This window comes from Patagioenas fasciata, chromosome 4 (assembly GCF_037038585.1).
Source record: "Patagioenas fasciata isolate bPatFas1 chromosome 4, bPatFas1.hap1, whole genome shotgun sequence".
NCBI classification, from domain to species: domain Eukaryota; kingdom Metazoa; phylum Chordata; class Aves; order Columbiformes; family Columbidae; genus Patagioenas; species Patagioenas fasciata.
Genome location: NC_092523.1, coordinates 37,828,532 through 37,972,710, shown reverse-complemented (window position 1 = coordinate 37,972,710; position 144,179 = coordinate 37,828,532). Strand labels below are relative to the sequence as shown.

At 37.3% G+C, this 144,179-nt stretch overlaps 2 protein-coding genes across 7 annotated transcripts; one reads left to right on the top strand and one right to left on the bottom strand.

The window, feature by feature from the left end:
* Nucleotides 1–57,737: 57,737 nt before the first annotated feature.
* Nucleotides 57,738–82,436, top strand: NEIL3 (nei like DNA glycosylase 3). 5 transcript variants are annotated; one of them, XM_065837286.2, is made up of 10 exons: nt 57,743–57,938; nt 61,582–61,697; nt 66,849–66,983; nt 68,020–68,233; nt 69,454–69,528; nt 72,026–72,192; nt 75,166–75,335; nt 78,419–78,821; nt 80,705–80,879; nt 81,702–82,436. In XM_065837286.2, the coding sequence occupies exons 1-10, from the start codon at nt 57,822–57,824 to the stop codon at nt 81,876–81,878; spliced, it is 1,749 nt and encodes a 582-aa protein (XP_065693358.1). In that variant the 5' UTR covers nt 57,743–57,821; the 3' UTR covers nt 81,879–82,436. The 5 variants fall into 5 exon arrangements, with proteins under 5 accessions (XP_071663785.1, XP_071663784.1, XP_065693358.1 ...); XM_071807681.1 differs by lacking the exon at nt 57,743–57,938 and adding an exon at nt 58,030–58,323; XM_071807682.1 differs by lacking the exon at nt 57,743–57,938 and adding an exon at nt 58,362–59,337.
* Nucleotides 82,437–98,783: 16,347 nt separating this feature from the next.
* Nucleotides 98,784–116,859, bottom strand: AGA (aspartylglucosaminidase). 2 transcript variants are annotated; one of them, XM_071807685.1, is made up of 9 exons: nt 116,762–116,859; nt 115,116–115,269; nt 114,347–114,459; nt 109,448–109,560; nt 108,296–108,410; nt 106,227–106,302; nt 105,188–105,295; nt 102,926–103,059; nt 98,784–102,085 (listed from the first exon to the last, which is right to left on the bottom strand). In XM_071807685.1, exons 1-9 carry the CDS (start codon nt 116,811–116,813, stop codon nt 101,985–101,987), a joined length of 966 nt encoding a protein of 321 aa, XP_071663786.1. In that variant the 5' UTR covers nt 116,814–116,859; the 3' UTR covers nt 98,784–101,984. The 2 variants fall into 2 exon arrangements, with proteins under 2 accessions (XP_071663786.1, XP_065693526.2); XM_065837454.2 differs by lacking the exon at nt 116,762–116,859 and adding an exon at nt 116,580–116,754.
* Between the last annotated feature and the right edge of the window lie 27,320 nt (nt 116,860–144,179).

Sequence of the window (144,179 nt, the reverse complement as noted above, 5' to 3'; positions counted from 1 at the left end):
AAGTCTAATTGCCAATAATAGTAAACCTTGGTACCATTTTTGGGGGCAACAGGAAGACTAATTCAGTGTACCTCACTCCTCAGTCCTCTGCCTTTGCTCCATCATTTTTTATTCCTCACGAGACAAGTAGATGCCCCTCATTGACTGAGCCTGCTCACCGTCAGGAGACACTCCTGAGAAGCTACAAGTCACCTCTGCTAGAGACTACAACCAGTGCAAGCTTTGATTCTAGGCACTGTGAAAAGCACACACAAAAAGACAGGTTTGTTTCTAGAATTTACAATGCGACTAGACAAAAACAAAACACAAGATAAAAGATGCATGATCTGTGTCTTCCAAGGGAAGAACTGAAGTACACTGAGATTTAACCTCCTACAGGAGAAAACAAATAATCAGGGCCTAGATTTCCTGGATCACTTTTGCCACCAGACCATCCTCTCTGAATTCTGTTTACTGCCATATGTTAAAAAGACTTAGAGACTTAGAGATGGGATCCTGTAACTCAGTATCACTCTGATACTCTGATGCAGGATTTTTGGTGAGGGTGAACATTCCTTGGGTCTGTTCTACAGAGTAAGAACGAGACTTAAAGAAAGTGAGGGAAAATTAAGGTGAAGGAAGGAGAAGTGGTAGAGAGATCACATGCTTCTCTGAATTAGAGATGTTTTTGTAACAGGCACCAGACTAGGCTTCATGTTTTGAGAAGGTAAATAATATCAGGTTTTTGATTTCCACCTGAAAATCGTATAGTAATAGTAGAGTTTATCTGTACTCTTGTACCCATTTTGCTAGGGGATCTCTCTTTATTTTTGACCAGAAATCCTGTACTGAGTGCAGGTTGGCAGAAAATAGTCAGATAAATTTGGGGTTCTCATTGAAATCCGCATTTCCTAACCATTTATGCTTTGTGTAGCATTTTGCTCCATTTTCACTTTTTATTACTCCTTTCAGAACTGAAAAAGAACTCTATAATAGCCCACTTTCTGCCTTTTCCTGTACTGAAATGTATTTTCTGCTACAAGCTGTTTAATGCTGTTCAGCCTGCCTGGCTGAACAAAAAGCTTCGGTTTGAACTCAAGAGAAAAAAAACAAAGGAGATTTTATAACCTTTGGAAGAAGGACCAGGCAGCACAGGAGGACTACAAGGTTGTCATGAGGTTCTGTAGGGAGAAAATTAGAAGGGCCAAAGCCCAACTAGAACTTAATCTGGCTACTGCTATTAAAGACAACAAAAATGTTTCTATAAATAAATTAGCAACAAAAGGAAGGTTAAGGAAAATCTTCATCCTCTGGTGGATGGAGGGGGAAACATAGTGACAATGGATGAGGAAAAGGCTGAGGTACTTAATGCCTTCTTTGCCTCACTCTCTAACTGTAAGACCAGTTGTTCTTGGTGTACTCAGCCCCTTGAGCTGGAACACAGGCACAGAGAGCAGAATAAAGCCACCAAAATCCAAGGGGAAAAGGTTAGTGACCTGCTACACCACATAGACACATACAAGTCTACAGAGCTGGATGGAATCCACCCCAGGGTTATGAAGGAGCTGGCAGAGGTGCTCACCAAGCCACTTTCCATCATTTATCAGCAGTTCGGGCTAACCAGGGAGGTCTCAGTTGACTGAAGGTTAATGAATGTGATACCCATTGACAAGAAGGGCCAGAAGAAGGATTCAGGAAACAGGCCTGTCAGTTTGACCTCGGTTCTGGGGAAGTTTATGGAGCAGACCATCTTGAGTGTCATCACATGGCACATACAGGACAACTAGGATACCAGGCCAGTCAGCATAGGTTTATGAAAGGCAGGTCTGGCTTGATCAACCTGATTTCCTTCTGTGACAAGGTGACCCGCTTAGTGGATGAGGGAAGGGCTGTGGATGTTGTTTACCTGGACTTTAGTAAAGCTTTTGACACTATTTCCCACAGCATTCTCCTGGAAAAATGGGTTGGACCCTGTACCTTTGCTGGATGAAAAACAGTGTGGCCAGAAGGACTAGGGCAGTGATTGTCCCCTGGTACTCAGCACTGGTGAGGCCCAACCTCAAATCCTGTGTTAAGCTTTGGGGCCCTCACTACAGGAAAGACATGGAGGTGCTGAAGCATGTTCAAAGCAGGGCAACAAAGCTGGTGAAGGATCTGGGGAACAGATCTTTTGAGGAGCAGCTGAGGGAACTGAGGCTGTTTAACCTGGAGAAAAGGAGCCTGAGGGAAGACCTTATCACTCCCTACAACTATGTGAAAGAGGGCTGTAGCATGGAGGATGTTGGTCTCTTCTCCCAAGTAATGAGACAGGACAAGACCAAATGGCCTCAAGTTGCACCAAGCGAGGTTCAGATTTGGTATTAGGAGAAATTTCTTCACTGAACGCATGGTTAAGCACTGCAACAAACTGCCCAGGGAAGCAGTTGAGTCACCACCCCTGGAAGTATTTAAAATATGTTCTTAGGGACTTGGTTTAGAGGTGGACTTGGCAGTGTTTGGTTAAGGGGTGGACTTGATGATCTTTAAGGTCTTTTCCAACACAAACAATTATATGATTCTATGCTGATGCCTGTCAGGGCATGGCCACATCTGAAGATTTATGGTGAATGCTGGCATACAAATTGCTCTTCAGCTGTTACGAATTTCTCTTTCTCATAGTATTGATTTCCCAGGGAAAAAGAAAAGAAAACAAAACAAACAACTTTTAGACGTGCCGGGTATTATACAGCAGGGAGGTACCATATTCCCTTTACTTTTAATTTCACAAATTGCTCAAATAGATTAATTCATTTAAAATTTTGTATATGAGACTCAGATGTTTTCTATCCCCAAGAGCTGACTTTGGGGGCTATGATGTAATGACAACACTAGCTAACACCTTTTATCTTTATGAGGCTCATAATCATATCCTCTACTTGTTTTGGATAGTTTGCTTTCCACAAGAGAAAACTCTGGAACATAAAAGAACTTCTCAGCTTCCAGAAGAAGACCTTTGTGTGCTTTTTCCTCTGTGTTGCCCCAAGACACACATATTCTGGCTTCCCTCAAAAATTAGAGCATGTGGATTCTAAAGATGTAGAGTGATTCAGTCAGATACCTGATACAGCAACCTGTGGAAAAGGATTCCCACATGCAGTGCAAAGTGTTCCTGCCTGGGCCATGAGTTACAATCAGAGAGGTTCTCCCCAAGAACAATGTGGAATGCCTGCATGTATCTGTTCGGATTGTCAATGACCTGTCCCAAGTGTCCAAACTGATACATAATCTTTATAGATTTTCCAAGGCTGCAAATCTCCTCGGTCAGATTACTACTAACTTTCCATTTACTAACAAATATTCTTTCTTCATCTATTCAAATCAGAACACAAAAATGAAAATGTATCCATTACTAGTAGCTTTTTTGCTGAGGTCCATATGGTCTCTGAAAATAAACAGTAATTTCTTGTTAACTTCCATTATATAGCCATGTAAATCCACTGAAGGCAGCTGCAGAAGAGAAGGGAACACATATAGTCTTAGAGTCATTTGGATGATTATACAAATACTTCACGTTTTTAACACAAAGAAGAAAATAACACCTTGAAAATTTATTTTTGTTATCCATTCATTTTTTTCTATGAATAATATTCTACTTCAGCCACTTCTATCAGGCTCTACCTGGCTTTGAATATTCAGGCTTCTGACTTCTTTTGGTGACTATAAATCACTTTTTCTTCCTCTCAACAGACAGCTATTTTCTTAGAATTTTGAAAAGTCTGCTGGAACAACAGATTCCCAAACTTAGCACTTACTGAAAATGTTGAGACATTTGAGTACAAGAGAAACGTACACATTAACCTCCACCATCATTTCTAAGACACTGCATTAAACTCTTTTTTATTCAGTATTAATTTTGTCGCACAATGCCCTCTTTTGTTGCACAACACAGCTTCTAAAAACATGAAATAGCAAAAAGACATGATTAACTGTTGGAAACCATGAATAAATAACAAAGTACTTAATACTGTATAAACAATCTTCCACTAATATTTAGGCACTTTTGCATATCTCATATGTTTTTGTCATTCGGACTCATTATCCCAGTACAAAATACCAGCTGTGACATTGTAAATGGATTTTTAGCATGTTGGATTTTTTTAATCACATTCTGGAAATATTTGACTTGTCTGGTTTTGCCTGCTTACGCTTCCACTTTCGCAAATTTTGGACATACGAACACAGAATAGCTGTGCCAGGACTCATGGCAAAAAATAGCTCTGAGAGCTCCCTTCGGTGGAGATTTGTTAGAGTAAACCCTGAGCTGTTCTAAACTGGAACAAGAAATCAGAGCTCAAACTAGATCCTGGCTAACTTCTCACACTGCTTCAACCTGCCAAAAAGCCTGGTCTATTGACCCACACAGAGCACAACATTTTGTATTCTAAAGAGCAAATAGATATTGTTATGTCCGATGCATGATAAACTGTAAAAGAAAGAGACTGATGACTGTTATTGGAGTGCCTTTGCAAGGAATTAAATAATCACATGTTGCATTGCTAACACAGCCAAGAAACACAACTGACTAAAATGCAAGAAATAGACACACATAACAATAAACGTGAACAAAAACCACCAAACAAACAAAAAACCAAACCAAACCAACCAACCAACCAACCAGCCAAAACCCCCCCAACGTATCAAACAAACTAACTAAACTAAACAAAACCAAACCAAAACAAAAACAGTTTAGGGAGAGCTATTTCACAGGAATTTTCCTGACTGAATTAAGCTGCTTGAAACAAAATACCAGCAATCTTGCAGTGAACAGGATAAGTCCGTTTCTTTTTGCCATTTGGTTTTGATACATCAACCAGCCAACCCAACTTGTCATTTCAAAACAAATGAAAACGGGCAGCCAAATCTATCACCCACACTTGCTCTAGCTCTGAAAGAAATGACAGATTTATTTAGGTTATTTTTCTACAAAGAACATTGTAATCAAAACATTGGAATATTTTTACTGAATAAATACAAATAACTAGAGAGTGTTTACAAAAATTGAAACTTACAGCACATATCACAAAAAATTCAAAGTATTAAGGCAGAACGTTCATGTAACAGGAAGAGACTTTCTTGTCATTTCTGTACTGTGGAACACTTGCTATTCTGCAACACTCACTACTCCTTTCTGCCCACTGCCATATCCTGCAGTGATGACATTGCCAGTCATCATATCCCTATGTTAATTAAACTTTAATGGAAGTCAATATGTGTGAGGACTGTGTTCAATAAGCGATGCTCATATCATCATCATCGTGACTCAGAACAAAATAACTGACTATTAAAACTAAATAAAATCTTATAACACAAAGTTTTTTATTTCCATCTGCTTTGAAAATCTTTGTGGAGGTCCAGTATATCATGGTTTAGATTGGAATAACAAACATGCAAAGTTTGTTCAAGATTTGATAGAGGCAATTTTTTAACCTGTACCTCTGTCTGTATCTAAACAGATTAAAACATCAGTTCTAAAAGAGAACAAGCAGATTTTACAAAGCTACTTCAGATCATGGTTTGGTTTATGTACTGCCAAATGACTGCCATACACATGAAAGAATGAAAAAGTTTCCTTCTTCAGCAAGACTTCCCAATCCATTAAGCCATATATTTTAACATTAAGATGAGAAATACAGATTTCTGTTCAACAGCTGGCAAGCTGTGTACATTCAATAAGAACTGTCACAAAGAGGCTGTCAAAAATCAATAAGTTTCAAGAAATAAAAGTATGGTTGCAAATATTTTGTGTAGTTTGGAGATCAAGTAGCATGGCAGAGGGTGAAATATAGAATACACTGCAGTGGGAATTCAACTGATTACTAACCAGCACTTTTCACAGCAGTAATAGACTAATCAGAGTGACAAATTTGTTCTATAAAGAAAGTAACATGACTTAATAAAGGATGTAACATTCCTATGTAAATGTAAAAAGGCAGAGATACTAAAGCATAATACTGACATAGCAGCTTCATAAGAGGAGATGATGACAGTTCCTTTTCCTAATGAAGGAAGGAGAGTGGACAGTATCTCAAGAGAAAACTAAGTGGTTCACATTCTGTCATACTACATTGATGATGACACAGCATGCCTACAGAGCTGGACAAAACAGATGTATATAGATTCAAATCCAAAAAAGAGTAGCTTTTGCCCATATTCCAGAATTGGTGACACCAACTGCATTTGAAACAAAAACATAGAACAGATGTGTCATGTAAAGCTCAAGAATTAGCCAAGAAATACAGAAATTAATGATGCTACAACTGAACGTAATTCATATTAAAAACCAGATGCATGACTGCGCTTTATATTGCTCAAGTAAATATTCCTTGCTAGAAACACCTTACACACTTTTACAAGAGAATAAACACTGATGGGTGCATGACATTTGGAGCAGATTTAGTTTTATATACTGTCTGGTGCGTCTTTTGTACACTTGAACCTTAATATTCTTTTTTTCTTATATGCTATTATAATGAAAGTAAGATATGTACTTTGCTTAATGTAGGTACAAGCTTAACAGCATTTTTGAATGGCACCTTTAGCTGTGCCCCTCACATAAGTGATTAAATGCTAAGTTTACTTATACCATGAGTCTAAGTACATTCTTCTTATTGAATACTTCAAGACTTCATATTTATTAAGGAAAAATTGCTACACTACATTACTTCTATTACAAACTAATTCATAGGCAAGGCAAGTTTAAGAAAATGCCTTTGAACTACTGAAAATTTTAACAGAGAATGCACGTACCCAAAACTGTAGTTCCTGTTACAAGCTTCTGTTATACTGAGCTCAGCTCATGTTCTCCAGCTAGTATCTAGAGGAATCAATGCATCAAGAAACTCTGTTTCAAAATGCTAGTTTTGCTTTGATAGGTAGTTACAATTTCTATTAAGCGCAGACCTTTTTTTTTTTCCTTTCAAATTACCTGTTGGTTTATCAAGTTTGCAAAAGGGGCTTTATAAACCAACAAACAATAGATTATTTAGAACAAACAACAAATATATTTGGATTACTACTATCCAACAAGTTCTTAATTTGAAATGTTGCAAGTAGAGAAAGTATTAACATTAAGCAGATATTAAAAAGAAGCTGTATGTATTTAACCAAAAGCATTTATAAATATGTGGACACTTGGAAGTGCTTTTGAGGAAGAAAGAACAACTAACAGGAAACATCAATAAATATAATGCTATGATACTACAGAAATGCTGTATCTACAAACATGTAAGATTTAATTAACTTTTCCAGTAATTCTACTCCTTTTTCTTTCCTTGTTTTCTGTGGTACAGTTTCAAGAATTAATCTCCATCTTCTCTGTTGGCTTTCATTCTTTAAAAGTGTTTGTCACAAGCCTATTGTTCACCTTAAAGCAGTTCAAACACAGTTTGCTTTGATTAAACAAGATAAATTCTTAAAGACATTAACAGAATTTTATATCATGATTCACAGCTCAGGACAACAGGAAGAGTTTTTTCAAATACATGGCATATAAAACTAACACCAGAGGCAATGTAGGCCCACTGATGAATGAGGTGGGTGCCCTGGTGACAGAAGACACAGAGAAGGCAGAGTTACTGAATGCCTTCTTTGTCTCTGTCTACTCTGCTGGAGGCTGTCCTGAGGAGCCCCATACCGCTGAGGCCCCAGAGGAAGGCAGGACAATGGAGGAGTTTGCCTTGGTTGATGAGGACTGGGCTAGGGAGCAGTTAGGCAATCTGGACATCCATAAATCCATGAGTCCGGATGGGATACAGCTGCGGGTGCTGAGGGAGTTGGCTGAGGTCATTGCTGGACTGCTCTCCATCATCTTTGCCAAATCTTGGGAAATGGGAGAGGTGCCTGAGGACTGGAGGAAAGAAAATGTCCCTCCAGCCTTCAAAAAGGGCAAGAAGGAGGACCCAGGTAACTATAGACTGGTCAGCCTCACCTCCATCCCTGGGAAACCGATGGAACGACTTATCCTTGATGCCATCTCAAGGCATATCAGGGATAAGAGGGTCATTAGGGGCAGCCAACATGGCTTCATCAAAGGGAAGTCGTGCTTGACCAACCTCATTGACTTTTATGAGGACATAACAAGATGGATGGATGATGGCAGAGCAGTGGACGCGGTCTACCTTGATTTGAGTATGGCATTTGACATAGTCTCCCACAGCATCCTCACAGCTAAATTGAGGGAGTGTGGTCTGGATGAACGGGTAGTGAGGGGGACTGCAAACTGGCTGAAGGGAAGAAGCCAGAGAGTCGTGCTCAATGGGGCTGAGTCCCTCCAGTTGGAGGCCTGTATCCAGTGGAGTGCCTCAGGGGTCAGTACTGGGGCCTGTATTATTCAATATATTAATCAATTATTTGGATGAGGGAACAGAGTGTACTATCAGTAAGTTTGCTGATGACACAAAGCTGGGAGCAGTGGCTGACACGCCAGAAGGCTGTGCTGCCAGCCAGTGAAACCTGGACAGGTTGGAGAGCTGGGCAGGAAAAATTTAACGAAATATAACAAGGGCAAGTGTAGAGTATTGCATCTGGGTAGGAACAACCCCAGGTTCCAGTATAAGTTGGGGAATGACCTGTTAGAGAGCAGCGTAGGGGAAAGGGACCTGGGGGTGCTGGTGGACAGCAGGATGACCATGGGCCAGCACTGTGCCCTTGTGGTCAGGAAGGCCAATGGCATCCTGGGGTGTATTAGAAGGAGGGTGGTTAGTAGGTCCAGAGAGGTTCTCCTTCCCCTCTACTCTGCCCTGGTGAGACCACATCTGGAATATTGTGTCCAGTTCTGGGCCCCTCAGTTCAAGAAGGACAAGGAACTGCTGGAGAGAGCCCAGTGCAGGGGAACAAAGATGATTAAGGGAGTGGAGCATCTCCCTTATGAGGAAAGGCTGAGGGAGCTGGGTCTCTTTAGTTTGGAGAAGAGGAGACTGAGGGGTGACCTCATTAATGCTTACAGATATGTATAGGGTGAGCGTCACGAGGATGGAGCCAGGCTCTCTTCTCAGTGACAACCAACGATAGGACAAGTGGTAATGGGTTCAAACTGGAACACAGAGGTTCCACTTAAATTTGAGAAGAAACTTCTTCTCAGTGAGGGTGACAGAGCACTGGAACAGGCTGCCCAGGGAGGTTGTGGAGTGTCCTACTCTGGAGACATTCAAAACCCGCCTGGACACATTTCTGTGTAACCTCTTCTAGGTGTTCCTGCTCTGGCAGGGGGATTGGACTAGATGATCTTTCAAGGTCCCTTCCGATCCCTAACATTCTGTGACTCTGTGATTCTGTGACAGCTGAATCATATGTTAGAACAAAAAGGGAAAAAGAAAAAATAAAGAAGTGGAGAAGGATTCAAAGACAATTTACGACAATGTTTTTCTACCCCTTTTTCATTGAGTTTCTCTGCTCCTGTCATTTTACTCATCAAGTATTGGTAAATGCCATTATGTTCACTAAGGGCAGTAAACCTAATTTAACTCTTTATGCAGGAAAATATTTTCAAATTATTTTATATTGGTAAAGATAGGAATATTGAAGTTTATGTAAGTTCCTAAATTTCATATAATTGGTTTTATAAAGGCTTCTAAAAATAATAGATTATAGAACATGATGTTACGATCAAATTCCATTAATTCGGGTGTAGACAACTTTTTTTTTCCATTCCCGCAAATTCATCTCTTTTTTTTTTTAATCCAAGATACATTAACATTTTTTAGTCCAGATTCTCAGAAAAACCTACCTCATATTCAGTACTTCATTGCCAGATAATAATTAGGAAGACAAAATAATTTAGTTCATCTTACATGCCAAATTATTTTAAAAGCATGTCAAAATAACAGGAAACTTAAACACTCAGATGTTAGGAAATTTGAGTACTGAATTTTCCCCTTCATGTATTATTTATGTTCGTCCTTAATTTACCTGTTATTTTTTTTCTCAGTGATTAATTCTTAAAGAATGAGTTCTAATTATGCTCTTATTGCCATCAGTCAATGCATGTGCCCAAGGCTTGCTCATTGCATACTGTTCAAATCTGCAGCATTAAGCTATTTCTTGTTTATTTATTTATTTATTTATTATTTAGTTTTTATTCTTTCATTTTTTTCTTTTTTTCTTTTTTTTTTTTTTTTCTGGAATTCATCATTATATAATGTTCATTTCAAACATGTTATGGGCTGCAGGAAAATAAGGACACATACCACTCGTCACTTCCCCAGCAGTTTCCTCTCTTCCCTGTTTAGACTTTCATCCCTGCTTTAAACTGCCACAGTCTGAGGAACTTGGTTTATACCTTGTCCCAGGACAGTGTAGCATCCAAGAACTAGTATGCTGCATGTCCTCCAGGACCTTGCTCTGTATGTGTGTTCTGAATTACACAAAACACCAACATGACTGGATCTCTCAGAAAATGCAATTTCAGACACCTTTTTTAAAAACAGTGATACCCTTTCACTTCTATCATCAGTACACTGCACAGATTGTTCAGTACCATCATCACCAGCTTACAGAGATACATACGTATACTTGCATATCCAAACTCCCAGAAAAGAATGCTCTATTCATCATGCTAATGTTGCAGTATTCCCTTCTGCACAGTAGGATTAATGGTGCCAGAAATTGAATTTTGCAATGGAGAGCATGGCTTTCTCTGAAAAGTTAGCAAATTATCCTCTTCCTGTATGGAAAGAAGATGGCAACTGTCCCCTTTAATTACGAGGTTGGTTGAACCTTCCAGGTAAAGCCTGCTGAAAGGACCATGAGTCTACCTTGATGTTCACCAAGACTGGCATTATAATGGAACAATAAGCAATCCTTGTGGCTTAAGTAGTAATGGCTATGTTAGGTCAGGCACAGTTAAGGCATTTGAAACATCATCTGTGCCATTTGGGAATCCTTGGAAAGAAAAAGTCCATCTGATACTACCAGATCCACTCACTCAAATTATTTAAAGGAAAAGAATTTAGAAGGTTGGCTTGGGAAACCTGATAATCTCTTTTCCAGATAGTGCATTTGCCTATCTGACCTTGGTTAGTGACTGATCAGGAGGAGATATGGGTTGTAAAGCCCAGTAGGAAGATGTTACTCTCTTGGACATAGATTCTTGAATCAGGAACCACAATAGAAGTGATTTGAAACTAGACTACAGAATCCTAGTAATTTTCATTCTATTTTGGTTTGGTGAATTTTTTATTGTTTACAACAGCACAGCTTTCACAGAAGAGTTACACACACGTATATAGATCCATATAATAAGGGCACTCTTGAGAAAGGTGGAAATCTAAGGAATCTAAACTGTCCTCTATAGATTACAACACTCATGGAGGGGAAATAATTGAATCAAGGTCAATTAGATGAGATCTCTAATCACCAGGAAAAAAGGATAAAAAATCACCTATGCAAAAATGAGCTTGCTTGTACCACCACTGCCTGTTTATGACAAAATTACTTATTTCGGGAGAAAGGGAGGACATGAACACTTCTTAAGAGGAGAAAATTTCATCCTGTGCCATCATCTTAGTGCTTAACCCCTATCTTTCAGATGGGATATCTGTTCATATAGAGTAGTGTGGCCTGGGCATGTTGATGCTAAATGTTCAGTAACTTGGCTGTCTGAGATGGACTGATTCCCCTTTGAGACATCTTGTTTTGTCCATGCATCAAATAAGATGGCTGAGTGTCTAACTCATTTTGGACTGGGTTGCAGAACAGGTGCCTGGAACAGAAGTGGTACAACCCACAGCACTGCAGCACAGAAATCTGATTTTGGATATATTCCAGAGTCTAACTCTTATTTTGATGAGTCAAACGAAGTCACACATTACTCATATTGCTCATGTACAACAGTATTTGCTGGACAGAGCTCTGAAGAGATGTTTAATAATGACAGTAATAATAGTAATAGTAGTAGTAGTAGCAGCAATAGTAGTAGTAGTAATAATAATAATAATAATAATATTCTTCTCCGGTTTATTTTCAATTCACTTCCAATTATGTTTCATATTCTATGGAGTGGGGGAGTACTGGTCTTTAATCTGACTGCAGACCATTAAATTCTGGGATTATCTTTATACACCATTTACACAATAATAATGTATCTTTTTCACTTGCACTCATAATAAGCAGTACAGACTAAATTATCTATATTTGTTCTGAAAGATTTCAAGTTATAGTTTCAGTAAGACTGATCTCTATCAATGACTAATGTATCATAATCATTCAAAAATTGGAAGGTGAGAGTGAAGAGGTGAAGGTTATTTGACCTTACCTAATGAAAACAGAAACATAACCAGAATACCTCATTTGATCTTTTAAACAATACATAAGGAGAATACTGCTTTATCAGCAGAGACATCATGATTAGTAAATAATTTATGCTTGCTTTCCCTTGTCTTTTCACACCACAAAATTTTAATTACAAAACCTGATTATTTTGGGAATAGAAAACATAGTAATTTTTTTAAGTGGTATATAATCATAAACATCAGAGCAATAAAGTACTATGGTTGTTAACCTTTATGATTGTATATAAATAAAGTAAAATTGTTTGCAAATGTGTTTAAATTTTGGTGTTTATAGACTGGAAATAGCAATGTTTTCCTTCCATGTCTCTCAAATCTCAAATTATATGTCTGCATATGCAAAGAGAAGTGAGATGAATGAGAATTTCACCTGGGCAAAAAAAGAGTAAATGGTCAGTATCTGGTTCAAGATGTTTTAATGGTATCTGTCATATAAACTTAACCTTTTATCTATATGGGTTTATGACAAAATACAGATAAATATGCATTTTAAACTGTTTAGTTGCAGCATCTTAGACAATCCATGGGTTCCTGTGCTTCAGAAAGACAGAGAATTCCTAGAATCCCTTGATGTTCAAGAAGAATGTACTTTGAGAAAATTTAGTATGTTATTCACCCTTAAAAGCCAAACAGCAAATACAGGTAGGGCAGCAGTATGACTTTGCTTCCCTCTCACTGCTTTCACACCTTTAAAGATGGGTTAGCTATCTCCACAGCGGAGTTCACAAAATAGGGGCTCCAATTTTGATAAATTACAAATTTAGGGAAACCTGTCTGCAGATCCTATAATCTCCCACCTCTTACAAAATGCTTGACAGATTAATCCCACTAAAGATCTGCTCACACAGCAAACAGATTTCTAGTTCTCTCAGCAGTAAGTTAGTGTGTTTCTTGTTAGAATTTGCTTTACATCTGTATTATATCTAGCTCCTTCTAGAAAAAATTGAGAGTAGTTTGCATTGTTTATGATCATAAATTGCTACTGTCTCAGTCTGAGATGTCACAAGAACATGAGAGTGCCCTGGAGGTCCAATTAGCTCATTATCTTTTCACTGGTAGTAACAAAAACCAGATACCCAGAGGAGAATACAATAATAGAGCAAACTTTATTCTCTCAGTTGCACTTCTACCCTCCAACAACTTCTAACCTCTGTGATATCACCCTGCAGTTGTCTGCTTTCCAGGTGGAAAAACATTATTTTTCTCAATTTTTCCTCAACTTTGTGGATGTGTTCTATTCTTTCAATCATCCTTACCCCTTTTCATCTATCTTTTTTAAGACTACTACCTTCTTAGCGGGAAACATGGTGGGAGAACAAGGGGCTGGGGGAACCAGAACCGCTTACAAAACTCAGTAACACACTGAATGCTCAGTAGCATAATAGCATAGTCATAGGCTTGGGTTTGTCATCTCTAAGTAAAAATTTACCAAAATTACCAAAAATTTACCAAAATTTACTTGCCTTCTTCACCACATTTCTGCCTCTTTTGCAGGCATAACCATGCATTTTTCTGAAAGCATTTTCAAACTTTTCAAATCTGAAGCAAAACTCATCTAAAAATACATATGTAATATCTGAAGTTCAAAAGGGTACACGATGGCTCAAAAAAAATAAAAAAAGGTGTGCCTCTGCTCTTTAATAACCTCTGATTCAGATCTGGACTTACCGATGTCTTTTTTTAAGAGCCAGTACAAGAAGTCTGCTCTCTCTGCAATATGTATGTGGGATGTCTTCTTTCTGGGCTGGTCCTGACTTTTACACACGACATCAGTAGCAAAAAAGGATTAACACAGATGATAGCAGCTTGCTAAACCATTCAGTGATATATTTAAATGTATATTGCACTTTCACACAAGAAAAAAGGTCAGTCTTAACTGAAAATAATCGGCAAGGTTTGTAACTAATTGGAGTTGGTTGTGGTTTGCTAAAGAAAATCTGAAACAAAAGAGGCACTGAGATTCACAACACTCTCATACTTAAACTCAATCTCTTTACATTAAGGGATTGAATAAAAGCTTATGCCTATTTATGTGCACCACGCCTTTCCAATTGATAAATTAATTCCATATTTGTATATTTCAGTTGTGTTTCTTATACTACTCAGAGTTACTAACCAAGTCCTTGGCTATATTTAAAAGAAAAACCAAACTCCTATGCCAGTGTCTTTCAACATAGCAGTAGGAAAATATTTACATTCCTAAAATAGTAAAGCAAGGGAACATGGATAAAACATTTTATTTCTTTCAGATTCGATGTCTGCTTGGGTGTTACCAACACCAAAAGCAGTATCTAGAGCAGACATTTAATAATTTGTGACTTACAAATTATTATTACAAATTATCACAAATATGCTTAATAGTGGTTGAACCTGTCTGGATAACTTCCATAGAATTCCATGAGCTCTAAGCTAAGGGCTTTCACAGATTGCTTTAATTAGACACTTGAGGCCTGATTTTCTAAGGAATGCTCCACAGTTGACTGTACATTATGAATGTTTGCCTGGTTATTCACTTTCCTATGTCCTTAAAAGGGGATCTAGCTGTTCCCTTCAGAAATTTAGTTCTCAGCAGCAGAGGTCATAATTTCAAAAGAAAAATCTTCAATCAGAAGCTGTCAAGTGGACCATTTGTTCCTCATTTTAGACTTCTGTGGGAGTTTTGCCACCCAAATGTGCAATAGGTACTTACCCTCTGAGCAGAACACTGAAGATATTTTCTTCAACAAAGTTTCTTCAGCTAACAAACATTATATGTAAACTTGCATTTTGAAAATTATTTTCTTACAGACAGACAGGTTTCTAATTTTTTTAGGCACTTTTTAAAATAACTTTATCAGAAACCTGCTTTGTGAATGGTTTTATTCTCACTAGTTTATTTCCTGTGCCATAGATCTCACTAGTGTCATTTTGGACTGTACTATTCAGCCAACAGGTTAAAGGTCATGGTAGTTTAAATTGCATAACATAGTACTACAAGAATATCTGTAGATTTGGAAGAAAGGTGGAAACATCCAGGACAACAGAGCATACTGGATCAACTTTTTTCTGTCCCTGGTATTATGTTTGTTTCTAACAGTGGTGTACTTAGTAGGGCAAACAGTATGCTCCTACTTTGTTCTTAAGACAATTCTCCCTTAGAGATGGTAGGGTTTTGTAGTGTGACAATACTTCATTTGTGTTCAAGCTAGCAGAGTCTCTAGACACCTCTAGATTGCCCATGGCAGACATCTGCACTGATATACTTGACATTTGCCTAATCCTACTAGAAAATACCTGAAACGTGATTTACATTTTGCCACAGCTGTGCAGCACCAGAAAAATATTCTCTGTCTGCAGAAACAATTCGAAAACGATGAAAGTTGGAGTGTGGTCGTGAACAAGATTGATAGCATCTGTGTTGGGTCAGGTGATAAAAGCTCATCCACATACCCACAAAGGAGCCCAGGGACACAATAGCCAAGTGCCCATCTCCACAGGCCCAGGCAAGCACAGGGGCACAATGGCAGTTTGGAACCCAGATTAATGACTCCCAGGGAACAAACAACTTCTCTGGGCCCTTCCCACGGCTGTCTCAGCAGAGCCACAGCCCCATCATCCAGGCGTGAAACTCATAAAGACAAGTAATCGGGAGCAGCTGTCCAGATCACCTAAGGGTGGTCTAAGGGGTCTGCTACCTAAGGACGTGGGACACACTATGGGATGCAGGGGAAGAGCATTTTGGGATTGCACAGGCTTTTTGTAGGATGTTTAGGGAAGGAATACAAGATGGGGAAAAGAGAGGGGTTTAGCTGATTTAGGGAAGAACAAGTATGGGAAAAGAAAGGTAAGAGGATAAAAAGGGCTGGTTCTATGTGTGCAGTCTCTTGTCTTCTTATTAAACCCCTTTCTAGGTCTTTCCTGAGTGAGGAGGTCTCTCTTCTACCTGCATTGGAAACTGGAAAATCTTGGCCAGCTGTGTGTTGGTGCTGTCTGTGTTCATGTAAGTGCTCTGCCTGTCTCTGATGTGTCCAGCCAATCATGCATGTATGTGGTGTATATAGGTGCTCTTCATGCGTATGCCTGCTGGGAACACACCGTCACTGCTGGTTGGAGCTGCCGCAGTTTTTCCTCTCCAGGCTGATGGATCCGGCATGATACATTTTCCTCTAACAGAGTTAAAGGAATTTTAACATAATCTATATAACTGTATTGATTTGGGAAGTGACGTAATGCCAAAAAAAAATTAAAAAAAAATAATTTAGAAGTCATCAATGACTCCTGCATCAAGCCAGGAGAAAGAAAAAGGACGTTTTTTATGGGCATGTGGTCTTCCTTGTTATGTACTTAGTAGTAGAGAAATATAATTTTTTTTTTCCATTTCCAGATCAAGATAATCTTTACAGTGTTTTAGCCTTCACTCCATCCTTCTTTCATTTCTAGAAAGCCAGTTATCATACTAATAATCTCTTTTTCACAGAGGAAGAAAAATGAAGTAGCTAGAAAATAATACAGTACATTAAAGAAAGGAGAAATAAGATAAATGTTGACTGCCATTTCACATAAGAAAACAGAAAGGAGGTCACTAGCTTACTTAGGAAAACTTCTGTGTAGAAATAATCATACAACACTAGAGGAAGAGTAGAGGACAACCCTGGTATGATCTGTCACTCTCAGTGCTCTCTTGCACCTGGTACTTTGGAAGGGCAAAGTGGCTTCAGACAAAGTACCTTTGATTGAAAATAAGTTTAAGAATTGATTTAGGCTTATGGAAACAGAGACAAAACTATACTGCTAAATACACTGCTTATTCAGGTCTCTGATGCTTTTAATTTGGCAACAAAGGTTAGGGGGTATTTTCCATTTTGATTCTGTAACCTGATTCTGCAACTTGATTCCCACAAAATGAGAACAGTAATAACATCTCATGTCACATAGCCTACATTTCAAATAAATGCCTGAGTGCTTGTGAAACACTCAACTATTCCAAGGAAATAAGAAATATAATGTCCATAGAGAAATGGACATGATGCTTTCCTCAAATGGGGTTTGAACAAATTTAGCAAATAAAGTTCTGGACCACTTTTAACAATGGATCTTAAACAAATACTGAGTAGTTGTGTACTGAATGAGATTTGGATTTTTTTTAGGAAAACTAGCACGTCTCTGTAATTAAAATCTGTATTAAAATGTATGTGCGGCTCCAATGAAGTTGCACAAGAACCCTAGATGTTAATCTTCAAATTCTTGATTTTGCAACCTTAGTATTTCTACTGCAATGTTTTTAAAACTGGTAGATTAACTCTTGCCCTCCTCCCTCCCCAGCAATTGTCTCATGATACTGTCCCCTTTGTGGACTTCACATCAAGACTTTTTAGTCTACTATACATTGTTTTTTCTTCCTTCTAGGGAGCAGGTACATGAAGAATGTAATGATTTATACCAGCTGGAAAAGATGCCATAAAGCAGTTCATCTGTCATTTTACAAGTATGGTTCATGTACTCAAAGTAGGGTCTCAGAGCAGACCTTTTTCTTAAAAGAATATGTCAAAGCTGATCAAAGAGAAACATATATTAAGAATAAAATATTGTATCTGAGATTTCATCTAACCAATTCATGCTACTTGCACTCTTTCTTGTTCTAGAATTCAAGTTTTAACCTAGTAGCAGAGAGCAAATCCTTCCATGTCAACTAATTCTTATGTGCCTATGAGATACACTTCAATAGTGGGTATTTGTTTTTTGCAACCATAGTGATTAAATGTGTTTATTGGCTAAGGTCATTAGAATTTCAAGTAAGTATCTGACTTCATTTAATTTCAGAAAATTTGAACAGTCCTTTAACACCAAATAACAGGGATTTGGGGAACAGAATTACAAAACAAGTCCTGTAAGATTTTTCAGGTACCAGACTTTTTGATTAATTAAAAAAAAAAAAAAAAAAAAAAAAAAACACCATGAAATACAGAAAGACAGCAGATCATCTTTACAGATTATTATTTCTGCTAGCAGCTGAAGTTTCTACATCTATAATTTTTAGATCAGCCTTATCAAAAGTTAACAGAATTTGCCAGATAACGTTTTCTTGCTGTTAATGTTGTGATACAGCAAATTTTAAAATATAAATGCTTAAAGGAATGTTGCAAGTGGAGTGTTCATTCATATTTGAGGACCCAAAGCTCACGATCCATCAAAGTTAATAAGACTATCAGACAGCTGGTCAGGCTCATAATGAATGACAGATGCTGTCTGTAAGATCAACATTTAAAAGAGGATATCATTCAAGAAAGAGTGCCAAAGATTCTCATCATCTTTGTGTAGAATTATATAGAAGAAAATGTAAGTATTGTGAATTTCAAGGATGCTAAAAAATGTAACATGCAACAAATCCGTACTGAAAAATAATAAAAACAGAACAATCCATGCCTCGTGCCAAAGTTACTAAAGAGCAGACTTAATTAACTGACAAAAATCTTTTCACTTCAGTGCAAAAAAGGAAAAACAACCCACCTACAAAATCTTCCTATTCTAGTGTGATTTAAAAAATCTTCCTATTCTAGTGTCATTTAAAATGTGGGGGGCTACAGAACCTGCAGTCATGGTATCAACTAGAACCTTCCTTTAATTTCATAATTTACATTTTGGTGGCCTGTGTGATTTCCATTCCTCAAAAATATTAAGAGTTATCTCTTTTTGCAAAGTTATGGAAACATTTTCTACAGCATAATCAAGCTTTCAAGACAATATGCAACAAAGCAGAAGTCTAGAGGTATACATTTAGATTCTAGTTTATTCCTTCCATACTTGTTTTACAAAATGTCTGACAGACACAAAACCACACAAAATAACACTGGTTCAGAAGGAATTGAAAATACACTTAACGTTGTCTTCTCACTGGATTAAATCCAGTTGACTAAAACACTGGAGTATCTCGAGTCACAAAAATGTGACTGAAAACTGAACACACTTCTTGCATTATTAAAAGAATAATCCCCTCCAAAAAAGCAAACAAAAAATCACCCCCTCCATTTTTCCAACTGTTAGAGAAAATCCAGTAACATTCTTATGACAACACTTTTCAACTGAGCTGCTAGATTAAAATGCTTAAATGCGACAGTTATCCTTATTTTTACATGGTTTTAGTGGCTGAGTTAGAGGTAAAGATCCAGTAGAGGAGCTCCAGGTGACAGCAACTTTAGAGGTAGACTTGAAACATAAGGGACTACACTATTCTATGAATTCCAGAAATTGTAGTTACTGAGGGGTCAAAACCAAAACATGAATAATGGGAATTTTACTGTTCAGCTAATACTTCTTACATTTTGAAGCAACACAAAATCTTAAATGGCAGAAGAGCTGGCAGTATGATCAACTAATATTTCAATTTAATATATGACAGGTGATAAACTATGTAGCATACAAAGTATATGGCATACAAAACATTAATAGGACATCTACAGCCATAATATATTGAGGTGCAAAAGAAACACTAACTACTGTCACTGGAGAAAAATTACTTTTTATAGCCACTGGATCCTATTCCCAATTACTTTGAACGTTCTGCCTCACTTTCCAGTTCCACCTCTTTTGTGGCCAAGAGTCCTTTGTCTGTTGAGAACCAAAAGACGTAATGCCATGTGGCTGTGCAAATACTCTCCTCTTCCAGGCCTGCCTTCTGCTTCAACAAGAAAGCCAAGTATATTCATAGCTAGACTATTGCTAATGGCTTGTCCCTGTTACTATGAGCTCCCAGTAGAATTTCAAGAAATAATAATGCTCTCTTGTCTGTCTGTCTGAAATAATGACACTTTTATATGTTTTAAATAGATTAGTGTCTTCTGGCTAGATAAACTAAATGGCATTCCAGAAGGCAAATGACATCAGAAGATAGCAAATATTATTTTTGAATGTTACAAGAATTTACTTTTGTCTAACTTTTTTGAGTACAGAAACAGTGTCACAAATCACTCAACACCAAAATTAAAGAAAATGACACAACTGGCCTTGATAGCTAAGCGATAGCTTCAGATGAAATTGTCCTTATCAGTTACTCTTCTCAATAGTGTCCCTTTAGGACATCATCAAAAATATATATGTGATCTGACCTAATACTTCATCTTTCATGTTTCTAAATGCAGTTTTTGACTGCTGTGTAACTCTGGTACGGTCACAGAAGTGCACTGGGACTCAGCAACTGAATTTGGCTTGTTTACCATTTTTCTGTTCAACATTCAGTTTATCTTGTACTCTGAAACAAATGTGTGACCTGTTAGATTGGGCACTGGACTGCATGAGGTAAACACAAACTCCTTTTTTCATTATATTTAAAAAATTATGTTACAGAATTTCAAAAGGACTCTTAAAAAAAAAAAAAGGTAATATGGACAAAAGGTTTTATATATTTTGAAGCAATTTATTTCTTATTTTCCTGGGATAATTCAGTTTTCTATTATTGAAATGAAGCCTTAACAGAATTTTTTACTGTATCCCTGGTCCTTTTGGTTAAGAATAAAATGGGAAGCACTGAATTGTGTAACTTATTGATATGTTTAATGGATTCCCTGAAAACAACTTTCAGTCTTAAGTATTTTTCTACATGCTGATTTTCATTCAGTTTAATTTCAACTGTAAGTATTTTGAAACAGGACAGTTGTCTTTGTCACTACAGAGTTTTAAAGAATTTTGATTGTTTTGTTACAAATCTCTCTATAACCAGTAGTAAGCAAAATGAGAAAATCCCTCTTTTAAAAACTAAATTGTGTTTTTAACTCTCATAGTTATTAATATCTTGCTAAACCATTATTTTAAAAAGTTAAAAATCATCTTCAATATATATATATAGCATATCAAAAGCCATTTTTAAGATAAATTAATAATTTTAGAAGTCTCAGCTTTGTTTTAACATTCTCACAGATGGCAATTATGAGTCAAGAGGACTCACGTTAATTCACCAATTACAAATACAAAAGCTGAATGTTCAGGTTTTGACTGTTTAGAATTACAAAAACTCATTTCAATTTAAGGTAATTCTTAGCTAGAAAATATTTAAATGTTAGAGACCTGAAAAATTTGTTCATGGAAATTGTACTGCTATGAAGAAAAATCTCCCTTACTATAGTCTTAATTTATCTTCTCTTCTAAAAACTTACTCTGTATTTGTTACCTTGCCATATAATTATGAAAGCACTGTATAAAAAAGCATAAACTTTAGTGAAGGTTCCGATTAGAATAAGTTCACAACTACTATACTCCTTTTATGTGTTTGAAACACCTCTTTGTTATACCTTGATTAATGAATGTAATTCCATGCATGTGATAAAAAGCCTGATTTTTTTACCAGTTTTCAAAAAAAAAAAAAAACAAACAAGGGGCCCAAATAACAGCTTAGGGAACTCCAAGGTGATTAGTAGTCACATTTAAAATAGCTGTTCCAAAATAGCCCTATAAAACTATAAAGTGTTTTAGTAAGACTATTCTACCCAACATAACAGAGATATACAAGAGCCTGTATTTAGTTTACCTTCAGCTTTATGGATCTCAAACTTCAAAGTTATTTTCTTCTGGCTAATAAGTGTCCAGAATATGCATGTAATCTGTCCAAGAGTTTACTTAATTGAGTCTGTCCTGCTGACTTTGGTTGATGCTACAATGAGCTATACTGTGAAACAAGTTAAGCATCAAGTTTTCCTAGTGTTAGATGAGTTTATAAGGCAACCACGTTAACTAAGTAGGGCGAATTACATCAAAATCAAAAGTGTATCTTTGAATAAGGTTCCCAGCACCAGTTAAATTATATTTTAAATCATAAATATCTTATATTTCAGGACAAAAGCTTGTAATAGACAATCACTATGAATGATCTTTCTAGTCATTAAGTTATAATAATTCAATATATTAGGTTCACTTAGTTAATCACAGATTAAATTCAGTTCACCTGAACATCCAGTGAGTGCTCAGAGGCATCTGGGCAAAATATTTGCAATGCTATTAGAATTTCCCAGAGCTGATATGGCAGATTAGTGAGATGTACACTGTGACAGTGCATGCTGTAATCATAATTGCAAAAATCAACTACAGATATTTGTCATAGGCTCTTTATAACATATCTGTGGGAATGCACCTCCTAGTGAAATACTGGGATCCTAGTATTCTATACGTATCTTACTGCAAAATATGTCATTGGGAGAATTGTTAATGCTATAGAAGTTGCTTCTACTTCAGAGAGCACAGTTAAACAGTTTTCATATCTTTTTATCAGAAGTATAATGAATGTATTTGTCAAAGAAGCTTTCTACTTTTCATGTCTCTTCAGAAAAGAACAAATGAAAAACCCCCGTAATCCAACCCTGCTCTTGTGAAGCCTCCATCTGTACAGCATTAGATTAACAGAAAATACAAACTTTCTAAGATGGAGGATATTTTCTTTCAAAGATATGGAAGTTATTTCCACTGAGAACAGTACATTTTTACCATAATTATTATTATGTATCTGTTAAATGTGTTTCTATTATTACTGAGATGTATTCTAGTGTTACCTGAGATGCTTTCTGTGATAGTTGAACGATTTGAAAAAGAAAGCATAGGTAATTGAATTTATGGTATGGTAGACACAAGGTGAAAAGATGAATGGAAATTCATGAAGGCTAAATTCTGAACCCCAAACCAGACATTTGAGCTCCTCGTGTAATGCACAATATGAATTAAGAACATATGAAAAGATTATAAGAAGCTGATAAGTAGCTTGGAATGAAAGGTAGCAAAGAGTAAGGCTTAGTCACCTAGCCTGACTGGAAATAACTTCTTCCCTTCGGTTATGGTTTTCATCAAAAACATCCTGAATTTGGTTTCCTAATGGTGGTCATCTGTTTACGAAGGTTCTTTTTTACAAAGTAGGAAGTATGAAGGACTCCCCAAACCACACAACTAGAGAACCTGCCAGGATGGAGAACAACAGGTTCAGTCCTACATTCTATATAATGCCAACCAGTAACTTGAACTGCTACCCCAGGGGAGAAGCTGGGCTACACATTTACTGAAGGAAGAAGGTTCTTAGTGTGTCCTGCTGACAATGCCACAATTTATAAATAATTAAATGGTCATCAGGATACAGGAAGAATGTATGAATGATGATATACCCCAGCTCGCCTAGGATACTGGAAACCAAATGCATCATCTAGCTAATATTTCATACATCTTAATTTTTTTACGTGTATTTCTATTTCTTTTGACAAAACTACCTATATTCTGAGTGCAAAGAGTGGATCTTTTCAAAAAGCTCCTTTGTACTAAGAACATGAAGTAGATCTCACACCCTTTTAAGTTAGTGTTTTACAGGCAACATCAGGAAAAAACAGAATTGTACAAAAATCAAACTATTATTCATATGATATTCTTCATCAGGCATGTAGACTCTGACTCTAATAAAATACAACAGGCTTGTAGTCATTTATTCTGCTGGCCTTTTTAAATGCCTTTTGAATGGTTTTACCTCATTCTGAGCTCTCATGCATGGTTCTGCTTTCTAATTGAATAATTAGAAATACCTTTTGTAGGGAAATATAAATGAAACATATTACACTACTGAGAAAGTGACTGCAAAAAACGCCAACTTTACATTTTGATCTTGCCAGCAACTACTTTATATATTGATAAGAACATCAAAATATATATTTGTCTATATGTGAATTTTGAATACAAAAAGGTTACCTTACTAACATGAAAATTCAACGATCTAGAAAATACTTCTAGTATGTATCCTTATAGTCTATTTCTTAATTTGATTAAAACTTTTCTAATGGTCAGGGCTTTGACAATCACTAAATGCTGTGAAGAAATTTGTTGCTTACTTCTCATAGTTAAGAGATATACATATTATTAGGCCCACTTTGCCACTAGAGAACTAGAGACAAGACATACTATCAATAGTTTATTGAGAGTCTTGGACTATTTGTTTTCTGACCTACGGCAAGCACTGCATACCAAGGTGAGACAGAATAGGAGTGGGAATCTATTAATTCACTTCTGCGATTTATCAGAAAATACTTTCTTATTCTATAATGATAGACAAGTAAGAACACATCTTGGAAATCAAAATGGCACACACAAACAGGCAAAAGCACACATTAGAGATGTGAAAAGCACATTTTCCCTTTACGCCCCTTTAGCCTTCTTGTTTTGTTTGCTTTCTTTTTTTTTGTCTTTTTTTTCTGAGTGACAGCTGATATGTGGTATATGAACCTTTGAGTTTAAGGGATGCTATCTCAAGAGCTGGTAAACTAACATTATCCAGAGAGAACAAATACACTGATTTCTTGGCAATTAAGCCAGAAGTCTTATGACAATCTTCTCTGAGAGAACATGAAGAAATTATCCACAGCTGGACACACAGCTAGCAGTAGGAGTTAACTTTCTCTTTAAAGCACACAGTTCCCAAGGCACATTGTTTCATTAGACAATGCTGCCTACCAGCACTGTTTTATATAAAAATTTACCATGAGTAATACATCAGCAAAATTTATTTTTGTTACCCTGAAAAAGAAAAAATCAAATACTTACTGTAAAAAGTATTAAAGATGTCAAAAAAGCACACTATGTTTTTAAAAGGCTGTGTATGAATCATATTCTATATGCAGAAATCACTGTTGCCAAGGGAATTAGAAAATGCAAAGAAAGCAGTATAGTGCTGCCAAAGAGTTGAATATGTCTGAGAAGAATCATAGAATCATAGAACAGTTCGGATTGGAAGGGACCTTCAAAGGTCATCTAGTCCACCCCCTGCAATGAGCAGGGACATCTGCAACTAGATCAGGTTGCTCAGAGCCCCGTCCAGTCTGGCCTTGAATGTCTCCAGGGATGAGGCATGTACTACCTCTCTGGGCAACCAGTGTCGGTGTTTCACCACCTTCATTGTAAAAAATAATCTTCCTCATGTCTAGTCTGAATCCCCCCTCTTATAGTTTAAAACCATGACTTTTTGTCCTATCACAACAGGCTCTGCTAAAAAGTCTGTCCCCATCTTTCTTATAAGGCCCCTTTTAAGTACCGAAAGGCCACTCCCAGAGCTTCATCTTCTCCAGGCTGAATATCTGATTTGAGCATACCTTTGGGCAAACATTCCGATGACATACAGATGGCTTGCACAAATAAATTGCATGTATCTTTCAATATCCCATTTCATGTCACAAAAGGTCTTGATCTTAATTGATTGCTTTACCATATAAAGATTAGGTTCTTATAAACAGTGTTTGTTCCATGTGCCTAAAACATCAGCAGGTTAGATGGCTGGATGTAAAGTGATCTCTTAAATAACTAAAACTAGTTATGATTACAATAATAACACAATGCATTTTTTATACTTTACCAAATAAGCTTATAAAAATAAAAAGCAGATGGTGACATTTTATATTAAATCATAAACCTACATGAAAACCTGTATCTCTCACTTCTAGATATACTCTGCAAAGGAAAATAAAAAGTTTTCTTCCATGATAAAATCTCCAACTGCACATGACATATTTGTCTCGCATCGGTCTATATATCTTCCGAGATAGCACCCAGATCAGAAATAAGTTTCTATACAGAAATAGGTATACAGGTAGATTTAAACAGAAGAGCTTGTAAAGGACCTGGCAGTAATATGTTCTCTGCATCTTGCAGAGTTAAGTGTTAACTCTAAGTGTTAGAGTTTACAAATAGTGTATTGTAGTGTATTCGAAAGAATATTTCTAGCTGCTGGTATGTTCGTGAAAATATAACTTGCTAGTAAGCAACTTGATTTAAATTTGGAGGGGATCTTTAAATACCCCTTAAAGCTACCCAAATCATTACCAATCCTAGATTAAACCCTTGGAGTGTTTGTATCTAAAGGCTTCCTTCTGCACTAGTGTTTCATCTGGTCTATGTGAGTCTCACAAGACTTAAACATTATGATGTTAATACATTGGTTAAGTTCATGTCCTCATGTCTCCCTCTAGTGCCTGTAACTGTTCCGTGTATTTTTAACTGGATTTTAGAGGTTCTAGTCAGTGCAGAAACTGAAGTTCGGTAAGGAAGATCAAAGAATTCAAACAAGGAACACAGGTTTGAAGTGAGATATTTGCTATGTGCCTATAAATAGTTACTAGTTTTGGTTTGAGGTTTTAAGGGGAGAAGTTAAACTAAGAGACAAATCACACACAAACCTAACCCTCAAAACGAAAGTTCAGTCTTGATGATTCTTTTGATGTGATTATTTACACACAGCAGTGTGTAAATAATATTCAATATTTGTAGAGCTTCATTATTTTGAACTAAATGGAATAAATCAATAGGAAAGTACCACAAGTTACTTTTAAATGCAATATGATAAATAAGAGTTTATGTTTCCATACATTTCATTACAGTTAGATCTACATATGGTCACAATCTTGGTTTCAAAAGCCAGATTCCCTGTTTTTAAAAGAATTGTACATTTCAAATTGAAATACAGAGATATGTAAATACAATCACCAGAAGTAATCTTATTTGGGACATTACTCAAAGTCTCTGTTAGGAAATGGGCAAGAGAACCTGAAGATTCATTACTCTATTGTCTAAATGAAGGTGTCTGCGTATTGTTAACAATCTCTGTGCCATTCAGTCTTCAAACAGTTTGAGGACATATGTTTTCATGCCTAGAATGCCAGAAGTATGAGAACTTAGTACAAAATTTGATGTGTTAAATAAGGGAATGTACACAGCTATTTCTGGCTAAAAGTAGTCTATCATGATAAGATGTTTCAAAATAGCACACTTTATTGCTGAGAAAATGTATGCAATAGTAAAATATTTTTTTTATCATACTTTTTAATATGGAAATATAAATATTTTTATATTACTACCATCTCCTTCTCTCCAGTCATTCTTTACCCTTCTCTCACCTTCCAGTTTAATGCACATTTTTCTTTTTATTACTAATTTGAGGTATCCTCTGATTGAAAATTCTGCCTCAGACTACATATCCAGTTGGTATGTGTGTATACAAATGAGTCTCAGACATGAAAGCTAGGGAGAGGGCTGTTACATTATTCATTCAATTTCTCGACCACAAAGATGATGCTTTGAAGAATACTCTGTGGATGCTGAGAGTGTGCAAACTACTATGCACAATAACATGCCCTCATAAGTCAAATAAAACATTGTTAGGCAAGTTAAAGTGGACTGTTAGTTTAAGTGCTTTTTATATTGTAAAATCTATTTTTAACAATAAAAATGGTTCTCAGAAGACAGCTTCAAGGAGCAAGGGAGTTTTTATATCAAAATATTTCCATCAGGAGTATGCATACTGTCAAAGAGAAATAGTGAGTTGCAAGCCTCCATGCAGGGAGCCTTGTGTGCCTATGGGCTCTGTGAAGAGCTGGAACAGAATCTCTTGTCTCTTCTGAGAGTCCCTCCCACCCAGAAAATTGTGAAGAAAAATCAAACTACCATCCTCTCTGTGGGAGTAGCTGCTCAGATGTCCAGTTGTGCTCTCATCATCTACAACAATCAAGCTCACAGGAATACTGGCAATCACACACTTCTCTGCATTTAATATTGGCCTCCCTTTGTTCAGTTAATTCAGTACTCTTCTTCCATCTGAGCTTCAAACAAAGGTTTGGGAAACAAGAGCAAAAGCCAAAATGAAACTGAGTCCAAAGAGATAATAATCTTTCTTTCTTCATGTTAACTCTGATGGATGTGACAAAGCTCCTTGCAAAGCCCTTGCAAAGTCAATAAAAGCTTCCATTGACTAGAACTAATCAAGCTTTACTAAAAATTGGCAGCTAATTAGACTCCGAGTTTTTCTGCTAGTTCAGACTGGTTTGGGATTTTATTACAAAGAAGTCAGATGACTCAAGGCCAATTGTGCATAATCACTGAAAGAAGGAAGAGGCTGGTGTATCAGTTTGTGTCAATATGTTTCTTTGTCGATTATGGTATTATGACACTTGCTGCTCAGTTTATCAGCTCTTACACATGCAATGGATGATCAGCTCTGAATTAGCACTTCCTTGGCATTCTCCAACATTTATCTTAAAGTCTATCTTAGTTCTGGAATGTTTTTCCTTATACTATTGGAGAAACACATACATTGCTATGACATTTTATTAACTGTGCTTACAGAGATAACGATAATCTTAAGATAGGATATATTCTTATGCAGGTAAGGAGAATGCTTAAGGAGATGTATGAAAACCTTAGTTATATTTAATTTAATTAAAAAGACATCAATGTATTGTTCAGAACCAAAACTGACATGATATGTTAGATAGTAAGAGATCACATCTAATATATTTAGTTCCTAGGCATGAAGAAATAATTTCAAGATAAACGTTTTTCATGTTTGAGCTGCAGTCTTTGCAAAATAAAGAATATCTTGATTGGAATACTATATTGCTAGAATGACAGTATGGAATATCAGATCAAAGGCAGGTTCTGTTACTATTAGGAGGGAATCATACTTTACAGATAATCTTATTGCCTCCACAAGCAGACTATTACTTAGTATGAATAAGCTTATTAGCAATATGATCTTTCATCAAGTTGAATATTCACTATTCTTGTTCCTTTCTCTCCCCATATACATGCATGAAGGTGAGGTTTTGATACTTGCTAGCCAAAGCACTTGGCCAAGTAATCTGCTTCGTACGAACCGGTGGGGTAGTCTCACAGTCCACACAACAGAAAGGAAAAAGCACAAAAGAAATTGTGATTCTGAGTCATAATTCACTTCTTGGTGTGCTCACAGACTGCACAGCTTCTCATTACCCCTTTGCACAGGGTGGATCAGAGAAATACAATTTATACAACAAATATTAGATCTTAAAATATGCTCGAATGAGTACAGCAGGATTCAGCTCTGAAACAAATATAGCCTTCTGCATACAAGTTTAAAGTCCACTCTTTGAACTTGACAAAGAAAATCGTACAAATGTTTGCTCTGGATTTTTCTTAATCATCAAGTTAAAAAGGCCTGGTGGAAGCACTTAACAAACTCCTGACAGAACCGTGCTTCTAATCAAATTTATACAAATTGTTCTCCATTTGCCCTCAGTACAAAAATCCCTAGGTTTCCTAAATGCATGGATTCAGAGAAGCCCATTTGTAGATTACATGGGAGGCAAAAGCAAAGTCTTCCAGGGTTCTAAAGAATTCGCAGGTGCACAGAATTTAAAGGTGAGAGCATTTAGGCTTTTGGGTCCTATATTTCTTAAGTATGACTCCAGAAACTCTAAAATGACAGATTTTTTGTCTCAGAGGAGGGGTCTGAGGGTTTTACTAATAATTTAGATAGTTTCATTTAGTACTAGAAGGATATCAAATTTTGAAATATCAAGCAAACAAAATTACTTTTCTCCATACAAAACAAAATTCCGATTTTAGAAAGACTTTTTCTATCAGTTGGCAATGAGTAGTTATGAAATTGTACACCCTGCTGATATGTTTCTGATAACGGATTATGTCCTTCAGTTCAAAGTAGATAATTGCTAGACTGAAAGTGGTTTACATGGATGAGACATACTAGCTGGTATTAAAATTGATCTAAATTATTAATTAATTTTTTAAAAGGAAAAAGATTTATTAAGTAATCTTAAACGTTTCAACTCCATCATTTCCTAAGAAATAAAACAAGTTGAAAGCATTTTTTTTAGCTGGATCAGATTTGACTGGTAGAACAACCAAAGAATAAAGACAAAATTACGGCAAACTATCCACTTAGAATAAACCCAAATATTATAATAATAAATCATGCTATTAGATGTCTTCCATTTTACCTAGTATTCTGTCGCAGATGATTGTATCTGGAAGGTATTGTGATGTATTAAATTGAGAATGAGACTTTACAACAAAGTTTTGAGCAAGGAGGAAATACAGATATTAATTAAAGAGAAGCAGCATGTGGTATTTGCAATTAAGTTAAAGTCAAGTTAAAATCGTTTGGTTGGTAAAACAGCAGTACATAAGACAGCATAAAGCAGCATTCTATAAAAAATTCAGCATTATTAGGATATAATAAAAATTATCTGGGGTTTTTATGTCATCATAGAAAGGACCCCAGAATACAGTTGTACACTATCATAGTAAAATAGTACATATGAAGAGACCAGACCACACAAGAAAACTCATCAGGCAGGTAAAGGTATAAAGTTATTCTGTTATACCTTGCCAAATACTGTCATGTGCAACAGATGACAAACTAAACTTGGACTGAAAATTCTACTTATCATGCAAAGGTGACATACTTGCAATATTGTAACATTTTCCTATATTCAACTCATGTCTACAGATGCTTAGGTTTGAGGATGCTTTAAAAGCCAGGTTATTTTTTGACTAGTACCTTGACTTAACTGATGTTCTTGCTGACTAAAATCCAATTCTTTGTAAACTGCACTAGCAGCTCCATTTCAGTACCGGATATCTGTACAATACACATAGTATTTATACTCTAAAAAGAGAAGTCTCAAAACAAAGGAATGCTGACAGATAGAAGATTAATGAAATGTTTTTTCCTGGCAACAGAATTCTTTCTTTTGCTAAAAATATTTTAAATTATTAATGTATTTTTTGTCATATTCATATAACTTTCTATAGAGAAAAGAGAAATGTCAGTGAACATTAATTAGTCATGCATTATAAAAAAATAAGTCAGAAATCAAATTTACATATATATATATGTGTGTGTGAGATTAGTCCACAAAAAGTATTTTCAAAGATATTAGTCCCAAACCTCATGTAGTAAGTCCATTGAAATGTATTTTTGAAACAAGAATTTAATAAAAAAAACCAGTATTTTTAATTTTTAAAGAGATGTACAATTTTTTTAGGAAGTATTTGAAAGAGAAAAAAAAACCCCAAAAAACCCAAGTAAACATAATTTCAAACAAAACAGTTTAATTCTAAAGAAAAAAAAATCTGATATGACAAAATAATAGGTTCTGTTTTCAGTTAGTCACTAGAGCAATACTGAATTTGCTGAGCTATGAATGTTACAGCATTAAGGAACAAAGTTGTTATGCTCAGTAACGAGCCAGTTTTTGCCTTACAGATGTTTTTTGGAGAAAAGATTTACATGTTCTCATTATCTCTGAACACCCGTGAGAAAGCAGAGAGCAAGCAGACTGTCCCCACAGTTTACATGGGGAAAAGGTTTCTGTTTATCATAATGATCTCCTGAATCTTTTTAATCCTCCGTTAAAAAGAGCAAGACAGCTGCATTCGAAGCCTTTCTTCCAGCTGTGTATTGCTCAGTTGTTGCTTTTTCGTGGAATTGGGTGATTGGTGTAATTACACTGAAGGGAGTTGGGTCATGTTTAACAATTAACTCTGCTGGATACATCTGATGTGTCCAAATGTTCCTTTTGGGTATCTTTTAAACATTTTCTCTTGATAATTCTCCACTCTCCACTTCTTACAATAATGAATTGGCATCTCCTTCCACTATCTACCATCCACGCTTATCAACTCAAGTTAAATATGTGGGAATACAATTTATTAATAAACAGAGCAAATAATTATATTACAAGATATGGATAAGGTGACCTCAGAAAGCAGATTATGGGTTTACGTTAGTGCGGACTGGACATCAACATTTATCAGGAAGATTAGGAATTCTATACTGCTGAATACTTCTACAATTGCAACTTGTCAGTAAAATGTAATTAAACCATTGTATTACAGTCTTTAATTTAGATAATTTATGTTACAGTTAGATGAGGTTTGATTCTGGAAGGAGCTAGGACCTGAGTTAACGGAACTCAGTACTTTACAGAATCAGGCCAGGGACAGCAAACTTTGCAGTTGCATAAAAGTGAGCACAAGAAGGGTCAGAAGTTGTTAGAAAAAAGAAATATCTTTGAAAACAAGTAAGTTATTTTACAAAAAAAAAAAAGTAGCGAACAAAATACACAAAAGTTATAGAATTAAATTATGCATCACGATACCAGCACCATCACAGAGCAGCAGTGACAGGAATAGACATTTCTATTAGCAAGCACAGCAACATGGAACCAAGTGCCATTAGACTAATGAGACAAACGTTCTTTTGCTTGTTCCACTACTGAGGTATTTCACCCCTTCTCTTGTTCTTCTGCTTTTCCGATACTATATTTTTCAGAGCTCTCTCCCTCATATGGTATACAGCACTTATCAGGATGGTTCCTTAATCATTATTATGATCACCAGGACTGTTTCTAAGATAAAACCAAAAATATATGTGTTAGTTATGAATTCCCTTCTTCTGGAGAAAGAGATATAAGCACACAGAAATAACAAAAATATCTATATTAAAAATCACAATAAAATCTGTTTCTGCCAAACACCGAAGTGCCTGACTCGCTGAGTACTGCCCTGCTTGAGCTTGGCATACAGCACTTCTATGGCCAGCACTTGTTCAAACCCAGAACTGATTCGCAGAAATTAGCTCCTAATTTCCACGTAAGCCTGTTATTATTCAGAAAAAATAAATAATAAAAAAAAAGTGAGCAGCAGCACCATAGAAATCCAGAGTCCAGATCTAGCAGGTGTTTCCAGATCACACCTAACACACATTGACAGGAGTAACCTACTTCCAAGCTTCAGCTGTGACTGCTTTATGTCTGTGGAGTGAAACAAGCAATACAGCCCCAGCCCTTGTGTCAGGAGTGAAGAAATCAGAGCCTGCAACTTCGATTGTCCAGTTTGTGATTCTCTGAGATCTCTGCCTCCTCTCTGATCCCCACTTTAGACTTTAGCCTGTCTCTGTAACACCATTAAGCTATTCTTCATATGGCATATGTGCATTCAGGTTTTAGCTTAGACCTGTAGTGCATGGTTCATGTGAATCTCTCCATCAGCCGTGGATGAGATGACAGAATTTCAGAGGATGCCCAAGTGGAAGATTCAGTCAAAACACACAACTCTTTTTCTCCTGAATTAGCTTCCCCCATTAAAGGTGACACATGCTTCAGATACAGAACCCACCATGGAACCTTTGTGCCTGTCTCTGTACATCTGACAACATCCTCTTTGCAACAGTGTCCTCCTTTCCTGACAGCCCTACCTTTCACATTGCTTCCTGTTGCTCTCTTTCCACTGACTAAGTGCTCTGGTATTAACAAAACAAACCAAACACAAATTAACAAAATAACAACCAACAAACAACAAAAAAATGCCTCAGTGAAATCTTCCAGCTCTGTTAAAGCAAAATCTTACAATTCACCTCTATGAATTAATACAGTTGTACGTACTGATTAAGGACCAAAAATCCTGCTATAAACTCATAATGAAGGAGGCCTTGCCCATCCACAGTGTTCTCATAGTGCATGGGACTTTCTTCAACTCTTGAATCTTTCTAGACATGCTGTGAATAGCTCTTTGTCTTCAGGAACCAGAAGACAGAACTATGACATGGAAGAGGCAGATAAGGCTCCTCTGGAATAGCTGAGATTCTGCCTGTCTGGCCCATAATAGTCTAGGAACATTTGTACTTCCTTTCCCATGGTCATAAACTCTGGAGAGAATGTGGAACTTGTGTCAAAGGGGAAGACTACTTATTTAAAGAGTTATGTTGCTTATCCTTATCCTTATTTAAGAATTCGTCTGAATCAGACAATTGCTATCAGAAACATCCTCCTCTGCTAAGAACTGTGGGGGTATTTTTGTCTTGTAGGCCTTGTTTGAGATGGGGAAAATCCTAATTTAAGACTTCCTGGACTCCTTCTCTTCTTTGTCTCCCATATACAATCTTGGCTCTTGGACAGTTGTGGTAAGGGCTCATATTTTAGTGCTCAAAGAAACCAAATTCACCCTGAGCTCTGTAATGATATTCCAAATAAATTGATAAAGAGTTGTAAATTACTGTAAAATCAAATGAACAATGAGAAATGTACTACTGGACAAAAAGGACAATATAAAAGCAAAACAGAAAACAAGGCAGTGTATCGGATGAGCAGAGAGTTAGTACTTGCTCTGACTGATTCTTCTGCCTCTGCCTCTGAAATCTCAATTAGCAAGACAGTCCTCTCTCTGGGTCCATTGATTGCCACTAAACCACAATAAAATATGAAGAAAAAGCAATTCAACTTACCAAAGTTGGTTGTACAAACATTCTCTTCCCCTCTGCTCCTGGGAAAGCAGCTATTATGGATGGCAATGTACGGGTCACTACTCCCTTAGGGACACTGAACACTAGCAAGAGGGACTGGTTTTATACTGGCAGTATACTGGCAGTATTTAGCATTTGTCTGCATTTGGATAGATTCCAGTCATTGTTCAGTTTTGAATAAGTAAGTGTTAGGGCATTGGGTATGTAACAGATTATTTTTATGCTATCTTTTATGACTGTAAGCCTGGGTTTTTTTATTATTATTTATATATATATTTTAATTTTTTACTGACTGCAAAAGTTGCATCAATTTACAAAACGTACATCAATGAAAATTTAATTCAGCATGTGAAACAAAATTATACAAAGTATTACAATTAGGTTCACTAAATCCAAGCATAATGACAATATTTTCATGTGACTTTGTTAACTCAGTTACAGAAAAGTAGCTCAAATTATCACTCTTTTTCATCTGAAACAAGTTTGCATGATATAATTCATTTTCTATTCTGAACAAATGTCATAAGAAATGCCTGTTTTGTGCCAAGAATTCTCATGAAAGTGTGATTTGACATCAGATATTTCTGATGTTTTCAAGAACCAGATTTGCAGTGTAACTTGATCAACAGTGATTAAAAGTTATGCTTCAAAAGTGGTATTTCTCTAACATCACCCTTTCTATCTCTTTTCTAGATCCAGGAACATTCTTATTTCACTTACCACTCCCAGCATGAATTTCTGTCAGGAATAATGTTGTTGTTACTAGAACTATTCTTCACAAATTATTATTACTTTCTTACAGTAATACAAAAAGGCTGCACTCAGGGAAACTCAAGTTCCATTACACAGTAGCAAAAATTAAGGACCGACTATAAGCTTCCTAGATAATAAATATGATATAAACAAATCAAAAGACAATATTGTATTGTTTTCAGAAGAAAATTTTAGTACTGACACTTTAGAAATGTATCCATGTTAACAAGTATCTATGCATGTAAGTGTAGGGCTGTAAAATACACTGGCTACAGTTCTTCAGTTTTTGTTTTAGTCATACTTTGATAAAGGAGTTTCTCTTTGACAGATCACCCAGCTCACAAAAAATAAAAAAGCTTACTGCTAACTCACTGCAAAATGTAAAGACTGCTTGGAGAACAGCATGTTTGGACTCAGCAAAACCCAGAAATTTTGTAGCATTGGTCAAAATGTTGCTAAAATTTTTACCAACTGGAAATCTCATTGTGACAAAAAAGAAAAATTGCATTAAGTTTTTCATTTCTTATTATTCCTTTTGCCTTCTACTTCTGCAATTTACAAAAAAAAAGGAAATCCTGCATTTTCCAATACCATTTAACAAGTTATTTTTTGTACAATATTTTTCAGGGATAAAATTATATAGAAAAAGCACTATAATTTTATCCCTGATATTTTTCCTTTTAGTTGGTTACTGATTATGTCCACAACATTCCTGAGGGTCATTCTAGTACAGGCATCTATAAGCACCTCTCCATAAAGTTTCCTTCCTGCATTCATACAGCAGACCTTTCAGGATTTGTTCCAGCTCCAACCTTTTGATACCACAGCTATTCCACCTTATTATACAGTACTATATAAGGAGCTCTACATTAGCAAAAATAGTGGAAATCATGGCCCAGGGCAGTATCTCTGCATTAGCTACTGTCTATACTGTCCTCCCAGGGCCCTTCTACACCCTGGAAGCCAACAGCCTTCCTGAGGTAGAGTGCCCTGTATCTGTCCGCATAGGGGAGGCCTGCTGGAATATCTACACCAAACAGGACAGTGTTTCCTGTCCCCATTCCAAAGTGACCCATGTACTGCAGAGGCGAGGCACACCAGCATGCCTCATGCGCAGGCTCTCTTCATCACCTCACAGGTTGCACAAGCCTGTGCCTTAAAGAGAATCTACAACCCTAACCTGGACTCTACAGAGCTTAACACCACAGGGGTACAGAGCAGGCCACCTGCAAGGAAAAAGTAGGAAGAAATCATTCTTTACTGCATGTAAGAGGGCAAGTGCAGTAGAATTTGGGAACCAAGCCACGGGACACACATTTTATTCCTGCTAAAAGCCAGGAATATGCTTTACTGTTTCCTAGGCCAAAACATCCTGCCTCAGATTTTATAAGGAACAGGACCATATAATGAGTATCCAAATAATTGCTTTCCAAGGGGTACATATTTGTGTACTTCCAATAAAAAACAAACAAGCAACTAGGTGAGGTGACCCTGTCTCCCTGTCCTGGGATACTCTGAAATTAGGTGGCCCGGAAGTATTGGGCTCTCGTTCCCAAGAGATGAAGACACTTTCTCAGACAAGCAACACCAAAAGGAGCCTCTTCAGCAATCAGCAATCGGTGAACAGCATTCCACCTTCAACAACATTGATTCCTACTACTGATTCTGCTTTTCTGGATCAGTTAAAGCTTCAGATTTTGTGTATTACAGTAAACACCTACTTGCAGACCCACAAAATATTTCAAAGAGATAGACAAGAGTGGACATCTTTACTGTAAACTGATGTAAAAATCTCAAGTAGTGAATCTACTTCCTATAAGTTTTAAAACCATTAACACAACAAAAAATGCTGCTGTCTTAAGTATTTCAAAAGAGTTTGCCACAGACTTTCACTTCTCTAGCAAGAGCTTCATTGACATGACTGAAATTATCTCAATTTATTCTAGAAGTGTGTTAAATCCTTCATGCTCTACAGATTTATTGGAATAACTCAGACAGGGAGAATGGTGATGTGAGAGAACATCATACAGCCTCACCTTGAAACACAGCCAGCAGAACTTACTACAGCATCCTGTCTGAGCAGCCAGCTTCTTTAGCCCTTCATGACTGACAGTCAGCCAGTTCATGTAACTATTCTAGCTTATCAAACAAAAAAACCAGCACACTGAATTGCAAAGAATGTCAAAGCTTGTACATACCATACAATATTATTTCATAAGCTATGTTGCATTTGACAGGTGTCATTTTCTTAAAAAGCTCCCATGTAACTGACAACTTCTTAAAATACTTTTTTGTCTAGCTTGTAGACTGTAAGCAACTGCAAGATAAACACAATGACAGGTAGAAAATTAGTAGATACGAGAAGTCAGGCACTTTTAGAAAATCACACCCGTAAGGGTATTTTTGTTAGTACCCGCAGTGTAAGATTCTGGTGCAAGTTTCTCTTTTCCTTGTACAGAACTCTGCCACTCTAAGGGCCAAGGAAGCATGTTCCCTACCAAAGAAAATGCTTTCACATTATCTGTGATAAAAATGAATTTTTAAGTTCCTATATAAGTAACAGGGAAGGAAACCTCATTCTTTCTAGTGTTTGTTTAGCAGCTAGACTTCAAACATTCTCTGAAAAGCAAAATCTCCAGGAAAAGGAAAATAGAAACACAACAAGCACACTGAACAGATGAAAGGTTTTAAACTGCATCTGCAGATTAAATAACAGGTTAACAATGATGGGAACCAAGTATATAGCTAAAAATCCAAGATAAAGGAAGGAACCAGACTATACAAGGTTTACCACAAGTATTAATTCCTCTACAAATAATTTTGTAGTGTTAGTGTTCTTATTTTATACACCCTAGAATGAGAAGCTTATTATTTGAGCAATGGGGGTTCATCAAGTTTCAATGTCACAGAGTTTATTCTTTAAACTTCTGTATATGAGTAAAATAGCAGCTGAAAACATCTGCATTTTAATGAAAATGAATTCTTTTGTATCAGATGAATGAGAAAGCCAGCAAATGTCACAATATTTTGGGGTGCTATTGCTTTAGCTTGTAACAAACAATCTTCATTCTGACTCCAAATATGTCATTTCCCAGAAATATTTATTGCATTACTGCACTGGAAAAACAAAGCAAGAGCTCCCTCTATTTGACTCTGGATGCATTACTTTGCTGGTTTGTGTATAGATTTATTTGTTTTATATTTTATAGGTCTTACTGTGAATGCGAGTTATATATATAACAAACAGACAAAATTATCTTTAAAAAGTAATCAGAATTCTCAGCACTAGACTGAAATGGTGGGGGTTTGTTTGATTGGTTTTCAGTAAAATTATAGAGAATAATTACAGGCTAAAAAAGGTAATATGATATTAAATGAGTTGGTAGTAAAGGACTATTGAAGGTACAGGGCTAGAATTTCAGATTAAGCACGCTTAGTTTGTGACACAAACTCTTCTGCCTGAAAGTGAATTAAAGGTGTCTAATAAGAAACATCTGAGGAGGCTCACTATTATTGCCTGTGTCAAATGACAACGGAATTTACCATTCTCAGTTGTTTTTCCTGCCTCTCTGTTGAAAGCTTCTGCTCCCACAGCAGGAACAACTCCTGAACACTCACAGATGGTTCACCATCTCACCCAGATCACCATACCAAATTATATTGATGCTTCTTGGGGTTACTTTAATATCCTGGCTAGTAAACGACAGTTGTTCAGAATTCATTTCATGTGTGGTTGCTCCTGCTGCAGAAGCAATAATCTCCAAGAGAACGCCAGGCAGACAAACAGTAATTGCTCCAGCCAAATGCACTGCAATCATTTGTGTTTGTAAATTAAAATTCTGAACAAAAAGGTGATTCTTTAGAGATCTATTGTGGAAATGAGAACCGTTACAACATTCCCAGCCTATCTTTGCAAGGCTACTCCTATCTTATGTAAACAATTTCTAGAGCTACTTGTAATTTTTCACAGAATGTTGGCAGACAATTCAGCAACTAAGGGGAAAAATATGCCTTAATGAAAAAGAATCAATAATGCATTATGGTAGTGAGTGCTGTTAACATAAAGTCACTGTAGATACTACTTACTGCCTTGAAGCTGTATAACATGATTCTGAATTTCATTGCACTTTCTGAATAAAATAAAATCATCACTTACCCATCCTTTCCTTCCAGAAACAAAACTTTTGCCAGCACATTTCAAATTCAAGGTGGAAAATTACTTTTTATCTTGAAGTTTTTGCCAGTTATATTATAAATATTACAAGCATTGGGATCGATGTGATCACTGTTACAGGTAACTAACATGTTAACATCTTGAGAGTCTTACTGTTTAAGGTTTCCTCCCTTCTCCTCAGTGGCTCGGCTGACAAGCATTTTGCACAGAGAAAGGCAAACAAAGAAAGAATGCTGGTAGCACACGGACTTCACAAATTCCTTCCTCACATTCTGAGGAAAGAACAAATTTTCCTTAACTTCAGAATCACTGTTTATCTAGCAGAAATACTTATTGCCTCTACACCAAAACTTCCACCAAATATGTCACTTTGACCAGGGCACTGCTTTCTTGTCAACATGTGTTGAGGCAATTGCTGAGAAGATCCTCCAAGACTACTCTAGGGACATTCAGTAACAGGGCATCCTAAGAAGGCTGCTTCAGGAGTCTTAGGATTTAATCACCAGAATGATGGTAACCAGCCTGGATCCAGGTATGACAAGACAGATGGGCATACTTCTGATAATGATAATCTGCTCAGTATTAGTAATTTTCTGGCAATCACAATATCAGATCTCTGGCAACTCTGTGCAAGTTTTCTGGCTGCTTAAGCCTGTGCAGTAGTATCTTCATTGTCTTTGTGAGACTACCTAATTACAGTAAATTTACCTGTGATGTGATCACACAATTATTTGGGCAGACAGGCCTAACAAAATTACATCAATCTTCCCAACCAATGGCAGAAGCAGTAAGGGGAGCACAGCCAACATAGTTGAATCTTCCTTAGCTGCCAGAATGGTGGGAGGGAGACCGCTGGCACCTGCTGCCTGTTAAGAGGAAGTAGCTTTTCATTTTGAGTAAAAGATTAACTCCAGGATCTAAAAGTGTATACTGAGAAATTCTATTCAATAATGAAACTTTTAGAAGAAGTATATTGTGTGGATTTGACTCTACCGAGAAAGGACATCTTAATACTGAATTGTATCTTTTGTTAATATTTAAATACGGGTCAGGCAACACCAGTGTGAATTTGCATTCATAACTCCTTTCTGAAAAGATAATTTGACATGCTCTCCTTTTTCACTTGTCTGTGTATTCAGCTTTAGTTGCAAAGATCATTTACCGTGCTAATGCCTTTCCCCTTCAAAAATGTCTGTGCATGCCATGTCTCATGATGAACACCCATTTGTAAACAAAGTAGTGATTCATTATTATAGCTGAAGGGCATCGTTTTACCTGGATATAAATTCATCATTTTTTAATGCCTCACAGCTTGATGCTTGAAATCTCATCAAGCACTCTGAAAGCTTCGTTGACACAGATTGATGATCCAAACAATTAACTTAATAATGCCATCAGCAACTGGAGGTTAGTATCAACCAGAGGAAGAGTGAGCCAAGTTCATCCCTAGTGTATGCCTAATAAATTCAGAGGATGTGCACTTGGGATCTCTTTATTGCAACAATATATTTGACCCCTTTCGTCTTTTTCTGAGCTCTTTAAAAGTCTAGCTATACTGCATTAAGCTTTTTTTTTTTTTTTTTAACAGGTTAGATACTGTTGAACACTATAAACAACACTACTTTCCCAGAACGACTTCAATAAAACTAATAATTTGTGAATTTTCTGTTAGAGCTCAGGTGGAGGTACCCACTTCTCAGCTGTTAATTACCACACCTCACCTGAGATATGGAGATATGGTAACTGACCATGTACGTACTTCCGGTCTGCTCTAACACATAGTAAAACAGCATTCAGTAAAATGCTCATTCTTCATTGTCTTCCTAGCTTGCCTAGCTAGAAGAGCTTTCCTGTTTTCCAGCATTGTCTATGTCAACGCATCCCTGCATGACCTGGTAATCCACTGATGAATGTATGGCATCATTTGGCATAATTTCAGGCTAAACTGGTCATAATTGTCTTAAGGAAGATCTTCTGCTACAGACTTTGATGGATTCTAGAAGATTGTGGCCTTTACAACCAATTCATCATTATATCCTTTGCTATCAATATTTCTGCAGTATTAGCCTCAGCATTTAAAGAAATCCAAACTACCAGCTCTTAAAACTAGGGAACTTAGTTCTTTCTTAGAACTCTGTGATAGTTTAACAGTGAACCTAATGTCTTGTGCCAACTGACGTATTCACACCTGGCAAACAGTGCCTGGGAACTGCCAGTTTCAAGCTGGAGACTGACAGATGAATAGCTTTTCTTTCTGAGGAGAGCCAGGTGCTTGGAGTTAGATGTAAAGGACTTAGGTACTGCCTTGAAGCTGAGCTGTTTCATCCTCTCTTTGATAGTAATAAATGGGAGAAATTCAGGAGTCAGATGACTATAAAAGTACTCAGGATCCAAAGATGACACCTGCCACTGTCTGTCTGCCTCTTTTCTTTTTTTTTTTTGAGTTTTTTGTCATTTTTATAATGATAATTTATACAACCTTGTCACTCCCTTCCTCTACCAGAGTTATTCTAACTCAGATTTGGAATAAATTCTTCAGATATTTCACAGCAGCTGATATGTCTTTAATGGTACAGTTAGGGTTCCCATGTTAACACTAATTCTTTTCCACTTACAAATCTGGTATCACAGAAAAAGCATAAATGCTTAGCTAAGTAATTTTCCTACCTATAGGAATTCAGGCACAACTACACACAGACAGCTACTTGTATTTGCCAGGTCCGTTGCATGCATCAGTGATCTCACAGTTGCAATTTCGTTGCTGAAGCAACAAAACCTTACATGTTAGATATGAAGACACTATTCACTACTTTACAAATAGTGATTTTACTCCAGTTATCAATGAGCTAAAACAATCACGGTGTAACTGTACCAAACCTTCTTGTATTAAGATGTTGGGGATGTTCAATATGGGGTTGTTTTTGAGAGAAGCAAAAGTCAAATTAAAGTATTTCTAAAGAAACAGGCTACTAGAGACAATACAGCATACAAATAAAGGTGATGACACTCCATACATAGTCAAAAGTACATATTTGCTTGCTAATGTCTAATGCATAAAAAAGAATTACTGAGGAATGGAGGATGGTGACCAGCAGAGAGTAGGCATGAAAAGAAGAGGAACTATCAGGGAGTTACATACAGCCAGGTCAACCAGAGATCTAGTCATGCTCCTGAAATATGATAAGCTGTAGGGAAGATGAGAATGCACACACATGCATGTATTTTAAAATAATTTCCCTCTTTCAGTTCTAGATGAAATTCTTTACTACCGCTTATAATTTCTGAAAAGCAATTAATCTAAGTTGAATCTGAAGAAGTAAATGTGAACATCTATTTATTCTTCTTCATAATGTAAGAGGAAGGAGCTGTTCGACAAAATTGAAAGACAACAGGCTTGAAGTTAAAAGAGAATATTATTATAAAGCACATAATTAATGTGTTGAACTCTCCACCACAAGATAACAATGTGATAGCAGCAGACAGAAAAAGCATACATTTAATGAAAAATTGTTACACTATACAGAGTATTAAAATACATTTTCATAGATGTAAAGCAATTAGAGTATTGCTAGATAGATCAGATGTTACGACAAACCAATAAAAGCAAGGAAATGAAAGCAAAATAATACCATATATCCCCCTATTCAAACTTCACTGTTATCACAACTATTATACAAAACAGATCATGCACCACAACTCAAATTCTGATGACTTTAACTTTTATCATGCATATCTTAGTCAAGATGCCCTCTCCCTTTATGACTATTCCTTTTCTAAGAAGAATACGTACACTTGGAGTTTTTTTCATTCAGTTATGCTGTGTATATTAGTCTGGTGAAGATTTGAAAATAGGGTACAGATAAGAGAAAGTGGTGTCTTTGACAGGCAAAGTTAATGCTGTGGTGCATGGTCTGTAATGCACAACTGTTCTAAACACCCCCAAAACAAGTATTTTCTTCAAATATTGCTTAAGTTGGATGAAACAGAAGTATAATGGGTAAATATTTTGTTCACCAGCATCTGCACATGTATCTTTTACTTTTGTTTGATGAAAAAGCGTAGTTCCTTATAAAGAAGATTAAGAGTGTCTGTACATGTGCCCAGCCCTTGTTCAGCAGATTGGCACAGCCCAAGCACCACCAGTCAAGAGGGTAAGTTTCACAGGCTGTACTGGAAAGCATCTCCTTTGCCCATGAGCTTTGTGTAGAAAACTGTAGGTTACTTTAAGATTACCTAAGTCATTTGATAGATTCATCCTCAGATTCATCCAGGTGTTGAAGTTCTTAAGCCTGAATTTCCTAGCCACTCATACTTTTAAAGACATATCAGGAAATGCGAAAAGGTAATTTGAGCCTCAGCCTAACTGGAAAAAACTTCATTTTGACTTTTGTTTTTAAATAGATGCACCCACTGCACAACTAGTTTCAGCTGTGCTGGAGTATTTGATGCTGGCTATTGACAGTTCCTTTAAAATAATAGATAAATAGACTATTTATTTGTCTCGGCATACCAATTCCTGACAGATTAGCCTATTTTACTCCTGTAGCTTTCTCTTCTAAGATTAGTGTAGATGTGATTATCAGGTTCTTAATAGATGCTCACTAGAAACTTGTCTTTACTGTGTGCAGAATTAAAACAAAAAGGAGCACTTGTAATGGTACATCTACTTTTAGACTAACACAGTAAAGGACACAGTTACTTATTAATTTTCAAAATATCTAGGTCTTCATTTTAAAACTGAGCTAGATGTGTAGCTCATAAATTAGCTATAGGTTATTTTCATATTCATCAGTGTATATTAGAACAGAAATTCAAATTTCCAATTCAGGACTATGCAGTTGAAAATCATTTAATTATTTTATATATTGTTCCAACTTCTAACAAAGGTTGGAATTAAATATCTTTTATTAGTTTGCATTGAGAGTACAGAAAAGACGAGTAGTACAAAACGTGCCATTTTATAGACACAGAAATAATGAAAACATTGCTAAAGCAATGAGACTTGCCAACTACTGATGAGACTCCGGAGAAATTATTTAACAGATGTTTCCTAAAACAAATAGATACTTAGCTCTCTCTGATCACCATGATCTTGAGAATTCATGACTTGATTCAATGATCAACATCTCTTTGCTAGTCCCATTAAAAAAAAAAAAATCTTGCAATAGGTTTTCCTTCCACACAGCATCTGGTAAAATAAATTTATGGCCTTGAGTCCCTTATGGTGAAGTTGTATTACAGCATTCTTGTGTTCATGACATAATTAGGGTTCTGTCAGCATATCAGTCATACGCTGATGAATGCACATCCCATTTTCTTTGCCATTTTAAAGGCTACTACCCTCACAGTGACCAGTGACTACTGCACTACAAGCTGACCTGACCCCTTGCTTATTGAAAATTTCAGCTGCTGTGCTACAAGATTATTCATCATTATTTACTGCAAGCTTACTTCAACAAGCTTCCTTTGACAGTTGTTATTTATTATTTTTAAATGCCCCCTAATATATAATGCACTGAGCACTATTCTCTCTGGATAACTTCTTTCCTTAGCTTCAAGTTTTATCATTAAACACTGTTCAGGCACCTTTTAATAGGAGATATCAAACTCATTCTAGCATAAGAAGTCACCACCTAAAGTGAGAGCTTCAGCAGCTCATATCTGAGACTGCGATTAGCAAGAAAATAATGGTTTGAGATACTAGGTAAGTCAGGAGATATGGATGGTCAAATGCACATTGTTTTAACACAATATCCAGATCAACTTGTTTCATCTTCTTTAGTTTATTTTTAGGAGTCTTCAAATCTAGGTCACATTAATAATATTTTATATCTGTAACATATGCTTCATCCCAACAATACTTGCTCAGCTCACAAAACATACCTTGCACATGTAACACCAAAGAAATACACGCCTTTTTTAAAAAAACAAACCAAAACAAACCAACAACAACCTTAAAATTAACTGTAGCAAACAGACACTGAAAAGAAATTCTTGCCAAGGAAATGTGAGAAACACCTTGGTTTCTTCACATTGTTAGAAGATTTTTAGAGTTATATTGTAGGTTTTTGTCAAAGTTTATATCTTTTCAATTTTCACTGATTTTCATAGAGAAAAAACAGCTCAGTTTAAGCTTTCTTCTGCTTTCAATTTCTTTTAGTATTTACCCTGTTAGTATGAGTAATAACTCAGGTAATTGGAACAGCATGAATTATTTTTGCTATCCAGCACATGTTGAAGTTTCTTATGAGTGATGAAAATCATATTATGAAAACGAGAGGCTTCTTGGGCCAGGACAAAGGATATGGTTTAAAAAAATAATCTTTATTTTTAATTCAGTTAAACTTTTTTCCTCTTAATAGGGTAAAGTCAGCAGTAATAATTCAATTGAAACTAATGGACCTTTTTAGCCTAAAATTGGCATAAGAAAAACAAAACCTTTGATTCTCAATCAATATTTCTTAATAGCAAGTCATCCCACTTGGACTGGAAAATCAGAGATCACTGAATAACTGGGTAATTCCAGGAACACAGGCTTTATAATTATATCCTGAACAACAGTGAAATTGAACACGTGAACTTAGCCTAGCAGCTTAAAACATACACTTCAAAAAATATCACCTTGCCTACTTCTTGCACATAAATCATAAAGTGCCACCTTGCCTTTGCAGCCCTTACCTTCTCGACTGCTAAAAATTGCTGGCATCATTAACTCACTTCATATTATGCTATTTCTCTTCCTGCCCAACCTGTCACCACCTCATTTTCTCCTGCATCCCCCAGCTTGACAGATGTACTTGCGGTAATACTTTTCTAGTTTTTGACTTATTCAGATCCTGCTATATTTCCAGCTACCTCCTGAGAGTGCTGCTGTACCAGGAGCCAGCTGCCTGTGCTTGCAAGTAGAGTTAACGCAGACTTCCAAGCACTGCAAGAACGCTGCTTATTTCCAACTTCACCCATGCTGTGCGGATTTATCCACAATTTACACAAACAACTGACTTTCCTGAGTGAAATGCATGCAGCCCACATCACCGTGGCCTAGATAGCTCCATCTCACTGACATGGGTGGGAAGCACACTCTGTATGAAGTCTTTATGGAACATTACACTTGAAATACATTCACAACTTCTGAAAACTCAAGCACGGTTGTATTCTGTGCTGTTTGATTGTATGTGCCTGGGTTTTAGAGCTGCTGATCATAGCTACTCTTTTGTGTACTTGTATAAAATTGGCAGACAAATAATGAGTTTCATTTTTTCTTTTAAAAATAAATTTTAAAAGGGAAACTAGACTATTGTGATGATTGTAGCATGGATAGATTGACATGGAACCCTATCAAAATCATGAAACTGCTGATACAACATTAATTCAGTAAGGAATTAAAAGAGAATTAATTTTTAAAACCTCATTATTTCTAAAAAATCTTATAATTCAACAAGTTTGGTGATATTATTAGACCATATGCAATTCTCATTAAAAGCCACTTTTAAAAACATAAAGTAGATTAAATCAGCTGAAAGTTCTAAAAAGTAAAGTTGAGGTGTCTGTAGAGGGGTCTATCAAATGCTACTCTTAGCTCTGTCCACTTAAATGTTTTAGGAATGGTCAGAAATTACTGTATTGATAAATGGTATATTGATACTGACAGGCAAACATGCAGGATAGACAGGATCTTTGTTTAAAGAGATGCTGTAGTTCAGTGTTTTGATCAAGCAAAAAACCAAAACACACTGTTTCTACCATTACCTTACCCGCTCATTCCTGCTAAAAACAAGGAAACCCTGTATCTTATGTAGTTGTTACTTCTCTAATGCTTCTGAGTGTTTAATTATAAAATAAACAGGGTTTAAATCTGCAGGTGATACAAATGTACATGCAATCACACCCCATAAAACGGCCCAGATGTTGCTGTGGGCAGAAATAAACTGTTTTCCCAAATTACTCTAGTTCAATATTCATCTTTGGTTTAGTCTGCCTTTGCTTCTAGTCTAGCTAGGATCTTAGAATCATCTGTGTAATATGTGCCAATTTAATTAACGATCTGCTTACTCCCTCCTCCAAATCATTAATGAGGATGTTAAATAAGACTAGTTCTAACAGTAATCCCATGGTGCCTTGGCAGACACCTCTCCTCACAACATAATTCATCATACCCTTTGTTTGGCGATTGTTTGGATGATAGAGCTGATGTAAAAGGAGGCTGCCCATCTGCTTGGCTATGTTAACTAGAGGAAACATATTACACCAATTACTGAAAAACTTCACTGACTTTATTTGTTTCTTGCTGCAAGTCAGAAAATGAAGAGTGCTGACAAGTTGCTAGAGAAGAGCTCTAAACCTTTGGGTTCCTGACATCTGAGAGACAGTTCAGCCATCAGATCACTGTAAATACTCTAGACAACAGACAGTTCTTAGAAGTAAATCCCTACTCTTTTTAAAAGAAGCCCTACAAAATTAACTGAGAGACATAAACGTTCAATTAACAAAAACAAAAACAAAAACAAAAACAAAAAAAAACAAAACAAAAAAAAAAAACAAAACAAAACAAAACAAAACAAAACAAAAAAAAAAGTGCTCCTGAACCAGAGTATATTAGGCTGAAAGTGACTTAGGAGAAGTCAGCTTACTCTGCATCTTTGAGGGTAGAATCTATAATATTTAGCAGCAGCTGAACTGTATTTAAGTTACTTTGGACAGAGACTTTTACAGATGGAGGATTCTCAAGATAATTTTTCTCACAGATTAAGATCTAGGTAATGTTCTCATCTACATGGTATCACTGACTCTTTTAGTGGTTTGCATCCCTTCTGTCATAGCTTGTTGGTGTAGTTTTCCTGTCTGGTAAATCAGCCTACAGATGGTCAAATCAAGGTCTTTCCTTCTTCAAAAAACCAAATATAAGACATTTACTCATCAGTTTAAGTCTCAACAATTTTTATTGTATTTGTGTAAATACTTTATGTAATCTCCTGTGAACCACAGTGGAAGCTTCCCACTATTACAAAAAGAGTCAAGGGCTCCTTCCTTTCAAGACAGCAGTCTGCACAAACCCAAGACTACTGTAGTTGGTTATGTCTTTGGGTAGCTTCTTACTGTGTACTTTCATTATTCAGATATTCACGTTTTTTGTAGATATAATCCTCATTCAGTATGCTCCTGAAGTCCAGTTAGAGGCTGTCTTTTATGCAGTTCTTGCGGGCTTTCTTTTCACCACCAAATTCTATTTAGTAGTAGCCAACATTAATCTTTCCCTAGTTACTCCAGCATCTAAAACCTTTTACAGTGTTAACACTTTTATTCACTGTTTTACACAGCTTCTCTTTTCCTTAGATCTGACTTAATATGGGTAGTAGAACAGGCACAGTTCACAACCACTTTCTCAACAACTCGCCTTAGCCTGTGATGGGCCAGAGTCTATTAATACAAATTTCTCACCATTTCTGAAGTCTGCAGGAGGGAACTGAAGGCAAAGGTTGAAATACAGTAAAGAGAGTTCAAAATATCCAAAGGCAAAAGGAATAAATCATTCCTAGTACTGCAGTGTTGCCAACCCTTAAATTGAAGAAGTGCATCCAAAAGCAAGGTTTGGTCCTTTTTGAACTTTCCAGTACTCCTGTCAAATATCTTCCTCATCAGCTTCTATCAGGTTATACCCTGCCAAATAATCTTGCTGCCAAATCAACACTCTCCTCACCTCACAAATCATGAGAAACTTTATTGCACAGAAGCCCATGTCTTCCTGCTACAGTAATTTAATCAGCAACCCTTTATTGTCAGTCCTCTGCCAACAACGCTTTGATACAGTATTTCATTAGCAGAAGGCAAAAACATAAATAAGGCTGCAGAATGTGCATAATACACTGAAATCTGTTTAAGTAACATGAAGAATTTCACACAGAATTCAAACACAGTGAAATCTGGCTTATAACCAGTGTGTATCTTAGACTCATAGAAACAGGCAGAATGGAAGAGACCTCTGCTGTTCACCTCGTCCAACATCCCACTCTTAGCAAGGCAATATTAAAAGTGAGATCCGGTTCCCCAGGGTTTTCCCCAGGAATGTTCTCCAAGGGCAGAGATTTCATATGCACCCTGGACAACCTACTCCTGTGTTTAACCCCTCATCATGAATTTTTGCTTTTCTTATACAGTAAAAATTTCCTTTCCTGAATGTGTTGCATTGTCTCTTGTCCTTTTGCTGTGTACCTCTGAGAAGAGCCTCTGCATCCTCAACAACTTCCCCTTTCCTTAAGCAGGTGAAGACAACAATGAGAGCAACACAGCCTTGACCTTTTCTTCTGCTTAGCAAACACAGCTCTCTCAGCTTCTCCCTGTCTATCATATGCTCCAGCTCCTAAACATATTGATGGAGCTCGGCTAGACTCTCACTAGTTCGTCAGCGTTTTCCTGTGCTGAAGAATCCAAAACTACACTCAGGAGTCCGCATGTGTCTTCACATGTGCTGACTGAACAGAGGTGATGGCTTCCCTGGACCTGACGGCTCTGTACACTCTGAAGCCGCACTGACTGCGGTGTCCTTCACTGCCACACGGGAGCACTGCCGGCTCATTTTCCGTGTCACCAGGGGGACGCGAGCAGCCCGCACCTTCAGCGCTGCTCCTCCGCCAGTCAGGCCCCGGGCCGGCGTTTGTGGCGTGGGGGTTATTCCACCCCAGCAGCTGGACTTTGAAAAAGAGGCATCTTCTTGCTTCCATAAAAGCCCAGGCTTGTTTCTGAGTTCCCTCGCCTCTACAAAAAACACCACATCTATATGCTCTGAAACCCAGCAAGTCATAACCAATTCTGGTCTTTGAGACCCATATTTGTGGGGTTGTTTTTTGTTTTTGTTTTTGTTTTTTTTTGCTTCCTTCTGCTCCCTGGTATTTCTTACCCCTTGAGGGGAAAAACAAACAAACAAAAAAAAAATCTTGGCTGGTCTTTCTCCCCTTTCCAAATCTCTCCCTCACATGAAAGCCAGGAAGGAATCACAGAATGTCCTGAGTTGGAAGGGATCCACAAGGATCATCAAGTCCAGCTCCTGTCCCTGCATATGACAATCCCACAGTTCACAGCATGTGTCTCAGGGCATTGTCCAGTCTCTTCTTGAACACTGTCAGGCTTGGGGCCGTGACACCTCCCTGGGGAGCGTGTTCCAGTGCTCCACCACCCTCTAGGTGAAGAACCTTTTCCTAATGTCCAACCTAAACCTCTCCTGGCACATCTTCCTGCCATTCCCTCGGGTTCTGTCACTGGTCACCAGAGAGGAGAGTTCGGCACCTGCCCTTCCTCTTCCCCTTGTGAGGAAGCTGTAGCTGCCATGAGGTCTCCTCTCAGTCTCCTCTTCTCCAAGCCCGACAAATTAAGTGACTTTAGCTGCTCCTCATACGGCTTCCCCTCTAAATCCTTCAGCAACTTTGTAGCCCTATTCTGGACACTCTCTAGCTGCTTAACATTTTTTTTTATCCTGTGGTGCCCAAAACTACACACAGTGCTCCAGGGGAGGCCACACCAGTGCAGAGCAGAGCAGGACAATCACTTCCCTCGCCCAGCTGGCAATGCTGTGCTGGATGCACTCCAGGACACAGTTGCCCTCTTGGATGCCAGGGCACACTTTTGGCTCATGTTCAACTTACTGTCAAACCAGAACCCCCAGATCCTTCTCCGCAGAGCTGCTTTCCAGCATCTCGTCCCCCAGTCTGCATGTACAGCCAGGGTTGCCAAGGCCCAGGTGCAAAATTCAGCACTTGAAAGGAAAACCTCGGCTGCTATACTGATACGTGTTTCCTTCCTGCCAGTAGGAAAAATGTTTACCCACTCTCCACAAAGAAAGGCAGAAATTCATGATGAGCTAAAGCTTTTTATCCTTTTTTGAAACTGTCTCTAACCTTTACCAAACTCAGCAAGGTCTACCCTTCCCTTCCAATCTGTCACCCTTGACTGAGGTTCAAGAATAAAATAGTGATTTTAAGCTCTTTGGACAAGTGCTTGTATGGCTTCATCAGCAAGCCAGACACCACTTTTGGACAAAATGAGTATTTTAGAAAACAAAAATAAAAACACAGTTCATAAAAAGGGACATTCACATTTCTTTCACTAGTCAATTTGAGTTCTGCTATTGCATTCTTGCATGACTTACTGATAGGGGTGTAAGTAATAAATATATGTATGGAAGGCATCCAGTTTCGTTTAATTTACCGGCATTGTTTGAGGAGCTATGAATCATGTCAGAGATTTAAAGGGATTACTGATAGAGAAGAGTGTACCTTTCTTCCCGTACAACAGCTGTTCTGAAAAATTTCCATAATAACAGTTGCTTTTAATTATATAAAGAACTGCAAAGCCTTTTTAGCTTCATATCAATAATGCAGCTTTGATTCAAAAGTTGCTAAAGAGATAATCCTCAGCCTTTTTTTTGTCAAGGCCAGTTTGTGAATAGCAATGATTTAAATCCCAATGTCATAATTTTTTTCAAGGGAAGGAAAGAATAGTCTTCATTTCACTGGAACTTGGACTGCAAAATTACAAGCTATGCTAGGAAAACAGTATTCTCCTACGAGTCCTTCAAGAAATGCTACTGATGCCTAAACAAATACATTTAAAATAAAAATATCAAAAATACAGCATAGACGTAAGAAATGATCTTAAAATATCTAGTCAAACACTACTATTGAGAATAAAACAAAAATCTCTATATCTAGAATCAGTGTTTTACTAAAGAAGAATTATATTTAGCAATTTTCAAGGTCCAAACAAGTCAGTGAAAATGGTGTTTATCTTTTACTCTTCCTGCTTCTCTCAGTGATTGAATACTGCCCTGTTACTGCTTAATGTCAATTTTGTGCCTCTAGGATGTTCAAAAACATCAAGACTTAAAGATACCAGTTTCTTTATACCTCATATGTAGGTAGAATTGACGATCTCTACATAGCTTGCTTCCGGAGTCTGCTCCAAGAGATGGAGTTTCTTGTAATGTTTACCAGGTCAACTCTTGAACAGAAACATGGTGAGGAGAATACTGTATTGATCCCTGCAACACAAGGCCACACAAGGAGTAATAAATCTAGGTTCAAAGCATTTGATCTGATTTGAAGCAGTATATGGACTGTTGATCTCCTGCCACCAAAGGAACTGCCATTGTCACTGGGTTATTAAGTACTCTGATGGAGAAAGGAAGATGCACCACTTTAGTAATAAAACATATCCCTTCAATAAAAAAAAAAAAAAAAAAACACAAAAAACCAAAAAGACTGTAGATGGATACTGAATACTTAATAACATAACTTAATAACTACACCATTAAGACACATATTCACTCCCAATAAGCCAAAATTAAATTCATACTCTCAAAAAGCTCCTGTTACAATTAACAGCAAGATTATAGCCTAAGATCAGAATATCCTTCCAGAGATAGGTTACAACATATGAAGTCTGAGGCGGCTATGTTCAGCAGTCAGATGCTGAAAATTAGATTTGATAATTCCAAGCTAATCTAAATGACCTTGGTGCCAGTCATCACTCTAGTTAAAACCAAAGTACATTATGCAATGTAAAAGCACTCTGCTAAGAGAGATGGAGCTAGCCTCAGTTCAGAACACTGTCTATTCTAGTCTCAGGAGGTAGAAATTGTAGCATCAGTTGCTCTCCACTTCCCAGGGGAAGGACACATGGACTGCTGTAGAAGCCTAAAGAGGCTGCCAAATTCTCCTCTTTGAAAAAAAATTGCTTTGCTTGGATATCTAACCAAAGGAGGTGGTTCACTGCTATGAATCCAGAGTGCAGAGAGGCATCCAGGCAACTCCGTGGCACTTCCCAACAATACCCGACTCACCATACAAGTGAATCATGTTCTCAGACATACCTCTCCCCTTACACTGCATAAGGAAAATAGGTGACTGCTTGAAGTCACACAGCAGGGTATCCAATAGCAGGAACTGGCATTGTTCCCTGTGTGGCTAATGGAGAGAAAGACCTAATGAGGCCTCTGCTCTAAATCAGTCTCTGGTAAGGTGCCTACCTTTTGCCATTGATTAGGTAGGGAGTTCAGAGTTTCCATTACCTTACAATATAGTATAGTCGATGGATCTCAATTATTACTGAATTTTAGGGAGTGTGAATAGCTTGCCTCTCTCCTTTTAAGTCTAATTCCCTCTTGTGGATTTAACCCTTTGGTCTGAAGAAAAATTCAGATTTCAGATAGATTACTTCTGCCTTTTTTTCTTCCCCAGCAAAGGCCAAGAGATAAATACAGTACAAAGGTCTCTCAGGAAAGAAGTAAGATTTTCAGTGTTTGAAAGCAATCCACATCTAACTCCTGAGTGAAAATGGCAAAATTACTCTGCTGAAAGCTAACATGTCAAACCAGCCAAGATTCTCAAAGATTATTATTTTTTTCATCTCTAGGGAAATAAAGAATCAACAGAGATAAGACAATATTTTTTCTAAAAGAGTGGTGACTTGCTTACAGCCAAACAGTCATTGACACGTGAATCTGTCATATTATTAATCACTACTCGGGGAAATTCTGGTAATATTGTGACAATACCGAAATATTAGTATTTTTTAATATAATTGCACACATAATTAAGTGGTTTGGGTATTTTTGCATCCTCTCTCTGTCTTACTCTAACTCATGTCCTGCTTTGTCAACTTAAAGTACAATGTATTAGACTTGTAAATAATTGGCATAAATTAGGATAGTACTAATAAGTCTCAACTATCCCTTTTACTTCCAATCCATGAATCTATTAATTACAAATATTTTCAACATGTTCGCCATGTTTAGTGAGAATAGTACATAAACTGTAGTATTTTATTGTGGCTGCAACAATAAAATATAAGCAAGAAACTCCCATACTAGAACTGTTATTCACAACTTAGATCATAATTTTCTATTGATACTTTACCGCAGTTTCCAAAGAATCTCCTTGGTCTATATCTCTGCAATAACTGCAGCTGTAAAAAACACATTTACAATAGTATGTTTTCTGTAATGGAAAGTAAGAACTTCCCACCAATAAAAGGATCCCAGCACTCAGAGCATTACTTATTTTGAGATACCCGAAAAAAATAATTTAACTATGCATCTATATCAACTATGCTTGACCTTCAAAAATCACTGGCAGACCAGAAATTCATAACCAGAACACATTCCCTGAACAGTATAATTATTTGGATTAATTGCATTAACAGACTTAATTTAGAAGGATTGGGGAATGCTTTTACAAGGTTTAGGAAGGATTTCATTAGGATTACAAGATGGGCAATTTTGAGTGTGCTTAACTGTTCACATTAACTCTCTAGGCAGCCATGAAACAGATCAGTCATCCACCGCTTGTTAATTCTTACCCAAGATTTTGTCACCATAAAGGGAATATCTTTGTAGTTCACCATATACTTCAACCAGCCAGAAGAAAAAAACCTAAGCCTTAGTGAGAATTCCAATGCTGACATTGTTCTTTGGACTGTTGGATTACAAGAACAGGCTGTGCCTGTATTCTGCATATTTCTGTTCTCTCGTGTGGCCTTCAGAGAAATGTAAGTTTACTATTTGGTCTAAAATTATATTCCATTTAAATTAGTCTATATTTGCCATACAATAATATTCATTGCCAACACTTTTTTTTCAAAGTTTTGTTAATTGCAAATTTAACTTATGTATTCAACCTGCACAGCAACGTTCTAAAACTAACGTTAATCCAAATGAGAAAATGTGAACAAAAAAAAAAAAAAAAAAAAAAGGATTTGAGCAACTGGATGTTTGTAGCTCTACTCTTGCAAATTAACCACATGAATTTAATGCCAAATGTCCTGTGACATGAACTGGTAAAACAAGGCAGGGAAGCAGGGCTTCTGTAGAAATTTTGGAAAACGGAATAAAAAAAAAAAAGATTGTATACTTTTCATAATTCTGGGAAATCTGAAATTTTGAAATAAATGTACTTTCCTTTTTTTTTTTTTTTCTAAAAAGATCACAATTGCAATAATATACCAGCTATGGCAGAAAAAAATATGAGTGTCCAGTTCTGAGCACACTGTTCTATTGTATGCTACTATCTGAATGTAAATATTGCAAATGCACAAACAGATCTAGAAATGGTGCCTGAGAACACCTTGGGAAAAATAACAGACGCAGCTGTGCACACAACTACGATAACAGGGGACAAATTTATGAGAATATGTAGATTTACTCAATTTCTGTTTTAAAAATAGATTTCACCTTTCACTGCAGGTGACTTGCCATTATTTGCTATATCAATTACCATAGTACAGCAGAATGCTATGATTTTGTTGATGTAACAGCAAACAGGAAGTAAAAAATAGTCAAATGTTAAACTTATACTCCAGTGAGATTTATTTGCTTGTTTGTTCTTGAAATTTGCACATTTAATTACCTGTGGGAGAGATTATTTCTTGTGGACATCGCATTTTCCAAAGCCAAAATAAGGTGTGAACAACTATTGATGGAATTACCAGCCAAGAAATGTTATATTCTAATAAAAAACGTTGAAATAAATTTAATGAAAGCTTTTATTTTGTAAGGAATCTATCAGCCTCCTTTTAAAACTTTCATCTTGCGAAATACATTCCCTTGTAGCCTGGGAACTGCAGTGTTGAAACTGAACAGCAGTGACTGAGACCTCCTGGCTCAAGGAACTACTGTTACAAAAGCAGCTAAGATTATTCAACTTGGAACACTGTAAAAAGCAGTTAGTTATATATTTATGTCTTGGCTGCACTACCAAGTCATTAAAAAACTGTATCAGCAAGAATTTTGCCCATCAACTGTTCTTCCTTCAGCTGCTCTCTTTAGGTACTTTTACATAAAATGATCCTGATTTAGAGTTCAGGATTGGGCATTTGTTTCGAAGTATAAAGCTGTCAGGCTGGTATCTCTTACAGCGCTGCTACCTCTCCTCTTTTGCAAATGTATTCTTAAATGCTTTTCTTAAAGCAAAGAAATTCCCAAATGTTTATCAACCACCACCAAACACTTTAATATAAAGCTCACCAATGATGGCTTGTACATACCTGGAATTCAACTTTTAGTGGAATAAAAGCATATGCAAAAGGTGAGTTACTGCAAAATCTCTAGTTAAAATTCCTTGTTTATGTGAGTGAGAAAAGGGTAGAGAACCTTAATAAACGGTTAGTATTGCAGCTTCTGATGTGCCTATACCTGCAGAATTAGATGTGGAACTGAAAACCTAATCAGCTGTAACACATTGTACAGATCATCTACTGAATAATACCCAGTTATAAAATCCCTTATGAAAAACACTTTATTTGATAGCCGAGTAACAGAAATTGTTTGTATTGACTGTAAACGGTGTTCACATATGAATATAGAAACCTGAGTCACGTATCAATTTCTAACTGCCTTGCAAGAACAGTAAGGCAGGACTCATGGGCAGCAGAAGAATAAGCTTAAGTTTCACCTATCATTTTGGAACATTGTTGATTTCTGCTCTCTCAGTAGTGAGCTTAATTCTCTGGCTAACAATTGCCCTATTGTTTTAATTCAGAATGATCACAGCAAAAACATCACTGTGAAAAATAATAAAAAAAATAAAATACATTTACAACAAAAGGCAGTATACCCTAACTTCAGTAGCCTGAATTCACACTTATATTTCAGCAATTACTTTAACCTGATTTAGCCACTTCCTCTCAGGAAGGAAAAAAAAAAAAGTTCTTTTAGGAAAAAGATGTATTTTGTTTGAACCCAGATAGAAAAGTGGAAATGGACTGTTTATAAAATAAGTAACATTAGAGATTTCGACCAGTGCGAATATGCCTCACAAGGAGGACATTAGGAAATGATGCCTGATGTTCTACCTTGAAATGCAAGGTCCCTCCATTTTCTTAGAGCTTGTGACTTTATTACACCCTTTCTTACTTTGAATGCAGCATGGAAATCTTTCCTTGTGCAAACTTGGACCGACTGCAAAAACCAATTCAATATTGACTTTTTTAGGGCTCAAACTAACTTCCAATTGTGCATTAAGTCTTCGAAGGTGTGCTTTAGACAATACAAGGCCGCCAGCCTGTGGCAGCCAACTAGGCATTTGAGGGCATTTGAAGTTCACAGTCATCAACAGAATAAGCAGGATATACCGTTTTTTCGCGGAAGGGTCTCACAAAAAAAAAAAAAAAAAAAAAAGCTTTTGATCTTTTGATTAACGTTTCCAGCAATACAAACGGTCGTCTAAGCTTAAACACCAGCTGGTGGGGACTGGAAAACAGACAAAAGGGGTGTTAGGCCGCGCCCAGCCCAGAGCACCGCTCACCCGGCCCGGCGGGGCCACCTGAGGCAGCTGAGCGTTGTCGGTGAGGTATTTTTCTGCCAGTTTCGGCCTGAGCGCCCCCGGGGGCGCATGCGCCCCGCGGCGGCCAGTAACAACTTGCGGTAGCGGCCCGGCGCTCACCCGGGCGGAGGCGGGGCGGCCCGAGCGCGGCAGCACCGCCCCGCAGCGAGCGGCAGATTTGAACGGCAGAGGCGGGCGGCGCGGAACGCACACACGCCGCCGCGGCCATGGTGGAGGGCCCGGGCTGCGCACTCTGCGCGGAGAGGCTGCGGGCGCGTGTGCGGCGGGGCCAGGCGGTGCGGAGCGCGCGGGGCAGCGCCCTGCCAGCCGGAGCCGGCGGCGCGGTGAGGGGCTGGGCCGGGCCGGGCGCTTCTCCTGGGGGCAGCGCTGCGCTGCGCCGGGCCGGGCGCTTCTCCTGGGGGCAGCGCTGCGCTGCGCCGGGCCGGGCTGGAGGGCGCAGAGCTTGAGTTCCTGGGGCTGCGCGATGGTGATCGCCGCCAGCTTTGGAGAGGGGAAATGGGTCCCGGAGCCGTCGGGAGCCAGTGCGGTGTGGGGACGCAGAGAACGGGTGGTTAGTGCGGCCGACGCGGCCTCTGCTCCGCCCCTCGCCCGCGGCAGCGGCTGCCGTCGTCTGAGGGGGTCGTCTGTGGATGCTGTCTGTTGTTTCTTTAAAATTATAAAATACTCTTGGCAGCAGCGTGATAAATACACTTTCGCAAGTCGGATGTGGTAAGATGCTGAAGCTGTAGAAACGTAGTGGGTGGGGTGGAACTAATGAGGGAAAGGTTTTAGAATCGCTCTTGTTTACTTAGGTTAAAATTTAAAAGATCATTTAGTTTCAGGAAACCTGCAATACCGGGAAGATTATAGTAGCAGTCCCTAATTTAATTTTTTTTTTTGTGATGTCATGATTTTTCACAAGTCTTAAGGAAACATGGAAAAATGTAATTGGTGGCCTGCAGAAAGGGAGCTTTTACTTCTGTAACTATTTAAAAAATATTTTTAATTAGACCAACTACTTAAATAAGTAAAGAGTGTGATATCTGCTGTCAGTGTTTACAGGATATACTTTTTCTACTAGTTTTTATCCTTTCTATTTGCAGTTTAAAATAATTCACTGGCATAAAATTCTGCTGGGGCTTTTGAGACCTTCTGCTAGAAGTTAGGATGTCAGCAAGCAGGTTCTAGCTGATGAGCTGTGAAGATACGGTCCTCTGGTTTTGATTATAGAGGTGGTTAGGGCATTGTTTTCCATGCCTGGTTTTGCTCAGCTGTGAGAAATTATATGTTGCTTGTGTCCCAGGTAAGTATATTGGATGCCTTCAGGCAGAAAGTTGGGGAGTGTTTCCCCACCTTCAGTGTATAAAAGGTAGTGTAGGAGAGTTTGTGATTAAGACTCAGTAAGATAGTACTTAAATAATTATTTAAGGAAGAATGTGGTTTGAGATATGCCTTAGATAGGCAGTCAACATATCAGACTTTACAGGTTTGTATCTTTCAGGACTAAGCTTTTTGAAGTAAAGAGCTATGCTCCTATGGTTTCAAAAATAAGTTTAATTCCCTCAAATATACTGATGTTCATAATTTTCTACAGTAAGTCACCTTAGGACAGACTCTATTCATTGGCTAATGACCGTCATAAGGGTCTTGCACTTTTTAGATCTCGCAGTGGCTGCTAATCATGGTCAGAGCCTTGGCTGCTGCTGAAGACTATACTGTAAGGGCTTACCTGATACCAAAGAGGTATGAATTTAACTTAAAATATTTTGAAGAAAAGTTAATTTTCTGTCTCAGTGCTTACTCTGGTTTAGTTTAAACAAACCTGAATAGCTTAAAACTAAATTAAACCTTGTTGCACATCAACTAACTTTAATACTCTTACTGAAAGGATTGAATGTTTACATGAGAGCAAAACATTGCTTATTTTGATAACAGGCAAAATAAATGATACTGATATTATGAAAAAAATATTTTTGTGTTTGACAGAATAATAACCATAAAGCCCTCTAAATGTATGTCATTTCAAGGTAATAATACAGTGGGAGATTATAGAGAGTAGCTCTGAAATTTCACTAACTAGCTGGAGCCTTGCTGATTTGCCAGGGTAATTTTCATACATATTTGCATTGCAATTGAGTGTTGTGATTAAAGCACTGGTGCACATACCTGTGCCTTGCAGTTAGGGCTTCGATGGCAGTGAACATCCTGCAGGTTTTAGCAGGTTCTGGGGAACTTGGAGTACCAGTCAGGGCAACTTTGACAGGCTGAGAAAAATGGACTGACAGAAACTTAGATACAGCATTTGCAGGACTTGAGTCCTGCACTTGGAATAATGTCATCAATGCCTGCTGCTCAGATGGAAGGTGGCTCCACATAAAAAAAAGGACCTCTACCAGCTGAGTCTAAGTCACCAATGTGTCCTTTCAGGGAAGAGGGCTAGCCTCATACTGGGCTGTGCTAACAACAGTGTAGCCAGCAGGTGGAGGAGAATGATTCTTACCTCTGTTCAGCACTTGCAAGGCTGCATCTGGATTACTGTGTCCAATTTTCAGCTCCCCAGTAGGAAAAATATAATTACATACCAGAGGGTGTCCCCTGGTATGTTTCACAGGCTGAAGCACATGATGCTTAAGGCAAAGCTGATAGAACTGGGTTTTTATTACTCTTTTGAACTACCTGAAAGAAAAGCATGGAGGAGACAAACTCTTGTCAGAGGTGCACAGTTTGATGAGAGGCAGCAGAGGCAGGTGACAATAGGTGAAATTTTGATTAGGTATTAGGAGAGTTTTTCCACCACCATAGTAAAGTGCTAGAATGAGGGCCCAGAGGGATGGGAGTCTCTGTCTGAAGTTTGCTTTGAAGTTGACTGGACAAGGTCCTGGGCTGTCTGACCTAAATCTGTCCTGCTTTGAGCAGGTGTTTGGAGCAGATAACCTGGGGGGGCGTGTGTCCCTTATTATTTCAGTGGATTTTCATATGTTAAGCAAGAAAAGATTGCTTCAGCCTCACAGTTCTTGTCCTCTAGTAGTGTACCACCTGCTGTTCAAAATCTTTTGAGATGAGCCTTTCAACTAGTAGGAAGAGCGAAATATCGCTATGTGCTCAGTGAAGCCTTTTCTCTAATACACAATGCCCCATGTGGAACACTGAAAGTGTATTGTTAAGATAGGTAGAAACTCCAGCAATAGGCATTTGGAAGAAGTATGGAGATCTGCAAATGACAGAATTGATATTGACAAGTATTTAGTGTTTAAGCTATATCTGTTATTTTACATCAGCCTGAAACTCTTTTTGTGAATTCATTACTTGAATGAAAAGGCATAAAATACTCTGATAAAAAAGGTCATAGAATAGTTGGATTGCAAGGGACCTTCAAAGGTCATCTAGTCCAACCCCCCTGCAGTGAGCAGGGACATCTCATGTAGTTATATCTCTATTAATTTAAAACTATGAAAACTAGGTATCAACCTCTTAGTGAAGAAGGAAATAAAAAAAAAATAAAATAAAAAAAAAAAAACCAGCTACAGAATAGGAAGAGCATCAAGTCCAAATAAACAACCAATTCCACATATACCTGCTGATGTAGTTACAAATAAGGCAAAAATGTGTTGGTTTAGATTATTTTTTAGATTATTTTTTTAGATTATTTTTCCATTGTGTGTCTTAAGGCTGCTTGGGCTGCTGAAGCCACTGAGTCTACTTCATCCAGACTGGCAATTTAAAAGGAGGACAAACTACCATCTGAAAGATCATATTGTTTCAATTTAGAAAAGAATGAGCTAACTTATGATAGCGTTAACCATAGTGACTGTCTGCTTCCTGGGTTAATAGTCTCATTGGTTTTGACAGAGCTGCTCAAGTAGAAAATGTTTAATATTGCCCAAGTTGCAAAATTAGTTCATACAGCTACTTGTTGAATGTTTACTGATGTTAGTATCAAAGTAGTATAAATTCTGTTTTAATCTTTGTGTGTGTACTGATTTTCAGACTACTGCAAGTGAGGAGAGAACCTCTGGTCACACTTTCCTTGTTGGACATGTTTACAGGGGTGTGGAGACATTGGGAAAGGAGTTTTTTATGTATTTTGATCAGAAAGCTTTGAGGTAAGAGGCAAGAAAAAAAGCTTCCTATGCATTGACTGTACCTGTTGGGGGATTTTCTTATGTTTGCTAATGTCAGTTTCAGATATTTGAAAGTCAGTGTTACCGAGAAACTTCTCAGCAGCCTCCCTGCAATGCTGGAAATACTGGATATGGTCACTTACATTTTCAAATAATTTATTGCTTTATTCTTAGTAGAAGATTCCATGTAAAGGTACCTGAAAAGGACTGTTATTTCTTGAAATGCTTTGTTTCAAACAGGAAATCACATTTTCTAGGGACAAAACTCAGAAGTGCGTGCAGTTAGAGCTATTGAATATCTTCTACTACTTAACTGTACTTCAAATTTCTTTTAACTTTCTTCAAGAAATTTAGACTGAAATTCCATACTTAATTTTTAAAGATTCAATTGCTCTGATAATTAACTCATGTAAGAAAAAATGCTCAACTTAAAATATTCTACATGAATACGTTTAAGCTGCCTGCCTTTCTTTAAACAATATTTGCAGTTCCTTGGTTTGGAAGCATGATTTGAAATTTGACAGAAGAATTGTTTGGGTATCATAAATGTAACTCTTAACTTTCTAGTGAAACCATGTCTTCTAGACAAATAGTAAAACTGCCAAATCCTTGTTTGTTCATACTTTGCAGAGCTTATTAGGGATTTGTTGACATGGTTAGGATTTGGTCATGTGCTTTAACCCCTTGATGACATCTTGTACTAGCCACCAAGGTTGTATTTGGAATCTAGTTTAAATAGTTCAATATGTCTTTTTATCGCAGAGCCTACTAAAAATAAATCTAACCAAATGCACAGTGTAATGGATTATTTTAAAAATCCCCTATTATTCTTTATTGTAATTAGTGTAGAATATATAAGTGAGGTCCTTATATTTAATAGGTAAGACTTGCATTTAATGGGTTTCTTTCACCCTCCTACTTGCAACATAATTCAAATCTTTCTAGATCTTAAAAAGGGAAAACAACATCACTTCTGTGTTCAGTGTAGTCTTTGTCACATAGTGACTGGTCTTGAATGTAGCTGTAAGGTCATGATTTTCTTGATTTAACACTGGTAATATCAACAAATACCTTACAATTCTGTGACATAATATTTTACCTGTGGCACTACTGTTATAGGGGGGAGCTAGAACTGAAAATTCTCTGCTGTGAGTGCAACCGTTTACTGTGGTTCCATGCTGGACAAATAAAGGCAGTGCTATATCAGTTACCTGGGGTGATGTGTGGACTGATTGGTAGCAGGGGCCTTTTGGTTGTCAGATTTGGTAGTAAATGCTTATTTCTCCTAATGTTGGAGAAATGTAACTAGTCTCACAAGCACATACTAGTCTACATGACAATCATACAACTAACTAGTAGGACAGGACTGCATATGTATTTAAAGCTACCCATCTTGGTGAAGGATGGGATTATGGTCCTAATCAGTTTCTCTTGCTTTCTATTGTGCTTTGTTATATATAGAAACAGAGAAGAAAAAGCGGTTTTAAAAAAGATGAGTTAGTTATAAAGGAAGATTAAAAAAAAAAAAAGGGCAGGGGAGGTAACTGGTACAGATGTTAGCCTTTTTTAAATGAATATCACCTGTATTACAAATTTATTGGATAAGCAAAGGAGTAAATTATACAGTAGGAAAACATTGTTTCAACAGACTAAATTACATTATCAGAAGAAAAAAACTATTACTAAGGAATGTAAATAAGCATTTTGTAATAGTTCTCTTCTAAGAGAAAGAAAATGTGGCTAAATTCTAGTATGGAAAATATAATCCTTTGACCCTGAAAGATCTTAAATAATTCTTAAGCTTTGAGCCAATGCAATAATTTGTACTTAATGAAAACACCCTTCAGTTATAATTTGATAAGGAGCTTAAAAATTTAATCATCAGTTATTGTAGCTCTAGAAACTGTATTTAAGAAGTCCCTTTAGTCATGTCATTTATTTGGTTGTAAGTATTGTAGGAGTAAAAGAAAGGCCTCTACACAGGAGGCAGAAGTTACTTCTTATCTGATAATTATGATCTTTATTCTCTTGATTTAAAAATGTTGAGGAGAGGTAGACGAAGGCTTCAGAAAATGCATTTTACAGCAGTCTAAGATTGGTTTCCAGGATTCTTATTGGGAGAGAAAATAAGGAATATGCCTTCAGAGGGTGTATTATTTTTTTTTAATGAAAGTTAACTCTCAAATACAGGACCTTCTTGTCATGAGGAGGAATACTGATGTACAGATTCTATATATGTACGTAGTTTCTTAACAAAACCAGATTTTCTCATCCACTAAGATTACCTGTAAAAAGCTGGTAGGCATGCTGGAATAATATCTTGCGAAAGACCAGGCCATGAAGGGTAATTAACTCATTTAATGATCCTGGATTTTCTCAAGTGGGGAATGGCTACCTGGTGGGAGAAGATAACCTGGCCATTAAATTGTTTTATACAGATTGACTACTGCTTGCCTGACTTGCAAATGAGGAGGATACTTATGAAGTGTTGTTGTGTTGTGGAAAGCAATCAGCAAATTAAGTTCAGTTCAGTATATGTGCAGTCCTTGGTGGGCAATAGAAGTTTGTTTTTTTTTTTAGGAGTTCAAATGAGCAATGGCACCTTCTGAAAAAAATTAGGACTTCTATTATTTGATTTCTGTTTAAACAAGTCACTGAAGAAGTCAAGGTTTTTTGAGAATCTGAGGATTCTTTTTCAATTTTGTCTTGAAAGTAACTTAAATAATCAATGGAATTTGAAAAAAAAGTTCTCTGATACTTGAGTTGTGCAGGAGAGACTTGGGTGGACTGGATGTTTTGCCATGGAAATGATACAGTTATGTGAGAGAGGTTGCCCTGGGTTTACTTTCTGTAGTGTACTATTAATGTCAACTTGAAGTGATAAATGGTTTAGAAAGGTTTCTGAAAATTGATAATGCACATAATGTATGATAATGTAACTGAAAATGGACAAAAGTATTGTTAGGAATATCCCTTCAAGGAAAGACATCTGCTGTCTTGATGGGAAATGGCATCTTGGCCCTTAATGTATTCTTTCACTCTTTTTCCATCTCCATTTAATAATTTGACTGTGCTTCTAGTAATCTGTTATTTTTATGGGGTAAAATGTTTTAAATAAAAGCAGATCCTTACAATATTGTACAGCACTAAATAACTATAAAACATCACCTTTTTAGTTCAAAACAACAGAAAATAACCAACTCCATGGTACTAGTTATCAATTGAATAATGGATCCTAGGTTTAATTAGTATGGCTTTTCTACTTGTAGTTAAAGTGAGAAGATTCCTGTTTTGCCCTATTTCAGGATATCAAAGGTAATGAAACACATTGGAGTGAAGCTTTTTAAATTTCTTAAGGTTTTTGAATGTAAATTTGTAGCAATGACTTTTTTTTTCCTAGTCATGAACTGACAAGTCACTAAGGCAGCTGATAGTTGTGATTCTTAGTGCTCATTTTGAACAGTATTCAGGAACCTGGTAAATGAAACAATCAGCTATTAACGTGAATGCTGTTTCTTTCAAAATAACTTTCTAGAAGTATTTGGTGCATTACCATTTGGTAGCAAGTTACAAGAGTTTTCTTTAAAAAGAAACTTGATTTTAAAAGAAATTTGACTAGTTAAGCCTGTGCAGTAGTGTTTGTGGCACTTGAGAACTGGAAATGGCTATTGAAAATAAATGGGCCTGAAATAACTGTATCATCTGAACTGACTTTTAAAAAGAGTTTTGGAAAGACACAGTTCTTTCAAAATTTAAAAAAAAAAAATAAATGCTATGAGGAGATTACAGAAAGAGTTGACTCTAAGACTATGCTTATAATGTTGTCTTAACCTACCTGTAAATATTTAAAATGGCTGTCCTTTCTGAAATGTAACAAAGAGGGGTTAAAAGCAAATATACACCTGATGTTGTGTTTCTTTGGTTGTTTGTGTAGTTTAATCTGTTAAATCTTTTTGTAGCTATAAAGTAATCCACCTTTTCTTATATGCAGTATATAGAATGCTCCCTCTACCTCATGTTTTTTTAGGACTTGAATGTACCAGATTAATTTGTAATAAATGAAATGTATGATAATTGTAGAATCATAGAGTAGTTTGGGTTGGAAGGGACCTTCAGAGGTCATCCAGTCCAAACCCCCTGTAATAAGCAGGGACATCTTCAACTACATCAGGTTGCTCAGAGCCCCATCCAGCCTGGCCTTGAATGTCTCCAGGGATGGGGCATCTACTGCCTCTCTGGGCAACCTGGGCCAGCATTTCACCACCCTAGTTGTAAAAAATTTCTTTCTTGTGTCTAGCCTGAATCTCTCCTTCTTTAGTTTAAAACCATGACCCTTTGTCCTATTGCAATAGGCCCTGCTAAAAATTCTGTCCTGTCTCTCTTCTAGGCCCCATAGTCAAGCTTGTCCTTTGCTGAAGTATACTAGTTCCTAGACAAATATATCATAAAATGCAAGACCTCTTAAAGTATTAGTGATCTGTAAAAGGAACACTTGAAAGAGTCTGCTCCTGATCTTTGCCATCTGTGCATTTTTCACTTTCTTTTATTAATTTTTAATTGACCTGCAGGTTTTGCCTTGGATGTAGGCAAAGAAAAGCAGAAAACAACATATGGCAGATATTAATTACTTTGTTTATGGAATTATTGAAGTAGCTTTGATATGATAACAGTGTTGGCAATATGGGGACTGAAATCTTTCCTTTCATACCAGGTGACTTCTGCTTGATTTAACAGAGAATTGTCTGCTAAAGTAGCCTCATTTATTTCAGCCTCCCTGGGGACTTAACCTATGCTGGAAGACCAATGTGTCAAGTGAAAAAACACTAAGTGTGATACATCAAAAAAGTGTGTTACTAAATGATCAGGTTTGATCTCTGTATAACAAATTACAAAGACCACCAGAAAACTGCTGTGTTTTGGAGTGGATTTAACTTGGAGAGGGTTCTTCTCTGGGAACTGAGCGCTGTGTAAACAAGTAGTTTGTTGCCATGTTACTCTTAATGACTAGAATTAATGTACATACATACTGACTTGTTTACATAAGAACAGCTTTTAACTTCAAAAATAGGTTAGTGTCATGCTTGGAAACATTGTTAAGATAAAATACATATAACAACTCTCTTTCTCTCGGAGGATTCACTTCGGTATGAATGGTTCCATGCGCATTAATCCTGGTGAAAGCAAAGACAGAAATGGAGCACCACCAGTTTTGGAGATACAGCTTACAGAGGATACTCTTTGTTTTTTTGAGGTGACAGTAGAGTATAGGTAATGCAGAAACTAATCAAATTAAACACAGCTTGTTGGTTTTTTTAATAACATTCTTTTAAGAACCTAGTGAAAAATCACACAGAATTTAACTGCTTGGATGCCATTATAGATACAAAGAAACAAAACTTTCTAAACATACCATATTGATTGATATGGTAATTTAATTTTGTTACATTTATCAGTTTACATACAGTTAAAGTAGTCTATGCCATAGTCTCATTAGATAGTGTCAAGAGTGGGAATAAAAGTTCGATTTAATTCCATCTCTAAATCTGAATGCTGAACCCCGTTGTTCCTTTAATTTCCATTCATGTCTCACTTTCTTACTAAAAATAAGGACCTGTGATGATTACTCATTTCAAATTTTTGTGCTCCCAACTTTTTGGTTTTATTTTTATTTTTTTTTAAAGCAAATTGGTATAGTTGTTCTAATGGAGATTAAGTGGTTGGTTTTGCCCATCTGCATCATACTTCTCACTGCTAATAAAAATAATGTAGCAAGTTTAATTTTAAAGCACTTGAGTCTCTGGGTGAAAATGTGCATGTAAGCTCAAGTAATATATATGCATATTTAATATTACAAAATATAAAAGCTTATGTAAGCCTGAGACTTCTTGTACTGTACTATTTTTAAACGATTATGTTTAACCTAATAAAATCAAGGTTTAAGAAAATTTGTCTTTATTGACATGTTGTAATGACTGGATCATACAGTCAGTTATGTTTGATGGTCCAAACACAAGGTCTTTCTGTGTTGGAAGCAGTTTTAAAGGAAGGACCTGGCAATTATTTTTCAAAAGAAAATTAACAAAATAAGAATGTTTTCTTGTATGGTGGACCAGATGCATGTTCTATGCATGTATCTTTGACATATTTTTGGGAGAGGTGGTTAATGGAATTTCTGTGCCTCTCCATGTAATTGGTATTTTCATGGTTTCTGTTACCTGCATGTAATGTTCTATTATACTTTCATGTGTTTTTAAAAATATTAGCATACAATAAAAATAAATCTTAATGTATTTTTCTCTTCCAGAAATGCAGCTGAGAGTGAGCAGAAAGTGAAAATGATGGAAAGCTTAGATGTCTGTTCTCCAAAGTTTAGCTTCATAAGAGCAGAAAGTGAAATTAAGCAGCAGAAAACCCGCATGTTGTGTGATGTGTTACTGGATCAAGCAGTATTACCTGGAGTGGGAAATATCATAAAAAATGAAGCACTTTTTGACAGTGGTCTTCATCCAGCTGTTACGGTGGGTTGTCTCAAGATATTTTTTTTAATGACACAAAAGTATTAAGAATGTAAATGCATATTTATGTAACAGTTTGTCATCTTCTTACCTTTGTTTTATCATCTGTCATTTCTGAAGTTATTCTAAGACAGTAAATTAATGTTTTATCTTTATAACTGGAGATATTTGTCACAGCATTCCTTGGAACTTGTTGCTGCTACTTCTGCCTCACAGAGTGGACAAATTTTGTGGGGCTAAACCTTCTCTCTGAAAACTTGAAACCTCTCCTTAGAAGGGAATCCATCTAACTTTCAAATCCTGACTTTGTCTGGCATCCTGTTGTGCTACTGTTACATTGTCAGCCCATAAATAAATGCAAGTGAAGAGTGATCAGGTTTTCTTTGTTCAGCTACTACCCCAAAATAGTTGATGTGGTAGAACCTTTTTTGGCAACTGCTTCTTCCACTTGTCCTGCTAGCTGGTGTAAGTTGCTTTTCTACCATTGCTTACTTTACTTTTTTTGGTTGAGATCCTCAAGCATGTTTCTCCAAACTTTGGTTGAAAAGAAGCCTGATGTTTGCATAACAGACTGAGATTACATAGAATGTAAAGGAAAGCTGGTGAAGATAGTAAATTAAAGGGTATTTTTTAACATAATAAAAGAACGTGATCTTCGTAGGATCAGTCTGGATTTTAATTGTATCCACAATGTGAGCTAGCAGAGGGAAGAAAAAACATTACTTAAAATTTTGAGTTATTAACATAAATGTATTTAATTGATACATCTCTCTAATTCTGACTCCTTTGGCTCAAGTATTCTTCCTGAAGATCTCTCACAGCAAAGAGCCTCTGATGATAGATAGGTCGTATCATAATCCATGAGGAAATGAAGGAACTAAGAGTTCTTAACTATACGTGATTCCTGTGATCGGGTACTCTTAGGTCAATATAGAGGAAAACAACTGAAATTTTTACCTAATGTTTTATGCAGATGAGGCAGAGTATATTCTTTGGTTGTACACAATGAGTTTGTGTAGTGTAGAATGTGAAAATATACTGGTTTATACATGCATACATATATATATATATGTGTGTGTGTGTAAAATGGAAAGTCAGGAAGTTACCGTAGGAGCAATGTAATTCCATGTCAGCTGAAGGTGTCTGAAGTGCCCCTGCTTTTTAGGACTTTGTTGTCCCTTAGCATTGCAATATTCTAAAAATCATTCTTGTCTAATTTACAGGTTTGCCAACTGAGAGATGAGCATATATGTCACTTAGTGAAAATGACACGTGATTTTACCCTGCTGTTTTATAAGGTATTGGTTTGGCACATGTTTCTGAGAAACCTCCATAACTTGACTCTGGCATGTTAGCTGTATGAGGTAATCTGGTGAAAACAGTTAAAAGATGCAACAGGGCAAGTGTTCCCATGAATACGAATGTTGGTTTGTGTGCTCTTCATGTGAATTGTCAAATGATGGAAAGGTGGGCTAGTCTAGACTGTAAGAATGTGCACAGCCTTGGCCTGGTTGCAACAGAAGAGTATGACACATGCTGCCCCAGGGCCAGTAGAGCTTTGCTGTGCATGTGCTGTAACGTCATTCTGAACATGTCAGATTTGATGTAGGTTAAGCAAATTTATATATAAGATAATGTCAAGGTCACTCTTCAAACTGGGAACTAGAAATTTTCCCAGGGAAGTATGAACATAATTCATGTGACTTCCTTTATGAAACTTGAAATAGCAAGTATATTTATTTGACTAAATAGATTGTAACTTCTAACAATATTTTCTACCTGAAACACCTTTTTTAGTTGCTAAAGTGAAATAAATTCAAGTTTCTCCCTACTGCCACAACTTCACTAGGATTTAATTTTTTCCCTGTAAACTCTATAGTTCCTCATTGACTTTAACTCTTCAAAAATACAAAAATTAGTTCAAATTCTCTCGTTTTCTATGTTTTTCTTCTTTAAGCTGCATGCAGAGAAATGAACCGTGGCAGTGAAATTCTTGTCTGTTTCTCTTGGTATTTGTGAAAGGCAAGGAGATAGTGCTGCTAAAAATTCCTTTTGTTTTGGTAGGCTAGCAGGACAGCACCTAACTTTTGTAATATAATCTTTTGATCATAAAGTCTAAAAATGTATATTGTTTAATAGTCTACTTAAAAATCTGCTTTTCCCCAGCCCACTGAAGAGTAGTTCAGTGTGTTGGCTGGGGAAATCTTTTCATTCTCTAACTTTGTAGCAAAGTCTACCAGTAAAGAGATATCATCAGGTTCTGCAATAACTATAGTACTAGAAGATTTAAATGTGTCACAAACAAGTTAAACTTTCTGTAGCTCAGTTTAGGTGTTTCCAAAACTTTTACAACCTATACTTAGCAAGCATTCACCAGTCAAGTACTTTTAAAGAAGAGCTTGCCCCAGTCTCTTTAAAATAAAAACATAACAAAAAAAAAGGTTAATAAGAGGGCTAGTACTTGATCAGTTTTTATAGACTGTTACAGAATGTTTGTAGCAATCATACTGTAACATTTGTAGTAAGACAAAGATGAGGAATCTTTTTTGTGTAGAAAGATGTTGCTTTTTTTTTTTATATATATAACTGCATGGGAGGAAACTGATTTTAAGAAACTACCTGTAAACCTTGAGGAAAAATCTTGAAGAGAAAGCAAACTTCCTGTGAATATTCATGAAAATATATATCATTAATTCCTTCTGGTTGGATTACCGAATTGTACCAGCAAAAGCATTCTCATTCAGTGAGGCTGATGAATAAGAGCACAACAGAAGCAGATACGCTGTACTCAAAGACACCTGTATTTTGGGAGAACTCCAGGGGTCTTCATGCATTATGGAGCTAGAGATAATGAGCTCTGCCAGAGCTGGGCTGGTATTGCTGGGCCAGCTATAGTGTTGTTTGAACTGTGCCCAAGGGACTGTGATTGTAGTATAGAAACTGGGATGGCTCTGCAGACTTGCCTGCATCTCTACTGGGCTTTTCTTGTTTGTTTTGTTTTTCCTGCAGTTTTAGCTGGGGTATGTCTCTGCTGACTCCATGTGAATTGTCTCATGAAACGTGCCTGCTTGTCAGCCCTCTGGAGGCTCTTTAGGTCACTGTGCCCTTTGGGCTATATCGTACCTAATTTAATATGGCTTTCTGCCAGGATCTGGGGAGCTTGCCATTGTGCCAAGTGGCTTTTCATGAGCTAACTTGTCTGCTGTGGCCAGTGCTAAGGTGAAGCTGAGCATCTTTACTGAGCACTACCTGACTCGTACAGAATGCTGGGAATATTTCTGCATTGCACAGTTATTTAGGAAGGCTGATTAATCCAGATTGTAGTGGCAGATCAGAGCAGACTCTGTGGTATGCTTTTGGTTTCTTTTGGGGTGAGGGAAGGTAGTGTTGGTTTTGTGATTTATGTTTGTTTTATTTTGTTTTCTCTACTCCTTTGCAAGCTCATCGGCTCTTTAAGAATACTCCTGCAGGTGCCAGATGACAGGTGCTGGATCAGAGCTATCTGGTCCAGTTGAACTCAGGGGGTCCTTAGGATGTATTTGCTTGTACGATGCCAGTATGTTTTTTGTCTTGTGTCTTTTATTATGTGGAGAATTCCAGACACTACTATACCTGATTTAAAGTAAATTCCTCTCATAAAAGAATATGAAATACAGATGATAGCCGTTGTAACTGTGCCTTAAGTACCTTTATGTAATTGTTGTGCTGTCAGCTTATGTAGTTTTTCTTTTAGCTTCATTTGAACTGTAGAGGGACTTACATAAATTCATACTTCATAAACGTGTTCTGTTTCAGTGCCGCAAAACTGGGTCTCCACTCTACAAACACTACAAAGTATACAAGCGCCCAGCCTGTGGGCACTGCAATGGGAAGGTCACTGTGTGTCGCTTAGGAGAGTATAACAGGATGACTTACTTCTGCTCTCGATGTCAACAGGCGGATCCCCAGCTTGTCAATGTTAGGTACAATAGTAGCTTTATAACACTTCTAAGCGTTGCTGTCCTTGGAAGTGCTGTTATGTTAAGAGGACATCACTTCTCAGGTAAAATGGATCCTTGTGCATTTTATATCTAAGTTCCCTTAACTTTGCAGAAGAACAATGTTTTGGCCATTGGTATTTAAAAATTATTAAAAGCTTTGATTCTTTGAAACTATTTCAAAGGTGTCATCTGTTATGGAATAGCTATTACTGTAATCAAATGTAGGAATTATAAAACAATTCAGAGTATTGAGAATTTTTCACAGCTTCTGAAAAAATTGCCCTTTGTTCCTGATGTTATCAATAGAATAGGCTTGGATGTTTACACTCAACTGATTTGAGTCACATAAAGAAGGTAGAAATTTGTGTCTCTATTTCTTTTCATAGGATAACCCTTTAAGTCCTGGCATATTTGGACAGCTGTGCATCTATGCAGTTTTGTTCTGGCTGTAGAGTTACACTGACAAAAACTAGAACTTCAGTAAATTCAGAGCACAGCAAATAATGTAGGGCTTAGGGCCTCCTTTTATTTTAGAAAAGCACAAGACACATGATATCACAAAGAGTCAAAAGGTAGAAGTTCCAAAAACCCTTATTCACATTCTTGTGTACCTAAGTTATTCTTGAAAATTTTTCATCTGAGGTTTCAGAATCCTGCCTTTTTATACTGAGCTCTGTCCATCTAATAAGATGCTGCTTTGCCTTGCAAACTTTGCCTTCATTTAGTTTGTGTGTGTATGTATGTGTATATATATATATATATTTTAGATAAGAGTTATAGAACACACAAACCCCCCTCCAACCTTCTTTCAAGATTCAGACAGCTGAAGGGATTTTGGTTAGAGCTTAAAAATCTCCTTTGAGTACAGATCAAATACAGAAAATTCCAACATGAAAGATAAATATTTCACATGCTGATAACCCCAACCTGCTGTATTTTCAGAAAGTAATAATGAGAAATGTTTTGCAGAAGGGTAGAAAGACAGCAGTGTTCTGTTGAGTCAGATAACTAGAAAATGATCCAAGGAAAAAAAATACCTCTTTCTCTGTTCTAGAACATGTAGTGTTTTGATTGTTGATATTCTTTTTAATAATTAAACAATGGTATATTTCAGTGAAGTACATAGTAATGGTAGCTGCAAAATAAAAAGGTCAGATTTTGTGCTGTCCTCATCTGAATGGTTAGGTCTTTGTGTTCTACTGTTCTTTTTTCTGTTATGCAGTAACTGTTACCAAAGAAAAGTACGTGTAGCTCAAGTGGTTTATCTACCATTCTGAGCTTTTCATGTGTGAAGACTGAAAGGACTCGCTGTGATCAGACCTGACTGGCTACAGATCATAAACTGTAGAATTTAACTCAGTGGTTCTTGGATCAAGTTAAGTAGCTTATGATTTTGCTCAACTGAAAAAAATGAAGAAAATACCCATTATAAGCTACCTTATCAAATTCAAATGTACTTTAAATCTTTAAAACACACTTTTCCTCCATATTTCATGTTCCAAAATGAGCAGGGGTGGGAGGAGAATGACAAGATGAATGGACTGGGGGGATGAGATAGAATTAAACTCCAAAAGATGACATGCTGAATATATTCAGTCGAGTATTGCACCTTTGATAGCTGAGTAAAACAACTCATCTAATAATTTGAAAATACACAGTTTTAACGCTTGCAGTTTCTGTTTTGTTGTCTAGCCACAGTATTTTGATGAATGCTACTGTAAGAGGAAGAACTGTCTGTTCTGCCTCTTGACAGCACAGGATCTCTGGCATGTCAACAATTCTCATTATCCTCCTTGGTTTTCCTGTCATGGAAGAGATGTAGTAGGTAATGGATAGCCCTACCATTATCTTAGAAATCTAGCCTGTTAAGGAGGATATTAATTATGGAATAAGTGATAGGTCTAAGGAGTGTCACAACAGTTCCTAAGTATAGCATTTGCATTATGAATTGGAGTGCCCAAATTCTTGTGATTAAAACAAAATCTCCAAAAAGCACGTAATTCCACAAAAGCTATGGAGAAATATGCTTGATGACTTATCAACCATAGTACTTAAAAATTTACATACATATCTTACTGAGTAGGTAAGTTCAAGTTACATTTAACATGCTAGTCATGTTTGGATATTATGACAAAATTAGTCCTTGATAACATGTAGTGACTGTAAAATAGTAACTATGATTCTAAATCAGTGTATTAACATAGGAGGTACTACAATTTACAGGAAAATAAATAAAAATAAATCTATGGAGGTGTCCTGAGTACAGCTTTGGGTTACCAGTCATAGCTAGGACATGCCTGAACTCCTTCTGATGAGGAATTAAAACAAAAAAACACACTAAAAAAAAATCCTTAATTTTGAACAGGCTCCTATATGTCAAAAGATTTTCCAGCAAATGGTGACATACAAGAAAGACCTTCTAACATTGTATTTTAGTTCTGTTGGTTGTTACAGTAACAGGTCCAATGCATACCATTTAAATGACAGCAAAATTTTATTTGCTAAATTGTGTGGCTTTCCATAGATCAGCCTCTGGACAGTTCATCCAGTAATACATTTGTTCAGTGTTCTGTACAAGGGATGGAGGAGAAGTACTGAAACAGTCTCCCTTTCTCACTGTTTCTTGCTGCAGTACTTGAAAATGGTAGGGAATTTGAGAGAGGCTGTGGCATTGTGCTGGAAATTACATCAGTTTAATAATTAACTTTCTGTCCATTTCTATCTAAATATTTTTATTTGTATTACTTCTGCAGCATTGCAAAAGACTTGCCCTTGAAGTAAAGAGGGGAGGAAAAAAAAAACTCTAACCATGACATGCTGTCCAAGCTATGATAGGCAGGCCATAACACTCTGTACTGCTTGTTCTCTATCCCTGTGTCTCCCTGCACATTGTGGTGTAAGGCAATTTGTAGAAGAAACATCACAAAAGACTAATATCATTCTTTTGTTCCACAGCAAACTGCCAACTAGAAATAGCCTAATTGGCTGGGCATATGGCAGGGGGTTATGTTCTAACGAACATGTAGCTCAGAAATGTGAAGAGGAGTGGACGTGTATGCGCTGTACCCTAATAAACAAGCCTTCTGCTGAAATTTGTGATGCCTGTTTGACTTCAAGGCCTGAAGGTATTGAAAAGTTGTTTGGAACCTCTGCTGGGAAAGGGGGGAGGATTGTAGTTTTCATGCAGATTTTAGAACTATAGAAGATTCTCATTGTGAATTTTATTTATGTAACTTTAGCTAACAAAGTCAGATTTTCAGGAAATTTACAAGGGCAATAATGGGAAGTGTCTTGTCTTAAACCCTAAAAGTGTCTTGTCTTCCAGCTGTGTGTGCAGGTGGGATGCGAGAGCCAAGCCTCTGCAGTGACCCTTTGTTTTCAGTGGGGCAAGGAGTGAGACAACTTGCCATTCTTTCAACTCTCCTTAACATTGTTAGAAGCTTGCAGCATATATCTGATACAGATATCCCCAGGGGGCAGAAAAGTAATTGCTTGTTCTCTCAGGTGAACAAGAACAGTATATTTTGGTATCCTTTCCAAAAGTTTGTCATGTTTCTCAGGGCCTAGTGTTTGGTTTTGTTGGGTTTTTTCTAAGCTCAAAGTAAGGACAGTCGTTGTTTGTCTCCTACTGAAGCTTTTAATGCTTCAATGTAGACTTAGTGTGCTGAAGCAGCTGTCAATGAGATCTGGAAAGGGACAGTAAGATTGTGTGTAATGTGCTGGCTTTTCTCCAAATTTCTGTAGAGAAAAATATATATTTTAAGAAGAGATGAAGTGAGGTAATGGACACTTTCCACTGAGACCTGCGAGACCTGTTTTCTATGTGAAGAGGATTTTTTTGTTGTTGTTAGTTTGTTTTGTTTGTGTGTGTGTGGTTTTGTTTGTTGTTTGGGTTATTTTCCACTTTCTGTAGAAAAAGTGAGTAAAATACTCTGTGGAGGAATTTACAGGAAGCTATTTGGATCAAGACTATTGCTTAGAAACATTTTGAATTGCTATGTGTGTTCCAAGAAACAAAGTCTAGAGGTGTGCATGTGTGGGGCTTTTTCAGGATAAATCTAATTCTGCTGCAAGACTGAAGGAAAATGTATTTGTAAACAATATACAGGCTTTTTGTATCTGAGGAGGTTTAACGGTTTTACATAGGTGCCAGGACCTATTTATTGTTCACTGAATTTAACTATATGACTTAAAGTATGTATGCTGAAATCAGAATTAAAGATCACATTCCTGTAGCTTTTGGTGATACTTTGAGCCATACTTTCAAAAGTGCCCCTGAACTCCCAGGCTGTGAAGATGTGACTTTTTGGTACAGATCTCAGTTCTGATAAAATAAGTTCCAGTGCTTTTTTTAAAAGTATTTCTTTGTTCTAGTTAGTCCTTTTATGAATGATGTGTGTGAAACTCGTCTTACACTAGCTAAAATCCATTCCTTCAGGCCACAAATTAATAAAAAAGTCTTTGTGCCTTACATGACACTTGGTGCCAGAAGAGGCGAATCTTGCCAGAAACATGAAAGTTTTAAGAGTCAGATTTACCAAATAACATCCTGGAATTTACACCGTCAGCTTGGCCTTACAATATATAATGGCACATAGACAAATGCTTTATTTTAGGCTTCGTAACAAAATTCTGTTCCTTCTTCTGTATTTCTAAGTTTCACTTGTTTAGCTGTATGCTATTGTTGAAAACATACCTGGAATCTGAAGATGTGTTAGAGTTGGTGGAATACTGCTACAAAAAATCTTTTTTGGAAAAAAAGATGTATTTTTGTATCCTAAGAGTGATATTCAAAGTTATTTTTTTAACATGATTTTGTTTACCTCTCTCTTTTCAGACTTTAAGATTCCTTGCTTTCTTACTTTATTCATTTTTTCTAATGATTCTAAAATTAACTACTGTTGACAGAAACATTTGAATTTTTGAGGACCAAACACTTGGTTTGTAAAGTTAGCTGCTGGCCATTCAGCCAAAATAATTCAGTCTGTGGACAGAGTAACTATTTAACATTACATCTCAATTTCCTTGCTCCCTTGCTAAGGCCAAGCTCCTGTTCTTTCTGAACGCGCTGGCACCACCATGTTTCACTCTGCAGCAGCAGCAAAACAGAAGGAGCCTGCAAACAAGTGTTGTTCAGAGTAAGCTGTAGGGAGCCCTATTTTGTTTCTGAATGAGAATGCCTCTGGAGAAAGTGTGCCCTTGTGAATGCCTTACCTACCCATTTTATTTCTGTTTAATTCCCTCCTGCTTGTATGGAGGGAAGGTGTAGGACAGAGACACTTGCTGGAGATGGCAGAAAAGAAAGGACTCTGGTTTTGAACACTGGCTTCCACAGCTACTTAACAAAGACTACATGTAGGCAGCCTATAAAGTCATCTTTTCACCCTTTTCTCAGGAAAGTTTAACTACAGACTCCTTATTTATTAAACTGGCATTAATAAATTATGGCCAGTCTGTTGGAATTTATTATTGCCCACTAAGCAGGCCTCTGTTTCTGTGAAGAAACGTACTGTTGCTCATGTCAGAAAATAAATACAAAAGAAATGTCTGAACTGTTTGCTTCTAAAGCTGCTTGCAGTAAGGGATTAAGAAGTTTGGATGCACACAATGTTTGGAAAAGACAGGAGCACTAAAAGCACTAGAAAACCCAACAAAATAATATTCCTTTTTGTGTCAATAGTAAAACAATACTTCTAAAATTGATAATGTAGTGCTGCTGGAGGTACCATACCCTGTGATCTCCCAGTGCTGGGGTTATAAAAAGGTTATTTGGAAAAAAAAAACACACAACACAAACAAAAAAAAACCAAAAACACACACACACAACAAAAAAAAAACCAAACCACAAAACAAACAAAAACAAAACAAAAAACCCCACAAACCCCTGTATTTGGGGCAAATCCAATTTTGTATGGTTAATTCTCCAATAGCTTTCATTTACAGCATACTATTCCCATCTGGTCCTATTCGAACAATAGTAATATTATCTTGAAACACATGTTGTATGTGATTCCAAAAGTGCATGAGCTTTTTTACTGCAAGAAATTTGGTACTATATCTAATCTGTGACAGGTTTTGAGATCTTTCAAGATGGTATGGTAAATGTACTTTTTTTCACTCACTGTATGATGACTTACCAATACAGATAATAAATATGATGTATCAGTCTACACAGATGGATTATAACCAATAACTTATTTTTCCTTAGTTCCAAAGATGAAGAATGTTGAAGATTCTGCAGACTTTAACATAAGCTTAATGAAGTACCCTTGTAATGATTTCAGAAAACCAAGCACAGAAATAAAGATCAATTGGAAAGCTGCATTTGGAACTACAACTCTTGTCCTAACAGATCTTGGTAACAAAGCTGTTTCAAGAAGTGATACCCAAATATCTGATAGACATTCTCAGTGTGTTGCTCCAAAAAACGCTTGTAAACAAATCCAAAACAATGTCTACGAGTCAGGGGGAAGCACGGACAAGGATTGCTCAACACACAGAACCGCAGTGACTTTGTCTTCCTTACAGCAACCTCTCTCTTTCAAACACGTACAGAAGAGGCAGAAAACTGATCATATACCTTCAGATCACCAGTATAATACAGCAATCAGGTATGTCTCCTAAATTGTAAACAAGTCGTTTTATAATCCCATAAACCAATTTTATCCCTGAAGATTAATGAAATACTGTGCTGTTGGGTTCAGATTGTCTTTGGATTTCTGCCAGGGGTAGCCTACTCTTGGGTAACTAAAATTAGACTTGGATTTGAAAAGCACTGAATGACCCAGACTTACTGGAAAAGTCCTGATTTTTGGCATCTGGCCAGTACGGCTGTTAGTTAAACAGCAGTTCATAGTTCAGCTATTCCTGTGGAATAGGACAGTATAGCTCTCATAGGTCAACAAGCACAATTCTACCTAAGGAATCATCTCATCTTAGCACTGTAGTTACTGTCTGCTTAGAGAGATCTTGAAGTCATTGTGAAAGATGACAAAAGGGAAGTAGCTCAATGAATATGCACCAATTAAAGCTATTTGTCAGCCAGCAGTTTTCAACATTCTTCCCTGATACAAAGCTCTGCACAGGTACCTTGATGAACCTTGCATCACTATTTTCTCTTAACTTTCTTGCTATTCTGTATGTAAATACTTCATTGCTCTACCCATCCTGAACTTTTATTTACGCAGCCCTATTCAGATGCATCTGCTGCCTAGTTAAGAGAAATGGCGGAACCTATTAGGGTTGTAACGGAAAAGCTGTGCAGACATAAACAACAGTAAATGGTATTGCAAGGTTAGATGCAATTTACAGTGGTAAACTATGCAAGGTGAATGTGAAAGATATTAATTATATGCTACCAAATGTTTATTAATATGTTTTCTGAAATACCAAAATTATTTTTTGCATTGTTGAAGCACCAGTTTTGAAACAGAATCTCAATGTCTAGCCAGGTTAGGCTGTATGAATATTCTTCTTCCTGTAGAGGACTACAGAGAACTGAGGATGTATGCAGGATAATTGAGAATACAGAGGAGTGCAAAGAAGAAATGAGGCTAAACTGGTAACAGGTAGTTACAGCAAGTCATCAACTTAAACATTACAATCCGCCCTTCAAAAAAAAAGACCAACAACACACACACACACAAACAAGCAAACCAAAAAAAAACCCAGGAAACTTTGTAACAAAAAGCAACACAATTTCTTCTGTTTTCTTTTGTTTTAATGAGATGTTGGGAGAAAACTGATGATGTCTGCAGGACTGCAGTCTTCCAGGCATAAAAGAGAATGTAAAATTCCTAAGCCGAGAACTTAAATATAAATTAATTAATTATTGTTTCATTTTTCACTATGGTTTCCTCACTGCTTTTCTACTCTATAAATATATTAGAAAGATACATTTCAGAGCATTAATATTTTTCATGTTAATGTTTTTAAATAAAGCCTTGTGTATTGCATTCCGGTAATCTCTCTCTCAATCATGAAGAAGAAATAAACTTCATCCCTTTCAGAAAACACTGTTCTACCCCCTCAGCTGGATTATTTCTTGTCTGAATATAATTTGGAGTATTACTCTAAGCTTTTAGTTAAAGAGGGTGGGAGAAGCATGCAAATAACCTTCAACCTGGAGTAATTACTTGGCTTTTTCCCACTGCAGCAGAATACTCTTTTAGAGTATGCTGGAGTTTGGAGTGGGCAGTATGATAATGGTGGTAATATTGGTTTTGCAGATCAATTTGAGTACCTTGAAATAAATTAAAACATTGGAAAAGTGGTAGAATAGTTGCACAAAAAGCACAGAGTCTTGTCTATTCACAGCTAGCAATCATTCAGCTTTGAAAGTGCAATACCGTGCTATAGAGAAGTTACCTGGCTGTCATTGTGTGTAAAAGTTCACTCAGTGAACTGTTGTAATGGTGGGAGAGAGTTCTTTGGCTGTGGTGTTGATAATCCCTTTAACATTACGCAGGAGTCATTTTGTAACCTGTCGTTGCAGCAAACCTCAAGCTCACATGACAGATGATGTTCATGCGTTAAGCACTGGCCGTCCTCGCTGCAGTGAGCACAGCTGTCTGTGCAGCCTCAGAGTTGTGAAAAAGGATGGAGAGAACAAGGGCAGGCAGTTTTATGCCTGTCCTCTACCCAGAGAAACTCGGTGTGACTACTTTCAAGTATGTGTAAGACTTCAGGGCCTGTTTTCTACTAAGTGCTTGTTGCTGCAGCCTCCATGCCCCAGAATCTGCAATTGTGGACAGATATAACCCATTTAAAGTTTGGGGTAATATTAAGTACTTCTGTACACTGAATTGAAGCTAAGAACATAATAGTAGTGTTAAACTTACAGTTTTAGTTACTTCTCTTACTGCTGAGAAGGCACCTGCTTGTGCAAATGTTTTTAATTTGCTTCCATGTGAAGTAAAACAGATGCATAGCAGAAATGTTGGTTTGAAGGGACTTGTACAAGTTTAGTTCAGCCTTTTGTTTGAAAAAGGACTATGGCAAATTCTAGATCTAGACATCAGCCATGTTTTTGTCTAGACAAAATCTTGAAAGCCTCCAAGGATGAAGATTCTACTATCTGGTCAGGCAGCTGCTCCCACTGCTGCACTAGTACCTAACCTGACCTTCCCACCTGCAGCTGGTGGCCATTGCTCCTTGCCATGAGTGTATGTGACTGAGAAGAGTTTGCCTCAGTTACCTACCACCAGGTAGTTAATAGATGAACTCAAGACAGTAATAACTATAATGCCTTAATTTGAAGAAAACTATTTGTTAACATCAGTGAAAGTTACACTAGTTAAAGTGTGCGTAGTTGCCATTAAAGAAAAATCTAAAATCGGTGATCGTAAAAGAGATGCAAGTCTCCTAACTACTAGTGAGAGTTTCTTCTAGGGCCTCCCCTGTAGATCTGTTTCTATTGCCAGTTTTAAAATAAGGAACTCATAGCCATCTCATATGCTAAAACTGTGCCTGAAACCTGTTTCTTTTGGCAGTGGGCTGACTTGAATTTTCCATTTTGTAACCATGGCAAGCGATGTGTTATGAAGACTGTGTTGAAGATTGGTCCAAATAATGGAAAGAACTTTTTTGCGTGCCCTCTTGGGAAGGAAAAACAGTGTGGCTTTTTCCAATGGGCAGCAAATGGGCCAGGTATGCAGGTTATTCCTTGATGTTGATGTTCTAGTTATCTGCTGCTTCTTAAGTGCATACAACTTTCGTAGTAATTTCTGTTTTGTTTTTGTCTTTTTCTCTGTTGACTGGTTAATTACTAAAATGGCTCCAACAATGTAAAGAACTGCAGATTTGGAAAGAGTAATTTTACATAGCCTTAAAAAAATTTAAGACTGCTTGTATGCTGCATACTATTTTGAAATAAACGTGTAGCTTCCAATATATTGTGATATACTGTTATATTTTTGAAAAAAAATTGAACTGTTTTCTTTGTTTATGTAAATGTCACTGAAGTTTGACAGCACTGCATACTTTCAAGTGTGAGATTTATAAAGAACTTCATTAAAATTTTAAATTGGTAGACTTTTTAATAAATGTAACCGTGTATTTAATAAAAGTGAATAAAAAGACAATACACTCTTTAATGCCACTTCATGCTTTATTTCCTCAGAGCTTAACATGAAACAGCAATGGACTGTACTCTTTCAGTATTACCACAGTTGAATCTGTGACCTTGCTAGATTTGGAAAATTAATACAAAAATTGTCTTAAATAAATTCTATGACTTTGCAGTTTTCTTAATTATATATTTTTAATCCAGGCCTTAACATTTTATGCTAGTTGCTCCTGAATTTTTTCTCCAGTCTATGTGAAATGCATAATACAATATTACCTCTTAAGTGGTTAAGACATTTGCTTGTCTTACCACTATTTGATGAAGCAAGGGCAAAAGTAAATAGAATATGGTAAGCTCTCAAATGTGAAGTAATGCAGCAACAGAATTCTTCAGGTTTTTGGAGCATGTACTATAGATAACAAGGAAGATAAAAGTAATTAAGATACAGCTGTAACTTCATAAATTATTGAATGACAATCAGTTTTTAATGAAAGTAATGGGAAGTAGTGTTGTTTCCCATGAAAAATGTGTTAGCTTAAATTGGTTTAAAAGCTTCTTCTGAATGGTCTTAGTCTCTGTAAATACTTCAAAATTAATGGTGACATTTGAGAGCTATCCGTTGTGTTGGGGTTTGGCGGGGAGATTTGTTTGTTGGGGTTTTTTTGTTTGTGTATTTTTATGTGTTTTTTGTTGTTGGGTGGGGTTTTGTTGTTTGTTTGTTTTTGCTGAAGGGGGAGAACTATTTAATTTTCTTGACAAAGTTGTGGAACTTCAGCCCAATTTAAGTCTTCCATGCTGTGGTACAAGGGAAACCTATTAATTCTTGTCCTAACCAACACAAATTCAGAGGCTTTTTTTCTGCCTCTTTTCAGCAGCCTTTGATATCTTTCAAATCTCTTAAAACTTTCCTTATGTGAAGAAAATCTTTTCTAATCAGATTGTAGAAACTGTAATCCTTATGTTGGTCAATAGATTCTTTCCAAATAATACATATCTTTCATGAAGGCTGTTATTTAAAGTTGGGTACAGAACTCCACCTGAGAACAAAAAAAACTACTTCACATGGTGAAGACTGGCTTTCCATTGCCATCTTTTTATATGATGCTTGTTGCAATGATATTTCATTGCTAGTTTATGCTTATACATCTATATCTTTAAAGTTGCTGTCTAAACAGTGCCTTACTTGTATTTGTACAATTGATTACTGTGATAAAGTGCCTGATTATTTTTAAATTGTACATGCTTTTGGATGTCTTACACAGGGATAAATCTTCAGTAGTTCAGCTAAACATGAAAAATCTAAAAGAAATGCAAGCAGTTTTGATCACTTGCCTTCAACAAATGTTAAGATCTCACTGAAGCAGGAAGTTAAATGACTTTTTCAAACTTTGACACTTCAAATAGAACAGTTGGGCTGTTACTTATTTTTTTTATCCTAACATGCAGACAAGAAGTGAGTATCTGTTTACATATAACATGTACAAGTTTTAAAGTATTACTAGCTTTTATTAGCTATTGTAATCATTTTCCTTCTGTTCTTATATTTCTAGAACTTGTTTTGTCTTTTTAAAAAATAGTGCATAAGTGATATGAGAAGTTCACTTTGACAGTGGAGCAGTGATGTACAAAGTCTCTAAAGATGCAAAAACTGAATTCTTTATTAAAATATGTCCTACTTAAACTAAACTAAGGAAAAGTGTTGAATAAAATATTTTATCCTTATCATTGGTTCATCTATTGAACAAGTAATTTCTCCAAACTTTGAATAATATAAAAGCATGAAAAATAACCTACATTAAAAATCGTACTATTACAGTAGTAGAAGTTTCATCTTGAATAAAAGTTGCATTTTATTTTTAAAAAGTGACTTCCTGTATCACCTCATTTCTGCTACTTTCAGCCTAACTACAAATGTTAGCATGCAATAACTTATATTATGTTTGTGGTGATAAATGTAATAGGCTAGCATAGGCTAGCCAGTTGAAGTAACCAGATCTGGCTACAGGTAAGTAGGTTGAGCAGCTGTACTGCACTACTTACCAGTGAGATTGCAAATCAGAGATTTTATGAAGTCTCTGAATGCGCATGAAGTTGCAACAACAGGTTAAGAATTCTAAGCATCTAAGTCTCTCTGAATGTTTCAGAATGACTTCATCACTGACTGATATCACTGTTTTGGACAAACAGCTGGTTCAGGAAAAGAGTATTTTTCTCAAAATATTCAGATGAGAGATGTCATCTAGCAGGTAAAATGTAAAAAAATGAGAGGAATTCTGAAATGTATAAAAATAAATTTAAGAAGTTTAATTAGGAAATAAGGCAGGAGCCACAGGGCAAGATATGGCTACTAAAGAAGTGCAACATGAAAGTGTTGTTTAGAGAATAAATGTTTACGGATGTTTTTTTCATAAACAAATTTTTACATTTAGAAAGTAGATTACTGCCTAAGGCTCAAATTAAACTATTTGGGGACTAGTACCTCTTCCATAAACCTCAAGAAAGTAGGGTACACTACTATCAAGGGGAACTTAATGGTTTATTTTATATTGTTAAGTCTGTTATGATATACATCACATATTATAAATTATTTAATTCTAATCTCATGTCTCCCCTATAAATACTGCCTATTTAAGCTATAAACTTCAAAAAAAGTTTGGAGTGTTCACTTGGGCATCTATTTTGATGGTATGTTTCTATTAGACTAAATTTGCTTAAGCTATATCCTGGCTGTGGTATCACAAGGTGAGAAAAGGCAGAAATGGAAATAATGAAGGGCAAGGACTCATCACAGTGACCTGGCACATGGAGGAATCTGACATGTTTGCACTCCAGTGAAGGAAGAGACTAACCAAGAGACAGTGAATTCTAATTTGCCAGCTCGTTCTGCATAACTTACTGCTTTTGCAAATGCTGCTGTTTGGTGGGTTTGGTTTTTTGAACATGTTTTGGGTTTGTTTTGTTTCCTTGTTTTTGTTTGTTTGTTTACACATTTTTTCTCTTTCTCTTAGGGGCGATAGAACTTGTTTAACAAGCTGTGGCTGATTGATAGCTGGTTATAAAAGGTTTTGGTAAAAAAGCTGGCAAGAGAACTTATCTTGGAATAGATCCCCCTGTCAGCTTTTCAAAAAGAATCTGCAACCAAGGGTGCAAAACAGTAGACAGTAATATCCTCTCGTGTTTGTTCAAGATAGAAGTCCTGATTTTTCAGCTTTTGACCAAATAGTTTACGATTTTTTTCACACTGGTTCATCTATTAAAGTGCAAGGGATGCAACACGCTTATTTCAGATTTGTATCTGGCTTACACATTTTAATGGCTCTTGTTGTATACCATCAACTGCAAAGGCTAAAAAGAATAACAAAGCCTAAGTTAAAAGAGGGAACTGTCTGTCCTGAACATATTTGTCATTTGTATTCCTCATGAAAGCCAATGTAGATAGCTTTTAAAAAAACATAGCCCTTTTTAAAGGCCTTTGGGTTCTGGTGTAGAGTTGTGATTTCAACCTGTACCCATACCCAGGTAAGAGAAATGGGCTGTATGGGCAGTGCCTACAGGAGGCTGTTTGAGCCGACAGGCTCACGTAGTGCCTCCGCTGAACACTCTGAACCAGGCGGTGAGGGTAGCTCAGTAGTAAAACACAGCCTTCTGGTAAACCTGACTTCGAAATGCTCTTACATTTTTAGAGGGCTTTTTTAGGTATCAACATTACAATGTGACGGCATGACTTGTAACAGAAACCTGCCTTTAACCCTCTGCAGAAAGCACTTTTTCCAGTTTCATATACCACAAAGTTTACCTCATAAAGTGCTCTAACTTGGCTGAGATGCTATGTAGAAAGATGTGTTTAGAGGATCAAATCAAGGTCACAGAAGTTGTGAAGTAAAAATTTTAAACCTAGAAAATGCTAATGCCATAACCAGCTGCTTCTTTATGGTAGCACTTTAGTTACTATTTCAGTTTAAGTAAGTTTAGACAGATTATATCTTTCACTTTTAAAGTAACATTTATTTTCCAATTTGTGACATTCTGGTTAGAATCAACAAAATTTTATGCCTGATTTCATGCCTTTATACCCTTAAAATACTTTTATAACCAGCTATTTGTTAAAGACAGATGTGCATTTTTCTTAATGCATACATGTACATCTACCATTTGATGGCAATACAAATTCAGCAAACATTGAGGGCTGAAGCAATGGTCTTATATTAGTAATTCACTGAGGGAGCAATAAATTTACACTGAAAATATGCACTCAAATTCTGAGACACGACTACCTCACAGTTGTGACAACAGACCTTTACAATTATGCACATTTCTGTGGTAACCCTCACTTGTTTTTCTGGAATGGAAAACATAAATAAGAATGTTTCAGCTTGGTGAGGGAAGGGTACTTTCAAAGAAGTGGAAGATGCCACCTTTTCCTTAATGTCTGTATGAATATTCATCATTAGTGGCTACATATCTTTCACACAGAATCAAAAGGTATTGCAAAGTCTATCATGGACTTCGTGGCAACTGTAGGCCGCCTTTCTCTCTGAACAGAATCTCTGGAAGATTTAAAACTCTTTTCAACGTCTTTCTTGTACCTTTCTGCACTGTGCAATTAAACTTGCTGTCAACTACACTTGTATTGATGTTTGCTGATGGCAGCTGGAGTTCAGCATCTGGTTAACTTAATATGCTGTGTGTCTGTCTTCATTCCTCTAATGTCTCAAAGGTTTTTTATTATGTCCAGTTTTTACTTGAATATTCAAAACATACATTCAAAATCCATTTAGAATAGTGCTATAATTTATTTTAGTGGAACAACAAAATAAAATCCAATCTAAGGAGAGAACCCAATGATAAAACTACTTTCCAGATAAAGGCTTATTAAAAATGCAACAAGCACACTTACCACTGAGTGGACCTGAGTGTACACAGTATTGTGTAAACATAGTCAGCACTTTAGTTATTTAATTTACTGAATTGCCATTCCTACACAAAGTGCAGGTCCCTGCAGAGTTTGTACTCTTCATGATTTTTATTGTAAAATCAACATCAAATGGCATGACTGTCTTCTAGCTATTAGTTATGTGGTATGATCATACTGTGAAAAGATCATAACACTAATAATCTTTTAATTTCAGCTGAGACCTTAACAGAGAGTTGGTAAAGAAAGACCTCTCAGAAGGCACTGACGAGCAGCAGAGCCCACCTTAAAGATGGTATGAAACTGTGGAGTTGCAAACATTGAGGGGAAAAGTGAAGCAAAATTTCCACTGTTTTGGCCAGAGAAGGCCCATTCAACTGGTTTGGCTACAGATGGAGCTGAAACCTAAGTCCTTCCTTCAGATACCATATGTCTATGTGGTCTTTTACACCAACCTGTATTAGTGCTATCCATATTGTAGATCAGCTAAACAAGTTAACTGCAATCCAAGTGCCTTCTGCTCAGATTAAACAGGCCTTAATCTCGGATGATGAGTAAATCCAACTGCACATTTCACTATATTAAAAAGTAGCCCATGCTTAGATTTTGCTGACAGGTCTGTGCTCTAAACTGATGCCAGCCAGCTCCAAAAATACAGTACTCAAAGTGGGCATCACCACAGCAGCTTGAGCATCACATTTTTGGATAAGAACTCATCTGTATTCCACTAATTTGTATTTATGCAGAGCAAATGCACATTATTGAAGAAATTATCTTAAACATACAGATAAGAGTTTTGAAATCTCTTTAGAAAAACACTCAAGTCATAAAATATAAATAGAAGCTTAAATTCTAATTTTCATTTCAAATTCAAACTACATTTGAAGAGCAAGTTTACAAAATAAGATTTAAATGCGTAGCAGTACTGCAAAGCCTGTGGAAGTGAAAAAAAAAAAAAATTTGGCAAAAGTTCCACTCTGAAGGCAAAGATGGTGGGTTGCACTTCTTAAGGATGGTATTACCACAGGAAGTGTTCTTGAAGGTAACAGTGTAATTTGCTTTAATTGTAACTGAGAACATTTAAGCAAATACTGGGCTTTGGAGATGGAACAGTATAAAAGTAAAAAATGCACTCAATACCAGAATGCACAAGCAAGTTTAAAATCCATTTGTGCACAGAAGAAATTAGAATAATGCACTTACCATTATTGTTTTTCTTTACCTTATCATATACACAGAATATATAGTTTATCCTTTGCTTTCTCTGATAGCTCATGTTATTTGCACTGTATTTGCCACTTCTCAGCTCCTTTCTAAAGTTCGGTCATTACCTAGAATTGCAATACTACACATCTTCACCTAGAAACATATGCAATGTCTCACATTACACTTTAGTTCAACTTCACCAAATACAAAATAACTGCCACTATAAAAAAGCAGCCTTTTAGCAAATGTTTTTTTAAAAACATGAACTGACTGCAAGTGGACCAGAACAAAATATTTACAATTACAGTAGCACAACTTCTCAACATTTTGTTTTAATAAAATGGACTTCTCTAATTAAAAAAATGGTGACTTTTTTTTTTTCCCCATAAACTACTTGGGATTACTATAAGTAGGTTAATCCAGTCTGAGATGCTAAGAGTAACAGCAACAAAATACAGGAAGATCACAATAAAGACAGAGGGCTTCAGAAAATTACCTTAGAAACTTTTCCATCATTGTTAGATATGCAAACATTGAAAAGGAATTAAAAGTCAAAAAAGTATATAATCACACCAGGAAAAGGTTTTACTTTTTCTGTGGAAATGTATTATTAAGTTGGTGCAAAAGTAATTGCAGCTTTGGACCATGAATTTTCAATCATTATAACTACACTCAAACACATCTTTATTAATCAAAATAGGAACCATTAACAATCAGCACATTTTTGCCAACGAGAAATAAGTTTGTCTATTCCTGTAGTGTAAAAATCCATGCTTCAGGGTTCAACAAAGTCTTGGAAAGCATTTTCTGCACCCTGCAGGTGAATATGGTGGTTGAAGCAAAACTTCTTAGCTTCAACTTTTGAAGCATTGGTTGTGCCACCTGTGGTTGGGCATTGTTGTGATGAACTGGGCCCTTTCTGTTGACTAATGCTGGCTGCAGGCATTGCAGTTTTCAGTGCACCTCACTGATTTGCTGAACATACTTCTCAGACGGAATGGTTTTGCCAGGATTCAGAATGCTGCAGTGGATCAGACTGGCAGCAGACTACCAGTGACTGACCTTTTTTTGGTGCAAGTTTGGCTTTGGGAAGTGCTTTGGAGGTTCTTGGTCCAACCACTGAGCTGGTCATTGCTGGTTGTCATATACAATCCACTTTTCATTGCACGTCACAATCCAATCGAGAAATGTTTCATTGTGTTTGCATAGGAGAAGATGACACTTCAAAACGACAATGTTTTTGATTTTCGGTCAGCTCTTGAGGCACCCACATATTGAGCTATTTCACCTTTCCAATTTCTTCAAATGCCGAATGACCACAGAATGGTCAACGTCGAGTTCTTCAGCAACTTCTCATGTGGTTGTAAGAGGATCAGCTTTGATGATTGCACTCAATTGGTTGTTATCAAATTCCGGTGGCCAGCCACTATGTTCCTCATCTTCAAGGCTCTCATCTCCTTTGCAAAACGTCTTGAGCCAACACTGCACTGTACGTTCGTTAGCAGTTCCTGGGCCAAATGCTTTATTGATGTTGCGAGTTGTCTCCACTGCTTTACCACCCATTTTGAACTTAAATAAGAAAATGCTCAAATTTGCTTTTTGTCTAACATCATTTCCATAGTCTAAAATAAATATAAACAGCAAGTAATAAGTCAGCAGCAAAAAAACATAACACAAGAAAAGCACATTAAAACAATGCATAACATAACCACATTTATTTAAGAATGTATTCCAATATCAAACGGCAAACTTCAACAATGCAAAAACCACAATTACTTTTGCGCCAACCTATAAACATGTCGTCCTGGTGTTGGGTACCTAAAGTTCTTGGATTCCCACAGAGACCAATAGTGACAAAGATCAGGTGATCAAAGCAAGGTGGAACTGTTCCAAGTATCGCTCCACAGCATGGCTTTGCTTGCTTGTACATGGCTATGCAGAATGAACCATATGTAGAAAATCAATTCCATACTCTTGCTAGAAAACTAATCAGGTGCACAGATTCTACAGCAACTAAAGTTTCATCTGTCTATATTTTGATAATTATAACTTGCTTCAATCAACTAAAACAGGAATTATGTAGTTATGGGTTAAAATAGGAGGAAAGTAGTCATGGGACAAAACAGAAGGTGAAATTTAGGCAGGGGGAAAATAAAACCCTGGAAATGTAGCGTGCACAAAAGGAGGAAAAACAAACAAAAACCCAACAATGTGGTTTGAAAACTAACCTAAAACTTTATTTAGCAAATCCCAGCTCACTATGTGATGCTAGTTTGAATGTAACAAGTTAGGGACTGGAGTACTGAACTCAGCCCCTAATAACAATCAGCGGCAATTCAAACAACTTTTTTTATCCCCTCACTGTTCTATGCAACGTAGGTTTGGGTGTTAGCTAGTATAAATCAATTTCGAATTCAGTTTAAAGCCTCTGATTCATTGCACAAGATGGACTAACTTTATTATTAATTTATTGTTATATCAATACATGAAGCACATGAAAAAATTTAAGCACTTGAACTTTGTTACTTAAGTCTCCAGAAGCCATATAAAGCCTATCTTAAATATATCCATTTATCTGCTGTGAAGTCTCTTCAAAATAACACAGTATGCAGGACTGACAGCTTTGATGCTAATAAATACTGGAGAAGGCCATTCCTGAGATAGCACTATTAATCAGGCCCCACTCAGCTATTTTGTCAAAAATACTAGTCATTGTGTTAATTGCAAGGTTTCAGGTGACAATCAGCTTGCAGGCTCTGCTGATTGAGATGGATCTTTTAATGATAGCTTAGGTGATTATATTCAACCTATATTTACAGATTGCTTAGGCTGCTTGATTGAAGGAATTACTGATGAAAAACTTGTAACTGAGGTTGGGATTGTTTCCTAGGAACAAGAATGACACTGGGCAGAAAACAAAATCTACAGCTCTCAGCTTCTCTCCCCTCTATGGCCGTGCTGCAGGCCCAGCCCCCAGGTGGCATCACGCTGCAAGTCCGCTCAGAGGAGCAAGTCAAGAACCATTCATACTAGCTGAGAAATGCTAAAAGAGCACAACTGCTTCAACCTTGTAAATAAAAGGTACACACAACTAAAACTCACACTGTACTTAAAGCTATTTAGAATTATCTTGCTTTCTTGAAAGCAGCTAAATTATGGAACACTGTTCATATTCACTGAAAATATTGTTGCCTAGATGTTGTAAAATAGTATAAAACTTTTACATTGGAAGCAGACAGTAAGGTCAACAGGAATGACCTGCAAATGCCCTTTATGTCCATTCACACCTAATTTTTGCCATAGTGATAAATATATTGTAATAATGATAATTTATTCTATGATAATTTCTTCATGGGCCTGCCAACTGCCCCTAATTCTTTACTCTGCCACATGAACAGTACAGGCACCTTTTTTTTTCTTTTTTTAATATTAGTTTCTTTTTGAACTGAAAAAGAGATAAAAACTACTCTTTTTTCTAGAATTTTTTGAAGACTCCCCAGATCATGATTGAGTTTAAGACAGTCAAGAGTCAGGAAAACATTTATTCAGATTGCAGAAGAAAACACTTATTCCCTGCAATAAGAACGAATATAGCTCTTACAATTATAAAATATCAGAAAATAGATAAATCTCGTGTGCTTGGCCATATGATTACCATACGTGGCAATGACAATCTCCGACCTAAACCAGTGCGTAGTACATGTACTCTTCAGGGTGGAACGCTGCTTTACCAGGGGCTTACTCTGAAGCATTGCATCTGAACACAGGTCCTGGTAATCCCTTTCGGTAGGCTAAACTAAACGTTCTTGGATGCAAGATTTACTGTTCAGTAATTATTTACACAGGTTGCAATATCAGTTAAACTGCTCTCCCAAGGATAGGCTGCCAGCATTGCCAGAACTTCATTAAAAACATTCAGATTTGTCACTAGTGTAAAAGGAAAAGATTTGTACTGTCCTCCAGACACAAGGGATGTCAGGCTTGAAATGGTGATTGCATAAAGGGAAAGGTTCAGACACTTACTACTATGGAAATTTAATAGATGAGAACTTAAAGAACCTCACTGATAGAAGATTCTTGATGTCAGAAATCTATATTCTTCATTCACCAGCAAGTTGCCCTTAATGTCCTGTTCTTAGTGAACTGCTCAGGAATTTGGCCCATTTTCCTCAACTCTGCTGGTGTTCAAAGAATGCTCACCAGATACTTGGTACTGTGTACAACCGAACCAGCACTGGCTGAGGAACAGACATATGTCAGGATGTATATCCTCATGGAAGCTTCCTTCCATCTTCCTAGAGAAGCAGATCTTCATGTGCTATCCTTCTCACCATCTCTCATTTCTTACTGAAACTGTTTCACTTTGTATAAATTACTTGCTACTTATTACAGAAGAATAAGGAGGGAAAGTGTCTTCGGCCTCCGTGTTCTAGGATAATCAGGCAGGTTACAACTCATAAACTCACTCTAGCCACCTGCTGAGCAGTTTTCAGCGTGTCAGCACTCCAGTTAGATTAGGCCCTGGAGTTAGAAGAGTCAGAGAATGACCACAACTTTATGACTTGTTAGCTCCCTAGAGTGAAGAGTTACTGGTTTTATGCATCCTCACTGACAGACACACGTAGCGATGTGGGATACCTATAAAGTTCAAAAGCAGCACCTGAGACAAAGTACTGAGCTCCCCATAAAGCTTAAAACATTGGACACTGATGCCCAAGCCCCTTTTGGATTTTCCAGAGGACAACTTTTCCATTTTTAGGGATGGAGCACTCAAGCCTTTGCATACTGAGACTAAAGGCTTCAATAGTTCAGTATTATTCAGTGATTTTGTTATTCATTGTGAGAAATGCTTTGGAGGCACTTACGTGAGATGGTCTATTATATGACCAGATTGCCTGAACTTCTGGTATGCGTCTGAAGTTCTTCCCAACTGCTAAGTCTGGAAAAATCACAGCTACAAAGTAGAACATCATGGTTAAGTGGGACACTGATTGGCATACTATGAATAGCTAAGACTGACCAAAGGTACATAAATGACAATTATAAGCAACAGTTGGAATATTTATCTGGCATTAAGACTTACATTTGTCATAGTGAGGCACTACATTGTTGTTATACAACTTTATGCAAGATCAAACTTCTATTGTCACAGAATCACAGAATGTTAGGGATTGGAAGGGACCTCAAAGATCATCTAGTCCAATCCCCCTGCCGGAGCAGGAACGCCTAGGTGAGGTTACACAAGAAGGCGTCCAGGCAGGTCTTGAATGCCTCCAGAGTAGGAGACTCCACAACCCCCCTGGGCAGCCTGTTCCAGTGTTCTGTCACCGTCACTGAGAAGAAGTTTCTTCTCAAATTTAGGTGGAACCTTTTTTTTTCCAGTTTGTACCCACTACTCCTTGTCCTGTCATTGGTTGTCACTGAGAAGAGCCTGGCTCCATCCTCGTGACACTCACCCTTTATATATCTGTAAACATTAATGAGGTCACCCCTCAGTCTCCTCTTCTCCAAACTAAAGAGATCCAGCTTCCTCAGCCTTTCCTCATAAGGGAGATGCTGAAAGAGACTTGATTTTTCAAATTAAATTGCAGGGTTAAAGCTCTATTCTTCAATGTGATTTGAGACATTATCTTAGCTCTGCTGAGCATATTGGCACTTGTCTCTTGCCTAAACCTCTTTGTGGTTCAGTAACCAGACATCTCTGTGACAGAAACCCCTCAGGGCCCAGTATAGTTGTCTGTCCAAAACATGGTGGTGCCAACATAAAGCACATCTCACCGCAACCTTCAATTAAATAGCCAGTCAAGGAGACTGAATTCATGGTGCTCACATTTTCATAAAGCATCACAGTAACAGCAGTTGTTCTGAAGTCTGAGATCTGAGTTGTAAAGCCTCCTCAGTCAGAAATTCAAATTCATATTTTAACAAAGAGAAGGCCATGAGGAAAAGGAGACTCTGCAATTTCCCACCCTGAAGATGGGAAACCTATGGTAAATAATTAAATATTTACATGACAGAAGAGAGAACATGGGGAACAGCCTGTTGATGAAAATGCTGCCTGAAGCAGTGAGAGTCCTGGACTATAATGAGTTCTCATATCTCTTACTGATTTTTATTGGATACAAAGTAGTATGGGCATCTAGCTTGAGGGTAGAACCATGAAACCTGCAGAGATAGGCACCTTACTTCAGACTGCAGGAGAATTTTGAAGAGTCCGCTTTTGCCCATCTAAGTATGTGCTGTCACAGCTGGATCATATTCCCTGTGTTCCTCAGTGCCCTACTGCGTATTCCTGCTTGTTTACTTATACTCTGACCAGTTTTCAGCCAGACCAGCAAGCTGATCCATTTTGTGGACCTCCATAGTAACCAGAATTAATTGCATAACTTCAGAGAGGATGCATATTGGAGGATGTGGATAGTACCACTCCTTTCATAGCAGCAAAATATTTATCCAGCTGAAATCATACTCCAGACATGGAGAAAACTTAAAACATAACCTTATCTTCAGCACTTCGGTATTGGCTAATTCTTCTCTGTTGGGTATTGTTGCTTTTTTTGTGGATTTTATTAACACCACTGTAGCTGCAAGCCTCAGAGCTCAATTCACAGGAAGAGGATGGTATTATATACACACCTGATGACTTTGATGCATATTCCATCGGCAAACAGCTTGTCCTGCTTTGCTAAAAACAAGTTTTTCTTTTAGTGAATTTCCCTGTCAGCTAAAGTCTTCTTACTAACTGCTTTCCTGAAAGTGAGATAAATGTTTTGGTAGACATAGCAACAGTATGCAAGGTCTCTGGACTGATAAGGATGGATGTACATCCTGCGACGGGGGAACAAGAAGTGGTGAACTGAAACTGACCAACTAAGTATTCCATCCCATTCACATGATACTTCATATAAAAGTGGGAGATCACAAGGATCTCATCGCTTTTCCTTACGGCAGACATTAGGAGAGGACCTCATGAGTCCCCTGCGAACTGAGGCCTAGTGACAGACTGAATCCAGCTCCAGCTGGCTGCAGAGTCCAGTCCAGGACTTCGGGTGCCTGCCCTACATCTGCCAGAGCAGTTGCTGGGACTTTCGAGGTTGGTTTTGTATATTTTGTATTATTTTCTCTATTTTTACTAGTAGTATTAGTAAAACATTTTTAATTTTTCAACTCTCTTCCCTCTGTCCTTATTTCCCTCCCAATCACCTGGGAAGTGGGGAGAGGGAGGGGTTAAAAAGGGAGTGGGGAGAGAGGGGGTTAACAAGACATCTGTCATGGTTTTATTGTCACCCTGCAATCAAAACCTCAACACAGTTGCACTCAAATTGCCCTGGAGCTGGTTGTTACAGCTGTTTAATCAGAACTTATGAACCCCACAGCAGAGCCAGTAGAATGCACAGAGAAGAGCAGATGCCTGCACCCCAAAGTTCTGATGCAGGTCAGAGAGGTTAAACTGCTGGATCTGGCATGAAGCTGTTTGGGTGAACACATCCAGTCTAGTCTCCCAGTCCCAGTACAGGAGCAGCAACCTCCAGCAAAGAAATACAGTGGGCATGGAGGAGAAACAGCACCGCAGAAATCAGCTAAAGGCTGTCAACATCCTTAAGCTCACAAAACAAAGTGATGTTACCCCCTAAAGACCCACTTTGTGGGGCTAGCACTTTCACTAAGCAGTTGGAAAAATTGTTTTAATTCTTGCTGAAAAGTGAGATCACAGAACTTCTCACAAGAATGTTTAAAGACTGAATTTAAATAGGTACCATTCGTTAACACTGCACCTACCATAATGTAATTATTTTCTACTTTATAACATACAAATTAGTCTTCTGTGCCCACCCAATTAGCAAACATACTTGACTGCGTATGAATTAGACCTGTTTATAATACTTTTTACATTCACCCTTTTAATCTATAATGCTTTACTTCATCTAGCTAGTACAAATCCTCCAGAAAAAAAATCTAGATAAAGAATTGATTACACAAGAAAAGTAGGAAACTGTCAATTCTGTGTTGCTCCTCAATGCTCATGAAAAGTCCTGCAGATATAAATTTTAATTTATGGGGAGTTTCAGTTCTGTTATACTCCTCTATATATTAGCCTGCCAACCCAACCTTTATTGTCACAGATGATCTACGATAATTTACCTTTGAATTTTTCTTGTAACAATGAATATCCAGGAGCAGTATTAAGGTAGCAGCACAACCATTTTTTATTTTCAAATAGCCTGTCACATTGTATTTAACAAATAACCACATATACCATCAAGCACCTACTTACGAACAATAAGCATTCATGACCCAGCTAAGTATAATCCTAAATCTGTAGTACTGTGATACTGGAATCTACTGCAATGGTGCTTCTCAGTTTGAGTAACTCCTCCCTTAGCCCTCAAAAGCACAACTTCTGTAGCTAGCATTTAAATTACTAACTTGCTATTAGTTGATTTAGGACAATACAGCATTGTCTATTACTTTTTGTATTTACAAGCACAAAAAATCCGTCTCTCCATCCCCCCACAAAAAAAAAAGTAGACAGTAGGCTTCTTGAATGTCAAGAAAAATGACTGCTTGAGGAATTATGCCGCCTTTAACAAGTCTTAACATCCAGAACCTGGATCCTCCCCATCAAATACTACTTGGCAAAATAACAATCCAAGAGTGTCTACATCATGCACAATGTAAACTTCAGAAACAAAATTAACCAACAGTTAGACCTTGATAAGTGTAGTCAGAATGTGCCAAGAAAGCTGATATGGACAGAGGTCTGCAGACAGCAAAAAGAAAGCAAATTAATACAGAGAAAACATTTATAAACCAAAATACTACACATTTGAAGAAAGTACAAAGTACCATTAATGGCAGGAGAACAGAAAAAAACCACCAGTATTCTTCTGATTTCAGAGGTGGGAGGTAGGAAATGCCTATACACAGAAAGCAGCTTTAGACAGACCAGAGAATACTTTAAAAACTAATGTAGTTTGTAGTAAGCATGAGAAATACATCTATTTGGTTTGAAGGTGATTATGTGAAGTTTTAGTGAAATGGCTTCAGCAGTATGTCATACTGGCCTTTAGCAAAAGTCATCCTAAAATCTCTTTTAAGTCTCAGATGAATTTACTTTTGCATGGGGCGGAAGTGAGGGGTGGGAAGGAGTGCAGGTAAATCTGGGTGACAAGTGAAAACAACTTGCCGAAAGGCCTTGTTTATTCCACAGAACTGAAGAGAATCTAGTTTGGCAAGGTCCTGTGCAACAACAGAGAACCTGTACTGTAAGTGAAGGCTATGAGTAAAATGAATGTGATAACATAGCCTGTGGAATTCAACATGATGGCAAACATTCTTCAAACAATAAAACTTCCAGACCCTAATATTCTATGCAAAATCCTTAGTTTATATTTCCCATTTCAGTTTTGCAGTTATAAGCTGATCCAATATTATGATTACTTACTATAATATTACAAAATTTAACTGTAACATGTAAATGTCTATATGAAAATATGTAATTCAATTTCTTTTACTAGAAATTAATCAGTAGGAAAAAAAAAAAATACAAAAATCTGTCAGTGTTTGACAAAAACCTCACCTGTAAATGAGATCATACAAATTTGTGAAGTTACTAAACTTTCAGAGAAGTATCTTTAACATTTTGATCTTGTAAGACTGACAACAAAAACTAAAGTGTTGGACTATGACAGTGCATTTTTCTTGTTCGATAAGCCTGGCATTCTACAAAGAGTAAACACAGCCTGCAAATGTAGTCAGAAGATCAGACTTAAGTGGACACTTTCACCAAAAGCCTTTCTGCTGTTCGGAGGGTTAGGTTCTAAAACAATCTCTGTATGCTTGTCTTGGAAAAGTAACAACTTCAGGTTCTTCCCATCTGTACATAAGAATGTTCAAATAAACTAAGACTGCTGGATTTCTTGCTGAACTGGATTTCTTATTCCTTAGGAACTTTAAATGACAAATGCTAGGAAAGTAGAAATATAAAATGCAACCCAACTTCACAACTACATTCAAATGGCAGAGCTCACCACTTTTTATATTTCACACAATGCCAGCAATCAAAATAGTAATTTACCAACAAACAGAATTAGAACTGAAATATATCCTGGAGTTGGCCTGGAAAGTATCCAAAGGGTGAAAACAACAAACTTCCTGTTCATCTAACACATAAATGTTTTTATCCACGCAGAGCTTTGAAATCACCTTTCTTAACTAATAAAAAAATCCCTGACATTTACAACACAATTGTTTTTGTAAAGCTCTACCTGGCAAATGTATAATAAAAAACTTCTATTTAGAAGATTTTTCCATATCCTATTAGGTTAAAAAAAAAAAAAAAAAAAAAAGTCACCAGTACCAGGAATTCCCTGAAAAAACAGCACACTGTGAAGTTGCTATTGCTTTTATTTCACAGATCACCACTTGTCACTGTAAACAGATCAGCTAATCACACCAAGAGAGCACTGGACCAGCAGCTGTATTTACCTATGTTGGTTCCAGCTATGGTGGGGAAAAAAAAGAAGAGCACGAAAACACAGATGATTTTATTAAATGCACAAACATCTAAAAATGTTTGCTGCCTGACTCAGCTTCAACAGTAATAACAAAACTAGTCACAAAATCCTGAGATTCTGCCACCTCTGCTCCACAGACATGCCAGTAATGTTCTTTTGCTGTAAATTTAGTAGAACTTATGTGGAGGAATGAACAGACCCCCTAGTGAGAACATTTCTAGTTCAGTGATTAATGTATAACATACCAGTTGTATATGAGAGCCTGAGTAAATTTAACTGTATCACTCATGTTTCCCCACACACATAGACTACAGATAACAGCACTGAAATCCTACACATACTCTGTGTTTCTGAACAAGGATGCACACAGTTGTTAAGGAGTTATAACAGTCATGAGATAACTGAACCCAAACAACAAAGTGTTCTTCAATAAGTACATACATGACATTGCCAGGGTTCATATAGACTGCTTTATTAGAGAACAATTCAGTGTCATGCAAAAAACAAGCTACAGTTGGCTTTATTCTTCAGATCATCGAGCTAAGATTCTGTTTCTGTCTACAATGGATGAAGTGACAATTTGGTAAGAAGTTTTAGAAATAGAAGATAGGCAGGCTAGCTAGAAGCTAATGAATTTAAAACACAGCCTTAAAAAACCCCCACAACTTTACATACAGGATACATTGAACTGTGCCACTAACTTGTAAACATTCATATTCTGTGTAGGTTTTTTCCTCCAGTTTGTAGTAAAAGTTCAAAACTAAAACCTTAAAAATAGAAAATTCCTTGAAATCAGAAGCCATGACTCTTTTTTTTCAACCACAGCAGCAACTGTCATAGAGGTTTTGCTTACTTTGGGCAAGAGTTTGTACTTGTAAAAAGCTTTCTTAAAAAAAATCATGTGTCCGCTAAGCACAAGAGAACAGGACTTCTACTATCAAGCTTTAAAGAAATATTTTAGAGACAAAATATTTAGCAAATTTTTTTTTAAATTGAGAATTCTGTCCATAACATCTGAGCGGCGCATTTATCAATATTATAATTTAATATACTGTCAAATTATCAATATATTACAATAATTTACACAGACTAACCCTTTCATTTATGATAACTAATTCTGCATGACAAATCAACCTATGTTATTAAACCATATATATTAGTACATATATCTTATGGAGACAAGTTTATGTATAGAAGAGCTGATTATGCAGCGAGTTAGAATTGTAACACTGACTTCAAGGTATGTCTAGCTAGCACAGAGTGGCATAAGGACACTAGAAAGCAAGGCATGGATGTCCCAGCCTCTCACAAAAATATATCCTGGTAGACTCAGCTTCAGCAGTCTGAGATGTTACCACCCAGCTGCCAGTACTGAATCTTCTGTGTTGACGACCCACAATGCTATCTTCAAAGTAACAATTACAACATTACTTATAAATGATAGATTAAGGTCTGCTTTTATTACCCAATGATTTTATTCAAGTAAGCAAAGAATAAAGTGTTTATGACAAAACATCCTCATTTTACTCGCTCCCCCCTTTTAATTTTTCCTGGCTCAAATTTAGCAAATATTCAATCAAACGATCAGCAAGCCACAAAGTTAAGAAGGTGATCTAACAGATCTTCAAATACTATAGAACAATCCTCAAGATGCTGAAGTTTTTTTACACTCTAGACACAGAAAGTGACAAAACCAGCTTTGTTAACCGTAGGTAACTGTCATGATCTCTGTATGCAACTGCTCCTTTGCAGAAGTAAACTTGCTACAGGAAAGGGCAAGTACACAGCATATTAGTGACAAGGAAATCACTGTGATTAAGATTCATTACTTCTGCTACAAAAAAAAGGTGACAGAAAGATTTCCACCTGTCTTCATATCCACTTAGAGTCAACACAACACTCCGTGAAGGCTTGTACTACCAAGGATGTTTGGATCTCCTCTCTATTCAAATGTATTCCTCTGCTGTGAAACAAGTTAGAAGCATCCACAAAGAGATCATCCTTACCCCTTAATTAAAACTATGAAATCTTCTCAGTTACTCTTCAACTCCCTTTCCTTGTTTATCAGCATTTGCACACAATTTTCTTTTCCAGAGAAAAGAAAACCTGGACTAAATCTTAGAAAGACAATTAAATATTCTCAGAATAAGTCTCACATATAGAGACAGAGCCCCTCTCACTCCCTGCCCTTTATTCGAGATTTCTGCCAAATATATTCTTCACTTTTGGCTACTTAGTTCTTATGAAAACAGACAGACTAGAATAGCCATTATATGCTGAGCCTCTGCATGCATATGACCACCTGATCACTTTATGAGATCGCTTTGAAAGTAGGTGCTTTTTTTTTCCTTCTCTCAAGTGACCAATGCTCTACTTTCCCCAAAAAGCAGGTGAAACTTGGCATTCCTTGGAAGTAAATACACAACAGAACTTTTTGTAGTATTTAGAACCACAGTTTGGTTTTCAGGTTTTCAAAAGTTTAAGAATTGAGTCGGACTTTAAGGTAATGCCTACTAAATTTGTTACTTAAAAGACCTCAGTAGTGAAGCACATCAGTTTCAGCCATTTTACTTAGATGTAGATTTTAAATGGAGAGTTGCCTATGCTAACTGTCAAAGTGTCAGCACTAACTATATTCTTGCAACTATGTTCACTTCCCTCAAAGTACATCAAGTCAGTTTTTTAAATCTTGCTCTAGATCTGGTGTACAGTCCTAAAATGACATTCGTCCCTTTGAAGGCAACCGTGAGGCTGATGTGGCCCCTGGTGAAAATGAGTTTGGCACCTCTGCTCTAGATTACAGCACCAGTCTACAATCATTTAGAAATAAATTACCAAAACAAATAGATTAGGAAACCACAGATTAAGTTTAGTTGCACTACACAAAGCCATAATGAAGTAGAAGATATTAAAAACAGTGAAGTAGTAGCTGCACCATCAACATACCTTTGCACTTGGTCTGCATGATTATGCAACAGTGAAAATGAACAACCATTTAAAATAGTAACACCCTGGGAAATCTAGCACTTTCCTCCTCTAAGTTTAGATGCTAATATAATAGGACAAAAAGAAATTAAATACAATCTACTACTTGCTCAGCTGGCTGACTTAGCAAAGGGCTAGAAACCATGAAGTGAAACTCAGTGAATCCTGGAATTTTATTACATGCAGCGCCTAGGAAAGAAAGAAACAAAAAGGTATAATTTGATACATTTAGTATTAGTGTCTTTGTCATTATACTTCATCACCTGAAGACCCAGTTACTAATTCTACTACCATGGAGTAATTATTATTTTACAATCTGTTTAATCCAAGACATCTTCAAAGTATTTAATTTTTAAGTAAAAATACAGTGCTACTGACTGCTGTAGTGCAATTAATGCCCTTATAATACAATTCAAAACAGTAATGTAAGTTAGGAAAATCTCTCTCTCTCTTTCAATCCTGATTAACTTAATGAGTTCCTCCAACACTAATCTCTTAAACACAGAAATATGGGAAATAAGAGATCAAAGAACAGCAATAAGCAGTCTAACTAAATAAGCCATGTTGATTAGCAAATTGCATTTCCTACTGATCTAAGAGTTCACTAATGAGATGCCTGGCACAATGACTGATCTTGGATTACTTTGAAGCTATGCTTAATAGTCACATTCTCTCTGCCTTATGCCATATCTAGGGAAGGCATAAGCATTCTTCTTTAAAAACTTCAAATTAACCATACACAGCCCAGGAAAACACATGAAGGTTGTAAATATTTTTGATTTTCATTAAGACTTGGATACATTTTGTGAAAGTCTAAGACATCAAAATGCAGAGGAAAAATTAAAATATCTCAAGTCCACACTAGGACACAGTTGCCCTGCTAACCAGCATTTGATATCATGAATGGCCAGTTTCGCTGCAGTGTTCAAAGAATAATTAAAGACTTTTGCTTTAAAATCCATCTTCAGTTTTGTACTTCTGTGACCTAGGTAGGGTCAACAAATTTTGTCTATTAAGCAAAATACATACCATAACTTCCAGTTGTATTGGCACATATTACAGCACCAAAGAAATTTGGGGCATACTTCTGGATTCTGGAAATAACTTTCTGACAGGCTATTGCTGGGTCTACTCCCATCCTCATATACTCCACAGCTAGATAACTGAAAAAACAAACAAACAAACAACCCCACACCCAGACAGCCATCTTCAGGTTATATATTCTAAAATATCATTGACAAACTTTGATTTCTTTGCATAATGGAAACACATGATAAATAATCTTTAGCCAAACTTCATATTGGCAATTATAACTCAAGTTCTACAAAAGTAATTAGAAACAGGACTAAAAGGGACTGCAAGATATCATCTTTGCCATCTATCATTCTAAGGCAGGACCAAGCCTGGGACAATTCTCTGATCATTTGCAAGTAAAAGAGGCTAAGCAACAGATCAGCTGAAGAACTGAAGAAGCAGTTAGAGAGTTACTGGCTTTTATTTTTCATTGCCTGATTAAGTTTGACATTAAAATTTATTACTAGTTTTCAAAAAGGCCCACATCAAGATGTTTTGAAGAAAGTTAACCTCTGATATTACATTACTGATAATTATCGATTTCAGTAAGCATTAAAAAAATCTTTCAGAAAAAACTTTCTGAAAGCCTCGAAATTGACATATTTTCTTTATTTCATGAATATGAAGGTGCAGTGTTTCGATCACAGCTCTGAGCCAATTTCAAATTTTTTGAAAGCCAAAGTAAAAAAAAAATCTTACTCTAAATGCAAGAGTAATCAACATAAACTTCCTTTGTATCTACAGTATCATTAGACAAATGACTATATGGGCTTGACATGAATCAGTTGCATTTCCAAAATGTCCTCAGAGGCAAAAAAATTACTTTTCTTGTCATTTTATTTCAGAAGCTGAAGATTAAAAGATAACGCATAACTTACAAGTAAACCCCACTAGATTTTGTCTTGATGAAAGACGGATATACCAAGACCAACTCTTGTTACACTAAGACTCATCTACAGATAGCGTTAACTATAGATCTTATCAAAGTACTGCTGAAGAGAACTTTCCTTGCATTTTGAGACTTCCTGTTATCTTTGATTTATTTAAACAATCAATTAGGTTCAAGTTATCTAAAGATAACTGTCTGAATAGAAAGCTATATTTCACAGGGGTCTCTTCACTAATCAAAATCTCAGTAAGATGCTACTATCTCAAAGAAGGTAGGCAGAAAATGCTAGCAATTTTGCCCTTTATTTGATGCTTCTGGCAGGTCAATTCTGTTCTTTGTTTTCATGTGGGAATATCTAAATAACACGGAATTAGAAAAGATCTATCTCTACACGGAATCTGTGATTAACCACCTAGTCTGAGTTTTCTAAAACCCGGTGGTGCCAACATAAAATGTTTTAAGCATTACAGCCAAATCCTTCAGGCTACTAGACTGTAATGTAAGCTTTTATTGATTAACCTCATAGTGGAGCTCCACTCACAACTACTGTTGGTATCTAATACCTCAGGATAATTCATGAAGTTGTCAATTGCCTTTTATTTGAAGCCTGGCTTGGAACAGCTTGAAACTCATCGAGGACATTTGTAAATATGCAACAGCTTGCAGGAATTCATAACTGCCAGAGTTTCAGGAAAAGCACCTGAGTAATATGAAGGCCACTGCTATATATTCCTTCAAGCATCAGTGCCCATTATATTCAGCACAGACTTCCATAACTCATTCCTATTGAGACCAACCCACAAAAATGACTGTCAAGACTTAGTGATGAAAATAGCCATATTTTACATGGGTTATGGAACCATGACAACAGCACTAAAAGATCTCTTCCAGTTTCAGATTAGATGAAATGACATAGGGCTGTTACAGTGACACCTTCCCACCCTCCTGAGTAATCTGAGACTTGGCCCTCATCCTTTCTACAATTTATAACACTTTTTCCTGCACACCAAAACACTCTGGAGGAGAAAGCTAATCAGTGCTGTTAAAAAGCATGAAGGTTGGGAATTGGGAACATACTCATTACCTGCTGCCTGTTTGCTCACAACATGGCAGTATCAAGGAGACCTGTCATCAAGATATTTAAGACGTCACTTATTTTAAAACAGATCATAAGAATGATTTGATTTTGCTACTGTTCTTTCACCTTCCATTCCTTTTCCTCCCACTTCAGCAGCCAGTAAGTCAGGCTGTCTTTTTAATCAATTACTTCATTTGCTGAGTTCACATTTTGCTAGAGAAAGCTAGCAAATTCTGCCCTAAGGACAAACCTGGGTAAGAAGCGCATCATGACATCACCATCCCCAGTGGCTGCAGCTCCTCCAGCTGTACTATCCGCATAGGATCCTGCTCCAGCTATTGGAGAATCTCCTACACGGCTGTAGTGAACAATGAAGAAAAAAATCAACAAAACAAAACAAAACAAAAAACCACACACAAAAAAAACCCCACAAAACAAAAAAACAAAACAAAAAACCCAAAACCACAAAATGAAAACAAAAAAAAAACATCGAAGTTGAAACTATCAAAAAACTATCATTTAGTAATTCCAGTGGGATTGCATTAATGTAGTAGCTCTTGGCCTGATATTGGCTAGTTCTTACGACTTGGGCACACTTTTACTTTGTCAACCTTCCTGCCTCCAGCTGGGTTAGCGTTAAACTCACGGGAGAACAGAACAGGTAAAGAGGTCACTCCACTGCAGTCAGAAATCTTGCTTTAAAACTACTCATAAAAGTGATCTGTGATAACCTGACTGACCTGAGGCTTAATCCACCTCCAATGCACAACTGTTTGTTATTATACTGGCTATAGTTAGGGCAATAAGGTTTAGCCAGTGGGGAACAGTAAGCAGCTAGGGACATTAGTATGTTCAATAACTTGTTGCTAAATCCAGAAGTTGTCTGACTTGGTTGACAGACAAGATTCCTAACTGGGCAGAAAAAAATCTCAAAGACAAAACACAGGCCTAGGGCTCTGATTCCGTGTACATTTCTTTGGAAACCGTGCACCTCTCCAAAACACTTCTCGGTGTCTGGTGCCTTGCCTTGCAAGCTGCCTCACAACTGTGCCAGTTGTTTGTATTTCTGTATTGTGAATGAAGGCAGCTGAAAAACAAGCATTCTCTCAAACACACACAAATTATCTTGCAACTGAATCAGTTTCTCAGTATTAGGATTTATGGCAGTGCCCTGAAATAAATAAGGACATTTTATGATCACCACAGTCTAAAACATAAAACCTTTAGACAGGCTTAACATAGGAAATGAGGTGGGAAAAAAGCTTTTTTGCAAAACCAGAAATACTAACCCTGGAATTTTATGGACTGCACCATTAGTAGATGTCCCAGAAGCAACAGTTCCGCTCCTACCAATTACAACCATACCTAAAATTTTCAACAGGGATGAAACACATTCAGAAACATTCCTAATAGATTTATTGACACTCTCATTCTGAAACAGAACCACAATACCCAGACTATTCAAACTACTGATACCCTGAAATACAAAAAAGTCGTACTCTTATAGAAAACAAGTTGTTTAAAAAACACATTTGGAAGCTTTTTGGATGTATTACAAAAGCACATAAAGGAATCTAGAACAGTGCATGCCACATTGTTTAGAGGTGTATGGCAGTGCTTTCCAGGCAGCCACTCTCTGCTGATATACACCAATGTTAACCAGTAGAGAACAAGTACATGGTGACACCACATCCTGCACCAGTACCATCAGAGCAAAGCCTAGAAATCAAAAACCATGCTTTACAGAGATTAAAAAGAAGTCAGAAAAATGAACTGAAATTTGGCAGGTGAAATACTGCCTACTGAAGTAACAAAAATTACATGACAGGCAATCAAATGTGTGAATAAGCCTACCCCTCACTAATTTTGTGCTGACAAGGAAGACACTTCCTCATTTTAGAGAAGTTTAGATTGCCACTTGGAACAGGATTTGGGATCAGCTGTTTCTCCATAGACCAAGACTTCACCTCTTTATGATAGGGCAAAAATTGCTGCTGGCAAACTCCAGTACAAAGTGAGAGTCAAGAAGCAGTATTCAAAGAGTTGAGTTTTGATTCTCCAATCTCACCAAGCAGTAACTCCTTCTCATAGAAAAGTTTCCTGACCAGCAGAAGATAAAAGCTTGAAGGCATTGACTCTATGGCTACCACTAGCCTCTGCAAAAAGACTGGAAGGGCATCCATTCCTACCAACTTCCTAAACGCTTTCTCAATTAAGACTCTTCTCAAAATGTGGTAGTCAAGGAGGCACTTCATGTATAAAACAACGGGGTGGAAGAACTTGAAATACAAATGCAAGCACCATCATCTAGTACAAAACAGCTTAGGACTACTTAACGACACATCAATTCCTGAACTATATTTAGCAGATTCCCCCTTTCATCCTGACATTCCACAATTTCTGAGTTTTCTAGCACATACTGAAGACTGTATATTCCAGTAAAGAAAGCTACCTACCAACTTAAGAATTGGGTAGGTTGCCTGAGTTCTGTAGAACATTAATTGGTTATTAGTCAGGTGGACTGGAAGCAAAGTAAAAGCATTCACACTTGAAACAACTTCTTAATTCTCAGTATTGCAAATATTGTCAGGCCGAATGTTCTGAATTGATCAACTGAGATAAATCCAGACTAAACCAAAAAGGACAATTTTCAAGACTACCAAGTATTAAGCTTTGAAAGACATGAATCTGTAACTGCTCCAGTCCTTTGTCTGATCTGCTCATTAATCAGCTTATAAGCTTAGCAATTAACAGCCCTCAGTAAGTACGCAATCAGAAGTCTCTGGGACTACTACTGCTAACCTGTTCTAAGAATATTATTGATTTAGTCAAAAGCCAGAACAGAAGAAAAATAAAAGCAAGCTTTATTTTATTAGTTTAAGGACTGTTTGACAAACATGGCTTTTGCTTGGCAATAAGACTTCACTGTTTACTCATGTCTTCCAGCACCACAAAGTCTTTTAAGTTGGTCTGACAGCTACAGAGGAGATTTGACCTAAGATAACCATAATCAAGATAAAAATAATTATTTTTAACCTTGATCAGTTTTCTAAGCATACATACCTTGGCATAATTACTTTGGCAGCTATCTGAGGGAAAAAGCAGTAGGGCAATGAACAAACAGCTAAGGGCAAAAAATGCAGCAAGAGGCTGTGCAGCCAGTGAACTGGAAAAACAAAAACAAGCCAACAAATCCTACTCTTAGGTACTCCATCCTAACACATAAGTAACACAATCTTGAAAACACTATAAATAGGAAATAATGTCTATATTAAATATTTTCCTTTAAACTCAGTATGATTTAATCTATAGGAGAATGAGAAAAAAAATCAGCATCAGAGTTATGAAAAGTTATTACCAATTGTATCATGATTATGAACACTTCTTTCTGAGATGGTCTGTTCTTGTTTAGAAGTTACTTTTTCAGGCCGTTTGTATGGTCCACAGGATTTTGAAGAGTCTGGTACCACATTCTGTAATTAATTTTTTATTTGCATGAATAATATGGTTCGTGACAGATACATTTAAAAATACTACAATCAATATCTATAATCTACTACACAGGTATCAGATGCCTAATACTTAAATTATACAGCTGTACTGCAACCCTGCAAGTTGTTTTGCTTAAATAATAAAGACTGAATTCTGATACTATATGGTAAAAAGTTCTTTCTACTATAATGTTATGTTATTTAAATTAAAGATTCTCCTTTGCTCAACTGACTGTTAAAAAAACCAAACCAAAACAACAAAACAAATGGAAACAAACAAACAAGAAAACAACTCCAAAAACCTAACCAAACTTATTCTTCAGCAAAACAAAGAAAATTTTCAAGCTAAAAAAACACACCAGAGGAACTGAGCTTGTTTTATTAACGCCAAGCCAAGATATTATTGTCAAGTACATATCATAGTCAAGATATTTTCCCAACTGAAAAACAGAATTTGTATTGACTTAAAATGGTTCAACAATGCAGCATTTCATTTCCAAGAAACAATGAACGCAATGTACAGACATAGAGAAATCTGCAACACCAATCCCAAACCAAACAAAAAACCCCAACAAACCAACCTCAACGTAACGGGTAAGTTTAACATGGACAGCTGCACTAACCTAATGTGTTCACAGGTATGCGTAAAGCCTATTTAAGGAGCTTAATTGCTACTGTAAGACTTTGTTTCAGAAATTTATACATGTATCAAAAAATACATATGCTATTTTGTTTAGTTGAAGAAGTCCTGTCCAAATTTAGAGGTAATAAAAAAAAAATACACAAAAACACTACTGCAGCAACATAAAAACCAACAGGATCTAAGAAACAAGAGCTAGACACATACTCTTCCTGATTCTACCAAATGCTTGGTAATTCCACATTTGTTCTGTTTAATAAGTAAATTCTTTTTTTTCCTTTACATGGAAAGCACAACTTCAATATAAGCTGAAAGGAAGAGGCAATGCTGCATTGCTGACTTTCTAACCCCCACTGTCACGACAACCACTGCACTGTACCTTCCAGTAGTTTGGCTGACAGTGTTGATTGAGCCACTTTGAATACACCGAAAGAGATTCTTGGGTAGTTAAATCTTCATATGGAAACCCCATTTTTACAGCAAACAGGGAGGCTTGAAAAGCAACAACAAACCCAAAACAATTTATTTAATTTTTTATACATTATAAGATAATGCATTAATGTAATGTTATCTAGAAATCAAGAAACTCTATATTTTCTGTGGAGGTGAGAAATACGTCTTCAGAGAGCAGTATCAGCCATTATAGTGATGTACCACTGCAGCAACAAACTGCCCTTCACTGGCCATATCAAATTTCCCCAATACACTATAACTATGTTAACACATGTAAGTTGCAGCATGGAAAGAGAAACCAATTCAAGTCTGTTAATCAAATGGACACAAATAACCTGGAGCAAGAGTGGCCTGGGCTGTGTGTGTCAAAAAATATTTAAATAAATGATGCAAATAAATTTCCTTTAAAAGGCTAGTCTTTCATGAAATCTAAGTAACAATGTGGCACAACATTTGCCACTAAAACACTGACACTAGCAGAAATCAATCCACCAGCTTACATCATATGATACTTTTTCCTTGCAGGTTTAAAAGTGACTGTTTCCTTGTTTTGAAAATTAATGCACTATGCATCAAGGGAGCAAAAGAAATACCAACACAAGTGATGAAAAAATGATACAGTTCTAAGAATGGCTTTTACAGTTAGAGAAAGGGAAAAGAAAAAAAGATCAACTGTTCTTCAATCTTTCAGCTGTAGATACCTTTGATATTACTTAGTAACAGATACTGTTGCTAGACTCAGATGCTTGAACAATTTATATTACCAATTCTGGATAATAATGTCACTACAATACACAGCTGAACAAGCTTCTCCAGTCCAAGAAGTAAAAAAAGCCTTCAATTATTTTTGGACAGTTTTTCTGTGTTTTTCTTAAAAACTGACACAATTAAGTCTCTTTGTGCTTGGAGCAAAATAAAATTGAAAGCTTCAATTAAACAGATATTTTATTTCCAGCTTTTAGAACAAATAGGCAGGTTTTTTTGTTTTAAGGTAAAATTGTGCTTGTTCATGTTTGCCAGTCATTCTTTCATGACTTTTGAAGCTTTGTTTCTATTCCAGGAAGCAGAGTTGGTCATTTTTACTCTCTCAACTTTTTACTTGGATTGCTGGTCTAGGACAAAAAGGTCAGGCACACTATGATTATGAAACTTTCCTGTCTATCGGAGACAAACTTGAAAATTTGTTGGCAGATGATAACCAAAGTTATTTGTTTTTTCCTCATTTGTAATCATTCTGCACAGAATTTCCCCCATCAGACTTAGTCTACACTGGTATACAGGGCCTTCATTGCCAGTTTTCTATGACCTTTCCTAAAGAAATTAAGCAATGAATGTAAAAAGCAGCTCTTTCACCACTGCAAGAACTGATCACTGTGGTTATCTGTTCAACAAAAGCTACACCAACTCATTCCTATGTACACTAATGCCATTATAAACCTTAGCTGTAAAAACACACTAGCTTTGGTTATATTCTGGCTTACATCTACAACAGCAAGAGTCAAAGAAGACACCAGCCTTGACTTGCATGACTTTTTTTTGTTCAAGGCAGATTTTATCACCACCACAGTGTCATCCTCTTCTGAGGATGGCTGAAGCTTTCATCATAGTTTGCAATTAGCTAAAAACTGTTCACATATAACTCACAGGATCAGCTACCTCATGCAATATGATACAACGATTTAATCACTTCCCCAATTTGAATTATCCTCAAAGCCTCTTTTTGCCTTTTTTTTTTTGGGGGGGGGGGTTAGGGGGAGGGAGGTAAAATAATGCAATTTGTTAAATTTTCATTTACCAGGTGAAAATGACATAACAATATGACTTCAGACTTTAAAAGTTATCAAATTTGAATGATTTTGTTCACTGAATAATTATTTCAGTGTTCACAGCCTCTGAGACAACTTTTCATTTCCAGATTTAGAACCTGCTGACTCACACTACCAGACTTTTTTATTTTTTATGTTAGAAGACTACCAGTTCTTTTATCAATAATCAGAGGCATGGCTATTTTAAAAAGAAGATGTGCTGAAGGGCCACACAGCAGGGGTAAGCAATCCAGGTTGTTTCTAGAGAGCATCAATGACAACTTCCTGACACAAGTGACAGAAGCGCCAATGAGGAGAGCTGCTCTGCTGGACCTCATACTTACAAACAAGGAAGGGCTGCTTGCGGTTGTGAAGGCTGAAGGCAGCCTTTGCTGCACTGATCATGATATGGTGGGGTTTAGAATCTGGAGAGGGGGAAGAGGGCAAGATCGCAAGCCAGGACTTCAAGAGAACAGAATTTGGCCTCTGCAGGGATCTGCTTAAAAAAAGTCCCATGAGACCTGGACAGAAGAGGGGTCTGAGAAAGCTGGCTGATACTCAAGAATCATCTCCTCCAAGCTCAACAGCACTCTATCCCAATGAGTAGGAAGCCAGGCAGAAAAGCCAAGAGGCTTACATGGATAAACAAGGAGCTCCTGGCAAACTCAGACATAAAAGGGAAGTATACAGAAGGTGGAAGCAGGGACAGGTAATCTGGGAGGAATATAGAGACACTGTCTGAGCATGCAGATATGAGGTTAGGAAAGCCAAACCCCACCTGAAGTTGAATCTGGCAAGGAATGTCAAAAGCAATTAGAAGGGTAACCAAGTTGCCACAGATATTGTAAGGTCTCCTTCCTTGGAGATATTCAAAATCCATCCAGACACGGTTCTGGGCAATCAGCTCTAGGTCACCCTGCTTCTGCAGGGCAGTTGAACCAGAAGACCTCAAGCCCCTATCAACCTCAAGCATCCTGTGATTCTATAATACATCCTCTTCCTTAAGTTCTCTATGTAGTAAAGCCCTTAAAATACCTAAGCTTGAACTTTTTGAGTCAAAGTAAACAGAACTGTGAAGACTGTCCAGGTATCATGACACTCTAACAGATTCTGTCAGTGTTTTTAACACTGAAAACAAAAATTTCATGTTACTTTCATTAAAACTTTACTGCAAGGATCAATGGACTGCTCACACATTTTTAAATGATCAATACAAAAAATTAATACATGCCACAGCTTGCTTCCTCCTCTCTACTGTCCACCAATCATAGAAATGAAATTCTAGGAGACAGGCAGACTTTCCTCAATTACACCACCGAATATATTCAAATAAAAGTGCAGTTTTGCTACGGGTTAAAAAATTGAGAATAACCTCAGCAATATTGCATCTTGAATTAAAAAAGCCTGCAGACATGATACACATTTATATTAAAAGGTTGTTCTATTTTAACTTGCTTTTCTGGTGAAAATGTAAATATTTTTATTTAGAAAACAAACTATGTTTTCTTTCGCATGCTTTTTTGCAGGTTCAAATATATTCCTCTGAAGCCATAGCCCTATCTTCTCTTAATCAATCTTTACCTGGTAAAGACAGCTACACTTTCCTTCATCCAAGTTCCTATTTCCACAAAAATGCATTATTTCACAAGAAATACTATTCTTTCTCAATTTCTCCACTGCTTTGATTCATTCACTAACATTTATCACCGTCTCAAATTTTTACTCAGATATATCTTCAGCATTCCTGACTTTCTTTCGCCACTACTGCTAGACAGTTTCTCCTGAGGGAGTTCTCACAGACAGCAAGGACTAAGCACAACAGCTTTGTCCACATGACTGCATTATGCAAAGAGCTATTTTCTTAGACTGGAAAACATATTTTAAATCAGCACTTTAACTCTTTCATTTCTTCATTTTTCCTTATCTTTTCTACTCATTCTACCAATCAAAAGTTAAAAATATTTTGATAACTGTCAACGATGGGGAAAGGAGTATTATGTGCATTTCCTCCTCCTCTATTTAACATCTGACCAATTTCTTTTTCAGTATCACCTGTGAAGTCTTTTTTATCAAAGCCACTTGTAACCTCATCATGGCCAACTGCTCGAATTAAATAGAATCTGCAAATCTATCTCTCTTTTCAGACCTTCCGTCAAACACTGTCCTCACCTCCCTCTATTGCCCTATTTTACTCCATCAAAAAGTGCTGCTGCACTTATTTCTCTGTCATTCTGTACACATTAATTCCTTCAAGAATATTTTATCTTTTCTTATCAATTTCAAAGCACTTGACTCACCCTTAATGCTCAGATGTCAATTTCCACATTATCTCCACATTTCTTTCTGAACACACACACATACATTTTAAAAGTCCTTAACTGTGTGTGAGCCAAGTAACCTTCCACTCACTACTCATACACCTCCCTGGAATCTATATCTCTTTTGAAACCAGTACTATTCTAACAGTAACAGCTCGTGTTTTAAACGCTCAACTATTCCTCCAGTTTGCTATTGCTCTCTGGTTGTGCCTAGGAGTGCAACACATAATGTAATTTTTTATATTCAAGCTATCACTAGTATTTTTAAACTATGAAATACAGTAATCTTACTCAATATACACTAAAATATTAAAATGTAACTGTAGTGTCTATTAATTGTTATTCCTTACACAAAGTTACTCCATGGTTTTAAATATTTACATCTAACAGCTTCTATAGTGTCTCGTATCAAGCCATCTTTGATACATTTGATATCAGTGGTATTAACAAAGCCTTGGGATTACCAGTCAATATTTGCAGTTAAGTTGGTGGAAAGACCATAAAATTGTATTTTTCTTTTTATGCACAAATAATGGAATAAAATCTAATTCATAGAGTTAACACTTCTAAATTATTTGACTAGATTAATTTTATTGCCAGAGAATACTTCCACCTATATTACCAAGATTAACATATGGCCATTTTAACAGGAAGTGTTTTAAGAAGAGGATGTGACTTGGAAACAGTTAAAGGAATAATTACCTGACTCTCCCACTAACAATGTATGCTTAGTGTATTCAATGACCTTTCGCGCTACACCAATTGCATTTTTTACACGTCTGAGATCCGCAACTGCTCCAACTTCCATAGTGTTACTGGAAATAAGAAATATTTAAAACTTATTAAAAATACAAGAATACTTGTACATTTTTTATTAGACAAAAATCTGTTCTCATCTAAATTAAAAAGCTTGCTCTGTTAAAACATTGCTTTAATTGTTCTATGCTATAGATAGATGGCATCACACTAGTAGGGAAAAACTTCATACATATATTGTTTGCTTTTACAGGCACGGGGATGTTGCTCAATTAACTGTAACTCCATTTACAATAACATTTTCAGTAGAGTAACTGCTTTGTTACATAAACTCATAACATGAGCCAAACACTTGCAATTACTTTTTCATCAGGACAGCTTTAAATGGTAAATAAAGTATAGAAGACAATTTCCCCAGAAGTGAAATACTTATGGAATGGATGTAAAGGGAAAAGTTTAAAATGCTGCAAGCCATCTGCTTTGCAACTGCTATATCTAGAGCTGGATTATTGCACTACATGTAAAGATTCTATAATATAACAAACCTGCTTAGTTACTATTCCATCCTTAGATAAGGATTTTTCCTCATTACACAACTTAACATATAACTTGTCCCACAGTCTGCCCTAAACCAAAAAGATCTCTCTAACCACCTTTACATGAAAGTGCACTAAAAATTACAGTAATTTTTCTGTTCTCCATGCAGTTTTCTTACCCGTCCATAATCATTGCGTCCAGTGTTGTTTCTCCACTTTCATCTGGGTTTCCTCCATATCCCACACTCCCATCACATTGGTCAATCTCACACTGACCACAGCCTCTCTCCACCGCATCCAGCTCAGAACCTCCCAACTGCAATACTCTCCAAGCTGTAATTAACACAAATAATTAAATGTCACCAGTAAAACAGTCTCCACTACTGCTTTAAAGAATGTTTTAAAGATTAACATGATGAAGATGACTGGGAAGGTGTTATTTGCTAACGATCATCAGAGCTTCTATGTATTAAATAACCTCCTCTGCCCAGAACCAACCACTATTTTATCATTGCTTGTTTAAAACCTTTTAAGTGGGAGTGGGGGGAGAGAGGGAAGCAAATCTTCTAACTCTAAACCAATCAAAAACTTGTAAGAAGCAGCCCTCAAAGAAGCAGCCCTTAAGTGTCCAGCTGCAGAATAAAATACCTAGAACACACAGTGATCTAAAAGATCTAAGCCAACATCATTAACTACACAAGGAAAAAAAAGTAGAAACTATATACAATAAATTAGTATATATGAATACATATACTTCATGTATATATTAAGTATATATGAATTAGAATACTCTGCATTCTCCTGTTCAACCCTTAGTCTTCTGTTTTTTAGGATCTAGCTCATGGTGCAGTTTCATAAGACATTAGAGACGTGCCGAATGACATGACTTGAATAAAGTGGGCCTGAGGCTGAAGGCTTCGCACGTACGACATTTCAGAAGGTTGCACCCCAGGCAAGACTTTCCAGGATGCCTGAGCCTGCTGCCATTGACAGCAGCAATCCTGCTTCCTCCTCCTCAATCTCAGAAGGGTACCCTTAAAAAACAAGTCACCATTGCAAATAGCCACAGGAGTGCAGACCACATTATTAGCAAAAGGCGGCTTTTAATTTAACTTTTCCACAGCTCATAACGTCCTCATCCTTTTTATTATTTTTTTTAAACGCATTTTTCCCACCATTTAAAGTTAAACCATATGTTTACAGGCAACACCAGGGCTCAGCGACAGAGCGCCATCAATGCAAACACCAGCTTAAGGGCTTGGCCTCTTCCCATGTGCAGGTAACCTGGCAGCCCCAGGCCCGGTTTGGGGCCGAGCTCCCCGGAGACCCGACACAGTCGCTTTCCCAACAGGCAGAGTCCCCTCCCGCCGCTCCGCTGCCGGGCCCGGGGCTCGCCTGACGCTGAGAGCGGCAGCGCGGGCTGCAGGGAGCCCGGGCCCGCTGCAGCCGGAGCCGTTTAACGGAAGCGAAGTCCCAGCCCCCCTCTTCTTGCCACAGATGAACGCCGTCACGGCTCCGACTTTGTTTTTAAGCCAACATCGACTCCCAGAGCCCGCCGCTGGCCCCTCAGCAGGAGGAGCGACGAAGCGATCGGCACTGCCCTGCCCTGTGTTCCCTCCCGGCCCGGTCTCCCGCCGGGGCACCTGTCTCTGCCGCCTTCCTAAACGCCCAGGTGTTGATGACTACAGGCAGGGCACCGGCTGAGGCGCCGCCCGCCATCTGCAGCCCGACGAGCAAGAGAGGCACAACCAACATCCGCCCCTGACGGCCACCGCGTCCCGGCGCCATCGCCGCCCGGCCCGGCCCTCACCGCGCCGCCACCAACCAAGGCGCTGCGGCGGCGCATGCGGCCCGGCCGCGCCGGAGCGATACGACATGGGAGGAAGGGCTGCTCGTTCCGCTGCGGTCTGAGCGTGCTGTAGGTCCTCCTAGGGAACGTTGTTGTGACAAGGAAAATCCTAAATGCCTCCCAGCAAGGGCCCCAAGCATATTAAAATAGAGCTTGTGTATATTGTATGCCCCTGCGTGTGTGGAAGCCGGCCTACTTGTGCGGAGGTCACTGTCTGTCGATGAAGTGACCAGTATTGGAGATAAGCCGCGGTGGTGGGAACGGGGCGGTGTGGTGGGTGCCAGAAGTGACCCAGAGCCAGCCTGGAACGGCAGATAAAAGTGCGTTCAAAAGCAGTCTCCGTGTGTGCTCGAGCGATTCTCATGAAGCATCTTTATGTGCTGCCTTGTTAACATGTATGTTTTTTGTCAAAAGTGGAGAGATTTCTGCAAAGAGTGCATTTTGGGGTCTGCTCTAGCAAATTACTTATGGAAGAATCTGTAAAATGCCTTGCTTTATAGCAATCATAAACCATATAAGTAATTTTTTAATCTCTCCCCTGCTGTTCAAGCTTTTCATTATAAACCATTAGCAATAGTTTAACCCCATTTGACACGTTGCCATAGTAGTCTGACAGTTTCCAGGCTTGTGGGCTCTCCTGCTGTCAGTGTAATGCACCAATTTGTGTTCAGGCCTGATTACATTCAAGCAGTTGGTGATCATCAAGCAGCTATTATTTCTGAACAATGTGAAAAAGGTGACTTATGCTAGAAGAAGTGGATATAAAATACACTTTCCCCCACCCCCCTTACTCCTTTTCAATGTATAATTGGCCAAACTCAATTATACTTAACCAGCAATGTTGCTTGTCTTATATTTGCAGTAAGAGAGGACACTTGGACCTCGTGTGACAAACTCAAGCTCATAGGCACATATAAATTGTAGGTGTACCCAAGCTAGTTTAAAAAGCCTGAAGCAATATTACTTTTGGTATGAAAAAATGATCCACAGAGTTTAGAATCAAATGGTTGTCACAAAATAAACAAATTATCCTTCAATACAGAAGTTGCAAAATAATAAAATACAGTATTGGGTTTGACTTTAGTAATAGTATGGCCTTGGTTTCAGTCAGTTCCCAAAAGCAAAACTACAGATAGTCTAGAGAAACCTTTAGTCAGGTATGTTATAGATGACCACGATAAATAACACGCACTCGTCAGAATAAATTGCTTAGTATTTATTGCAGCAAGCGGCAAGCGGGCAAAACAGTGCTGGGCAACCGGGGAGTCTGTGCTCCACCAGGGCGCGCCTTTCCAGTAGCAGCAAGCTTGGTTTAATGTGGTAAAGGATTACATATTCATGGTTATTCCAAGAACGCCTATACATATTCATAACTTTTCCTCAAAAAGGCCGTTCTTATTAAAATTAGTTCCAAGGAATTATATCTATAGTCTTCAGCTTTGGCTCTTTCCTGTTGTGCCTGCGCAGTGTCTCCGGGTGGTCACGGGTGGGGGTCTTTTGGATGAAGGCTGCAGTCTATTTTGTCGTGCATTTCTTATCTTTGGCCTAGCGCACTGGGTTTGGCCAAGGCTCCAACGGCTTGAGCTGGTTTTCCTTCTGCTTTGTGCTGAAGACCCCCGTTATCTTGTTCACACAAGGATGCAACTGGGCCCTTATCTCTGCCAGTCTCTTCCTGAATGTTCTGCAGGGTACACTAAATTAGGCTTTTACACATACCTGTGGAACAAGTTTTTATACAAAGACTGCATACAGGTTGCATTGTTTAATGGCAGCATGTACTAATACCATGTTATATGCTCAGGTTTCACAGCCACTGATAACATATCCATTTAGACCGGTTTGATTAACAAATATATTGTTAAGTCTATTACAGGTAAATACTGTTAGCTGATTTGTTTCTGATATTACTGCTTTTATTTCTGCCACATTGTCACAGAGGCACCCCGAGGTTAGTTTTAGGGGACAACAGGGTCCAAAACAACTTTCATTAAACTGGTGAGAAACAGGGTTTTAGCACTCCAAAAGTGACTTAAATACAGGTTCAGATATCAGTTGAGGAAAATTAGTAAGGGGCAGCAACTAATACAACAGGCAGTCCACAGAGTGCATGGACGTGGCTTCACCAAAACAGGGCTGGAGCCGCCCCTAAATCCGGGAAGAGTACACACTTGCCTAAACGCGGTGTGGGATTATTTTAAAGAGATACACGTACTCATAGTGAGTACGGAAAGTGTACACTCGCAATTCTGCGAGGGTAAATTTATAATACACTCGCAATCCTGCGAGAGTTAATACATGTGCAAATGTGCACGGAATATTACACGTGCTTATGTGGAAGCACGGGAGGAAAATACACCCGCGATTATGCGAGGATTAATTTTACACGTGCTCATATTGAGCACGGAAAGTTACACGTGCATATGTGCACGAAAAGTATAAATATACTCGCAATCCTGCGAGAAGTTTTACTGACACACATGGTGGCAAGGCAAGCGGAGTCTCCATCCAGGGGGGCGCTCTCGGCAGCAGCATCTCACTCGTGCTCTGAGAGACTCGCGGCAATGAGTGGAGTCTCAACAAGAATCCCATTTTTATACTAGCTGATCAGATCTGACTGTAGGCATTCCAGAAGCTTCTCTGCACCCCCACAGTGGCTGTGGGGTGCCCCTGAAGCCTCCAAACATCCCTACACTGGCCACAGGTGCCCAGCGGCTCACTGGCATCTTGGTACTCCCTTCTCCTAATGGCCCTGGCCAGAGTGCTCTGGGGCCAAACAAAAGAAGCTGTTAGCCTCAAGTAGCAGAGAGAGAGGGAAATGTGCCTACTCCTTCGATACTGAAGGAGGGAGGGGGAGGGGGGGGGGAGTGTGCATCCTGACACACACATATTTCGGTGTAAAGCTGTTAGGGAAAAGGGCCAAAATAAAGATCTGAATTAATGTTAGCTGAAGGAAAACAGAGGAAAGTATTTTCAGGAAAGTAATTCTAGTAATAAGCGAAAAGGTAAATATAATCAAACGTGTTCCTAAAATGGGTGCATTAATGATATTTTTCGAATATAGTTTTCTTTTAGCCAGCTAAAATGGACCATTATGAAATAAAACCACTTTGATACGGGTGTTATTCAAGTAAAATTATTAACTGTGATGGTTGCATCTGCAGGCTGAGCCTGCACAGCGGTGGAGAGAATATTTTTTAGGACTTGAAACAGCATAACATTATGTTTTGAGACCCGTGTAGAAATTCAGTTGGTTTGATTTCTGTGGTATGCTTTCTAACAGCCATTCAAAAGGCAATAGAAATAAATGCAATAATGTATTAATGCTTTACTGTATACAATGTTATTTAATACCATATATTTTTATGCTCAGTGTGGAAAAACTCACAAAGCAAACACTGCTCTCAGGTACAGTGTGTAAAATCAACAGCAAGGTCGATGAAACTCTGGTTTCACATGCTGAAAGCTGGGGAGAATTTGGTCATTATCTGTCCCAAGACAACTCTGCAAGTCAGTTCTGCTACATCTATCTGGGCTTTGTCCCCCAATACTTAGTGTTATCTTAAAGGCTGTGGCTAAGATAAATGGTGATACCAGTAGACTTTTCTCTCTGCAGCTAAAAAGCAAATCAATGTTTCCACACACAAATGCATAATATTGGAAGAATATTCTGGAGAAAGACTTGTATGGACAAGGAATTACTGAGAGGATCTACAACAGACAACACTATGACTGAAAGGCACTGAGTAATTAATGAAAAACACAGGAGGAAATTCACCTCTTTCCCTGACCGTGTCTATTCCTACAGTGGCCAAACTGTGACCTCAATTATATCTGTGTGACCTTATCTAGCACCATCTGTTCAAAAATGCATGACTAGCTTCTTTTTGCTGTCTCAAATTTTCCATAAGTGTGCATTGAAACCCAGTTAATTATTGCAGTTATATGTGTAATTTGTTTACATTTTTATCTTGATTTTACTTACAGTTTGTAGTATTAGCATACACAAACACATGAAAAGCAAATCTGAGAATAATTTTCTTAATAAGAATCATTAACTGTTTAATTAGCATTTGCTATGGAAACTTACTTAAGTGTGAATATTTTTGACACCTAAGATCATAGAATGGATTGGAAGGGACCTTAAAGATAATTTAGTTCCAACCCCCCTGCCATGGGCAGGGTCACCTTCCACTAGACAAGGTTGCTCAAAGGCATGTTCAGCTTGGCCTTGAACACTGCCAGGGATGGGGCATCCACAGCTTCTCTGGGCAGCCTGTTCCAGTGCCTCACCACCTCCATAATGAAGAATTTCTTCCATATATCTGACCTAAATCTTCTCTCTTTCAGTTTAAAGTCATTACCACTTGTCCTATCACTACATGCCCTTGTAAAAAGTTCCTCTCCAGCTGTCTTGTAGATCCTCTTTAAGTACTGGCGGGCTGCTATAAGGTCACTCCGGAGCCTTCTCCAGGCTGAATAACCCCAACTCTCTCAGCTGGTCTTCATAGGAAAGGATTTTGAATCCATCATGCTTCTAATTAAGATAAATTTTTAAATGACCCTGTGTTGTGGTTTTCTGGTTTTAGTAGATTTGTGGAATCACTGCACTCTCAGTTTTTAAAATTCTTTTTTTTTTTTTCTTTTTTCAGTCCCTTTCATGGCTTCTTATAATACATATGTTTTCTCATTCAGTGAACAATACTGGAAAGGAAGAAGAGATTTATTTGTGGTGAATGTCTCCAACATCTGCCTCTTAAATCATCTAGGAAAGACCCTTATGCTTTCTCTCATGCTTGAGAAGAGATATCTATAAACATATTCAAAGCTACTTAGTTATCCTCGCCTGAATCTGCCATAAAACTCAGCATCACTGTGAGGTCAGTCAAAATGTTTAATGTTTAAATCGCGTCATTATCCAGACCTCTGCCTCCCATAATGTTCTCATGTTTTCATGTCTTTACTGACAATCTTTTTCCATGCGTTATGTGTTCTCTTTTACTTGCACCATAAGGTCTTTTGGGTATGGATTGTCATTTCATTTTAAGTTTGTACAGCATATAGCACCAATGTGACCTAGCTTAGCACTCCTTGATCTTTGACATTACACTGATGAGCATCAATGTATATAATGAGAAAAAAATTACAGATGCTAATTCTAATAACCAAGCAGCCATCAATAATAACAATAATAGTCATGCTTCATTGCTAAATTTACTTTTGTTACCACTTTTTAAAATCAGATTGCTAAGTTACAGTAGCTTACTTTCTTACTTCAGAAACTCAAAATAATTATTATGTGTCACAGAATAATATATTCCTGTAGTATTGTTTTGCCCTGTTGCAGCATTCTGTCTCAAAATAGGTTATGTGTAATATATTTCCTATTTAAAATTGCAATACTGGTTCACTGTAGTAATAAAGTTGTCATATGGAACATGTACTGGACCACTTTACATTGTTGGAACTGCTTTTTTTATTACAACTCCTTGGAACTTTATGATGTCCTCATAAATGTGATCCATGACAATAGTAAAGTCTTTGGACAAATACAGCAAGTTACTGTTTGCTTCCCCCAAGTCTGAAAGTTATCTTGGCGTCGTTAAATGAGGATACTTAAAGTTTTCAATGTTAAAAGGAAGGTAACTAGGAACTTGTATTATACAAATATTATTTTAGAAATATGACAACTTACAGTGTCTACATCTATTTCATGTGGTTTGGATATGCCTCCTGAGACTTTTAAACAGTGAGTTGTGATTATTTAAGACTAGAGGGCATATCGGCACATACAGCAGTGTGATGTTTTCATGGTTAGAGCACCCCAAGGCAATAAGTAATTGCTTTGGGAGGTAATTTACAGCGTGTAAATCCTGACTTTGAAAATAAAATTGTGTGATGTCTGTGCATAGTCTCTGCCCGCGTCATTTTCCCTGTAGTCTTTGCTAGGACTTATGAATGCCCGTCTGTGTTTATCCATGTACAGTTACTTTGTGCAAACCAAGCCCTTTGTTTTACACTGGCTTCTGCTCCAGTTCATATTCATAAAGCTTGCTCAGATATCACAGCCCCATTGTGTTTGGTCTAGAGATGGTTGAAAAACTTTGCAGACATATTTTAAAAATAGGACTGAGAAGTGGTAAAGAGCTATTAATAGTTCCTACTCCATCATGTATGAGCTGGATGTATCCACAGCTCTGCAGAGTTTCTAAACCACTGAAGAAGTGTACAAATCAGGTCAAAGTCGTTTTGGGAGCCTCTTTCAGTAATGTACCAACCATTCAATTACCATCCTTTGCAAGTTCTGCTGGACTCTGATACTAACCACAGGGGTTATTATGTGGGAGATACATATTTTTTGGCTTCAGACTGACAAGCTAGAATTTTGAACAAAAACCCTCTTGATAGCATTTTACCAGCTATATTTTAAGATTAAATGCCTGAGATACAAAGCACAGAAATAAAAAGTTATGAGATACTGCTACATTTTTAAGATCATTTTTGTGCCAGAAACCCACCTTCTATACTGATTAAATAATAGAATATGATGGCTAGAGACAAGGGGGCAAGCCAACAGTTAAGCAGCAGGTATGAGTCTGAATTTACTTACTTTGTGAGGATTTAGTCTGATTATTTGATTATAAATCTCCACTTTTCCAGATCACACCACTGCAACACCACAGAACACAAAGGAGACTTCGTAGATTGAAACAACAGCAGAATTTTGCTTCAGATTTTGTGTGTTTTCATTCTACATTAATGTTTCTCAAATTCTGGAAGCTTTTAATTGAGAGAAAGGAGTTGTTTCATGCATTTGCTGTTACCTTTGCTGTTCACTTTTGAAATAATATTATGAGTTAAACTCATCACATACTCTAGATAAATCCCGCTAAAATATATCTCTTTCTAAGTTTTCTTCTCTCCAGGGTTGTGATTTTAAAATTACTTTTTACACTTCAACTTCAGAGTCACATTGAAATGGGAGGATACATTGCTTTTATGGCATCAATATGAATTCAGATTGTGAATAAATAATAGTTAAACTGACCTTTCAGACCCTTACTACTGCAGATGGTCCCCCTGGCTTCATTGGAGAAGTATCTGGTAAATGATTGCTCTCTCATCAGCAGAACTAGGTCACCTGCAAGACAATTGCCTGGAGCTCTGTGTGGGGCAGGGACACAGCCAGCTAACTTAGATGGTCATTTGAGGAAAAAGGAACACATATGTAACCTTCTCACCTGGGACCCCATTACTTTGTAACAACAGATGTAATGGTGAGGAAGACAGCAATTACTGAGTTCATTTACAATAGTCTGTGGTCATCTTTACATTGTCTTGACTTTCATAAAAACATTCATATACATCTTTTCAGAAAACATTTTATAAAGTATTAAACAAAAATGTCACTGAGCTAAAACTGCTAAAATTGGTCCAGTGCCTTTATTGTCTGTTCATTTTTCCAATAGCCTTCTAGCTACTCTTTATTTAGAAGCGCATCTAGTTTTGCTCCAAAATTTGAAATTTGACATCCTTGTCAATCACTATGGCATTAACATCACTTAGACTTTACTTAAAGGAGCTGTCAGACTTGATGAAAAGCTGGATAATATCATATTGAAAGTATGGTGTTACTGTACAGACCTCCCTGCAAACAGTTTTTAATTTTGAGCTGCTCTGGTACAAGATGCCTTTATTATGACTTGATAAAAGCAATCAAGCTTCTAAAGTAGAAATAATGTTTTTTGTATTTGCATGTAAAGAGAATCTGCCAGAATTTTCACTTAAAATACATATGTGCATGAACACATTTCTTATTGAGAGGAATTATGTTAACAGCTTTCCTCCTATTTATCTGAACATATTTGTTGTATTATATATTCTACTATGTGTTCTTTGCATTCATATATATTAAGGACAATTGTGTAGCTTGGGGGATGTCTGTTGAACTGTAGTATGGATTACCTGGCTCTGGATGACTAGATTTCAGCTGAAGATTCAAATTCCTAATCACAAGCAATACAAATATAGGGGGGGGGTGTCTCTTATTCTATTTGAATTACTCCATTAGCTTGTTTTAGTGAAATCTATTTTAAGACTAATAGGTGGTATATTGCTGCTTGGATTAACCCCTGTACTGACAATTCATTCACTAGAAAACACCCAGGACTTGCATGCTTATGTTGCTTCACATAGTAGGTCTAATTTATCATATAAGCAGAATTATCAGAGACATAGTGTGAAAAAACATACTTTATATTTACAAATTTATATTTAGGGGGAGTGCCATGTGGCATTTCAAATGCTTCATAGTTTGTAGTAGAGGAGGCATGGACTTAGCCAAGATCCACAAAACTATTTTAAGCTCCTGACTCATGGTTAGATTCCCAAATTACCAAGTATATGATACTGCAGACACAATAGGAGGTAGAAATCCAAAACCCTTTGCAAGTGTGGCCTGGTCTATGGCTAGTTTCTAAACAACTAATGTAAATCTGACTTGAATCTCAAGATATTTCTTTGAAATATAATGCCCCGAACAGACAGCAGTGAATTAATTGATGTGGTGCCTAGAGACATGGTTTAGTGGTTGACTTGGTGGTATTAGGTTAACGGATGAACTCAGTGATCTTAAGGATCTTTTCCTAGCTGAATGATTCTATGATTCTAAACTGAGCATCCTGGACTTAAATCTAGAGCTATCTGGACACACTGGCTCTATGTCTGCATCTTTTACCTTTGAGATGTGCGAAATGACCTGCAGCGGGTGAGTCTTTTGTGTCAGTTAAACCCACATGTAAGCATGTTCAGAGGACTCTGCCTCATGCCGTCCACCAGTGCCTGCACAGCTACACAGCATCTCTAGGGATGACAAATGAAAATATGAGATTTAATGTGGCTGTGAGAATCACTAAAGAAGAATCACACATGTTAGAGAAGAAAGAGAGAATGAACAGAGCTATATTAAATGGGCCGTGGATGACTGAAGTACCTCTGCTTCTTAAGAGCCTCATTTTCCTCATTTCTACCTATCAAAGTCATCTTAAATTAACTTATCTGAAATATTTTTTCTTTTCTATTGTGTGTATCTTTCTTTTATGTATCTACTTTAAATAATATGATCTCAGTGCAAAAAATGTATCTAACAGTCTTTTGTACACTGTTGAAGAATTGCATACATTGCTATTGAAATAAGAATAATAGTGATAAAAGGGCATAATCAACTGATAAAGCATAGTTTCTTAAAAACAAACATACAAACCCCCAAGAATCCACATAATAACTAAAATGTGTTTCTTCTGATGTTTTTGTTGTTGTTATTGGTTTTGGGTTTTGTTTGTTTTGTTTTGTTTTTAATGTATGCATTTAATGCATTTTTATCAAGCCACAAGTTACTGGGAATATGGCAGCAGGAGTTGCCCTTATCCTATGTTATAACAAACTGAACAAAATGTGGCTGATTTTCCATATTATTTATTTTGTTGGCTTCTTTCTCAGATTCTAAGAACTTCCCATAAACGGTGAATTTGAAGTTTTGACTTAATTCATAAGTGACATAATTTTATTAAATTTTGTCCAGAAGTTTTGTCCCAGCAAAGAATATTTAATATTAAGCTACTTAAAGACTTCAAGAGAAAATAAATCTTACTTTTTTGTGGCAGCTGCACACTCCTCGATGAGATCCATGGCTTTCAATAGGACCGCTGATGGCTCTTTAGCACCTTTTGTCTCCCTTTGTGCCCTACTATGACTCTCCTCATGTACCTTGGTGCCAAGAGTCATGTCCCCAGCCCACCAGGGCTGGATGACTCCTCACGTTCACCTGCCCCAGCTGAGGGAGCAGGAGGGGCCGGATCCACAGTCAATGTACAGTTGTCCTCAGCCAAGGAGGTGCCTAGGCCCAGAGAAACTTCTGGACTGTGCTCGTGATGACCACAGCCAGATCCAACCAGGCTACAAAATGGGGCCCCCGCCAAAGACCCCACTTGAGCTGGTCTTCATGGAGCAGGGGATTTGTGAACAGAGTTCTTCCTTTAGATCAGGGATGCTGTCTAAAGAGAGTTCCCGGGACTGAGAGCTCTCACCTTCTCCTCGGTGAGTGGTTTTCCTCTGGATCTATCCTTGAATGAGCCTTTGTTTCCCCCTGGGCAAGTGTTTATTTCTTCTGGGCCCCCTTGAGTGAAAGAGGCCTCTGGTTTTGTGAGTGTGTGCAGCTGTGGGTCATCATTCTGATGTGGTTGTACAGTAATAATATCCTCAACCTGCTATTTATTAAATGTTGTTGGAGTGCTGAATAATTTTGGATAAATCCCGTTTCTAGTTGGTTCTGCACTGAACAGTTCTGGTTGGAATAAAGCCTGTTTGGAGTGTATCGCCTACCTAAATTGACTTCTGGTGTGCCTCAGTGACATATTTGTTTAGAAATCTTTTCTCATTTTTGTTAATTTCAGTAATCCTTGAGTTGGAAATAAGATCATGGCCAAACAATGTACCACCTGGGAACTACCTTAATCATTAAAACCATTCTGGAAACAAATATGGTTGCTGTCATCTGAGTTATGACTGAAACAGTGCCATTACTTTTCTCTAAAGTGATTTCTAAAATTGTGTGTTATGTTTTAGTCATTGTTCTTATCAGAGTTTGCTCTGGTCAAACATGCATTCTAATGGTGTATAATTTTCTATCTGATGGATGAATTGTGTTTACTAAGGGAAAAAAAGTGTACCGAATCAAGGATGACATTATTTTCTCATACCAAAAATACCATCCAGTGCCTTCTTAAAAATGGCTCCATCATAGTGCGATAGCGACGGCCGTTCTTTCAGGTGCTTACTCTGGCACAAGTTTCACCTCCTTTGAACAATGGCTCGTGTCAGTTCAGTTTACGATGTTTATCGCCTTAGCATTTTCAGTTTTCTTTCCCAAATATACGTATTCAAAGTTAAGCTGTTACTATTTTTATCTTTCAATTTTTTCCGTAACTTCCCTATAGTGATGTGTGTACTGTGATTCTGTTGTATGGTCTGGGAAACTTCTATTTCTACATAAGAATATAAAAATAAATAGAAACTAAGTCTGTTCAGCACTTTGAAATAAAATCTAGAATATTAATCAGGTATTAAAATAGATCAGATAACGTGAAATTAGTAAGACTGTACTTTTAAAAGTTTTGCATTTTTTTCCCTGCAATTAATTTTTGGTTCATGAAAAGCTACTCCAACAGAAGTCTTCTTTGACTAGCATTTACTCCTAGAACTATACAAGCATTAGTTATAAACAATGCCTCTATGTTTAAAGAACTTAAATTCATTAGCTTTGCACTTATTTGGCTTTGAAGTAGCAAATACAGACTCCTGCTAGTCTACAGACGGTATGAAATTATTCTATCTACAGTCTATAAGAACTAGCAGATGAAAAGCATGTTATTTTAGTGTCTCACTCATAAAAACAGGTTTCAGTCAAGGAGAAAAACAGATTACAAATCAATCCATATAATAAACATAATACTCAGAAGCTGAAAAATATATCTCAAAAATATAATAAGATTCCCTTGGAAACCAGATGGGATGTGTAACTTCCTCTCCATTCAATATTGCAAGATATGTGTGTAGACTTTAAAGCAGTGTTTTTCATTGTTTAACCTGTGAAGCATAAGTAGCATCTGGTTCCATACAGTGTATGTACTTGACTGCATTGTGATTATTTTATACTAAAAAGAATGAACCCAACTAAGGCAGTGTACCACTGAGAATGACCCTTGCTCAGCAAATGACTTTGTAATTGGGTACACAACTGGATGAACTGCATTTGACTCTGTTGTCCACTACTGTTCTAGAGAGCAATAAAGATTGTAAATCTATATATGCATGCAAGCAAACAGACTTCAGAGCCAAAAAACTATAAATTAAAGGTTACCACTTAATTATACCCTAATGCCTGTATGTATCCACTTAAAATGAAGGACATTACTGCAAGGAACTTCTTCCATTCCCAGCTGATAGTGGAGCATACTTTGCTTTTTACTACTCCAGAAATGTGAAATCCTAATTACAAACTCAACAATGCTAGAAAAAAAAATCTGGACTGACATATATGCCATGAATAATTTACACCTGTTTCACATTTATTAGGAATTGTATTTTTGTATGGATGTATCCTTCTATGTAGACACACTTGCAAAGTACATGAACAGCTATAGCGTTAAATTAGTCTCTTGATATAATGATCCAGAATCTTCCAAACAGGCAAACCCTGTCATGTAATTAATTTTGTCATCTTTTGCTTAGGAAGTCGATGTTTCCTTCAGGAAAAAATAATGACAAACTGGTCCTTAACTTCTCAGGTCTTGACCTTGCCTTCTTGGTGTAAAGAGGTGGTGAGGTAGATGTCATCTGAAACAACGTTGTTGACAGGGGAGTGATTGAGTACATTCAAAAGTTTTCAGTACAGCACTGTCTTACGCCTTCATAATCTCTGATCAGCACATTTTTTTCTTGTCTGGCATTGCCATGCCCCATGTCAGTCCTTACACTGCCTTGAGCATGACATGAAAACTCGTATGATGGTTGTCAAGATATCGCTTGCAATTTGTTAACCCAGGAGCTCCACCACAGATCTTTTATCCTCACACTCTTCCCTTAGAAACCACGGCAAATCTTCTGGTAGGACAGCTTGTTGGTAGCAGAGTTTAAGTAAACCAGCACAGACTGATGAGTGCTACGTTTTTATCTAAGCAGAATTTGGACTGCCTCATCACTCTGAACGAATCAGATTTAATGTCACTTAGGCATGGGTGGTTTGATGACAAGCATGATGTATAGTACTACATAAAGGCTCTGTTCTTCCTTGACACTGGTGGCAGCATGTGTATATTTGACATGGTAAAACTTACATTCATCAAAGTGGATATATTGCAAATAGACTCATAATTATGTGCATTTTGATTAGGCAGGGCAATGAACACATGCATAAACACACACACAGGCACAAGCATTAAGATGATCAGTGAATACCTGCTTACACTCCAAATGACTATCACAAGGGAGCCAGAGATGTGAAATTTGCAGGAGAGCTGTATTATAAAAATACTGCTGTAGACTCCATTTTATTTTAGTCGAATTTCTAAATGTATTCACTAGGTGGCAGCGTAGTATGTAATTTGTATCAAATTTCAGGAGGGCTGTACTGATCAGAAATAACAGCACTAAATAAATGTTTTACACTGGATTGCAATGAAGACGTGTTGACTAATTCATAGTCCTACTTTTTAATTTTGTGCTCATAAGAATTCATACTCTCTGCTCCTTAAGTAGAAAATACATGTGGTTGTGGTAGGTTGAAAAGCCTGTAGGAGTCACATGAGGTATTTAGAACCAGCAGATCCCATCAGCTCTAGTACTTATGCCTGAAGTGTCAGGAATGGAGTGTGGTGCCAGAGGGAGCACATGCAGCTCAGTCATCTCCGTGGGAAGAGTTAATGTCAGTCAGTAAGAAAAGCCTGATCACAGTCAGGAATTAGAATTGCTTTATTAGAATGAGTTTCTGAAATACATGTGCTCTGTTTGTATCAGAGCTCTAAGCACTGAGGTGGACTGGTTCAGAACAGAAGAATGTGGATAGCTTTGTCTATGAGTTCCTTGTTTTTTCTCTCTTTCCTCACAACACTGGTGCTTTAGAAAGTGCCCAGGAGGGTCCTGGTGAGGTGGGTTAGAGGAGGTAGGAGCACCAGCCCAGTGGAACTGGTGAGAGCTCACAGCTCTCTTAGAGATCTGTGGCAGAACGAGGTCTGAACTGCAGGACCAGAAGAAGACACCGTGGAGACCACCAGCAGGATCACTTGCAACCCCCTTTTAAGATGCGGCACTGTGCATGCCATGGATAGCCTGCCTGTATTATTTGATCACTTCAGTATTAAATCTTTCTTTTGTAGACATAAAATGTGAGGTGTTAAAATACAGGTACTGTGTTATATGGAGCCAAATGTTCTTTTTTCTCCTTTGCCTTGTGAATTAATGAAATGCTTTCTATCAGGCAGATTCAATTTTTTCTGTTTTTCAGAATGACCTCATGTGAGGCTGTCTGCCCAGTTCTCTGTAGGTGGCCTTTTGCCTTCTCAAATTTCATTATGTGACTTGACTGGTTAATTTGTTGTCTTTTGAGCTGTCCATACTTTTTACTCCAGGGCAATGGGGATGTTTATATTTAGAAGCTTTTGCTGCTGTGGTGCCTTGTTACACTGAAGGTTTAGTCTGTCTGACCCAGCACTCTTTTGTCCTGAGCACTTTCTGTTCAACTATCTCAATTATCCCTCCATTCCTTGGATAGGTTTTACCCCCACTGTAATTGTCAAGTGGACAATAATTATTCAAGACATTTAATTATTTTTGAACTGGGCCTGTTATATATCCTCTCAGTTTCTGATGCTTATGATCTGTTTTTTTGGGGGGCATCAGGTAAAAAGTAGCTATTGGCTATTACTACAATGTATATGGCACTTCAGGAGAACTTGTGCTATATTTTATGTTTCTTTTTGCTGTCTGTGTTAAAAGTAAAATAATCCCCAAAATGTCAGAAGTCTTTTGCAACCAGTCTTTTGCGCCTTGGGGATAATGGGGTCCAACCCCACCAGAATACTATAAATTCTGCTAAAACCTTTCTTTGCCATTCTGTTTTAATAGGGATGTGCAGTGTCAACATAATGCAACAGAAGTTTAAGAATGATATTGGTTGTTTATTATCAGGGTAAAACTAATAAGACATTATTTACATACTTACATATTAAGTACTGGAAAACAGGAGAAATTCGCTATTTATCATAGAACTGTTGCTTGTAGCATTTTTACTCCCTTTCATGTAAAATTTCACTCACACAACCAGTAATTTCCTTTGGAAAGCCAAGTAGAAACCTGGATTATTTACCTGAGTTAAGTCTGAATCCTTAAAATATGTGTGTTCTGAAGTCATGCCTACTTTGACCAAAAAATGATAATTAGAAGTATTTTAATTACAAAGGAATTGGTTATTAACCCTTTATTTTTGAGCAATTGACGTGGATATAAATATAAGTACATTGCACTTAAAAACAGGAAGGATTTCCCAACATGGATTTATCCAAGTTTCTTTTTTTTTTTTTTTTCAGTAAGGCATTTCTTCCCATAGCTTTTGGAGGTATACACAAATTGTTCTTTTCCGTATTAAATTTACAGAATTTTTAACTGGATATTTGGAGAACAAGGTTTTATTAACTTTATATTGGCCAACGGAAGTGCAAAACTTGTGGGTTTTTTTTGTTTGTTTGTTGTTGTTGTTGTTGTTGTTTTACTGGAGGAACATAAATGCAAAACTTTTATTTTTACAGGGAGAACATACATTTTTCAAATCTGCACCTGAACTGACTTAACTGTGTGGGTTTTTTTATTTTTTTTTCTCCCTGTAGTCCCTTGTTTTCAATTAGAAGGTTAGTGGACCTGCTTTTAAGTTTACTGTCTGTTTTCAACTTCCTTTGCATTCCTTCTGTACATGAATGAAGTGGAGACACCAAACTGCGGCAACACTGGCTCTGGTTCTGCAACAATATTTATACATATTTACTTAATTTAAAGCCTGTGCCATCCATCAGTATTGCATTCTTAGCCTTGTGATGTTTGTTGTTACATTTTGCCAGCTTCGTGACTTTGCAAAAGAGATGAAGTAGAATGGAAAAAAAAGCTGACTTGAGTCAAGGATACAGAAGATAAAGAGAAGCTACAAAATTAACAGTTTTGAATTCCATCACCCTTAGAGTGAAAAAGTGTTTCCTGCAGTACAGAGGGAACGTCCTGTATTTCAGTTTATGCCTGTTGCCTCTCGTCCTGTCTCTGAGCACCACTGAAAAGGGCCTGGCTCTGTCTTCTTTACACCCTCCCCTTGGGGAAGGTGATGAGGGTGATGAGGGTGATGAAGTGATGAGATTCCCCCTGAGCCTTCCCTTCTGCAGGCTGAACAGTCCCAGCTCTCTCAGCCTTTCCTCAAGGGAGGGATGCTCCAGTTCCTTGCTCATCTTTGTGGCCCTTTGCTGGACTTTCTCCAGTATGTCCATGTGTCTCTTGTACAAGGGAGCCTAGAACTGGACACAGTACCCCACATATGGCCTCCCCAGTGCTGAGTAGAGGGGAAGGATCACCTTCATTAACCTGCTGGCAGTATTCCTCCTGATGCTGGATCCCAGCATGTCCTGTTAGCCAGCTACCTTTGCTGCAAGGGCACATTGCTAGCTGATGTTCATCTTGCTGCTCACTGGAACCACATCTTTCCCTGCCAAGCTGCTCTCTAGAATGTTCTTTCCTGCATCCCATAGTGTGTCCCACAACCCAACAGAGCAACCCTCTTTTGTCTGAAAGGTGATCTAGAGAGCTGTTCCTAATAACTCGGTTTGATGCGTTTCAAGCCTGGATGCTGGGGCTGAGGATTTCCTGGGAGATAGCACCCTCAGCCCTTTTTCCAGGGATATGCTGATGAAGAGAAACAAAAGGTGAGTATTCATTTTTAGATTTGTCAGCGAATGCTGTTGACTGGTGAGTGTAGCTCTGAATATACGGGGCGGGGAGTTTATGCCATGAGCACCACCAAGCTCATTTGCAAAGCATAGACCTTATAAAATGACAAGATGCATTAGAGATATTTCAATATTAACCCACTCTCTTCTAACCAAAGTAATTTGTGACGCTGAAGTTTTTGATTATTTTATTTTCAAACCTGAAGTGCTATTATGTAGCATGTTGGATTTATTTGGAAAACAGTTGGAAAATACTCCATTAATGTAGGTACTGAACTGTAGTGTTTTATAAAATAATGTAGAGAGGTATTTCACTCTTCTGAATGCTTTTGAAGTTGTGGCCCAATATGCTTGCAAGAAATTCTAAGTAGAAGGTCAAAAAGGTCAAAAAGGGCCAAATCTTGAGGTTTCTACTCTGCTTTTATTCAGGCTTGACTCTGACAAAGCTCTTATTCCTGTGTGGGTTTTGCCTGAACAAGCACTGTGCAAGACTTACAATGCCAGGACTTAGCCCACAAAAATTATTAGCTCAGGTCACAGTCTAGGCTTTCTTATACAATTTATCTGTCACTTACTTAAGTTGTAAAAGTGCAGAGGTGATAAAGAAGTCATCTCTCGGGTCATACAGCAGTTGAAACTGCTGTGTCTCTGATTAAGCATCGTAGACAAAACGGGATAATAAGATCCAGGGGAAGATGAGAAGAGTAGAAGTAAAAAGCTTGCACAGCTATTGGAAAGAAGACTCACATTATTTTCCTACAGACTCAATAGGAGCATCTGATCCCCATTTCTTGTGAAGTGTAGTTCTGACTGCCCCAAAATTGCTTTAAACGTGAAAAAGATGAGACCACTGTGCTTAATAATGCTGTTAACACTGTGTCTGAAGATTTGTTCCTTCACAATACCACACATAAATACTGCCTGGTCTTCATCTGTGCAAAATGTGGAGGTAAACTTTAATTGAGGGCTTCTCTTTGGAGATCATGTGCATTCAGGGAGAACAAAACTCCTATGATGAACCTAGAAATATAACAAGTTTGAGAGTGTTGTCGCATAGAGATACTGAAACGTTAATTCATGCTTCTGTGACATCTCGTCTGGATTACTGTAATTCCCTGCTTGCAGGTCTTGCTCAGCCCTCCTTTGACAAAACAAGAACTTGTACAATAATGCAACCACTGAGATTTTAAACATACACAATAGCTGGTCAACATGTGTCTCTGTGCTGAGATCTCAGTGCTGCCTGCCATTAGGTACTGGATCGATTTGAAGATCCTGGTGATGTGTTATAAAACACCACATGTATCCAAATGAGTTTTTGGTTCCCTATTGTCCAGGGCCAATTTTAGTCAAGTGTAAAAATGTTGGGCTTTCATCAGTTCAGAGCGAGAATTATAAATCACTGTGTCCTGTAGCTTCTTCGTGCAGCTATGGAATGCACTTTGGCAGAACAGATTTGGAGTGTCAGTCTTGTCATTGACTTGAGGTCAAGACTGTGGTGGGTTGCTTAACTTTTCTTTCTGTCACCAGCATCTCTGTTTGTCAGGATATATTTAATAGAACATTCTAAGGCTTCCTTTTTTTTTTTTTTAAACTATTTCAGAGTTGCAGCATCCCTGTACTTTACAAGAGGGCTTTTCAAATGTCAGCAATAGCATTGGCATTTCTGGTTTTTAAAGAGTCATGAGAAGATTTTTATACAAAGAAATTTAAGAAAATAATAGAAGTGTTTCTAATACAGATGTTCCTCTCTGTCAAAAGAATACTCCAACCTTACCTACACTGCTTGTATATCACAAGTAGGATAGGAAAAACATCTTGAGTTATGTAGTTGTGCTCTTTATGTTTTAGAATAGGATACAAACCAATTTGTTTATATTGATTTTGTACTTCACACATATACCTACAGTATTTGCTGTGCGAGCAAGAGCTTTTTGTCTAAAACAGCTTATAAAAATGGTTTTGCTTCAAAAATTATTACACAGGTTTATTGGCTGGTATATTTCTGCCTTTTTTCTGTCCCTGTTCTGTCCTCTTTTGAGCATTATAAGCTGTTCGTGCTATGTATATATTTTCATCTTTAGTATTGAGCCTACATTTTGAAACATAATGTTTCTATCACTAATCATGATTAGTGGAAAACATCATCTGCACATTTAGTCTCTATTAAAATGTCATGATCAAAAGAAAAAGAAAAAAAATGAAAAGGAAAAAAAACTCCTGTATCCACGCTGGCTTCTAGATACTTAAATCCTATTTAGTATCTTACTTTCCATGGAAATGAATTAGTATAGGCAGCTTGACACCTAAATTACCTTATGGATTGGTCCCTAAGTGGTTTATCATTCTGTCATCCTTGCTCATGGCTTGGATACTGTATATTACTTTCCTGCTATTTTCGAGCATTTAACTTTCAATATAGGTATTCTAGTATATGCATATGTAATATCCCTTTCAAAGCCAGATTGATGGAAACCCTTTTTATTTAGCCCACCCTCTAGTTTCTTCTTGTCAGTTGCAGTATTGATGATTGTCACAATATAATGTTATCCTCCAGGACAGCATGTATCATCTACAGTAGGTGAAGAAAGGCCAGAATATTAAACTTTCACACAAGTTCAATATACTGCTATTAGCAGACCTGCTGAAGTTTGCAGCTTCAGGTCTAAAGTGCTTGGTTTCTCAGTTAAGAAACAAGGATGTCTTAAAAGGCTAGGCTATACATTATGTCCCTAAAGTCTAACAAGCTTATACTTCTGCAGAATTTTTTTTTTATAAAAAAATCCTTATCACCATTATAGACTAAAAGGTTTCCTGTGTCCTCTCACCTTCATGGATTCTTGTGCTTTACATCTCCAGTGGTACTAAGCGGAGTTGGATTTCACAAGGTGATAGGTCTTGCTGTCATTTGGAGACATTTTACTGCTAACAGTCCTGTTGGATCTTAAGCAGTTTGGCAAAACTTTCTTTTCCACATAAAGTGTAATGTCTTTCTTTGCTGATATTCTTGTTTGACCCTGAATGTAAGGGAGGATGTATGATCTTCCTTGCTGTGCGTGTTCACTTCTGCAGCGCCTATAGACACATTCAAAGTTTCTCCACCAGCAGTTAAATTTTCCTTTCTGTGTTTGCCTCTGTGTATGTATTCAAGGCCAAATTCAGAAGTGGTACATGTTACTTCTGAAGAACAATTCAAAAGGTCCCCTTAGACTCTGCCACATCTATTTATACCATCTCTATCAGTGTATAACATAATCTGTCATTTACATACCAAGGAATTGCAAGAAGATTTCAATTTAAATAACAGAGACTCTTCTTTCATTTACACCTACTCACAAGTCCTTATTATGAAAGCTGTAGCAAGTTAGATTGACATTTGATGAACAAAGGGCAATTGTCTTCAACAGAAAAGAACAATAGTCTTCCAGTAGTTTTCTGAAGCACATTTTCACTCTTATCGTTGTCATTTTCATCTTCCTGGGCTCGGTGAATCCAGCGTTTCATCCAGTGAATTGATATTGATCCCTGCCAATCTGTATTTTGCAGCTGTGTGGAGGAAAAGACAAAACCACTCTCCTTATTTCTTTCACTCCTGTGGCATTGCCTGAATATATTTCTGTCTGGTTGGTGTGTGGATTTTGAATGGGCTTTAGACTGTCTCTAGTTTAGTCTGTTACAACATTTTCTCCTGCTAGTCTGCTTTGCTTGGTATAATGCTATGGTGAATACAGAAATACCCCTGGTAGGAATGACTCTGGGAGTCCAGGAGTTAAGGTGTGAACATCCAATGATCACGGTGCTGAGCCAGCTTGTCAGAAACACTATCTGGATTTTTCCTTTTTTTTTTTTTTTTTTTTTTTTTTTAAAGATGTGATAAAACCTAGCTAAATCCCTAAGTCTTTACATGCTAAATATCGTTCGTACTTCTTGTTCATACTTCTTGTTTGTTTAAAACATAATTACAATGTGAAACAGTAGTTATAATAGCCATGTGTTTCCTGTGGTTTTTTTTCAGCCCATCCAAGCACGGATCCCTTCTGAGAGGCAAAGCATAAGGCAGTAGGTTTACAGGCAGAGGAGGAGATAGGGGATGGGGAAAGGAAGGGGAAAATCTTATTTCCCCTTATCAACAGCTCTGGAAATCAGTAATAATGCTACATGATGTCAATTCCTAACCTCCCAGTCTATGTATGTGTGTCTGAAGAGTTGTTTAAATAGTAAAACCATCTGGCATTAGGTCCTGTCAATTAGAGTGTTCAGAATTTCTACTCATTTCCCTCTGCTTTGTGGAGGGTGTACGTTATAGCGCATTGCCTCTGTAGATTAGGGGAGTTAGAAAAGTATTAGGGCTTACAAATGTTGTCCTACTCAAACTGGATGTTAACTGGAGCTGTTCTTCTGATGTTTGACTTAGCAATTTTCAGCTCTGCTCTGCTAACTCTGTTAGGGACCTGAGAACAGATTTGTAGTACGGCTGCTGAGAGGCTTCTCAGTAATACATGTAGGGTTTGACTAACCAAAACATTCCCTTCACATTTGAAGATTTCAGAGGGTCTGTAAAGAAAATAATTCTCAATAATATCTCCTCCCCCCAATCATTTTTGCAGCTTCAGACTGTCAGTTTTTCTCAGAAAATTAGAGTCCATTTTTGGTAGTTTGTCTTTTTAAAACAAATATCTTGCTTTTTTTTTTTTTTTTTTTCTTTTGAGACAGGGTAATACTGCAGTGGCCATCTTGCTGCAATAAACAATGTGTCTTCTGAGTTTATTAAATCTATGGTTTCATATGCCACAGGAAAGAAGGTGAATGCTTGTTTTGTCTTCCAATCCTGTCAAAATAAATTTCTTGTGCAGAAGTATGGTTTGAGTGGGACTCAAAAGACATACTGTCTTCTTAAATCACTGTGAGCCCAGATTTGCATCCTGCTGGGTATCTGCTGCAGTATGCTGAACAAACTTGCTGCCTGTTAGCTTTGAAAGGAGCTAAAAGCACTCATTACCATGCAGGATCAGGCCCTTTATGTTTAGAAATAATAATAAAAAAACTTACCTATAAGGAACGCCTTACAAAATAAAAGGGATAAACCCACTGTGAAGCTACTTTTGTGTTCCTAATGACTGTGTGAAAAAATCTACAGGGACAAAAAGAAAATAAATACAGCAGTGCCCCACCACCTTTCAAAGGTGATATCAAATCATCCATAAAATTCTGTGAAAACATATGTCCAGCTAATCCACAAATGAAAGACCTCAGATTATCTGTTTAAAAAAAAAAATATGAAAAGACGTGTTCTTATTTGGACGATAAGCATTAAAGATTGTCTCCAACAATTAAGAGTTCAGGGTATTGCTGTACTCTTCAGACTAAACCTTTTAAATAACTTCCCAGTTTCCAGACCACTGAATCTTTGAAAAGTTAATTTTTGTTATCTGCAAATACAGGAAGCTTAGCACAACAATGGCAGTTCAAAGCCTCCCAGGTAAAAAGCCTTCAAAGAGTAATTCACAATACAAATTCATAAAAGTCAACACTGTAGACTACTCAATTGCTTTTAAGATTTTCATCAAATGCATCTCAGCAGTTGAAACTTAGCACTGATGCCTCCCAACTGAGTTAAAGTCAGAAAACACTGACAATGTTACTTTTATTTTTCTGTGTTTTTTAGGCAGCGAGAGATAGCAACTGAACTTTGCTTCAATTCACATGGTATCTTATCTTTACAGATCTTACTGGAAGTAAGTGCACAAGTTAAATACTCTGTTTGGTACAAAAAATGTTACGTTTCATGCTATTATTGAGTTTTTTAAATACTAATTAATACCAAGTGAATTGCTCAAATCAGAGTAAATAAATGTTGGCTTCTCTGTGTAATTAAAATTATTTTAAATACAGGTAGGTGCTCCCAAGGTTCTTTCCAATGTAATAAAGGTACCTATTCTAAGATCAAGATGATTTTAGAAGACATTCAGCATTTTTGGGGACATTCTAGGCTTTCTTAAAAGATGAACAAGCTCTTCATCAATGTTACAGTAGCTTAATCTTTCCATAAACTGTAGTAGAAGTTTCCCTTTAAATGCTATGGATTTACAGCCCATTTTCGTGTCAGAATCAGAAATAAACTGCATTACCAGAGAAGTGAAATGAACTACTCTGTGTCTGGGCTCCCTTGGCTCCCTTCTCTAACTGTTGGGCAAGGTTTTGAAAACAGAGGCTGGTGAATCAAGACATACTTTTTAAAGTGATCGGTGTTTTTTTTTTTTTTTTAATTAAAAATATTATGATTTCATTCTGCAGTTCCTCAGCCTCACAGTAGCTGTGTGATTGTCTCTTCGTATTTTAAGAATTTTGTGCTCCGTTTAAAAGCTTCTGCATCCAATTACCTTTAAATGCATGTCTGTGTCTCTTTCTATGTATGTGTCCGTACGACTGAATAAACTTGTGTCTGTGATCTTCTGGAATCAAAAGATTCTGCATTAATTTAAGGCCTTCATATTAGTGTTTTAACATTCACCAGTACTGCTATTTCAAACAGATCCCTATAAGTCAATAACTCATAGAACAGTATAAGCTGCTCCTGTGAGATACTTAGATTTGCTTAATAACTGATAGGCCTGTGCCATAGAATATCGGTATAATAATATGTTTTAATTATAGTAGCAGCAGGGTGGTCATGGAATGAAAAAAATGTAGTTATTTTTCATTTCTTATTTAAAAAGGACAAAAATGTCAGTCTTGATACAAACCTTTGAGCCACTTGGTTACAGAAGACTGCAGTACGAGAAGAGGCTTTCTTCTGAAATCTTATTTTTCTATCTCTATCAGAAAAAAAACCCCCACAAACAACAAACCAAAACCAACCAAAAAAACATGTCACTGCTTTTTAAAATTTTGTAACTCTTCCTGTGTAAATCAGAAGTGTAATGATATAATACCAATCAATCATGAGGTTCAACTTGGGTTCAGCCCCTCTTCTGTTTAGCCTGGAGGAGACAGAGGATTTTCTGTGCAACTCTGTGATCCATAGCAAAATTTGCCAAACATTCTCCCTCAGATGATGCAGAGGGGATTGTTTACATCTGGAGCTTTCTTCTACTTGCAAAAATGACAGTGCAGGTTTCTTTTCAGGTATGGTTCTTTGGAACATGTTTCTAAAGGTTAGCAGTCCAAGGATGCTGTGGTGGCTTGGCTGGAGAAAGCTGATTTCCTCTTTCAGTAGAAATAAGGAGTGTTATTGCTGTTTTGTTGTTGGTATTGTTTTGTTGTTGTTTGTTCATGTTTTGTTTTGTTTTGTTTTGTTTTTTGGGGAAGGGTTTGATATAAAAAGCTCCCATTATTATTCCTGGCTGGCCACTCTGGCATCCTATTTCCTGCGGTACAACTGAACCTTTCTCTTGCTAGCTCACTGCAGTTCCATTGTCAAGTGAACTCTGTAGCTGTTGATTCACCTTTAACAACATCCCAGCCATATCCTGATGGCTTTAGTTGCTCAGCCATTTCATCAATGGAATTTATACTAGAAATAAATGTAGCCCCTTACAGTTATATAATTCAACCAATCTGCCAGTTAAAATCTAGTATGTTTAATATTTGGACCTGAATAAATTGCCAACCAAAAGCCCAGTCCTGCAAACACACTGCAGTGGGTCTTCGCTGCTTATATAGTTGGCTCCATAGAGCTTATCAGAGTATGTGCATTAGCCTGGACAAGGTGAGACCCAGAGCTGGTCAAGTAGTCATTATAAGATAGAAATCATCATGAAATTAACTGAGGTTTGAGCGAAAGAAAGAAAGATTCTGCAAATAAATAAATAAATAAACATAAGATTTAAATTAGGATTTTAGCTGTCAGGAGTGAGAAGCAAAATGGGTTGGGATATATTAGGGATTTGCTCTTGGGGATTCATGCTGAACCTACATAACACTGTAGTAATGAAAAGCTGTACATCAGAACATGAACTGAGTTCTTGTCAGTCAAAACATTTCCTCTATCAGTGCAAATAAGAGAGGAATTTGGACTTCATATACATTGTATTAAAGTTCTTATTAGGAGGTGTCTATGCAAAGTCTAAACCAATATTGTTTGAGATTTTTTTCTTCTGGATTTTTCTTTTCCCTTTTCTCCATCACCACCTCTTCCTTTTACTTGCAGTATACAGCCAACACATACTGAGTTTGACTTGGCCTCTGGCTTGATCAGTTTGGTTAAGAACCAGAGTTCCCAAAACTCTCAAACAAAAAAGGGTACCCAGCAGGAATTTTTCAGAATCACCTGATTGTTTAGTGCTTGATCGGATTTTCCTGGAAAACATGTAAAATTCCACTGGAATCTCCTCTGAATCACTGGGTATGCAGATACTTTCACAGATAGGCCCCTTTCTGAAGCTGATGTTCAAAACTGACTCGGGAACAAATATACCCCCAAAAGGTGGTGGAAAAAAACCCAATTGTACTGTAAGTGGGGAAGGCTGTGAGGCATAGCGAGCTACCTTGAGTTCAGATAGAAATGAGAAAAGTTTGAATTAAACACATGAGAGGGAAAGAAAAACCCAACCCCTGTTTTTATGTAATTTCTCTGCAGCCTGCTTTGCTTTTGCTATTAGTAGTGAAAACATTCTCTTCCCTAAGGTTATTACTTAGGATAAACTGATCTCTACTATTCCACGCAATTACCTCTGAACATACCTGGGCTCTTTTACTCCATTTCTGAGATTCACATCTCTGAGACAATTGCTCCATTCATCCTGAGTACTTTTTCCCTCCCCATTTCATCGGAGCCTGTTCCTACCCTACCTCTGCCTCCACTCCAGCTCCCAGCCTCTCTGTTTCCCTGGAGTGCTGGCTGGCCAGGAAATGGGGCAAAAGGAAACAATTGCACCCTTTTTAGTCACAACTGCAAAATAAGCTCCACCTACAAAAAATGGTGCTCTCAGCAGACTGTATGGGTATTTCTAATATGAGGGCATGTAAATTCTCTGTGCTCCTCCATTTACCTCCTGCTGGCATCATTCAGTAAAGCTGGATTCAAATTCTGCTCTAAAATTGCTGTGAACTGCTCTGATAGGAAGTTTGAAACTTATGTTACAAGTCAGAATAAATAATTAAAACAAATGATTGAATTGCTTTGGGAAGTGATTATGGAATCAGTACAGAAGCTCCAGTTCAGCCTGTACTATACTGCTTATTTTATGTATTAAACAATGTTTTATCTTTCCCATTCTTTTTGTGTATCAGTTATTATTATCTTGATATTTCCATTAACAGACTCTTCATAAATACACCTGATAATTTTTCATATTACAAGAGCACTTCTGCAGACATAATTTGTATAATTTTTTTTCCCAATTCATGTGTTCAAGCTTTCTTTTATAGCAATAAGACCTAGAAATGCTCAAGGCAATTTTACTGAGAATTGTTTCAACACATTTTACCACAAAAGCAACTGTACAGGAGAGTATGTTTATTTGCAAGCCCACTTGTTTTAAGAGAAAATTGTGAATTGGGGTGTGTTCTGTGAAAATGAAACAGATAGGGAAAAGAGGACTCTGGTATCTTGGTAGCAGCTAAGTATCTTGAAAAATGGCTGGAGGAACTTGACAGAAACTTTCTTCAGGTGAAATTATCAGATGGTAAGAAATATATAATGAAAAACATGTTCTTAGATAAATGAAATAGGCTTTCAAAATAATTTTAAATGAAAAAGCAGAAAATAAAATGTATAAAAGATGAATTCAGAAAGCTCTTTTGCTACCCTGTGTACCTGAAAAACTGTTTGGAGCCAGGCACATGGCATTTATTATAACTTGAGATATCATTACAGCTGATGATGTGTTTTCAATACAAAGCTTAGATTTCCAAACTTTCGTTAGAAAATGCCAGGTACAGCTTGTGTGTTTAATGCACACTATTTTGTCTTTTTAAATACATATATATGCACATATGTATGTGTAGGTGTATACCCCATATATGTGTATACTATTTTTCTAGGAAAATAACTTGTTTTCCAGATACCACAGCTTTGTTTCTATTATTTAAAGTCTCACTGAATGATGCATTTGGAAATGCTGAGCATTCTTGTCCTTGAGAGCAAAACACTTTGCATGTTCTAGTCAAGTGTATCCTTCTAAGCCTGACAAGGTCATGGACATTGTCAGAAACAGAGACCCACAACAAGGAATACAAGATTAACAACAGACAGTTTTAAATGATAGGAGATTGATTTATTTAGCCTGAATAGCATTGTCACTTGCAATTAATTTTAACTCTGAGCTCAGGAGAGTATGTAACAGATACTTCGAAAATGAAAAACTGAATCAAGCAACGAGTAGGGGCTATTTCTACTTTTATGTTCTATTATGACATTCTATTATTATGTTGGATTCTGAGTTTCCTAAATACTATACTAGTCATGGAAGCTAGATAGATTAGGATGCTAGAGGGATCTCTCCTGGATGTACTTAATTATCACTGTTTCTTATTACTATGCTTTCACCATCATAAATATTTTGCTTTGGTACCTGTTATGATAATAACTCTAGCAAAATTACTCTGTGGCTCTTCAGCATGCAGTTTTTTCTTAGCCTGTTTCTCTGAGTCCTTTGACTGGGAGGGATTTTCCTTACTATGTGCTACTACTATATACTACTAGCATGCTAGCTTTTTCCTAAATTCCTCCTTTTAGACATCACTGCCTACCTGAATGGTTGTTCTCATTGAAGAATCTTCTCACTTGCTTATCTGTTGAAGGCCAAAGACTATTAAAACAGCCATTTTTATGTTTTCAGATGAACTTAAATCCTTGGGTGTGTCTGGCTCTTCTGTATTCACATATATCCTTCAGAATAGTCTCCGTCTATTGGATTAAG

What these genes read in the sequence shown, in the direction of transcription:
- NEIL3 (XM_065837286.2), top strand. Translation starts at nt 57,822, where the DNA reads ATGGTGGAGGGCCCGGGCTGCGCACTCTGCGCGGAGAGGCTGCGGGCG. An exon ending in CCCCAGCTTGTCAATGTTAG is followed by an intron (nt 72,193 to 75,165) that starts GTACAATAGTAG and finishes TTTGTTCCACAG; the next exon opens with CAAACTGCCAACTAGAAATA. An exon ending in CTCGGTGTGACTACTTTCAA is followed by an intron (nt 80,880 to 81,701) that starts GTATGTGTAAGA and finishes TTCTTTTGGCAG; the next exon opens with TGGGCTGACTTGAATTTTCC.
- AGA (XM_065837454.2), bottom strand. Translation starts at nt 116,724, where the DNA reads ATGGCGCCGGGACGCGGTGGCCGTCAGGGGCGGATGTTGGTTGTGCCT. An exon ending in GACGCAATGATTATGGACGG is followed by an intron (nt 114,460 to 115,115) that starts GTAAGAAAACTG and finishes TCTTATTTCCAG; the next exon opens with TAACACTATGGAAGTTGGAG. An exon ending in ATTGTTAGTGGGAGAGTCAG is followed by an intron (nt 109,561 to 114,346) that starts GTAATTATTCCT and finishes TTGCTTTTCAAG; the next exon opens with CCTCCCTGTTTGCTGTAAAA.